The sequence below is a fragment of the Staurois parvus genome, unplaced genomic scaffold, assembly GCF_062004578.1.
Source record: "Staurois parvus isolate SC_StPar_1 unplaced genomic scaffold, SC_StPar_1.0 ptg001199l, whole genome shotgun sequence".
NCBI classification, from domain to species: Eukaryota; Metazoa; Chordata; class Amphibia; order Anura; family Ranidae; genus Staurois; species Staurois parvus.
Window position 1 is genome coordinate 43,943 of NW_028318995.1, and position 144,179 is coordinate 188,121.

The 144,179-nt window shown below is 41.9% G+C and overlaps 1 protein-coding gene and 1 long non-coding RNA gene across 3 annotated transcripts; one reads left to right on the forward strand and one right to left on the reverse strand.

The window, feature by feature from the left end:
* Positions 1-6,438: 6,438 nt before the first annotated feature.
* LGI2 (leucine rich repeat LGI family member 2) lies at positions 6,439-83,257 on the reverse strand. 2 transcript variants are annotated; one of them, XM_089660028.1, is made up of 8 exons: positions 82,945-83,257; positions 67,956-68,027; positions 50,995-51,066; positions 31,609-31,680; positions 31,450-31,521; positions 15,213-15,382; positions 14,509-14,673; positions 6,439-12,634 (listed from the first exon to the last, which is right to left on the reverse strand). In XM_089660028.1, the coding sequence occupies exons 1-8, from the start codon at positions 83,124-83,126 to the stop codon at positions 11,817-11,819; spliced, it is 1,623 nt and encodes a 540-aa protein (XP_089516154.1). In that variant the 5' UTR covers positions 83,127-83,257; the 3' UTR covers positions 6,439-11,816. The 2 variants fall into 2 exon arrangements, with proteins under 2 accessions (XP_089516154.1, XP_089516156.1); XM_089660030.1 differs by lacking the exon at positions 50,995-51,066 and having other exon boundaries at positions 82,945-83,256.
* Positions 80,060-86,968, forward strand: LOC149438283 (uncharacterized). Its single transcript, XR_016307933.1, has 2 exons — positions 80,060-80,234; positions 86,719-86,968. It is a non-coding gene; the product is annotated as an uncharacterized LOC149438283 (long non-coding RNA).
* Positions 86,969-144,179: the final 57,211 nt, after the last annotated feature.

Genomic DNA, 144,179 nt, shown 5'->3' on the forward strand with positions numbered 1-144,179 from the left:
TCTCAGCATATGAACCTAATGGTTCATTTTCCTGCTTCTTCTACTTACATTCCAGCCCTGTTATACAGGAACTGCAATGAGTCAAATTTAGGTACTTGCACTGCTTGCATTTAAAAGATACTCTTCATGATGCACCAAAGAATACAGATCTTTTGTGTATTTTTTATATCTGCCTAGAGTTCATCTTTAAAAAAAATGCTTTTTCCTGCGTTTTGCAAAAGGTGGTTTTTAAGAACACTGCCATCTACTGGCAGACAGGGCATGCTGGGATGTGTGGTTCCATAACAGATGGCAGACCGGAGATCGCCAAATGTTCATCTATGTATGCACAAGATTTATAGCTGTTTTTCCTTTACCTGTGAACACAAACAGTGTATGTAGAGTAGATGTGACTGCATATTCAGTTATATATGATGCAAACTGTATGCGCTGCAAGCAGTGAGTGTGTTTGCTTCCATCCGTCCGCAGCTCACATCCAGTTTTAGAGTATGAAATGAGCCAGTAAATGCACCATAGCTAATGTGCATTTAATGTTGATTGGACATCATTAATGTCTTTCTCTAACTCAAAGCCAGCCTACAGTATGGATTTTGTGATTGCTGCTTCTTGACTGTGCAGAGCCAAAACCTAGAAGGGAATAAATATATCTGACATTTTTTAATGAATTGCATTTGAAGGTGAAGTGTACCTGTGTTGTGTTTGTTGGTAGTACTGTAAAGGCTCTTTTAGACTTGCAGTTGGAGAGGGCAGTAAAACTATGCAGGCTTTTTTTTTTTATCGGCCCCCTTAAGCTGCAAAGGCAGTGGGCAGGGATGTTCAAATGCTGTGGCGCAATGCTTTGCTTAGCGGCCATGGCAAAACATATCCCCCCCGTCATGTTTGATGTTCAAGCGTTTGGGGTCACTCAACAGCCACCAAGTAACTACATACTTTTGTGGAAAAGTTGTGTGACATTTATGGAGTTAAAACAAGCCTCTGAAGAGCGATCTGTCCACAGATCACTTTTTAGAGGTGTGGCATTCTTGCCACATGTCTAAACGTAGCCTCCCAGTCACAGTTGTTTGTTGTGAGTTCCTCGAATGCAGTACTCACCTCATTGACCAGGCCTTGCCAGTCACTCTCTGTGCGGTCATTATTCATAATTGGCCGTTTTCTTGCAAGATTCTGCATTGCACTGTGGCCAATATATAACAATCCAGTCATCCATATGTTGCTGCTTCATGAGCCGGATCACCATTGCCTGCGCTGTTTATTCTACGTCAGCTTTACAGAACCCTGCAAGGGAGGGGTGTGACAAACCTGTTATACTAGCTGTTACTTATCACTCTGTGTCCAATATATAGGCACGCTTCGTCCGCAGCCAGTCTATCACCTGGAAGAGAAGTTCTCTCTCTTTTTTTTTTTATAAATTTTACCTTTGTGTTGGGATTATAGGTTTGCAAGGCCTTTGCTCTTATTTTGTAAGAGGCATTTATCTTCTACTTTGTATGATATACTGTAAATATATATAGATATTATTATTATTATACAGGATTTATATAGCGCCAACAGTTTGCTCAGCGCTTTACAATATAAAGGGAGACAATACAGCAACAATACAGTTCAATACAAGAAGGTTAGGAGGGCTATTCTCCTTGGAGCTTATAATCTAAGAGGAAGGGACTCGCTGATCGCCGCCATTATTAATATAAAAAAATAAAAATCCAGTATCTATACCGCAATTTGTAGACGCTATAACTTTCAGGTAAACCAATTAATTTACACATATTGGGATTTTTTTTAGCAAAGACATGTTGCAGAATACATTTTGGCCGAAATTTATTACGTGATTCACGCTCCCATGGTTTTCACGCCCCTCCCAGATAGCTTCAGATTGCCCATCAGTACACCAGTAATCACATTTAACCCCTTGATTGCCAGGAACACGCTCATACACAATAAACCTTCATTGCTAATATAATGTCTGAACAGATCAATATATTTGATCTGATCAGCACTATACCTGTGTTCACATTAGTATAGCGTCCCTAAGAACGCAGCGTTAGTGGGATCTGCCCCAGCACCTGCCAGCACCTGCGTTTAGCCCCTATGTTTACCCCCCGTCCCTTCTCCCCCAGCAAGTGCAGTGCCAGTAGGTCACTGTCACTTGATACATTGCACACAAAACCACAGTGTTTGCACAATCAGCCCCCGTACTTCCCCCATCCACTGCCCAACCCGGAATTAAGGTGGAAACAGCAAATTTAACTACTCCCCTTGATATTTTGTTGTTGTTTTTCACATAATATCTGTATGCATTGATTATGGATCAAGGCAATTTATATGCACAACAATCTATCGCTGCCAACCCATATTCAAACCATGCCAGACCACTCGCATGGAAACCCATTACGGTTTCCAAATTTACATTTTTTTTGGACCTAACCCTCAACATGGGCATTACTAAAAAAAATGAATTGTGGTTTTATTGGTCCACAGACCCGATTCATCATATGCCCCTGTTCTCTGTTGCCATGGCCAGGCATAGATATGAGAGTATAATGTGTTTTATGCATTTCAACAACATAACTTTCTTCGTGGAAGGGCGCCAACTGAGTGACCAGTATGTCACGGGACTCAATGTGATGCAGGAGTCCCCTCCTTTTTCTTCCTCCTTCCAATAATCTACCACCACAATCCAACTCACGCCCCTTCACCATCCTCTCCTTCTGCCATCAATTAACCACCCCTTTATTACCCTACAGACTAGTCCGAAGGGACCATCCCAAGTCATGATGCCTGCTGTGTTTATATTGCTATGCACTCTGGCGTCCTCGAGATGACCCTGAATTTGACACACATTTCTGACAGAGATTTCTTCTCTTTTTTTCATTCAGCCCATAGGCTGTATATAAAAAAAAAAGAACATTGCATACTGTATATACCCAACAAGGACCAGCGACGTACTGGTACATCACTGGATTTGAATGGTTATACCAGGATGATGCCTACAGCTGCAGGAATCTTCCTGGTATCGTTTTTTTCAGCCGGCGATCGGCTTTCATGTAAAAGCAATCCTAGTGGCTAATTAGCTGCAGGATTGCTTTTACAAGCAACAGGATATGGTGCCCCCCCCTCCTCCCCTACTGCCTTCCACAGCCTTCTCGGGCAGTCCCATGCCATCGTGGGAACCTGAGAATGCAGCTGGTGTTTCTCCCAGCTGACCATAGAGCTGATTGGAGGCCAGAATGGTGCCAATCATCTCTATAGCCTAAAAAATTGGAAGCTACAAGCATTTCATCACTTTAGTTTCGTAGGATATAAACAGCACCATTTGTAAATTGGGAAAGCACCTGATCACACCGATCTTGGTGAGATTAGATAATGTAAGGGCAGAGGAGATATCTAGAGTCTGATAGACCCCAGATTTCTCAAAAAAGAATATATGACAATGCCCATTCCCCAATCCCCATATTTGCATTCCCTGTGATAGCATTAAAAGTGATTAAGAAAAAAAACATGAAAGGGACAGTGTAAAAATAATTTTAAAAAATCCAAATGACCTGAAAATAAAAAATCGCCCTCACCCCCCCCCCCCCGCGTGCATGCGCACCTGAAAGGATTAAATGGAATATAACTGAATTCATTTTGTATACACGAATACAAGATGCTAGTTTAACATACATATATATGAACTTTGTACACACTAACAAAACTGTCTATGCCAGCTTCATGTAGAAATGAGTGTTTTTGCAAACTTTACAAAAAAGCAGATAAGCTTTACTCTCATTTCTGAAATGTTGTAACCACAGCTTGGGCGCTGGGTCAGATTATAGCCATGGTCTGGGCGTTGGGTCAGATTATAGCCATGGTCTGGGCGTTGGGTCAGATTATAGCCATGGTCTGGGCGTTGGGTCAGATTATAGCCATGGTCTGGGCGTTGGGTCAGATTATAGCCATGGTCTGGGCGTTGGGTCAGATTATAGCCATGGTCTGGGCGTTGGGTCAGATTATAGCCATGGTCTGGGCGTTGGGTCAGATTATAGCCATGGTCTGGGCGTTGGGTCAGATTATAGCTATGGTCTGAGGGTGTGTTTGCCCAAAGACTACAGTATAAAAACCCTGATGTTATGCCAATAAAACTGAAGTGTTTGCAATTGCAACTGAGGTGACTTGAGTGCATTCACTTTCTGAGATCTCATAGCTGTGTCCAGGTGTGACCATTGGTATCATGAGGGGGCCCCCAAGGAACAGGAAAAGACCACCTACCTACCTTCAGCCCCTGCATGCATGAGCGTTGACCCTGTGCCGGTATGTAAATAGCGGTTGCACCATGCATGTGAGGTATCACCGTGAATTTTGAATTTTTTATTTTGAATAGCATAATGAACATTTTCCTTCTGCTGCTGCTGAATGCCATTGGGAGGAAGAGGAGGAGAAGCTGGCTTTCAGCACCTGCAGGAGGAAAATAGAGATGATTAGTTCCTGTATATGCTGCCTCCTGCAACATGGGGCGTGGTCACCATTGCCACCCCTGATGCTAAACCCATGATTGGGGGGGAGGGTTAAAACATGTTTTAACTATGGGGTTTTACCCCCCCCCAAACTGCAAATGTAAATGAGCTCTTACTGTCCTGAGCCCCCTATAAGGCTGCTTTAACACAGTGCACCTAAGGCTTTCCTGCAGGTTAGCTACGCTTTGCCAGGAACTTCTATTATATCTTGCGAGTGTGGTGCACTTTCAGAAAGCACACCAAAACGTCTGCATTCAGGATATCATAGAAGTCTATAGCTCAGTGCAACTAACCCACGGGAAAGCCACATGTGCACTTTGTTGCACCCATGGTTCAGTATGAATGCAGCCTAATAGTTGTTAACCCTTTTATAGGCGCTAACAGGCCCATTGCAAAAGTGCAGTGTATGTGTTGCTTAGCAACTTGAGCTCCAGAAGGTTTTACCCCCTTCATAATCAGAGCATTTTTTGTTATTCAGCACTGCGCTACTTTAACTGGCAAATGCACGGTCATGCAACACTGTATGCAAATGAAATTTTTAGCAGTTGAAAAAAGACTGAAAATTTGGGGGAAAAGAACATATTTTTTACCTTCTGGTAAAACATATTCAATAAAAAATTAAAAAAGTCTAATTTCTTCATAAATTTAGGCCAAAATGTATTCTGCTACATGCCTTTGGTAAAAACAAAATCCCAATAAGTGTATGTTACTTGGTTTGTGTAAAAGTTGTAGCGTCTACAAACAATGGTGTATATATACTGGAATTTACGCATCTATGCCGCTATACTTGTAAAGTGGGTGATTAGCGTCTTATAGTTGGACTGTGATAGTGTGGCAGGACATCTGGCACTAGCTGACGTTGGCTGGGAGGTACACTAACTGACTGACATGAATAGTGACACTAATACAGTGACCATTGCTAATACAGTATGCTGTCACTGTACTAAATTACACTGGTTGGGAAGGGGTCTAGGGGCAATCAAAGGGTTAACTGTGTGCCTAACAATGAGTAATGTGTGTTATATGTATGGCTTTTACTGTATGGCTGTTTATTCTTCCTGCTTTGCAGGGAGAATAAACAGCCAGACCCTGTTCACAGAACCCTGCATGTGATTGGACACACACAGCTGACTTCTGCTAAAATCAATGGCTGAAATCATCTGTTGTACTTGTGCTGTCATAGCTCGGGTTGGCGGAAATGGGGGCGTCTGCTGGTATAGGCACATCGCTCAGCCTCGAGCTGACACCCACTCACAGCAAGTGGTTAATACACTGACCTCCTTTTCCTCTTCCAGCTTCTGCTGACATTGCTCTCCAAGCTGCTAGAAAGGTTCCAGACGAAGTGCCTTTGGTATCACTCTTCCTGTGATGGGAGCTGGTGCTACAGAGGAAGCATCGGTTTATGCGGATCCTGCTCTCTCCATGGCCTCCTGCTTCCTTCACTGCCAGCGCTGGCTTGATGCACTCTGATGCTCTGGGATAGCAGGTCATCATGCTCAGATCGCAATCAATGCGTTGCCAACCGGACGTACGGAAGCATCCCTGGTTTGAGGTTGGGGGTCACAAATTGAGCACCCCTGTCCTAAGGCCTGCAAACATAATTGGTAAGAATTTGTTCACATGGGTGCAGGGGCGGACTGACAACTCATGGGGCCCCCGGGCAATAGGGCATCATGGGGCCCCTGTGTCCTTGCCCAAACTCAAAAAAGCCTATGAAAAAGGTACCAGGGTCATCTCATGGGGCCCCTTACTGACCCCGGGCCCTCGGACAGTGCCCGAGTTTCCAAATGGTCAGTCCGCCCCTGCATGGGTGGGAAGGGGGAGTAAAGGCAGGTGGTTGAGTCAACTTATAGTACTGGGGAAAAGACATATACAAAGCAAGGAATGTAAATCCCTCATCATCACCACTCTTTTATTATTAACCCACAAAAAACAAGACAAATCATTAATGAACTGTAATTATTTTATTTGTATCAGTGCATAGATTCCTAACAGCATACCACTAAAAACATATTAATGTACCAAAAAGATAAATATATATACAATCGTAAAATGTTTCTATTAGGTCAAATAATCTGTATTAAACTGTTGTTTTATATAAACTACATTTACATTAGTGCATTTTATAAATTGTAGCAAATCTCCTTTAAAGTGTAAATCTCAGTTGTTGACCTAGAGATGCTGTTTTCTGCATAGTATATTCAGATTAAGGTTAGAATAAACACACAGTATACTCACTGCCCTATACACGTTTCATTACCTACTGGTTTGTAATAAAGAAGCTGCATAAACATTTCTAAGAATTAGTGTATTAAATACAGATTTAAAAAAAATACCATTCTGTTATTTTTTAAAGTCTTTTTGACCATTTGAAATATTCCCTTCTTATCCGTAGTGGAAACAATGACCTATTTGTTGTGGGCTCAAATTTTATCTAAGTGACCTTGGTTCTAAATGAAAAAAAAACAGATATTTAACCTCCACAATGCCATTTCATGTTCCTGGTAGAAGATTTGAACATAAACATTATTATGATGTTGCAGGTAACTCATTCACACTGGAATAGAGGGCCATATACTGTGGCCATGCATGTAAATGCTTTGATGTGCAATCGGTAGCGTATGGCTGCAGCCTGTCATTGATCTGTACAGGTGGCCAAAGGTGCGCAAACATCTGGGACTCCTAGACACAGAAATTGTAGTGTTTCCAGCAGTTTTAACTAAGGCCCTTTTCACACTGCTCTGGTGCGGTTTCCTCTGTTTCCCCATTTCAGCGCAGGTGCAGCACGGTGTGCCCGTGCTTTCCTATAGATTTTTATTAGATCTCGCATTTTCTGAAAGCAAGAATGTGTCAATTTTCTCTGAGCAATAAAGAGGAACCTCACCCCCCCCCCCCCCTTATTATTTTTTTCCCTGCTTAGCTGATGCTGGGTTCCTCACAGTTCAGATACTCACCCATCCAGTGGATCCAAGCTGGCCCCACTGAGATCATCTTCTCTGCAGCAGGCACTCAGGTCTTGCGCTGCCATGTTCCCTAGGGACATCATCATGAGTCATCATGAGTCTGCCGGCTCTTCCTGGGCGCTAGACCCACAACCCCCTTTTTAATGAACAGAATGACTGCAGTGCTTCCAGTGTATCCTGGTATATGCACGTCACATATCCCAAGAGGTACTGGGAGCACTGACTTCATTTGCCCAGACAAGGAGGAAGGATGGGGAGTGGGCTGAAACCTCTTTTGTTAAAAAAATAAGTAAGTAGACAAAAAATATAGAGATTGATATTTGTGTACCAAAAAGGGTGTGAGAACCTCATATTAAAGGTGAAAATCCAAATTAAGTAAAGTTAGACATAAGTAAAACACAACAGCTCCTTGGCGTCTGCCACTACAGTGAAATGCAAACCAATTGAAGGTTCAAGTCACTTCCTACTGACTCATCCTGTCAGGAAAGTCGTGCTCAAGCCCAGGCTCAAAGGAATGCCCATACTCAAAGGAATACCCATACTCAAAGGAATGTCCATGCTTAAAAGGAATGCGCATGCGCACAAAACAGTCCATAGAACTGTACACAGCATTGGGACCCTGCACACATCTGTGTGCACGTGAGCATTAGTATTGTGCACATGCTCATATGCGTGAGCATGCTTGTTTAATAGACTTTGGCACCTATTGGCCTATTTAAGGCCTTACAGGTCTCAGGTTCATTTTTGAGTGGTTGTCAGCTCCTTCTTTCTGTGACATGATCTTGTGCTCGTCCTGACCCAGCTTGTTCATCCTGTTTGTTCCTGAACCTCTGTTGCTGACTCTGGCTTGTGACCCAACCTTGCTTCCTGCCTGTTCAGGTACATCTTCTGCTCGCTTGATACTGACCCTGACCTGGCCCTGACTCTGCTCCTGGTTCCTGACTTTGCACTCCTGCTGCCCAGTTGTTGCTGAACTCTGCCCATCTGACTATGCATCCAAGATCCAGTATCTTTCTACTGCTAGTTAGCCAGCTCCAGCTCTGCATCTGCTTCCAAGATATCCCAAACAGGGTCTCCTGCAGCCAGCCATGCCACTCTGTGCCCTGTTATACCATGTCATCATCCGCAGGGAAAACCGGACACCTAATAAACACCAGGGTAAGGATGAGATCTCTTGGACTTCAGACTATTGTTGAGGAGGTGAGCATTTGCAGACTTTAGTTTTTCTTTAGCTATTTCCGTGAATGCTAGAAGAGCCATCTGAGGCAACGGCATAACACGTGTATCTGTATTGTATTTTACAGGGGAAAGCTGTATCTATGTTGTATGCAGTTTTACCTTGGTTGTCCACAATGTCAGTGATGTATCAATCACAAGTCACCAAAACTTGGTGAATGATCTGTCCAGCATATTGGTATGGTGAAGTATATTGTTATGGTGAAGTATAGGTAAAAATAGCTTGAAGTAAAGGTGCACACCAGTGTGTGTTAGGGATCGTGCACATTGGGTGTAAAAAACACTACTTTTACAGGTTTTTTTTAGCTTCTTAATGCACCCCATTGTGTGGCTGTACACAAATAGGTGTTTAGTGCTTGAACATTCTTTCATTCCAATGGCCATAATAAATTAATATTCTGGCCAATAAAACGAATGAATACCAAAATGCTTGACCTGCCTAAATGCGTTTCCAAAATGCAGTTTTAGGCATGTTTTTTAAGTTGCTTCTCTTCTGCCAGGAGAAAGGGAGTTCACTGGAGATGGGTAAATGCCTTGTGTGCATGAAGCCCAAGTATGTTAGAATTTTTTTATCTGATGCCAGCATAATGGATACAACTAGAGGGTGGCAAGCTGCATACCTCCCACTTTTAGGCTTTTTTCACTTTAATTCGTTTTTTATTGAAACGTTTTAAAAAACATTAAGATAGTTACAGAGAATTTTAAAATTGTACATTTGGTAAGTGATTGTCAAATCTGTAACATATGCTTGTGTACAGTATTAACAGACTAAAGAATTTGTGAACCCAGGATGTAATAAGCAGATATATAGGTGAAGCATGGCCTGTCTTAAAAACTCTGTAAAACAAAAGGGGAAAAGAAGAAATAAAGCACGAAAGAGTAAGGAGAAATAACTAAATTGGAGCACAGAGGAGGGAAAGTATGTAGGAATTGGGGGACACCAGGACGTTTAGTGAGAACAGGAGGATTTAGATGAGGAAGCACAAACCATGGGTCTCTAGGGAAAGGGCAACTAAATAAAGTATGTAGGCATTTGAACACTTTGGTCAAGAATCTACTTTACATCTTCTGCATTCCAGCCTTGTATTAATAAGCGAGGTATGGAGGTGTGCTAATCTGGATGGAACCATGTACCACTAGATGAAAACCTTAAGTGCCAATTTGGCAGAAACTATGTTTATATAGCATGAGGATATTGTGGACCAGATTTTTTGCCAGTCCCCATTGGTTTTGGTGCACTGAAGGTGGCTTCACACAGCCTCACTTATCTTTAAGAGCACGTTCGAAGTACAATTACCAACTTCATCTCGGTTGATTTGCCCCTTCCACTCTTGTTGCTCACATGTGGTCACTGGACCATATTTGAGGAGCAGGAAACAGAAGAGCCAAGCACTACCCTCCTAGCTGAAGCTGGTACTTGCATATCAGTGCAAGTTGAATTGTAGTCTGGATACTGCAGTAGATTGTAAATCTCACCCTTTAATAAGCAACAATTTTGATTTCCCTATTTTCCTTTTGCAAGATTCTACACTTGTACGTCTTTTTGTTACTTTTTTCAGGGGTGGGTCATGTTAAGAAATGAATATTTTCTAAAATAGTCAGTGTACCTGTAGACGATACCAGATTTACATTTAAGTATAGCAGGAAATGTACAGGCTATTTTAACTTGTAATATTACAATTGAGTAATAATTTCTTTCTGTAGTTTCCAAATATCATTGTAGTTCAAATTTAGAAAACATACCATACAAAAAATACAACCATAAAAATATTCTTACAAGAAAAAAAGGTTATAAGTAATAGAGTATACATTCCATTACACTTCTACTATACAGCTAAAGGGTCAGACCAACCAAATCTGTTATTTTAGTCTTTTGAAGATACTGTGCTTTTAAATGGCATAACAGTTTCTTAAATATCTTGGGGACCCTGATGGTTAGATCTCTGTAGATCCCTGCAGTTGAGTTCCCAGATTCCATATCTGCTTTTGCATTCCCCCTCTCTCTGCATGTTTATTTTATATTATTTACTGTAAAATGCAACAGGACAAGGGGAGTGCCACACTTGTAACATATGGAGTTACGGTTCATAGTGGGTTGTAATTGTTCCAGAAAGTGCCAAAGGGAGAACTCAACGCTGGAGTCCCAAAGAAATATAGGAATCCACTAGACATCTGTGTCCATAATAGACAAACTGTAAATTAAATACCATTTTGGTTGGGCTGATCTTGTAAGCAAAGTTTGGCTCTCAGGTTTTTCTTGCTATGAAAATGCCTATGTACGGGGGGAAAAAACTTCAAATTAACCCATTTTATGTCTAATGTATAGATAATTGCCCCTTTATGCTCCCTATCAATAAGTGACTGACAACAATCAGGCATAATGGACAAGTCATACAATGTCAGTATGTACCAGTGTACAGTATGTGGTCTTTGCATGATCAATGCTTCTACTACCACCAAAATTATAGGAATATTTGGCCAAGGCACCAAATGGTTGTATCTTTCCAATTTGGCCATAAGCAGATATGAAAAAATTTGACAATCCTGCAAACTGCGGGATCAATTTACTAAAACTGGAGAGTGCAAAATTTGGTGCAGCTGTTCATGGAAGCCAATCAAATTTTAAAAATCCCAGCTTGTTCAATTAGGCTTCGACAATAAAACCTGGAAGCTGATTGGTTTATATGCAGGGTTGCACCAGATTTTGCACTCTCCAGTTTTAGTAAATCAAACCCTGTACATCAGCAGGTATGGGCAACTTAAAAGCAGCTAAAGGTTTCAGCTAATTTGCATCTTGGCATGCACTGCAAGTCCCAAATTTGAGCTTGCAAACTTTCTTTAATAACATAGCTTGAGAGTTACTGACTACTAAAGGCTCTTCTATAGCAAGTAAGCAAATATATATATATATAATACAGAAATAGCTTATCCTGACATCTCAAAAATTATATTTGCCTATATTTGTTAGACTGGTTCCCAAGCAGTTGTTCAGTATTGGTTACAAAATGATTGAAAACTATTAAAAATTATAAATGAACAGTGTCATGCCAATAACCAAAGTATGCTCTCAAAAATGCAGATTAGGTTATGTACACATATGTAACTCTGTATGTTGATCAACATTTTACAAACTCAGGTCAACAATGACATGTTCAAAAATCTGAGTGTTCCCTTTAAAGCTAGAAGCAAAGACAAAATCCCGTCGATCAGTTGATACTGCTGTGAAAGAACGAGGTGCTTGGATATAGATCTCTTTGAACTTCTCAAAAGTCTTCTTCTCAGGATCCCACTGGTAAATCTGTGAAAAAGTATAATCACTGCCCAATGCTAAATAATGCCTATCTTTAAAGTTAAAGGGTTGTAATGCCATTGCTCCACGGGATGGTAGAGCCTGAATCTCCAAAAATTGCTTTCCATTCCATTTCATGATTTTGGAGTCCCCAATAAATCTGGTCAATGCAATATAAAGTTCATCTTTCATCTTGAAGCTCTTAACTGCTAGAACATCTTCCATGTTTGGAATGTCACTATGAGGGGTGAATTTCTTTGTACTTTTGTTCCATTGCAAAATAAGAGGTATTTGAGAACGACTGGATAACACAAGATGAGGCTTATCATCAATTTCAACTAATTCTGCATCTGTGTCTCGAAACCATTCATGGAGAGACTGATAGGAATAAAACCCTTTCCCATTCCACTTATACACTGTAGTCAGACCAGCCTTTGAGCTGTCAGCAATAACAAAAAATGTTTCACCTTCAATTTGAAAAAGTTCAATATCATTGGGTTTGGAAATACGGGAGACTTCAATGTCTTGAAACTTGGTGAACTTGGCCCAGCTTTCATCATACTTGTATATGTGAGAGCCACCAAACAGCTGAGCTACCACCATGAACACCTGGTCGTCAATAAGTATGGCTTTGCATCCAACAATGGACTGGCCTGTCAAAAGGAAATATATGGTTAATTTTCTAAAACTGCTTAGCTTGTAAGTTGGCTTTCAATCACCAAGGCTTCTTTTAGACCAAGACAATTAAAAATGAATAAATAATGCAAAAGTTAAAAAGCAGAAGTCACCTTCTGTGAAAGGTACATGTCAGAATAAATACTAATAAAAATAGTTTCACAAAAATATATATTTTTTATTTTTACTGATTACAAAGCCCCCAACTACATGTTGGTTTAGATGTGCTGTTATGTTATTGGTATACGGTCAAAAAACAGCCTTATCTAATGATTGACTTCTGTTGAACAGGAACACACACAAACGGATTGGAATTTGGTAGGTCCCTGCTGAAGCGGCTGAAATTAGATCCATCTATGGGCAGGTTTAGAGGTACATTTTGTTTTACAGGCTGCACTGCTGTGCTTTTTTTTGGATGGCTAATTTTCTAGCTCCAAATTACCTTTAAAATTAAACACCAGCTAAAAGACAACACAAAGAAAAGAAGACACCCCAGGGTATTTAGCAAGGTGTATATTGTACAACAGACACAAATGCCAGGATGGGAAACTTGGCAAAATGATGTTAATTTGATGTCCTTTTATACAGTATGTCTACTTGATGTATGTTCCTTTTTGATGAGATTCCCCACCACATATTGTCCCGGAGGTGAACATATAAATGAGTGGAAACCTCCCCATTGGAACCACAGATGGCAATAAAAACAGTTATTTACTGTACAATCCTACAATCTACATAAAACAACAAAAAAAATTATTGGCTGGAGTTAGGCTTTAAATTAAAATAAACTATATGAGACATCGGGCTTCTTGGTAAACTTCTATGCAGTGGAAATGTGATCCGCTGTTTCATTTTTTACTTCATTACTTCACTTTTTTATTAAATTTTTTTTTAATTTCATGTATTCCATTTATATCCACATTTTCTGTTTGAATTTTTATTTGAATGATATGAAATTATTAAATCTACAGGCAACTTAATGTGTTACTAAACCCACAACAGTAAAATCAGTCTGTATATGCAGTAAAGCATGCTTGTAATACTCTGTGGAACCTAAGGGATTAACCCTCTGCATTATGTAAAAACACTGTTTCATCCTCACTTCTCTGATCCTCCCCTTCTTCCAGTGCCCTCCTCTTATCTCCTGATAAGACATATCGTGTGGAGTCATTCTGCACATGCTCAGTTTGGTGTGTATTGCTAGAGAGATTTTCTTTCTTCTTGGGAGAGTGTATGTGATCAGCACAGGGCCAATCAGCACTGTCCAGACAGAGGTCAGGGGTCATGCATCCTCCTAGAGCAAAAGGAAAACTCCTCCTACAAGCTTTAACCAATGCTCAGCTGGACACTGATAGAAGTCACAAGACTGCTCTAATGTTCTGTGTACTGTGGGAGACCAGATATAGTGAATGCAGGGTCCTGGGTTTGGTAACACGTTAAGCTTGTCAAGTTATAGTGAATACATAATTGCTTCTAACAATAATCATAGTCCTACTGAAATTACTCAAGTTGTCCCCAAAGAGCTTTAAGCTGCTGATCACTATAAAGTATAGTAAGCTTCAAAACTAATATGGTTTTGGTTTGGAGCTGGTGGTTCAATCTGCAGCAGTAGTGCTCCTTGTCTTCGTTTACTGGGCAGGCAATTATTATTTTGCAGGTCAAAAACATTGGCATGCTAATTTCTCTATGAGGGCAATAATTGCCAATACAGAGTGTGGATCTTAGAGTGTCACTGTGCTTTATTCAGCCCACAGGTGCTTTAAACCATCATCCTCTATCTAAATCTAAAATGCCAGTTGAGGGTTGACTTAGCCTTTAGCCAGACATTGAAAGAATCAATTTATTACAGTACCTGTTATATTATCGTAGCTTCTAAAGTTCATTTCAATGTGGTCCCACTCAAGAATCATGCAGTTCTCCATGCTTGGTTGTGCTATTGCCACAAATACATCATTCTTGTACTGAAATGTGTCCACTGACACAGACTGATAGGTCAATATCTGATGGACAACAAAATCTGCAAATAGAGTGAAAACTGTTGGATTAGCTATGTACAAATTAAATGGATTCTGTAAAGTGTATGCAGTTGTGGGGATGGTTGTGATATGGCCCTGAAGACTTGCATGGGTCATGGTTGGTATTCGTAAGGCCCATTGAATGCGGCATTCGTACAGCCCTGAGCATTCGCATGTCATTGTTCAGGTGAGCAGAAAAAGCAAGGGCTCAACTGACTAGATTTACTTCCACCTGGTTGCACATGTGAATAAGTATTTTGAAAGAAACTACTTCCCATAAAGCTTTTGGCTATTAGCAGAAAATGTACGTATATCTCAAACAGCAACATACCTGGTATAAACACTGCAGTAATGTTCAGTAATGTTCCCTAACGCAACCAGTGCTTGAAGTGAAATGTCTTCTACTGCCAAAACATTTTTTGCTTGGTTGTCCCTTTTAAAATGCCACATTGAGATTTAAAATAAAAAACATAAAAAAATGGGTTGTGGTGGTACAGATGACCAGTTCTGCAAACCTCTACAGCTTCCATCTCACACTTACCCGTAGTTATGCATTCTGAATCGAAACTGGTCACATCATTCAGCTTCTTTCCTTGGTATTCAGGAGGACCAACACAAACCACATCAGACACGGTGGAGTTCGTCATCTTCAGCCAAGAAAACAGCCATTTGGCTTTGCAGTCACACTCAAACATATTGCCTCGTAAATCCCTACAACAAAAAGATAAATGAAAAAGACAAGTAACAGCTAATTACCCCAAAGAGATATCTTAGAGTATGGCAACAAACTAAATTAAAGTTAAACTACATTTTTTTTTCTCCCTGGGAGACCAGTAATGAAATCTCTATTCTTGTTTTCCAGGTCTGCACACCCTTTGTGGCTTTTAAGGGTGTATTCACACTGCCTTCAGTTAGATGCAAGAACCCCAGTAGGGAGTCCCCGCGATTAGCTGCAGGAGGCAGCCCCACTGAAAGCAATGGGAGCTTGCTGGCTTCTGAAACTAATTGCACCCACCCATGCAAGTGATCAACCCTAGACAAAGGCAGTCCCTTTCCTGTTGGTGTAGACTTTGTTGTGGGAGTTAAGGATGTGAATCATTTGCCCCTTTGCCCATGCTTGATGGTAACCTGCAATGCACAGCTGGGCTTGTATTCTGGATCCAGAGCAAAGTAGGTTTTCAAACCATACACCAATAAGCTCTTCCCACTGTTAAAACAATATGACCACACCCAACATTTGGTGCAGTACTCCTTGCATGCATCTATTATCCCTACCCCCTGCTCCACCCATATCCCACCCCAATAAAAGTGGATGTGATCAGTAGAGTTTTCCCAGATATTACTTTGAAAATCTGATCACCAAAGTCTATGTGTACGTCAGCTAGGAGTTGGTCTTAATAACCACCAGTTTGCAGTCACAACCACTGAGACAGATTCCTAAAGGATACGTTCAACCTTACAGAAAAAATAATAAATGCACATATTTTTGCAGAAAAAAAATGTGCATTTATTGTTTTTTCCTGCAGGAGCCTGGAAGGCTTTGTACTCCTTTCAAGTCCTCCCTAACCCTCCCTCTCTATCCTTCTCTTCTTTCGAGACTCACTGCATCCGGCTGTTTTCTCCCATTTCTCTGAGTATTGCAGTGATCTATCGGCCTCCTGGACCCGTGTCCCGCTTTCTTGATGATTTCTCCGCCTGGCTACCCTACTTTCTCTCCTCTGAACTACCCGCTATCATTCTCAGAGATTTTAACAACCCTATTAATGTCAACAACCCGGCTACATCCCAACTCTTCAACACAACCTCATCTTTTGCATTAGCACAGTGTATACAGTCCTCCACTCACTCTGATGGGAATACATTAGACCTTGTTTTCTCCTTTCTTTGCACTCCCTACAATCTCACAAACACCCCCTTTCCTCTCAGGCCCCAACCATTACAACCTCGGCAGACTGACCACACCAGAAATCTTAAACGACATAGTCGTGCGCTGGAGCGATTGTGGTGTAAAACCAAATCCCAGCAAGCATTCACCCGATATAAATCTGCTTTCTTAACATACAATCCCTCCCTTCATGCTGCCAAACAAGCCTACTTTCTCACTAATATTAATACCTTCTCATCCAGTCCTCATCGTCTCTTCTCTACTTTTAACTCTCTACTTTCTCCACCTCCACCCAGTACCTCACTCACTGCTCACGAGATTGCAAATCATTTCAAAAACAAGATTGACGCAATTCATAGGGGCATTGCCACTGCACAGACATCCATCCCACTTAGCAAACCTTATACTAAACCTCCCCCAACACTTTCCTCTTTTGACCTCGCTACTACCAAAGAGGTCACTAAGGTTTTCTCAGAAGCCCATCTCACTACCTGCCCCCTGGATCCTGTCCCCTCAACTACTACAGTCACCCTCTTCTTCCATCCTATGCTCCCTCACTCACATCTTCAATCTTTCCCTCTCTACTGGTGCCTTCCCCTCCCCTCTAAAGCATGTGCACATCACTCCCATACTTTAAAAGCCCTCCCTGGACCCCACCAACCTGAACAACTTAAGACCCATCTCCCTGCTGCCATTTACCTCTAAACTCCTAGAACGCTTAGTCTACAATCGCCTGAGCTCCCACCTCACCGACAACAACCTTCTTGACCCTTTACAGTCTGGCTTTCGCTCTCTACACTCCACTGAAACTGCCCTACTAAAACTCACTAATGATCTACTAACTGCTAAAACCAATGGCCACTACTCCGTACTCTTACTACTTGACCTCTCTGCGGCTTTTGATATGGTTGACCATCCCCTCCTCCTCAAAAAACTCCACTCTCTTGGCCTCAGAGACTCTGCTCTCTCCTGGTTCTCCTCCTACATATCGCAGCGCTCCTTCAGCGTTACCTATAATGCTGCCTCCTCCTCGTCACTCCCTCTTTCAGTAGGGGTGCCACAAGGATCTGTCCTTGGACCCCTTCTCTTCTCCATCTACACCTCCTCCCTTGGTCACTTGATAAACTCCCACGGCTTTAAGTACCATCTCTATGCTGATGACACACAAATCTATCTTTCTACCCCTCACCTCACCCCTTCAGTCTCCACTCGCATAACCTACTAAGTGACATATTGGCATGGATGTCACTCCACTTCCTCAAACTCAATCTTTCCAAAACTGAGCTCTTAGTATTCCCTCCAGCCCTTGTCCCCTCCCCTGACTTCTCCATCAAGATCAATAACACAATCATCAGTCCCTCCCCTCATGCCAGGGTACTAGGTGTAATCCTAGACTCCCATCTGTCCTTTCAGCCCCAAATCCAATCACTGTCCAAATCGTGTAGACTTCACCTCCGCAACATCTCCAAGATACGCCCTTTCCTAACCTCGGAAACCACTAAGCAACTTATTCACTCCCTTGTTATATCTTGCCTTGACTATTTTAACTCCCTCCTCATTGGCCTACCTAATCGCAGGCTATCCCCTCTTCAGTCTATCATGAATGCTGCTGCCAGACTTATCCACCTTACTAACCGTTCTGTATCTGCCACCCCTCTCTGCCAATCCCTCCACTGGCTTCCCGTTGCCCAACGGATAAAATTCAAAACATTAACAATAACGTATAAAGCCATTTATTACTCTGCCCCAAATTACATCACCGACCTTGTCTCCAAATATCACTGTCATGGAAATTTTGTATTGTTGGTCGAACTTTAAATGTGTCATATGAGTGTTATTCATATGTCTCTCGTGTGGCTTAATTAAAGCTCTGAAGGCTGCAATTGGGCCATGCGCATGTACAATGTATGTATTACAGTACTCAGCTCGGTAATGGATGAGATGGCGGATCTGCGCTTATAGACCGGCGTGTATACCACCACGGCATTCGATGCGAATGCCGCTGGCAGTAGACCGCGGGCCTGTATCCACATATCATCAGCATAGTACCACATGGGCTTCATAACGCAAGGCGCCAAGCGGTGTGAACTCCACATGTAGGCTTATGCATATCTTACAACCCATTACAGACCTGAACTGTATCTTGGATGGATGTGTTTTAATAAAGATCGTATCGGGCCCATCCAGGTACAGACTGGTGTTTAGCTTAGGGAATGCTTGTACAAAGAATTTACATACCAATAGGAGCTAGTAGGACAGGAAATATGCCCTCCACAGAGGGCTCATGGGGGGAAGGGGAGGAAGTCTGCTGACCTCAGAAGGCTCATGGGGGAGGACCAGTGATAGATAATAGGAAAGGCCATGCTCCAATCGGAATGTATGTCCTGTGTATAGGCACTCCCCATTGCATTGTTCGGTGGGAGGGGATTGACTTTATTCATGTGGGGGGCGCGTGTGTTTGTAATAAAACCGGGGGCTGAGTCTGAAACCAGCCCTTATGTGAATTCCAAGAGCAGCCTGAAAGTGTCGTGTGATCATTTCCAGGTATAGGGAGCTCCACCCCCCACATTTCAACAGAAGCTAACTCATTTGGATGGGCAGGAATCGTGTAGTTTAGCTGCAGTCGTGGTAAGCGAGATTCGCACAGCTTTATGGGGGATTTCTGCACATCCAACTGCGAGTACTCACGGTAAGGAGAAATTCGTTAAAGCACTGAGCAAGCTGTTGGCGCTATATAAATCCTGCATAATAATAATAATACTTGCTATGAGTAGATCACGGGTGCAATGTGGGCTCCCACAGACATGTCATCTAGCTTTCAGACCACACCTCTGTACAGGCTTTCTGTTTGAAAGCCTGAGGACAAGTCAGTGGATTACGGAGTTGCTCATTAGCACCCCCGCAGCCTAGTCCAGATGGTACTTGTAGTTTATTCATTCATGGGAATATGAATGAATGAATGATATGGCTGTGAGGGGGAGAAGAACCTCCACCCGCTATCATAGGGAGGGGTGTTTCGGGGGGAGAGGGGGCAGGAGCTGGAACATGTTACGTGTTAGACCCTAAATACAAGTGTAACATGTTCCATGGGTGAACTTGGCCTTTAAAGTGGTGGAAATAAGAACTACCTAAATCTGGCGCACATGTTGGATCTTCCAACAAAACTGTCACAAGGCTTTTCTGATTAGAAGCAGGCTATTTTAAAGGGGCTATACCACCAGAAAAGTGTTGTAACTACTATACTGAATTCCTTTGAGAAGCAGGAAATGTTTGTTTGTAATAAACTCATACATCTGATTTTTTACATTTATTTGAAGCTACTGTACTGCATCATGTGACCTAATTAAACCACCAAGCTACATTTTAATTTGTTTCTGCACATTTTCTTTTACTGCCTGATCTCTATATGGAGTACTTTTTAGGCAAGCCTAGAGTTTAGCTTTAATGAGGAATAAAGGATTTTCAGCAATGTTTGTACTTCATCACACCTGTTTATTTGGGCTCATGATTTCACCGCAGAGTATATCTCATTTAAAACTGAACCTACAGATATCATAGAATTGATGATGTATAGCACAATGGGACCTATTCAATGTCAAAACATGAGAGGAGAAAGATAAACTGACAGCGCACTGACTTTCCTTTCGTCTGAATGGAATTTGAAGCTAAATAGCACATTTGATGACAGAAGACTGTCTGTTCCTTTATAGATGCTAACTCACTTTATTCATAGGTGGAGAAAATGCAGAAATAATGTACAGAAGACATATGCTGCAGGATCAACCCACACACAAAGGATTTTATTTCTGTTTCTAATTCGTCGTGGTCAGATGAAGGAGGTGTATTGTAAAAAATATTACATTCTAATAACTGTATGTGATTTATATGACTTTATTCAGCATAGGAATCTCCTTTTTAAATTTACATTCTTTTTATATTATTGTCCACATTCATAAGCAGATAAGGGTGTCCAGCAATGACAATGACCGGGGCTGGAACACTCTATAAGGAGCTGTTCACACCAGCGTGCTGCATTAGCTCGTGCACGGTAATGCGTGTTATGCAATACGATAATGTGTTTTGCATTAAGGCAGAACAAAAATATGATAGATATGTATCTGTTTTTGATGTTTATGCATAATTTATTAAGTATTTTATTATTATCATTAGGTATTTTAATAAATAGTGCTGATAGAAGTCCATCCATTAAAGACTGTAACAATGTTTTGGAATATACAGTTGTGACCAAAATTATTCAACCCCCACTGAAATTGAGTGTTTTGGCCAGTTTGACATTGCTTTTGATCATTCAGTCATCTTGCTTACATTTACATTAAAGAGGCACTTGTAGGTCAGACAAATATAACATAACAGTTATAATGAAATAACCACAAATGTCTTTTCTGTGCTCACAGCATTATCAGTTTTATTCAACCCCCAAGTGACATTCAATCTTAGTACTTAGTACAGCATCCTTTTACAGTTATAACAGCTTTTAAACGTGAAGCATAGCTTGACACAAGTGTCTTGCAGCGATCTACGGGTATCTTCGCCCATTCTTCATGGGCAAAGGCCTCCAGTTCAGTCACATTCTTAGGCTTGCGCACTGCAACTGCTTTCTTTAAGTCCCACCAGAGGTTCTCAATCGGATTTAAGTCTGGTGACTGCGATGGCCACTCCAAAATGTTCCAGCCTTTCCTCTGCAACCATGCTCTAGTGGACTTGGAGGTATGCTTGGGATCATTGTCCTGTTGAAAGGTCCAACGTATCCCAAGCCTCAGGTGTGTGACGGACTGCATCACGTTTCCATCCAATATCTCCTGGTACTGAAGAGAATTCATGGTACCTTGCACACGCTGAAGCTTCCCTGTACCTGCAGAAGCAAAACAGCCCCAAAGCATGATTGACCCTCCACCATGCTTCACAGTAGGCAAGGTGTTCTTTTCATCATAGGCCTTGTTCTTCCTCCTCCAAACATAGCGTTGATCCATGGGCCCAAACAGTTCTAATTTTGTTTCATCAGTCCACAGAACACTATCCCACAACTTTTGTGGTTTGTCCACATGGCTTTTGGCATACTGCAGTCGACTCTTCTTATTCTTTGGAGACAGCAAGGGGGTACGCCTGGGAGTTCTGGCACGGAGGCCTTCATTACGCAGTGTGCGTCTTATTGTCTGGGCTGAAACTTCTGTACCCACATCTGACAAATCTTTTCTCAGTTCCTCAGCAGTCACACGGGGACTTCTCTCCACTCTACGCTTCAGGTAGCGCACAGCAGTCGAAGTCAGCATCTTCTTTCTGCCACGACCAGGTAGCGTTTCAACAGTGCCCTTTGCCTTGAATTTGCGAATGATGCTTCCTAAGGTGTCTCTTGGTATGTTTAACATCTTTGCAATCTTCTTATAGCCATTGCCCTTCCTGTGAAGAGAAATCACCTCTTCTCTTGTCTTCCTGGACCATTCTCTTGCCTTCACCATGTTTGTAACCACACCAGTAAATGTCTAGAAGGAGCTGAGTATCACAGTCATTTTAAAGCTGCCTAATTGGTGCTTATTATGCTTGATTGCTGCTCGGTGACATCCACAGGTGTTTTCAATACCTGATGGAAAGCACCTGTATGAACCTCTGTTCTTCAGAGTGGTAGTCTTTAAGGGGTTGAATAATTGTGGCAATGAAGAAACCACATAAGAACCATTTACTACTGTATTACATAAACAATTGATGTCATTTTAGTTGCATTTGGGTAGTTACAACGTCCTTGTAGGATTTGATTCTGAATACAATTCCAAATGTACACTATAGTCCCTAAACCCCTTTACAGCATTGGGGGTTGAATAATTTTGGTCACAACTGTAGAATAATTAGTCTATGTATATAATAGGAATCTTATTGATTTTTAACACCCTCTCTGTCAGGAAAGGCTTGCCCATAGTGTAGGTGAAGGTTTGCGGTGCATAAGTATGAGCATACGCAGAACAGTAACAGGCCAGATAGATGTGCGTGGACTTGGGCATATGCGTGCGAAGGTGCGCACTTGCGCATTCAGGCGTGCGCCTGTCACTAATGTTGGTGCTACAAGGGCTAGTTAAACAGTCTGCAGTTTTGTCTCATTGCGGTTTGGTCTACAGCTTCTGAGTGCGTTCCTGATTCTTGTGCCTGACCTCTGATACTGATCCGGCTTGTTCTTGATCTTTGCTTGTCTGCTATCTGCCCTGACCCCGGCTTGCCTTAGATTACTCTTCTGCCTCCTGTTCCTGTCTTATTGAACCTCCGCTGCTGACCTGGCTTGTGACCCGACTACTCTGCCATTTACCGTCTATGCTTGATCTGCCCGACTGTTACCGACCCAACTCCTCTGACCCTGCATCTTGCATCCTGCTCACTTCAGCTCATCAGCCCTGCAAATCCGCATCCGGATCCTGCTTCCTGGTGCAATTTTACAACCTGCTGACAGCTGAGATCCATGCCAGGTTATTTGCCATCAGCCTGTCCTGCTGCTTCAACTGCCTGCTGACTGCCGCTGACACACAGACTACTGGACTGATAACAGGCACTCATACCTTGCCGTGCTCAAGCAGTTGCTGTCCCACTACCAGTAGCCCTCAAGCTGGAGCTGTACGGGAGACCTGCCTCTTCACGCCAGGCTCACTATCCAGGTACGTGATACTTTCACTATTCATTCTCATCAACAAAAATTGTTGATGTTTACTGTATGATTTTATATTTTAAGGAATGTTATATTGCAGAAACAGAGGAACATATACAATATGTACAGTACATTCTGAGATATGTGGTATAACAATGATCATTGATTTTTTATTACTTCTTTTTATTAAGTGTTTTGGATGTGTGGTTTCCTAAAAGATTTTCCAAATACATATACATGATTAAATATTTTTATATGAGCTTTTTGATTATTTACATGGAGATTTATGGATTTGTATTATTTCATGTTATACTGTATATACAGTCATATTTATTTATAGGTGTAAAACATGTGAATAAAACTATTTGGACTCTGATTTTGGTCTGAGGCTCCTTCTGTTGGTTTAAGCAGTCATTTGAATGGGCTTTCTAAAGCACCAAAGTGCACCATAAAAGATTTCATGCAGCATTTAAAAGCACTGCAATTCAAGTGCGTTGAAAAGGTGGTATTCCACACAAGTGAGTTGAGTTGGGGTACCATTCAAAATGAATGGCACTTCTTCACTCCAATGCCATACCAATGTATTACCGTAACACAATAGCGTAAACAGATCTTAACAAGGTTTGAAGTGGTTAAGCAGTTGCAGCAATAGTTTTTGTTTGTTTCATTCTTTTTTAGGGCCTATTCACATTTTTGCATTGTGTTGTGATGTAATAATGAATGTGCTTTAAGGTATTTGTTTTGCGTGTTCATGTGCTTTGCGTTAAAATAGCTGTCATTACTAATATCCATGTGCAGCATCTCCTGCTCTTCACTAAATGGCTCCAAACGCTCTATAAGTGTCCCATGGCCTCAGTCAAGAAGGGCGGAGGTTTATCAGTTCCGGTCCAACCTCACAGGGGTACCCTCCAGGGTAGCCCTCTATCTCTAGCCCTTTTTGCCATTGTAATAGAACCGGTAGCAGAGGCACTCCGCATTTCCTCAGAGATTGAGCGCTTTGTGTTTGCTGGCTGGAGGAGAGGATTGCCCTTTGTGTGGATGACCTCTTACTATTCCCAAATGTTGCTGGGCCCTCCCTCCAGGGTGCATTACAATGTTTGAACGCCTACTCCATGGTCATGGGACTCAGAATCAACTTGCCTAAGTCCTTATTATTTCCTATAGACTCCGAGGCCTGTAGTTCGGTCCCACCTGATCTACCACTCCAGTGGGTGGACGAGTTCAAATACCTGGGGGTACAGGTTTCCTGGAAGGCCTCAGTATTAAGGGAAAGCAAACAGAGATTAAAGGCATGGGAGTTGTTGCCGTTCAAACAAATGTTATCAAAATGAAGAACCTTTCCAAGTTCACATATCTATTTCGCCATTGCCCCTCCTGGATTTCTAAATCTTTTTTTGATCAACTATATAAGATTTTTTCTTCCTTTTATGGGGTCCTTGATCCCCAAGATATAAGCTATCCACCCTAATGCACCCTGCTATCCAGGGGGGGTCTGGCATTTCCCAACTGCCACAAATGTTTTTTGGCCACCCAGCTAGTCACTGTGACCTGGTGTTTTAACCCCAATCACACCAACACCTCCACCATGTTGGAAGCGGCAGTAGTCTATTCCCTTGAGGCTCTACTGATTTTTTTATGTTGAGGCCCAAAGGCCACATACCTGCTCACCACCTCCATGCTTACTATCATTACAGCCTGGAGAGTTGTCCTTGGGTGTAAAAACTTTCTGAAACAAGCAGTCTCACCCAATGCTCCACTCTGGATGAACCCTTCCCTACCCCATCTTTATATCCTACCCGGACTAGGAGCATTAAACAAATATAATATCATTTTTTTAAGTGGTAGCAGGTGATTTATTGAGACCACTAACCCACCTATCTTCTGATTTTAACCCCTTGGTGCCGTGCTCTCAGCACAGAAACTGGAGGTCACCTGATCATTGTGATAGCCTCCGATTGGCTAGCACAGTGATCAGTCACTGTGAAGCTCCCCTGTTTCTCTCTTTGTGAATGGAGAGAAGAGATACATTGCATCTCTCTCTGCTTACAGAGAGAAAAAAATAAACAACTGTGTGTAAAAATAATAATAATAATAAAATTAAAAATAAAGAATACCTAAATCAAGGTTTGATCTAGGCCAGTGCCAGGATTAGTGTAAGGGTCACGGGCCTTTGATAATAAAAAAAAAAAATCAGGAGATATCCGTTACCATTTACCACCAAATGAAAGCCCAATTTTTCCTGAGAAAACAATGTATAATCCACCTGGATACACAAAGTAGTTGTGATGTTGTGTACGGTTTTACTAACATGAGTCAAACTTGCAAAATTGTGCTTAGGCTTTAACATTTGTTAATGTCAATGTTCCCACTTCATACTTTTTTCAATATTTGCAACTCCCTCATGCTTTTTTCAGCAGGCCTCCCTCATAGCAACACAATCGGCCCTTCAATGGGTGCTCAGGACAGAATATATGGAAAAGCCTACCTCCCACCTGTATGCCCATCTACTCTCAATATCCCTACCTACCCTAGACACCCTTAGGGCCAAGTGGCAGTGTGACATTCAACACCTAGATGGTCATGACTGGGATGACGTTTGGGACTTCCCCTTCTGCACATTAGTCTCCTTGCTAGACAGACTCATATAATTTAAGATACATACAGTAGGTACATAGGGCCTACTGTACTCCCTCCTGACTACATAAAATGAACCAATGGGTTCTAAACTAATGTACTATCCGTAATCAATACTGTGTCACTAACCCCTGTACCTATTGCTATGGAAATGTGCCTACTGGGTTTGGTGGAGAACCTGATTCCTACAGTAGCGAGGAGGACATTGGTCAGTCTTCTCTTCTATGCCAGAAAGGCTATTGCATTGCACTGGAAAAAACAACGATTCCCATCCATTCCATTATACAAAGACACCTAAGCTAATCGGGGCTGTCCTGCTAAATACACTATATTGCCAAAAGTATTGGGACTCCTGCCATTACAAGCGCATGATCTTTAATGGCATCCCAATCTTAGTCCGTAGGGTTCAATATTGAATTGGCCCACCATTTGCAGCTAAAACAGCTTCAACTATTCTGGGAAGGTTGTCCACAAGGTTTATGAGTGTGTCTATGGGAATGTTTGACCATTGTGACCATTGTGAGGTCAGTCACTGATGTCGGACAAAAAAGCCTGGCTCGCAGTCTCAACTCCAATTTAACCCAAAGGTGTTCTTTTGGGTTGAGGTCAAGACTCTGTACAGGCCAGTCAAGTTCCTCCACCCCAAACTCGCTCATCCATGTCTTTATGGAGCTTGCTTTGTGCACTGGTGCGCAGTCATGTTGGAACAGGAAGGGGCCATCCCCAAACTGTTCCCACAAAGTTGAGAGCATGAAATTGTCCAAAATGTCTTGGTATGGTAATACCTTAAGAGTTCCCTTCACTGGAACTAAGGGGCCAAGCTCAATGCCTGAACAACCCCACACCATAATCGTGGCTGCGTTGCTGTTGTTCCCAGTAGCTTCCACTTTGTTATAATACAACTAACAGTTGACCGTGGAATATTTAGTAGCAAGGAAATTTCCCAGATGAACTTATTGCACAGGTGGTAATCTATCATGGTATCACGCTTGAATTCACTGAGCTCCTGAGAGCGACCCATTCTTTCACAAATGTTTGTAGAAGCAGTCTGCATGCCCAGGTGTTTGATTTCATACACCTGTGGCCATGGAGGTGATTGGAACACCTGAATCCAATGATTTGGAGGGGCGTCCCAATACTTTTGGCAATATAGTGTATGAGAGAGTGTGGTCTAAATGGCTAGTTGACCTTACCACGGCATCATTGTGATTGCTTGATATATTGCTACAATAGAGTTTTTCCATGGGTTTTCCTGGGCTTTAGCTTTGGCGAGGCCACCTATGGAATATCCTTAAATATTATGTCTTTGTGTTATAGCAAACCTTCCATAGCTGCTTGAAATACCTAATATGTTAAACCACACCCTAATGATCCAAGTGTTAACTGTGCATCTAACATGCATCTATGAAGCATTACCTGCATGGGTGACTCTTTAATGCCATATTTTGTTTTGTTGTTTTATACTTTTTTCAGGTTGTATTGTACGTGAGAAAAAACTTAGTAAACAAATTTTAAAAAAATTGCTGCCACTATACCACAATGCAAGCAAAAATGGGTAGTCACCATTTTTCAAACATAGCCATGCATTGTAGTTCACTGCAGTGGAGATGCTTTGGGGTAGCACTGCAAAGTATCATGGTACGGGGGTAAAATTAATGTTTTGACATTTATTACCACAATGCATACGTGTGAATGGGCCCTAAAAGTGACACTAAATTCTATTAAAAAAATCTATTCAAATATGTATTAACTCAAAAAAGTGCCTTCTGTTGCTCTCAGGCTCCTCCTCCAGCTTGTTTTTGCTGCCTTGGTCTGACTTCCTGTTAGATGGCTACATTTGTTCTTTATGGTCCCACTGTAAATAGGAACGAAGCCACTCTCTCTTGCTCACTTGGCTAGCCCAAGCTGGGGAAGGGGTTAACTGTCTGAGCTTCACTCCCGGTATTTTTTTTTACCCCAGGCTACCCGCCCTGTGATGAATATACATATAGGGGGGAAGGTTGGGTACAGGAGCCCCCACTTGATCAGGATGTTGTGATACTGTGATGCTACAAAGGGGTACTGCTGTGGACTGAAGTCATCCTAAACATCCTTGACAGTATTACAGTTCTATGCTTAGCCCTTCTATGTTAAAAAAAAGAAAAGATAACTGTACTCTCCACATGGCAACCATAGGGATAAATAGTAATTGGAGCAAGTTTTGTAACTAACCCATAAATATGACATTGTCGCCGTATATGCCCCCACACCATCAGGTAACTGACATCTAAAATCTATGGATACCTAGAGTCAATCAGGCCTAAATAACAAAAGACAATCATATGAGTTAAAATAACCAATGGCAATGATATTCACACTTTTATAAACTTAAAGACGTCAGAACATAACAGAGAAGGTGGCTTATTGCTTCCAATGGATGACCACAGTTTCCACACTGGCTTGATATATAAACCAGATCTTGCATTGTAAATTAGCCCTTACACTCATTTAATTAGGCCATCCCCTTACACAGTATACTAAATGGGGAGACCTGAATTTAAGTTGCATTATTTATGCTGTGGGAGAAAGAGCATTAAAAGTACATTAGCAGGTCCTGTGCAATACACTTCTAAAATACATTAAGAGTTCAATTACAGTCAAAGTTTATAGATATGGGTTGAACAGTGTGGAAATAAATTAGAGATAGGCCAATGATCACTCATGAGGTCTAGAGAATGGTAGCCACATGGACTTATGGGAAGCTAAGTTCAAGGTTCACCAGTAATGAAATGGCAACTGTACAAAACTCCCAAACAGTAAGAACATTCCAGGGACCATAGAGATGTGTGCCTCTCAGCAGATGTACAGTACATGGGATCTAATTTTAAAAAATATGCTGTGTCACAAGTATCTGCACAGCCATCATGAATATTCCCTGTAATTTGTCTAATGTGTTTATTTCCAATGCTCATCAGCTCTATCTAGTGGCCATACTGAAGTAATTTTCTGATTGGGGCATTTCAGGAAAATACAGGACAGATTATTCGTGATGTCTGGGTAAGTGCTTGAGACATTCTTACAGCTATTTTTTTTTGGTTATTACACAAAGCATTTCTAAAGCCATTTTTTGGATAAAGCAGGGAATAGATAAAACCCTGTTACATTTTTTGTCATCCCATGAGGAGTCCCCTTGGGGAGATTTACCTTAATTTCCTGTCCTGTAGATACAATAGGGAGAATATCTCCTTCCTGGACAGTTGTCACTAGCACAAATGCCTCTTTTGGAAGACTTCCCCTCCATTTCTGTTTTACTGACAATTTACAATTTTGTATATTCCCACAATTCCATCCTAAGTGACAATGGTCACCAGAACAAGCAGAAAGGATGAATCTCTCCAGTGGGGATAGACACAGCGCTAAAAATTGACAGGTGTTTTAAACCTACACCACTCTATCCAAAATTACAAAATTAACAAATTAAAAAAAAGAAATGCTTAATTGATAATTGAAAAAATATACATTTTATATATATTTTTTATTACATTTTATAAAACAAACATAGTTTTAAACAGATGTGATTATAAAACACATAATACAAAGTAATATGCATACTTGATTTTCTCTTATGTGTACCCCGATTACTTTTATAGTGCTGTAACTAGAGATGGCCATAGATGGATTGAAATTTTGCTGGTTCAGCAGTGAATGGTCAAATTGCGATCCTTGGTCAGCCACTGCAGTTGACCAAAAGTTGATTGTTTGTTACAAGCAGTGCACATTAGGTGCTGACAGAGGGGGAGTCTCCCCGCTGTCAAAATAGCACAGTGGGGAGGATTCCCCTATGCACCTCAAATGTGTGGATGGGGGAATCGGTTCAGTTTTTTCATTGAGCCCACTGGCTAAATGATAAAAACTGAACCATGTATGGCCAGCTTAAAATGACAGTGTTTATAAATGTACACTGCTCAAAAAAATTAAAGGAACACTTTTTAATCAGAGTATAGCATCAAGACAAGTTGTTCTAAAAAGAACTACTATTTATTTATTTTTTATTTTGCTATTTTAAAGAGAACCCCCATTTATTTTAGATTTAAAAATGTACAATTTTTTTAATCAATTAAATCAAATCTTTATTTAAGAAACAAATATTTATTCAGGGTCCATACTAACAAGCAAAGCATATTAGGCTTTCTAATACCAAAGTCTAGCATTGTTTTTGTACTTTGTGGCAGACTAATTTAAATGCTGCCATTAGTTCTAGAGAGGAGGTTGCGGGTTGATTTACTAACAAAAATGAGCAGTTAACCCATGCAGTGCGGGCACAGCCCCACTGCATGGGAAAATAAACATTTTGCCCGGAGTTCTTGTTTAATCAAACAGCCTGAAGTTAGAAGCTTATTGGCTACCATGCATAGCTGCACCAGAGGAATTCCAGCTATGAATGCAATGTAAAGTGTTCTCAGATTGGATAATGTGAAGAGCGTGACATCAGTGTCTTGCCTCTCCAGCTCATCCAATCACATATAAGATACTGGTGGATGTATTCTCATATATGTCACATCCCTAAGATATAACCAAAAAAGTGTTTTAACCCCAATTTGGGACTTTAAAGGCACTTTACTTAAAACATTTAGTAAAAAAGATAATATATTTTATTGCAAAGAAAATACATAAAATATAAAATGGCTTTCACCACAGGTGATAACACATGAGTACAATACAAAAAGCTCCCAATGGTTGATACAGGCTTGTGATGTGTCTCCATTCAACTGACACATTTCAGAGATAAAATACTCTTTCCTCAGGGGTTTGAGGGATATCACATCTATCTCAAAGAGCAGTTAACACAAGGATAAAGCCATATGTATTGAAAACAAGTGAAAACAAGTAAGCATTGCCATGTTGCCACAGAAACCTCGATGGACATGGATCCACCCCAAATACTGATGGAAAATGTGTATGGAGTGTGCAGGTAACCACTGAGACCCCCAAATGCCCTTTCAAGCTCGGAAAATGTTGACAATGCATCCTGTCAGGATAGCAGAAACTGGCAAATCTCTCAGTGCTGAGAGGCCAACCCTCTGTGTTTAAAATGTAGCAGGGCAACCACTTGGATCCAGAAGCAAGTGGAGATCTCTGGAGTAACGATGTCTACTTCAATGATTTCCAGCTTCCAGGGACATTGGCCAGGTATGGTGTATAAATAGCTACATTGATCCAAGCTGGACTAATGTAACTATTGTGGGGAAGAAAAAATCCGGTTCAGCACCCACACTACCAAGGTGACCCGGAAAACCTGGTACGGATTACACCTTAGTTTCCCATATAAGAAAGCATACAAGATGATACATACAGTCCTTCAACCACCTCACCTTTCATTATGTCATACTATGTATAAAATATCCATAACTAGAATTCATCTTTAAGAGGAACTTTCTCAGCATTCAGGAATACAGACAGCAATGGAAACCCACGAGAGGTTATAATCCATCCCATCCTTTGGCTGCTGCTGGGCTGTATATTGATGGTTGTCCCACTGGGGTTTTTGAGTAATAAAATGTGGAATACAGAGCCAAGCTGAATGCATCAATTACAAAAAAGACTCTCCCACTCACTGTAAACATTCATACTTACAGCTCGATGAGGGAATCTAAATCACTGAAGATGTCTCTTGGCAGATTCTTAATGTGGTTATTGGCCAGAGAACTGCAAGAAAAAGGTGAGGATAAGCTGCTGCTATTGAAGTCCATGAAACCAAATGAATAGTGAGGAAATCCATGTGGATAGACTTACAGGTGAGTGAGATCTCGAAGGCCACGGAAAGCATGTCTGGAAATGGTCTCTATTTTGTTTCCTTCAATAAACCTAGAAAGAAATATATGTTTAACCCACGGGGATGTATTTAATCTACTCCAATATACATCACAGCATGGTTATACATGATTGATAATGGAAAACAAAACCTTGAATGCATACATGAAACACATTCTACTAACACTGCAAGGCCAGCCTACCAGCTCAGCAAGTCATCTGGATCAGAGGGTATTTGACAGGTGGGGAGGATGCATTACATAACCTCACCACAAACTGTTTGAGGCCTCTTTCACATGGGCATTCAGTCTAGATCCGTTAGTCAGTTTTTTTTGATGGATTCAGACCGAACCTCAATATATATTTATGGGTAGGCAGATGTAAACAGGTGATCATCCGTTTACATCCGTTTATATCCACCTACATCCATGTCAGTTCAGGTCTGTTTTTTTTTGTTTAACGGAACAGCCAAAGTCCAGATCCATTGAAACAGAACAGAATGGAGGTAGATTTATGTAAACTGAAGTGAACGAATGTAAACCGATGTCAATTTAACTGAATTATGCCCCTTTCACATGGATGTTCTGATCGGGTGCACCTGCCTGTGTTTCAGGCAAAACCGAACGGAACCTCTATTCTCCTCTAAGAAGCGGCAGGTGTAAAAGGACATGTGTCCGTTTACACCCGCTGACATCCAATCTGATCTGATCCACCAAAGCGTCCTTTCACACGGTGCAGACCTGTTTAGTGGATCCTCTTGCTCATCGGGGGATCTGTCCGCTGATCCCCACTGAGAAAGCAGATGATATAATGTGTCTGCTCCTCCAGAGCAGACACAGAGCATCCCGCTCTCCTCAACCGGCAGTCAGATGAAAATGGACTGCCTGTCCGTTTTCATCCAACCCGATCCGACAGATGGAAGGGGAATTGAATCCCCATCCATCCCTTTTTGGCGGATCGGATCAGATGTCAGCGAGTGTAAACGGACACATGTCCATTTACATCCGCCGCTCCATAGAGAATGGAGGTTCCAATCGGGTCTGCCTGAAAAACGGACAGGCGAACCTGATCGGAACGTTCGTGTGAAAGAGCCCAAAAAGAGACAGATGGGGATCCATTCCCCTTCCGTCTGCTGGATCGGATGGGATGACAGTCAGATGGAAACAGACAGGCTCCATAGAGGAAAGCAGACTGTTTCTGTGTCCACTCTGACAAAGACCTGTCATCTGCTTGCTCAGCGGAGAGATCCCCCGCTGAGCAAGCGGATCCGCTGACTGGTCCGTCCCATGTGAAGGGGCCTAAAACTAATATAAACTGAATTCAACTGAAGTGTAAACTGATGTAAACTGAACTGAACTAAAGACGGATGTGCAAACTGATGTAAACTGATGCAAACTGAATCTGTTTTTCTTTGAAAAAACGTGACTAAAAGGATGAAGTCTGAGTGATAGAGGTGTAATAAGAAGTTTTTATATGAAGCCATCAGTCAGATGCAAACCATCCTTGAACCTTTGAATGAGGTTGGTAATAATAAAAAGAGACATTTGCACAGTCAGTGGCTCCAACTGAAGTTTGAGAGAAATTAGGAGGATTTCATAAATGTAGCACAATTTCTGCATTTACTATTTCACTAGTTCACTGGTTTCTGTTGGTATTCAGATTTGCTCTTTAAAGAAGACCTCTAGGGGAAAAAAAATATTTATTTTTAATTTTTAGCAGCACGTAATACAATAACTACAAATGCTCACATGAGACTCTGCTATGAAGAAGCCTACTGGTCTAATGTTCTAACAAGGGTCATAAGAGCAAGCATAATGAAAACAGAGAGCTTCTCTAAGCAAGCAACAAGACGTATTCAGTGCATTGCTACTCTATTCTTAATACAGGGCAACTCGACTAGGGATAAAATGTTCACTCAGTGTATCCTCATGTGATGTTCTTACTATTTTCCCATGTCTACTGTAGATGGAGCAGGGTTTTCAGGAGGCTGTACTGTAGACTTTTGCCTACCATTCTGTTCAGTCGTCTTGCACGCTATGTCACCGCGAGGTGTATCAGGATTTTTCCAAACAGTGGTGTAATAATAGCCATAGCAAAATGTGGTTGATGGGGTGGAGGAGGAGCAGGCACATCTCTCCTGACTACTCCAAGTTGTAAGCCCATGGGGTTCTTGGGCTACGTCAGGCAGCGGGCAGAGTCACTCGCCTTGCACATGGGGTACTTTTCCATGTGTGTACACACTCACCAATGCCCGGGACTTGGAGGAGGCCATGTTCAGGTGAAATCCACCTAAAGGGGCCCCCAACTTAGAGATGAGCCATGCACTGCAAGTTGTAATTAAATGTAGAGTTCCTCTGTGAAGCTCTGCGCCCCATGTCACTACACACCATACTGTAATTGCTGCATTTAGGAGGGACACCACTGAGCCTGTGTCCTCTCCACCTGTCCAGTGTATGTCTGCCACCTCGCTCCCAGTGATAGAATGGGTCCCACGAGCATCTGTACAGACCTCATGTGTGCTCTTCATTAAAGTGTTACTAAACCCAGGACCCTGCATTCACTATATCTAGTCTCCCACAGTACACAGAACATGGAAATGCAATTATTTTAATAAATATAAACTGCTAAATACCTTTTCTCATCAGCAGTTAGAGCAATCTTGTGACTTCTATCAGTGTGCAGCAGAGCATCGGTTAAAGTTTGTAGGAGGAGTTTTCTCTAGGAGGATGCAGAACCACTGACCTCTGTCTGGGCAGTGCTGATTGGCCCTGTGCTGATCACATGCACTCTCCCAAGAAAAAAAAACTTCTCTAGCAATACACACCAAATTGAGCATGTGCATTGTTTCCACACAATATGTCTCATCGGGAGATAAGAGAGAGACACTGGAAGAAGGGGAGGATCAGAGAAGTCAGGATCAAACAGCATTTTTACATAATGCAGATGATTAACCCATTAGGTTCCACAGTGAGTATAGCAAGCATGCTTTACTGCATATACAGACTGATTTTACTGTAGTGGGTTTAGTAACACTTTAACTCCTTACTTTCTCTCCCATACCATGTGGCTAGGTTGCAGGTCTCCATAACACAGGTTTTGTCCCAGAACACTAACCCCCTTAGTACCGGAGGACACCTCACCCAGGTACCACGCTTTTCAACAGGCTGCTGAAACCAGTCCTTGGTTACATGTGGAAACTACTGCCGAGTTAACCCCTTGTAACATACTTGCTTCATACCCAGTGTGTGCTAAAACTGACTAAAGTTCTTCTTTGTGCCATTAACCTTCACCCATAACTTTGGATCAGGCTTAGTCAATGAACTTTACTGAAATTATTCTCAATGTACAAACACAGTTCAGTACATACGAGTCCCTCACTATTAAGCTTTGCGACTACCCAGGCATAATTTGTACAGGTGAGGGTCCATACACTGGTGGAAGTCCATAATGTGGCAAGCATCCGATAAGCAGGTGCTTTCAGGTGTACTGCAGGTCCCAGCATTCCCCCTCCATGGAATGGTGACAACATCTTGGCGAGTGGGTCCAGGAATCAGCCCCAGGGAGGTTGCTGGATGTAAAGGGTTACATCTTCCTCTGTAAGCCTCTTGCTTCTATTCCCATGTAGCCAGAGCATTCAGAGTAGAGCCCCCCCAGCTAGCATTAACCCTTCTCTAACCTGGGCAAACTAGCTAGCTCAGTTAACACAGAACCTACACCTGTAGGCAACCTGCCTACAAGACCACTTGGTTGTTATGGGACCTGGGGGTCTCCATTAGGGGTTGTTAAAGTGACATTAAACTCTTGTTTAAAACAAAAAACTAAAATCAAACATAATTTCTTCAAAAAAGTACCTTCTAAGGCTGTGCAAATTCCTTTTTTCCTTTCCTTCCCTATGGTCCCGTTGTACGTATGTAAGAATATAGCCACCTTCACTTGCTCCCTCCTGAAATAGACTATGGGATTTCTAGTGTGCATAGAGCAGCGCACAGGACCACTACAAATGTGCTCTGCTCATTTCAATAAAACAAAATTGAGGTTGAAAAAGGAGAGGTTTAAGAGCATACAGTGGATGTCACAAGGAGGCAAAAAACACAGTAAGAAACAATTTTATGAAAAATAGATTACAGAGCCATTAAATTGTGGATGTCTATGGATTTTTTGGGGAGAATAATGATATTGTTTAGTGTCACTTTAAGTCAGGGGTGTCTGTAAGTGGGGTGCAGCGTGGTGAAACCGCAATAATTCACACAGTCATGTGCAATATAAAACTTGTTTTGAAACAAGACAGCAACAGTTCAGGATAGACCCGGCAGGACCCAGGGCACACTCACAGTCTCCATTAGGGTGAAGAAGCAAGTCCCACTCAAACCAACAGCGTCTGTTACGAGGGGACAGAATGTGGCCTGGCCGTCTCGTGCCCAATCAGGAAGGTATCCAGAGACGTGCAACCCTATGCTTTCCCTCCCTATCAGGATCCTTTCCCTATCGCTAGTATTGTCCCTCACAGGTGGGGTACCTTTCCCTACTTTAGCCACTCTCAAATAGGCGCACTAAACCCAGGGGCCATGGTCTTAAATAGACTCTGCCACATTTAAGATAGCCGCCAGAGTCACACAGGTGGCTAGCGTCCAATTGGATCATTTCCCCAGTGACTCAGAAAACCATAGAAGAATCCTGTTCCCTAGGACTTCCTCTCCCTCTGCATTGCCACTGTGGTTGAGCGCCACCTGCAATGAGACAACAGATTGCACCTACCTACATGTCCAACCTGCAGCCCAAGACAGCTATGAATGCAGCCCAACACAACATTGTAAACTTACTTAAAAATTTTAATTTTGGGGGAATTTTTTGAAAAAAAGGAATTAAACACGCGGCCAAAGAAAATGTTGACAGTGTCTCTTTACTGGACTTTTTTAAAGATTTAGCTTCCCAAAGAATAATATCTCACTGTTCAAAATTATGCCTTATTCATGTCATGCGTTTTCAGCAGCATTTATTTTTGTGCGCAGCTATTATCAAGGATGGAGCACATGAAAGGCAAAATTAGAACCAAAATATCTGATGAGCACCTTGAAAATTCATTGAGAATTGCTACTACATCCATCAAACCAGATATTGATGTGTTAGTTTATGAAGCACAGTGCCAAATATCCAACTAGTTTTATGTTGCCCTCTTTTAAATAAAAATATTACAAAAAAATGAAGTTTTATTACATTATCGTTAGTACATTAGTACATTATCTATATCAGTGATTGTTTACTTTTGATCTGCCCAACTTTTTCTGCTCATCAGCTATCCTTATTGTTAGTGTATTCTATGTGTGGCCCAAGACAATTCCTCTTCTTCCAATGTGGCAAAGAAAAGTCAAAAGGTTGGACAACCCTATTGTATCCTGTACCCTGTTGCCTCATATCTGTTCCCCATGTTCTTGATCCCAGTCCTGGTTTCCCCTTCCTAACTGTTACTTGCATCTCCAATGTTTGTTTGTATATATGGTATTATAGTTAGTTTGTTAGTTACGTTTTTTGTCACTTAATTTACTAGTCAGGTATTTTGTCACTTGGTTACGGTTTATTTATAGCTTCACGTTTGCTATGTATTCTGTTTGTTGGTGTTTGAATGGATTTTGTTACACTATTAATTAATCTTATAAATAAATATTTATAAAACTTATTTGAAGCGGAGCTCCACCCAAAAGTGGCTTGTGTGTGTGTGTGGGGGGGGGGGGCTCTGGTGGCAGAGATGCCTTTACATCAGAGTTCCCCTTTACACCAGAGTCCTCAGCATCCCTACCTACATCAGAGTCCTCAGAGTTCTCCTTTTCATCAGAGTCCACAGTGTTCCCTTTTACATCAGGGTCCACAGAGTTCCTTCTTGCACTGTAAAGGGAAACCCTGCAGACTCTGATGTAAGGGGAAACTCTGTGATGGGTTATATTAACCTGACCTTCATGTAAAAGGAGAATAATGTTTTTTTTGCCTTTTGCTATACCTTAAGCACATAGCTAATCACACTAGTTACATGTTCGCAGCTTAAATATTGATATTTTCACTGAAAACTGTCATTTTGGATAACTTTTTGAACTATCATCCAAACATTGTCTCTGTTAGTAAATATTTTGTATTGTGTCAATAAATTTCACTTCAGGAGGTTGGCAACCCTGGCACTAAGGTCTAAAGGTGAAGGAAATGGGGCTGAGCTATGGTCTGTCTAATTCTTGTAAAAATGGCACTTGATATGGTTGCTGACCCTTGCTCTATACTGTTTCTTCCTTGCTTCTTCTCCACGTGCTTCTTTGCATGCACCTACGCTAGTTCTTGTTAATATTCAAAAGTGGTGTAACATAGTTTGGAGGGACACCTTAACCAAATCAAGAGGAATATTGTAGCGTGGCCAGCACACCACCCGCCAACAGTATGTGGGATTATCCAATGTTGCCCCCCTTTCTTTGCAATGTTTTAGAAAAAATGGGCTTGAAGAGAAAGTAGGAATAAAGAAAGTCCCACTATTGCCAAAGGATGAAGTAATGACCACCCATAATTGGTGTTAGGGGCTGCTATAATAAACCCATAATAGCAAAGTGTATTACTGCTCTGCAGTGCCATTAAATTTAAATGCCATCCCAAAGCACTAATGTGACTTACTTGTGTCGTTGTATGCCACAACATCTTAGTGCATTGTGTAAGAGACAATCACATGTGATATTTAGTATATTAGGGTGCATTGGCAGCCCATTCATTTCAAAGGACTGCCTTAAAGGATAAGTTCACCTTTGGGAACATGTTACATGTTCCACCCGTTCTTAGGGTGGAACATGTAACATGTTCCCAATGCTGCAGCTGCTGCCCACTGCCACCCTTGTCACAGAAGTACGGGGAGAAGTTCCCTGTACATGCTGTCACTTTTTAAAAACAGTACAGGCGTGCAGGGCTCCACCCACACAGCCATGTCAATCAATCACAGTATATATACACACAGTGCAGCGCTTGCTAAATGATAATATACTCAAGATAATGTGATAAATACTACTCAAAATCAAACAGTGAAATATATTGATAATAGTAAAAAATATATATAAATATCATTAAGTGCACATACACTCAATCCCCCCTTAATCCACACTTGAGGGATCCAATATGCCTATATACATTAGTGTAAAATGTGAATCCCCTCTAAGGGGAGATAAAAAACAAACAGTGCTAAGTGTCACACACCACACTTAACAAAATTCCAATATATACATATGCTAATAAACCCCCCAAAAAGAATAATGATAAAGTCCAAAATAATAAACACGTGCTCCAACTGCAATTACATGCAAGTGATGATGTGTAGGTGGCCTTCAGTGGCCAAAATGCCCCCTCACCTCCTTGCATTGACCACAAAGGGCCAGCTCACTTTTGGGATCACACCGATCCTTATAGGTATTGATTCCTCACAGGATCCCCCTCAATGGTGGTATATGTTCCTCTTTCAAAGCCTCCTCCACACAGGTACCAGTAAGCCCTCTCTCTCATACAGGATCATAATGAGACAAAAAGATCCTTCATAGTGCAATTATGTTTAATTAAAGTATAAAATTTACATAAACAAATGCCCACTCACATTTCTTCCATCAAATGACAGCTTTCTACCTCATGCTATGGGTGTACTGCATGGGTATAGAAAAAGATGTACCAATATGGCGCCAACGCCGGAAATGTCGTCACCGCGTACCAGAAGTTCTTCCCCACGTACCGACGCGTTACGGCACGCTAATCACATGACTTCATCAAGTGTGGATTAAGGGGGGATTGAGTGTATGTGCACTTAATAATATTTATATATATTTTTTACTATTATCAATATATTTCACTGTTTGTTTTTGATTAGTATTTATCACATCATTTAGCAAGCGCTGCACTGTGTGTATATATTTTGTTATTTGCACTTATTAGGTTTAAGTTCTAGTGTTAGCAGCTTAGGGTTAAGGTTCCATTTAAGTGCAGGAGGATCCACCTATTATTTAATCAATCACAGTGTTCTATAAATGAATGAACTACAAGTTCCAACAGCCTTAGTGGCTGTCGGCTTGTAGTTCCTAATGAACTACCACTATGCTGTGTAGCACTATGGTAGTTCATTGAATTGTCCTGTCAGTATATCTGCTTGCCCGTATACCTCGTATGGGCAAGCAGATATACTGACAGGTCTGCAGGAGACCTGCATAGCACCAGAAATCTGCTGATCACTGGTGCAATGCTTTACAGGCTCCTGCAACCAAAAATAATAAAATCACTTTTGTTTTTTTACCTGCAAAAAAATGAAGATGAACTTATCCTTAACCAACACATATTAAATCGTACTATACAATCACTTTATAGTTTCCCTCACTTTCATTCTCTTGGACAATGGTCACCAGTACAGAGGGGTGAATCTCCCCAATGGTGGCACAGGGAGCTATAAAATTTTGACAGAAGGTCCAACCCTTCCTCACTCTGCCAACTCTATTAAAAGCTGAAAAAAAAGGTTTTGCTTACATATACACTTTAAATATAAAACATTGAAAGCATGTTTCTGTATCTGATTTATAAGTGCAAAAATGTACTTGTTGATTCTGTCAGAAATTCACAGCTGTTCTCAATTCTTTGCTCTGTCTTTTATCTCAGTATTAAACCCAAAAGCAAACATTTATTATATTGCAGCTTACCAATTCTTAGATGTAGTGGCTAAATTAGTTTTCTTTTTAGACTTTCTTTCTTCCATTTTCATCTGGTGATCTGGCCAGTGAGTCTATTGTTTTTCAAATGAACAATCTCTCTTTCAGTTACAGGGTTGAGACAAACCATTTAACACTGGCAGAGGTGCTTACAATGATCAACTTTTATTCATTTATGGAAAACCCTTAGGGCAAATGCACACTGCTTGTGAGTTAAGTCGCAGAGAACGGGATAGAAATTGAGCACCACACCGCCCTTTTTTTGTTTTGCACCAGCTTTATTTGAGGTGTACAAAACGTATACTTCATTCACTGCAATGTCGGGTGGCGTGATGTACTGCGCTGTCTGACATTGTAGTGCAATTCGGGCCAGAGCGCTATGATAAAATGCAGCATGTCTGCATTTTATCACAGTACACTGCAGTGCTAGGCTGCATTGCAGTGTATATGGGAAACAATTGCTTCCTGTGTGTCCCTACAGTGACAGGCATTTTACCATGCACTAAAACATCTGTCAATGCATACAGTGTGAATTGGTCCTTATCCTAAAAGGAAAAAACTGCTATAACTGCTTATAAAGCATTAGCTGGAGTTTGGCTTAAATTTGTTAGATGGATTAGAATATTTAAATATACTAACACTCCCCTCCCCCTAGACAGACAATGCTGCTGTCCAAAGGTGCCCCTGTGCTGCTTCATCCAGAGTGGGTGTGTTACTGACCAGATCACCAAGTGAAAATGGAGAGGGAAAAGTCTAAAAAAAAAAAACGTATGCAGCCACCACATGAACTGATTGGGAAGCTGAAATATATTATATTTTTGCTTTTGCGCTTAATAAAGCTTTAAGTCCTCCCTCTTCCTATTTTGGTCTACAATTCTGTAGGGATCTGTTGCCCTCTACAAGCTGCTAATATCACAGTGTCAAGAATAATTATGTATTAGCACTTCCTGTCTTTGGGAAGATGGTTTTGAAAAAAACCCAGAAAGAGGATGTGGAGAGAGGGAGAAGGTCTGACAACACGTGTCCACATACAGGAGCTGCATTACTACAATGCTGTATGTTATCCAGACCATAAACTGAGACTATTAGGTAATTTTTCCTCTGTTCTGGCTGTTTAACTGTAGCTGCCTATAACTTCTTGATCTGAATCCTTGTGACAGAGTATCACTGTCCTATTGTTACATTGCCACATGCACAGTACTGGATAGCTAGGTCTGTGCTACTGTATGTATGTATTGGTCACATTCCAGTATATTAGTAGGAGAACCTGTAATAGAGATTATATGCACCTCCTGTTATTTTAATTACATGCAGCTCCTGTTATTTTAGTTAACCCTGTCCCCTCAGGTCTGGGATTATATAGCTAGTTTTAATTTAGGGCTAAATAACCTGTTGGCTACTTCTGGTAGTTAGTGGTCTGGTTGCCAGATGTCAGGTTAGAAACTACTAGGGAGGAACTAAAGCGCAGAGTAGACAGGCAGACTCTGAGTTCTAGTGCCAAACCACAGTTTTTGTGTGTAAGAAGCTGTGTAGCACTCTCCTATATGGGTGCTAGGATTAGTTAGATTTAGTACTGGCTCACGGTTAGGTAAATTTAGCTTGCCTCACTGTATCCAGCACAGCTCATTAATTAAGTCAGTTCAGTGTTCTCAGCTGCTGCTAGTCTAATATCTCTCTCTGCTTTCCAGACAGTTGTAGAATTCTGTGGAACGTAGGTGTGGAGATATGCAGATGGCAGTATGACTATTTGTGCAGCCCTGGCCAATACCAGAGAGCACGGCCCTTAAGAATTTTGAGTAACTGAATAAATACTCTGAGAGACTGGGCTCTGGGTCTTTTCTTGCAGAGGATCAGTCCAACCTGGAGGGCTGCTGCCCTCCAGGGCAACACTACAATGTGCTTGCTGTTTGTGAGGCCTCAGGTGGACGACCTGAGGGGCTGGATGCTGAAGCTACAGATAACTATCTGAGGGGCCATCTGCAGAGGATCTAGTCTGGTACCACTGGAGAAAGATGTGCTTGGAAGTTGGAAGGAGGCAACCAACTGTTCCTGTGAGTACAGACTGCTGTAAGAGATCTTAGACACTTTTGGGCTGCTGCCACCCCTTTTGTGTTAGAGAGTCAGCAGTGTGTTTGTGTAACGGGGCTGGTGTCCTGAAGAGCTCAGTCTATCTAGTTTTTGTAAAGGGACTCTGCTCTTAGTGCTCTAAAAACATGATCCTGCATTTAACTGCTTCTACTACAAGCCAAGTCCACACAGTTTGCTATATGCAAGGACTTCTGCTTCAGCTGTATAGAAAGGTGATCACTGTCCTCAACTTGCACATAGTTTCTTTTTGGAGTATCCCACTCAATTCCCTCATCTCTATCCCAGTTACTCCAAAAATAAAAGAACACACCTAAACTGGTTTTTGAAGAAAAGTGTGACTGTGTTTGGGTGCCTGGCGGTGGGGCAATCCGCTGGGGAAGAAGCTGGGCAAATTTCCAGTGGCTCTTGTGGGAGTTAGCGCTACAGCTGTGTTCCAGGATGGTTGGACAACATTTGGAGGATTGCCCCATGACCGCTGATCTTGTCTTCAGGTCTCCAACACAAAGACAGACGTTGCATTGTGATCATCATCAGGGTCACCTGTAACTGGACTTTACTGAAACATTCATCTGAAGGTACCTCTAATAATCACTATATATACCCTGGTATATGTGTACAATTCCACCAAGACCTCTATTGGGCCCCTTGAATATAATATCTGTTTGTACACTGGATGTATGTACTATTATTAATCTTTTCTTATATAAAGCTTCTATTATTTCCATGCTGGTGTGTATCTATATTCCTATGGGTTACCGTTTGTATATGCAGGTTGCAGTAGTTGATTTAGTCCCAATTACTTTGATTAGATTACTGAATAATTTTCCAGGAAGGGAATCCCTTCTGTTCACAGAAGTCCTGTCCTGTGTGGAGGCCTTGCCAACTGTATTATCAAACCCACTCTTCCTTGTTCTGGCCCAGAAGGCATGCAGCCTTGATAAATTATAAATGTGTAAGTTAAATTCTTGCATAGTTTTTGTTATGAATGGACCAGAGCCATTTATTGACCAGGTGTCATTCATGCCCTTTGTTTAAAGTGATTGTAAATTTATTTTTTTTAACAAACAGGTTCATACTTACCTACTCTGTGCAATTCCATTACACAGAGTGGCCCCGAACTTTCTCCTCTCGGGTTCCCCGACTGGCTGCATTCATTGACACAGGCAGCATGACTCAGTCCCGCCCCCCTGCTCCCTCATCACTGGCTTTGTTAGAAAGCAGCAGGAGCCAATGGCTCCCAGGGCCCCAGCAAAGCCTGTGAGGCCTGGTACTAAAGGGAGAGAGGAACTGCAAACGTGCACAGCACTGGATCAAATGAGTGTTAAGGTGACTAAAAGGGGGGTGAGGGGGGTACTGATGCCTAAAGATTTTTACCTGAATGCAAGGAATGCATTAAGGTAAAAAATGGTTAGTCTTTATAACCGTTTTAATCATTCTGGGAAGGAAACAGATTTCTTTGTTTTCTCTTCAGATTGGAAGGAAGAAATGCAAGTCTCTACCTCTCCACCTTGTGAAAGCATCACAGTTTTGCATTGCCCCTTGCAGGTTTAATAAATCTTCAGATTTCACCTCAGCCTCAGTTATTGATCATAGGAGAGGAGTTTACACTGACTGTGAGGCTGCTAGATCTAGGATTCAGGAGTCAATAGTTGAACATTTCTACTTAGTGAAGGTTCTGGTCAGGCCCTGACTGGCCATAAGGCACACCATTTGATTGGTGGGCCGGGGCCACCATGGTGGTGGGGGCAGCATATAAAGGAATTGATACATCCATTTCCCTCCTTTCACCGGTGAATGCCTGCTTCACCTCCTCTCCCTCATGCAGACATTGAGCCGCTACAGGAGACAAATTAACGGATCGGTTCCTCTCTTTGCCGCTCCACCTCCCCTCCTATCCATCTTCTTTCTGCTTCCCCTGGGCCCCTGTTCTCTTTTGTGGTCCTTCTGTGCTCTCCCCCCCAGGCCCCTGTGCTCTTTCCCTGGCCCCCCCTCCTCCCCTGCAGAGCTGAAAAATGGAGAGCATTTAAAGGGGCCAGCATATATGTCATTTACCGGCCCCTTCTTTGTCTAAATAAACAGGCAGTGATCAGTACTGATCACTGACTTGCTCCATTCATAACTGAGGCATAGTAAACTGTTTATTATACTTCAGTTTATGAATGACCGGGAAGCTCTGTACAGGGCTATTCCTGTCCATTCATTCTGTGCTGCTGAGGCTGCAGAGATGAAGATTGAGGGTTGTATCACCTTTCTGTCTTAAAGGTGAGATGGGAATTTGTTTGGACCCTTGATATCTCATGAAAGCCTCTCAATGGGGTTCCTAAAAAATAATAAAAAATAAAATTGTAAAATAAATAAATTAAAATGGTAATAATAAAAAAAATAGAAAAATAAAAAAACTACTAATACTAGTGGTGGAACTACTAGGGTCGCAAAGGTCACACTTGCAATCGGGCCCTGGCGTTCCACCACCGGGCTCCAAGGGAAGGGTTCCTGGGTTCAGGGCTTCTCAGTCCAAAATGCCCGGGTCTATTTTTTGTTCCAGTCCAGGCCTGATTTTGGTTCTTTTATTTACCCACAGGCTTGGCACACTAAGACAATTGGAAGGGCTGACACCATTCAGGAAACCAAAATACTGTGTGTTGTTGGCACATAATAAGAAATGAAGAGCTGGATACACTTCCATATAGTACATTTTGTGCAAAGTTGTATACTTTTAGGTCATTACAACTGACAAGGGGGCACTCTTTGCATCTGAAAGTAAAAAGGTTTAACTTCCACCTACAGAAGAGCTTCCTAAAAATAAGAACTGCGAAAATGTGAAACTGACTTTATCAGGAATGAAGTAGAATTCTGGGATTGATTTAACTAATCTTAAAAACTGCTCCTATACCCTTCTAACACCTATACTACCTACCATGTGGAAGAAAGATGCACATACTTACCTATTTTAGCTCTGTTCCAGTCCAGTCTTTGCATATCCCCTGTATCAGCCAGCGCAGGCTACAGGGAAGAGGAGAGAGAGCTCCATCAATAGCTGAAATGTCTGAGTGGTGATGTCACCCATAGACATACTATTGGCCATCCGTTGTCGGTGGTCCCTCCTCTCCTCTGAAGCTGCTTCTAGCTGACAGAGGGGAGCCAACCACGTGACTGGACTGGAACAGTTCGAAAATAGGTAAGTACTTACATCTTTCTACTACAGGGTAGTTAGTCAGGGCATTAGAAGGTGGTGAGAGCAGTTTTAGGATTAGTTAGATCAATGGAATTCCACTTATAAAGAGAAGTGTGGAATGGGAAAAAAAAACGTACAAACTCAACAAGGTGGGTACAGCATCGCTCCTCTGCTGCATCTCTCCAATGCTGCCTCTAAGACTGAGAACTGAGAGATCAAATACCACTGATCGCTCACTTCCCAGTCTGCAGAGAGCCAGTGACTGTTAGTCACCGGCTCTTTGCTCTGCCCCTCACGTGCTCACAATATGGTCGGGATCCTTGCAGAGCCTGGACCAGCTCTATGACATCAGTTGAACAAAGTGTACTCTTGTGATCTATAGGAAAAGTAGGGCTAAAAGAGCTTTAGCTCTACTTCTCCTTTATGTTCTAGCAACCTCAGTGGGTTTTTTTGTAAGCTGGATGTGTTTCTAAATGCACAGGATATACCTGGATAGTAATATTTTTTAGAAAATACCATGTAGATTGTTGACCCAGGATGTATACGATTACCCCAAGGGATCAGAAAGATTTTTTTTCCCTGTTGGAGTAAATTTTTACTATGCAAAACTGTGTTTTTGCCTTCTTCTGGATCAATTGTGGGTTTAGAGACATATAGATGTAGGTCTTATTTATTTGACTTTTTTATTTAACCTGACTGTGTAACTATGTAGACAGATGGAGCTTGTCAATTGTGCTCTGCTTGCATCTATGATCAGTTTGCACTGAGTTCTATTGCCTGAACAGTTCAAAGATCTCCAGCAAAATCATACATATTTTTCATAACTGAATTCTGGTTAGCTGTGGCAACAAAGTCTCCAAGCATTCATAGTACATGAAATAGGAACAAATGTAATTGTTCACTGCAAGCATACCAAAGGCAGGCAAGTGTCTGTGGGTAAACCCCCACATTACATTGTGATATTTGTGGTGGGACATGGTTAGCAGAAGGACATAGTATGTGTTATTTTAAGAAACTAATGTATAATAACCCACAGGAACCAATCAGAAATAAACAATCAGTAAATTCAAATGGGCAAATTAATGAATTCTGATCACTGAGGGTTATTGCACATTGCTGCCTAATGCATTATGTTAATACATAACCCTAAATATCTCCCAGTTTACACATCTTGATTAGGACATGGTGCAGTGCTGATGATGGGGTGTAATGGGAGGAATAATTAATGCCAGATTAGGATGTCAATGAGTGAAATTTTAAGAAGCAAAGCTGTGCAGATTTTTAGATTTAGCATGACTATCATACAATTTTCAACGAATGGGTCACAACAAAACCTGATGGTCATCATTCCCTGTGAGCTGTGCAATGTAAAAAATACATTTTCTGAACACATTAACTTTTTATTTTATTTATGGGTGGATGCACTTTCTGTACCTCACCCACAGACCAGATTTAAAGCAGAGCAGATATCACTGAGGTCTACACTGAAGACTGACAGCTCTACAGACAAATTAGGGTGTAATAGAAAAATGTGCCCCTGACAATACATGGCCTGTAAAAAATGTATGTAGCTGTCCCATGGGAAAACATTTCTCAGCTGTTTCTGCCCTGTGCTTTACAATGTACAGGAGCCCCTTTCCTGTACATGTTACCTATAGCCTCTCCTCCAGGTGATATATGGTGGCTGCATTTATGATTTGGCTTTGACTTCACTTGACTTCACAAGCTGCATGCTTGTTCCAGCTCAGTGGTTCAAAAAGGTGCTAAAGACAGCCAGGCACGTAACATTTTAGCTGCATGTTAGCAATTGCAATTTACATATTCAGTGGAGGGTCAACATTTTTTTTAGCAAGTTCTCCTGCCCACCTGACCACTTCAAATCCTCCCGTCCACCCCACCCACCCCGTTTACAAAGTCATTTGTAAACAGATTTTCTGGGATAAAACACTTAGGGTTTTCAAAAGGAGCGGGTGATGCCACTGTCCCTTCCTGCAGACCTAACAGCTCAAAATCTAGTGAGAATGCACAGCAGCCCTTTGCAAGAGTGCGAATTTGCTGGATATCAAGTGCTCAGCCAAATGCAGTCAGGTACCAAATTACAGGCACTGTTTAGATCTCTGCACTGTGGAGCAAAGCATCACCAAAAACACAGCCTTCAAGACTATTTGTGTTGCTGTACACTTTGAAAGCTGATCAAAATAAATGGTGATACCAATAATGTGCATTTAATGCATTTTCCTGTGTTTCAATGGAGGATACCATATGAACAGCTAAGAGAAATACAGATTAATTTGATTTTTTTCAGACCATAACATACAATACACATTGGAGAAAAACACAGCAAAATGCATATAAACATGTGTAAACACATAAAAAAATAAAAAAAAAATAACTGCATGCATTATCGCATGCTAAACACAGAGCCTTAGATATGCAGTACTGTTTAACTGTAGGAACAGATACACCTGTCAAACAAGACCTGAAAAAAATGTAAGGTTTCCACAGTTCACTACACTGTGATGGGTTAGAAGCTAGTGTTTTTTGTTTTTTTTTCTTGAAAACAATTTTAAAGTGAATCTGTTTCCAGGCTATAGACATGCAAATATTTTAATATTCTAAATTACTAGTAAAATGGTTTAAAATAAGCCCTCCACTACCTCTGTGGCTGCAGGCACAGTGGAGCAATTTATCCTAATATTCAGAATCACTGAAGTGGTTCTCTCAGTAGCTCAGCTCACCCTATTTTCCACTCCCAGCAGTAACTCAGCAGCCATTAAGCTGGAGCTTAGGGAGGAAGGTGCAGGGTGAGCAGAACTGCTGAAAGAACAACTTGAAGGACCTCGGCACACTGACTTACTGTAGAAAGGGCTTTCTTTAAAGGAGAAGTAGGGTCAAAGCTCTTTTGGTCTTACTTCTTCTATGGATCATAGAAGTGTACTTCGTTCTGCACTCCTATAACCTGTTTTCAGCTGACAGTGGGCTAAAGCCTGCTGTCGGTTGACATCAATCAGCCGGTACAGACTCTGGAAAGGTCCTGACTTTAATGTCGGGGTCCACCCAGATCCCTGACCGGCACCTGGCTCAGCCTCTCAGCATGCCACTAAGAGTCCAAGTCAGCCACTCCTCCCTTTCTACAACTCAGTGCTCAGTGAGAGCTGTAGTGGCAGAGCAGAGAACCGGTGACTAACAGTCACTGGCTATCTGCTCACTGAAGACCAAGAACTGAGAGATCAGCGGTCTTTGATCACTCAGTTTTCAGTCTTATGCAGGCCATACATGGGTCGAATTCCAAATGAATTTTCTTTAGAAAATCAGAAATTTTGTGCTTTTTGTAATGCGATGGTGCCACTATTGATTTCGAAATTCAACCAACCAAGCCTACAAGTTCTCCTCATGTTGCTTCAGAAGAGAATTTTCATAGCCAATAATTTTCTTTTCTTTCCAGGTCACAGCTTTATACTTCTTGCATGATTCTCCCATCATTTATTCGAAATTTGTTTGTTTTTCAAAAAATTTCGAACATGCCCAATTACTCAAATTTGATGGTCACACAAAAATCGTCCATTTCTGTGACCCACTAATGGTGCGAAATTTTAATGAAAATTCTTCAAAAAGATTTTCAAAAGAAAATTCTTTCCAAATTCAACCCATGTATGGCCAACTTTAGAGGTGATGGGGGATAGATGCAGCATCGTAGTGATGCTGCACCCACCCAGGGGAGTCTGTCTGTCTGCTTTTTTTCCCCAAACTTCTCTTTAAAGCTAATTTACTGCTTGCTAAGAATACGTAAATACTTTAATGTCCATATCCTGACCACAAGTTCTCTTTAAGGCTATCAGGTGTGACATTTGGAATGCTTTATTGCCTTGTGTTAATTTACTTTTTTGGATTTAAGAGAATACTGCTTTCTTGATACAAATAGAATTTGTTGAGGGAAAAAAAGAGCTACATTGTAAAGGTATTAAAACCTGCAGAACATTATGTACAAATCAGTTACTTTATCTGATGGTGCAGAACCTTTTTAAAGTTTGTCTATAATGGCTAGTTTTGGATAGAATGGTGAAAAGCTTGCATCTTTGTCAGGTTTTATTGCTGTGTCCCCATTGAGTAGATTCTTTACCTAAACTGACTCTCCAAAAAGAGCTATCACTGGACTATGAGGTGTATTTATAAAACAATAAATAAATGCAAAGCTATTCATCCTGTGAAACTGCATGTATGTTTGTTCTGTGGGAATCGTTCTCAGGCTATTTTCTATGCAGTTTGAATGATATTAATTTTTTTTTAAAAATAGAGAGTGGTTTAAGAAAATACCTCATTATGGCCACTACATAAAATTAATGATCATAGTAAATAAGTATTTATTTCCTATCTAGTTGACTTTCTTCTGTATTTTCCTGGTTCACTCTATTCTGCATGAATGTATGTTTGACAAGGAAAGAAAATAGCCTAATAACATTCGCTTTTGCCCGTTTCACAGGATGATTAGCTATATTATATTAATACATTTGTCTTAGGAAGAATTAGGGAGAATTTGACATTAAACTTATATATTTCCCCTTCACTTAGGACAGAATGTAAAACCAGGCAGCAATAAAAACTCTCAACAGGTTCTAACCACTCCCCTCTCTACCCAAAACTGAAGAGTATCTTTAGCTGGAATTCTTCTTTGATTGTAGAGTTTAAGGTTAGGTTCACACTCATGTGGTACGGTACATTGCATGTGATTCGCATTCCTGTGCAAATTACATGCAAATTGTCTGCAGTGCGATTTGAGCTATACATTATGTATGGCTCAAATCGCACGACATCCGCACCAAAAAGGTGCAGGACCCTTTTTTGGGTCCGCACTAGAATCGGATCGCATGGGTATTCACACCTATGCGATTTGATTCTGCACATCGCACTGTGTTTTGCGGATCGATTTCGGGGTGTTGTTAACTTAACATACACACCCGCAGCGCTGAATGGGGTGCGATTCTGATGCTGCGCAGAATTCACACAGAAAACGTTGCAAATTCCGGACTGCATCAGTGTGAACCCAGGCTAACTGTAACAACAATCTTTGTTCAACATAGCATTCTTTAGTACAATAACTAATAGCTACTAATCAAAATCTGTCTTTTGCTGGTCTGACCTCAGCAGGCAGGGTGAATTCTGGTTGATTTACAAATTTAGAAATAAGTACTCTTTACTAAAAAAAAACAAATGTTGGCAACTGTAATATTCTTCATTATATCTCAATTTCAAGACAGAATTTATAAGCCTTTTCTTGGATACATTAATAATCATGGAGCATGAGGTTATCTGTAGAAACTGTTTATAACATTGCACAGACCAGAGAATGAAGACCAAGGCAGGATTAAAAAATCAAATGCAGCATACGACATTTAGTGGAGCACTTACAGGTATTCGAGGTGAAAGAGACCAGCAAAGGCATCGTCTCGTATGACAGTAAATGAGTTAGAATTCAGCAAGCTGAAAATGAAGACAGCAGGTTAGAAGTGAACCAGACTTTGCGATGCTCAGAATTAGTCAAGCTGAATCTATTGACCGCTGTAGCAATGCAGTGAGTGCAATATTTTACCTTTTGCTGCTGAGTCAACTTGCAGCGGCTTCAAGCTGACACAGACCATTAATGCTTTTAGAAAGCTATTTAGCAGGAAATAGGGCAGCCTTGCTTTCTTGATGTACGAGGGCACGCTACATTTTAAATGTCATTGAAGAGAATGCAAATAGAGTTTTGTTTATTAAGCTTTTTTTCTAATAAGGTAACACAGGAAATGTACAGCTCAATACTTTCATAAATGATGACCCAACAATATTATAGCAATTATATGTATGTAATTGTAAACCAGGCAAAAGAGGTGGTGAAAATCTAAGGTCCCCAACCACAAGCACCTGCTTCCCTTGATGTGGCTCATGGTGGACTTTTAACAATTGAGTGTCTGTCTTTCAATGGTACACACAATCACAAATTAAGCTTAATGAGGGTTGCTTCAAGTGATATTAAATCCTCAGTTTTTTAAAGCAGACCTTCACCCCTTTCCTTGAGGTCTTCTCCCCCTCCCCCCCATTCCCATCCCTACATAATTGTAGATTTGTGTTTCTAGTAAATCCTTCTTTACTTTCTGTATGTAGGATGGCACAATCATATCCCTTGCATGGCAGTAATATGGTGGAGCCCCCATGGCATGTGTACACATGCACAACATCTCACAAACTGTTCAAATAATATATAAAGCATCTGCATTGAAAGGAGATACTTCCCCATTCAGAAGTCTATGAGAGTGGAACCTGCAGCTAGTGGGCTGAATGTAGAAATTCAGCAGATTCCTTTATCCACGCTATACAGCATGGAAGGACAAATATTATGCTGTGCCTATTATAGTTTTCTGTTTGATTTTGCAATTAAAGGATGTTGGGTAGGAGGGTGGCTACAGGGTTACCCATGGAGTGAATTTTAGCTGCTTCATTAGGAATTGGAAAAATGTGCATAATGTGGGACCAAGCTTAAAGTGTCACTAAACCCACATAATAAAAAACTAACAATGAATGCTGTGTTACATTCTGTTCATACTCACTCAGTCACCATGAAATTTGTTTTCTGTATTCTGCAAATAAACCTGTTTGATTCTGCCCCCCATTTGATTCTCTATCCCCCCATTCTGTCCAAGTCCCCAATGCAGCTAGAGATTTGCAGAGCAGTGTTGCCAGCTTTGCACATGCTCAGTTTTCAGTGAGTTTCTATGCTGAACATTTCCTATCACATCTGAGCAGTTCATGTTACTATAGAGCAGTGTTTCTCAACTCCAGTCCTCATGGACCCCCAACAGGTCATGTTTTCAGGATTTCCCTCAGATGAAACAGCTGTGGTAATTACTAAGGCAGTGAAACTGATCAAATCACCTGTGCAAAATAATGGAAATCCTGAAAACATGACCTGTTGGGGGTCCATGAGGACTGGAGTTGAGAAACACTGCTATAGAGTCACACATGTGGGCGTATACACAGTGGCAAATGACATTCCACTCCCTCCTTCATGCCCACTAACCAGCTAAACACAATGGGGGTGTGATATTACATGTAGATTGATGGAGGCTTCACCTCTTATTCTAAGACACAGGCTGGAGGGGCCTGACACAGCCTGTGACTGGCAGAAATCAGCCCACACCATGTTATTGCCAAAAATATTACAGCTTTTATTTCAAATATATATTTGTATGACAATTTAAAACAGTTTATTGATATTAATTATTTCTTTTTACTCTGTATTCCAAAGACTGTTGTTTTTATTATGAACATGTGACCAGTAGCAAAGGACTAGAAGCTCCACCTGCCTATGTTTCCCTACAGACATCCTGGGGAAGAGCTGGGTCATGTGACAGCTGTATATCGATTAGGAAAAAGGTACTTAGATTTTTTTTTTTTAAAGTAAAATAATTACAATACTAACGTCCATATACAGAAATAGATGGGATAATGTAAACTAAACAGTGTGTGTTTAGTATCACTTTAACTCTAATTCCTCAGATCAGATACCAGCCGCCGCAGTTCTGCTATGTCCTGGAATCTGAGGCCCCCTGGAATCTCAGGTCTGTATCTGATAGCTCTTAGTGAGGACCACACTGCTAACTGCTTATGTATAGAAGTATACAGCTCCAAAGTGGATGCAAAAGACACCCAAACATGTTTGCATGCTGTTCAACCTTTGGTGATGGGCAGAAAGTTTCTTAGAAGCTTTCTACTACTATAGGCCAAACCACAGACTGATGAAATGATGCTCTAAATGTTGTTTGTATCTCCTTCTTGCCCCTGAATTCTCAAAAGCAACAACAGAAAATATGACCATGTCCATTAATGTGCAACACATGCACAAACATGTACATGCCTACCACATAAAATATGGTCACAACTGGACCACAGACATAACATTTTCTACTATTCTCCTTTAAGTTTATGTAGCACAATGCTATGGGGGATTACTAACCAAAACACAGTGTGGACCCATAGAACATAGCCCCCAACTGTCCGTTCATTTGGAGGTACTGTCCCTCTTTTGAGACCATATCCCTTGGTCCCTCATACAGCCTCAGTTTTGGTTTGTGTAGATCTCTATACAAATGGACTATTTTATTACCAAAAGTGTTTTTCTGGACTAATCTTTTTTATCCAACCTCTATATTACTGCATTTGTTATATGGAAAAGCCAATATAAAGGAAAAATAGAGGTCAAAAAGAACTAGTGTCATTTGGCCAATCATTCTCTTCATATTAGTGGTCCGTAAACAGATGTCATGGCAAGGATGTTTCCATTGCCTACATACTGTGTTAGAAAAAGTGTTCCTTTTTTCATTTCAAAACGTTGGGAGGTATGATAGTATACAATACTGCCACATTCAGATCTGCATAAAACTGTACAGTACACAGTACCTAAAGGTGTCTGTACCTGTCTGCAGAAGCCTCCCAAACGGCGGCATCCTCCAACATATCACCCCCTATGCATATGCTTTTGGACCTCACTGGCTGAAACAAATGTGCAGAAGGCAGGTTAAGGGTGGGTAAACTTTGGCAATATCAAATGACTACATTTTTCCTGTTGGATTTGGCCAGGATTCTGTCATAAAAGGAGAGTTTGTGAGGCTTCTGTTTAATTTTGTTAAGGTAGGTTGTCATTTTTAATTAATTGATTATTACAAACCTTCATTAAAAGTATGTTTTTACTGTTTGCATAGAGTCTTAAGCTGGTCACACATAGGCTGAAATTTGGTCAGTTCAGCAGAAACCAGCTGAATTTCAATCCATTGGGTAGGATGTTTGTAAAGAAGTCGATCTACCAATTGACTTCTGTACACCTCCCTTATCTAATTTTTGCGCTGGATCAGTGTATCCTGATGACAGTGAAGTCTCCCTGCTGTCAGGGAGTGCAGAGGATGAAAAAAACAAAACTGACTAATCTATGGGCTGCTTTACTTTACGGTAATTACCATTCCTCTTTGTATTTAGTGTAAAGGTTTTGGGCTGGAACTGAGCCTAGTAATAATATACAGTACATATACTGTAGCTTCATATTGTAAGTGGTTTGCCATATATGCATTATTACTGATGATGCCAAAAATAAATACATATTTTCCATATACACTTTACAAATCACAAGCTACACCCATCCTTAAAACTGTGTAATCAGCTGCTTCCTTTCGTGTTCCATGGTATACGCTCAGAACACACTCATATATTTTTCTAACATGGAATGGTTTTGCTGTGATTAATGAGATCCAGTCTGCGTATGATACATTAGTTCTCTTTTTTTACTGTAATGAGCTATATTAAATGTTAACAGCAAGTTTCTGAAAATGCCATGCCTGGAAAACATTCCATTGTATATATTGTATATGTCAGAAATACCATCAGGAATGTGGTGATTTAGCATTATAAAGGTTGGTAAGGCAAATAATACTCACAGTAATGTGCAGAGGATTTATATTTACTATGTATAATTAATAATGAATGAGGTTATTAGGAGTTATCCTGCACTAGTTGGACAGACCGTCATAAATGTCATGTGGCATTTAAAGCATGTTCAGGTATATAACATATCCGGCGTGCATTGTCCATTTGCTCATTCACTGTATGTGTATCTGTTGTCCCCTTTTCACGATTTTTCCTTTGCTTTGTCTTTCTGACCTCATACACATTTTACAATGTAATTAGTTGCTGTGGGAGATCTGTCCTAATTGCAGGACAAATAGGTGTAGGTACTCATCACCATCCTGCACAAGTCCAAGACCAGAATAGTACAGTCAGTCCCTGGGTTACTAACAAGATAGGTTCTGTAGGTTTGTTCTTAAATTGAATTTGTGTGTAAGTCGGAACAGATATTTTTTTAGTGTAACTCCAGCCAAAATATTGCTTTTAAGTTTTGGATAGCATAGGGAAGGGTTAACTGGACTCTGAACTATCCTTTCAGGCCCACATCCAATCCCTGTCCAAATCATGCCACTTCAACTTCCGCAACATCTCCAGAATACGCTCCTTTTTAACTAATGATACCACAAAGCTCCTAACTCACTCCCTGGTTATCTCTTGCCACGACTACTGCAACTCCCTCCTCATTGGCTTACCTTTACATAGGCTATCCCCCCTCCAGTCCATCATGAATGCTGCTGCCAGGCTCATCCACCTTACCAACCGTTCAGTGTCTGCTACCCCTCTCTGCCAATCCCTCCACTGGCTTCCACTCGCCCAACAAATAAAATTCAAAATACTAACAACAACTTATCCACCTTTAGACAATACCTGAAAACCTTTCTCTTTAAAGAAACCTATCCTGCTTCTAACTAGTAATCTGCCTTTTATTTCCTCCATCAGCTCATCCCCCACAGCCAGGGGCGGACTGACCATTTGAGCACTCGGGCACTGCCCGAGGGCCCGGGGTTAGTAGGGGACCCCATGAGATGCCCCTGGTACCTTTTTATAGGCTTTTTTGGGTGTGGGCGAGGACACGGGGGCCCCATGATCCCCTAGTGCCCGGGGGCCCCATGAGTTGTCAGTCCGCCCATGCCCACAGCTATTACCTTTTGTATCACTCAATTCTTCCTCTTAGATTGTAAGCTCCAAGGAGCAGGGCCTTCTGTTTCCTCTTGTGCCAATTGTATTGTAACTGTAACCTTCATTTTGTAAAGCATGTGCAAACTGTTGTTTCTATATAAATCCTTTATATTAATAATACCTAGCCTTGCAGTGATGAGGGATTGCTGACAGGTCCATCGGACAGTAGGTGGCAGCATGCGGGGAGCAGCAAGATGACCCCCCAGTGATTTCTGGGACCACGCTGCCTCCGTTCCTAAATATGAGTATGACTTCACGCTGCCTCCGTTCCTAAATATGAGTCGTGTGTAAGTCGGATGTTTGAAACTCGGGGACTGCCTGTAAAGTGTGGGTGTGTAAACAATAACTTATTCTCTGCACTTAGCAAAAAAACATTACATCCCCAGCTACTGGTGAAAAATAACACCCCTTAGTGCTTAAGACCATCAGACATTCTATGTAAACCAGTGTATCTGAGCATTTGAGGAGTGGTGGAGAATATTTCAACCTTTTTGTGTTTGAATTTAATGAAGAAGGGAATCACTTGGACATCTGGCTTAAAGTTGGATGAAAGTGCAGTATTGACTTGCTCATGATCTTCTGGTACTTGGCAGTGATCTTTTAATATCACTGCCATACTGATGAGAAGTGGAGGAGAGGAGTTGGAGGACGCACCATTGATAAGGAGGAACATTTAACACACAGGCCAGTGTACAACCAAAATGTACCCCACACACCGCTAAATCCCCTAGAGCAGAGGTCTCTCTCTCCCCATATCCCCCCAAGTACAGAGCTCTCTCCTCCCACCACCATATCTCCCCAAGTGCAGAACTCTCACTCAACCTCACCCAGTACAGAGCTCTCTCCCTTCACCCCCAAATTCTCCCAATTGCAGATTTCTCCCCCCTTCCCTGAAGCTCTTCCCAAAACACTCCTAGTACAGAGCCCACTCTCCTCCCCCCCCCCCTCAGTACTGAGTAGTCTTTCCCAACCCCCATATTCCTCCTGGTTCAGAGCTCTCTCCCCCCACCTCTAAATTCCCCCAAGCACAGAGCTCTCTCCTGTCATCTGCCAGCTTATCTCCCCAAGTGCATTGCTCTCCCCCAACCCCCCCCCCAGTACAAAACTGTCTCTCCCCACGTCAAAATCTCTCCCAATGCAGAACTCTTCACCCAAATCCCCCACTACAGAGCTCTTTTTTCCCTACCCCCAAATCCCCCCTCCCCCCCCCAGTACAGAGCTCTCTCTCCCCTACCCCCAAATCGCCCTCACTCCCAAATTGCCCTCCCCCAGTAAAGAGCTCTCTTCTGCCACCGGCCCCTGGTGGTGGCTTATAAATACCAGGGGATGCCTGCATGAGTAGAATGGTTCATCTATGGGAAGTACGGAGTATATGTACTTCAACACCCCTTAGCGCGAACCCAACTGGGGTTCAAGGATTTGGACTCATGTTGACTAATTGGACTTAATTTAACTAATTATATATAGGCTGAATACCGGGGCAGGGTGCCAGAGGCACCAAGGGCAGCACCAGTTTGTGTTCCAGTAAGAATGTATTCCACTGGATTGTAAGGAAAAGTTTGTCAGTAAAAGCATTCAGTTGATGAAAAATATTTGGCTGGTCCCAAGTTATTTAAGGTCTTCTAGTGGTGTATGCATTGTGTATTAAGAAGCATCTGGGGAAAGAGATCGCACAATCTATTGGGGTTCAGGAAGCAGAGTTCTACATGAGACTGCAATTCTGGGTTAAAGAGTTACAAAGCCCACAACAGTAAAATCAGTCTATATATGCAGTAAAGCATGCTTGATATACTCACTGTGAAACTTAAGGAGTTAAAACTCTGCATCATGTAAAAATGCTGTTTGATCCTGACTTCTCTGATCCCTCCCTTCTTCCAGTGCCCCCCTCTTATCTCCTGATAAGATCTATCGTTTGGAGACATTCTGCACATGCTCAGTTTGGTCTGTATTGCTAGAGAGGTTTTTTTTTGTCTTGGGAAAACTCCTCCTACAAGCTTTAACCAGTGCTCAGCTGGACACTGATAGAAGTCATAAGACTGCTATATACTGCTGATGAGAAAAGGTATTTAGCAGTTTATATTTACTAAAATAATTGCATTTCCATGTTGTGTGTATTGTGGGAGACCAGATAGCGTCAATGTAGGGTCCTGGGTTTAGTAACACTTTAACCCTTGCAGAGGTGGCAGTTAGAGGACTTAGATTTAATGACGAGGGTGACTTAGCTCCCCTTTAGTGAAGGGAACAGTGATCTTTCTAGGGACCTGGACTGGGAGTCACTTAATGCAAGACTTTGAGGGGATGAAGTGCAGTGTTAACAAAGGTGGGAACTAAAATGTGTATACAGGGTCACTAAGGGGAGTGATGAATTGCATGCTAGAGGAGCCCTGCATATTTTTTGCAACTCCAGCTCAGAAATTCTACTGGTGTTTATGCCAGGCAAAGAAGAGGTTGCTCACCCACAGTGTCAACAGGAGAGAACCATGTGAAGATGTCAAGTAGAGTGCTGCCTTAACACCACCTCAAGCATTTACATGTAGCCACTCTGTCGGCCTCTAGTAGCTCAAAGATACATCTGTACTCCTCCCTTTAACCCTGCTAACACATTTCTCTGTGCTGAAATGCTTGCCAGACCAGTGCCCATTGTGCCCAGTATTTTTAATCTCTAGCACATCTTCATAGCCCTGCAGGTACTCATGCACACTACTACTGTACGCACACATCAGGCCCTGGCAACAGTCTGGAGACAGCAGTGAGACCCCTGCCAGGACGCAACCAGTACAGAATATCGGCATGTTCCGGCAGAAAGAAAGGCCTGTAAGTTTGCTTATATCAGTCTAGCAGAGTGTTGCTTAAAGAAATAAGGTCTCCACCTGTAGGGTTCTGAACTGAATAGTCGAGTTTTATAAACCACTTTTGTTCATTCCCCCATTTTTTTAAAAGGGGACAGGTCGGGCCACATTTGACAGTTTATGAAGCCATTTAGTTGCCTTGTGCCTGCAGCTTGCACCCTGCAGTTCTAGCTCATTCAGTGGTGAGTCTGTGGGGTTGATTTACTAAAACCAGAAACGTGCAAAATCTGGTGCAGCTCAATATAATAACCAATCAGCTTCCATTTATTTTTTTGTCAAAGCGTAATTGAAGAAGCTAAAGTTAGAAGCTGATTAGCTGCCATGTACAGCTCTACCAGATTGTACACTCCTGAGTTTTAATAAATTAACTCCAGGCATGCTATTGTGTTGCACATATATACACATATCCTCTGCCCTTCTTCACAGTCAAAGACATGAGCAACAGCAGTAAAGCATGTCCCCCAAGGGACAACTACTAAAAGTAAAAGCAGTGCTATCTAGACAGCAAATGGCAATTGTAGGCTCCATGGCCTAGCCCAGACAGCATCAAACCCATAACCAATGAACATACAGAGCACAGCTAGGAGTAAGAACTGGAGTAAGAACTGTGACCTAATGCAGCCATGACAATGAGCAGATCAGCAGTCATTGAGCAGTATGACACAGTGGAGCAGTAACAGCCAGCTTAGTAACCCAGGCCACAGCAAATGGCCCAACAGAATTGAGTAAAAATATTAGTTGGCCTTTTCAATATTCTTAATGTGTAAAAAGCCTGGGACTATATCACCTAACACTACTGTGGAAGTCAAGTGCTTCACAACCTGTGCATCTTACCCAGGGGCGGACTGACAACTCATGGGGCCCCCGGGCAATAGGGGATCATGGGGTCCTTGTGTCCTTGCCGAAACTCACAAAAGTCTATGAAAAAGGTACCAGGGGGATCTCATGGGGTCCCCTACTGACCCCAGGCCCTCGGGCAGTGCCCAAGTTTCCAAATGGTCAGTCCGCCCCTGATCTTACCAAAAGGACAATAAAACATAACTTTCATTTTATGTAGTTACATTTATTTTCTCTAATTTTTCTAATTTTTACGCACGCCATTGTGCTACTTTCTAAAAGTGAGATTTCCAAAGATCTATTTTGTTTTCTTCTTCTATGATTCTCACTCTTTCCACCCTCAATTTATCATTCACATATCTCCTTTCTCTCAAAATACATTTCTCTTTCTATGCTTCTCCAAAACTGTCTTTCTCATTTCCTCCTCTTTTAAGTGTATTCCATAACTAATCTATCTCAACTAGTCTAGACTCCTGGCTTTATTTTATATTTTCATATTTTATCTTAGTGTTTCCTTCTCTGACAATGTTATTTCGAATTGAGAGGCAGTAGTTAACTATTGTCAGTCTGCAGCAAAGCGTTGTTACTGGAAGGATCAATGTACAAGGAACTTTGCAACCAATTCACAAAAAAAGGATTTACTTTAGACAATTGGCTACAGTGAGGCCAAACATAATGAAAAATAGATTTGGGGTCCATATAGACTGTACCCCCACCGCTCCCCACAGTCACAATTCTGCTGTGATGAACCTACATTTTAAAAATTATTGGTAAAATCTGAAAGTGCAGTAATTGTGGAATATTGGACATATGGCACTCCATAGTGATGTTACAGTACTATAAAAAAAGATATGTAACAAAATAAATACCTAGATTTTTGAGAAACTGTTTTGATTTAAACCAAAGTTGTAATGTGTACACTCATATTAAATTCTGTGAAATGTAAAAAAAATGATTTTATATTAAAAGCTAAAATGCAGATTGTACGCAAAATAGGTGACTTAAGACAATAAAGGGCAACAGTACACTAAACTGTTTTTAAATGAATGATATGATTTTAATGAATAAGCAGTTATGCATGTTTGTAATCCAAAGGTGATCAGATACATATTTCCCGATTGAAATGTGCATTTATCCTTTTAAGACAAAAAAGGATAAAAGACCAATGCCAATTAAAAGCAGACTGTGTTGACTGTGATATGTCACCTGAGTTCCTGTAATTGTAACCACTATTAGTGCCCGCATCTAATGAATGTAGATGTCAGTGTCTTAACATGTGAGATTTGCTGCAGCCCAATTTCTAAAGAAGTTCTTGCATTACTTTTTGTGCAGTTTTGTTGCGATTTCACATACATAGAATATAATGGAAATCACACTGCCAATGACAAGACATTGTTGAAAATCTTCACAAGTAGCAATGTCTTCAGAAATCGCACCTGAAATTGCACACAAATCGCACAATTTTAAATCGCAGCGGTGTGACCAGTGACTTAAGAGCTGTTTAACACTGTCTCTCTTTTTGTACTGGTTTCCCATAGACTTCTATTAGATTGCGCATTTTTGATCCATTTTCTGAAACCGCACCAAAAGTCCTGCATACTGCATGATTAGTGAGCTTTCAGAAAACCATGTGTTAAACCGCCCTATAATTTTGTAATTTTGAAAACTCTCTCAATAATGGCATGTGTCCTGGGTTTGCCATAATAAAGACAGCGCTTGTTCCCATCTCAGAGCTGCAGAGCATTTTGACAATGCGTAATAGTGCATTGTAAGGTCCATAAAAGTCAATGAAACATACAGTATAATGTGTTTTAATGTGTTGGCAACAGATATTAACAAGTCTTAGTCAATAGCTGTTAATCCTCACCAGAAAAACTTTTTGGCAACTGGTTGGCACTTTAAGGGCACACAACAAAAAAGTTTAAAATATATCAAGTTTATTGCACATACATTAAAACCCACACCCACAGGTATAGCAACATTAAAAATATATAATCATAATGATATTGGATCATGATATATCATCACAACAGATGGCCAAAAAGAAATGCGTTTCATATCATCCAGAATCTTCATCAGGAGACATACTGTTTTACTTAATATAAAAAAAATGTAGAGATAGCCCATCACAGCACGGAATCCCCAATCTTGGGGCTTCCATGGTGGGATGGGCTCTTTTAACATTTTTATATATTGAGTATTATGTACCACAGGCGTAAATAAATATTCATTTTCACTTGTGTGTAACTAATAGAATGACCTCCATGTCTTTATGGTACACTTATGACTATTGCAAATTATATTTAGACTTGGACAGTATATCTCCTGATGAAGATTCTGCATGAATTGAAAATGCGTTGTGGTTCAGACATCTGTCCTTTTGGCCATCTGTTGTGACGATATTGCATGATCAATGTGATTATATTCTGTATTTTAATGTTGCTACACCTGTGGGTTTGGTTTTTAATATATGTACAATAAACTTGTTATATTTTAAACTTTTTTATTGTGTTCCATCAAAGTCCCAACCATTTGGCAAAATGTATTTCTGATATACCTTAGGGATGGGGGAACTTTGCAATCGCATCAGACCCATTTGATTTTGTTAACCCTCACAACTTTTAAATTTAAAAACACATTGATAACACGTGTCAACATTTATCAAAATGCATGTCAGTGCACAACAGAAATGCACATTGACACATGACATTGACAATGCACTTACCTATTTTTACAAAAAACATACCTCTATATACATGCATAGATCTAAATGCGCCCTTTAAATTATTGAAACAAAAAGTGTATTGCACATTTGCTGTACACATATTGAATATTCACTACTCATTTACTGTACATAGACTCAAATATGCTGTTTCTATACATTAAAGCTGAACACCAGGCAAGTGGTAAACCCATTCTTTGAAAGTTAGAGCAGAAGAACATTACTGTGATTCTTTGAACTCCAATGCTAAGCATGTCTCCAATGTGACACCTTAAAGAAAAGCACTCTGGAGATATGGGTGGCATTGAATTTTCTGGGATAGAGAGGATTCCTAAAGCTGTGGGAGGAGTAGGGTTGCCACCTCATCCCTTTAAAACCAAACACATATTAATTACACAGGTTCTGAGGCTAATTTAAGGCAAATAAGGCAATATGTGAGTTTAATTACCATCTTAATCAGCCACAGAACATGTGTAATTAAGTGTGGTTGTAAAGGGATGAGGTGACAACCCTAGGGAGGAGGCGATCACCATTGCAGGTTGCTTGCCAAAAAGACTAAGGTCCCCTAAGGTCTTAACCTTTCTCCTGGACTGTCTGCCTGGCGATCTCCTCTTTTTTTTTCATTCATTAATTTTTCTTTAGTGAGTGAAAGACTTGCATTATATTTATATTTTTTTATTCAATTAACCTCCTGTATAGATTGTGTCATTTTATTTTTTTATTTGTTTCTTATTGGTTTTGATTTAGTTATTTTTGTTTCATTTTTCATTTTTGAGTGATGAGGAGTTGTTTCTCATTGATATACATCAGGTGTATTTGATTTCCCTGTTAACTACCCATGTCACAGCTTTGTAATCCTATATTATTAGTTGATTTGTTTTTGTTAGTATTCACACCTATGCTTTTTTGGTGCGTTTTGCAGAAATGCACCACAGTCCATTTAACATGGTTTCCTATGGGACACGTTCTATTCTTTTTTCAGCCGCTGCGTTTTTGGAAAGGTTCGGGGACTTTTTTAAATCCAAAACATTGCATTTTTGGTTCGATACATTTCAATGGAGATGTTGCAAAAAAGCATGTATTTTTATTTTTTATTACAGGTACTTATATAGCGCTTTCAATTTACGCAGCGCTTTACATATATAGTGCACATTCACATCAGTCCCTAACCCTCAAGGGGTGTACAATCTAAAGCCCGTAACTTACATTAATACATACTATGGCAAATTTAGACAGGATCCAATTAACCTACCAGCATGTCTATGGACTGTGGGTGGAAACTGGAGTACCCGGAGGAAACTCACGCAGGCACAGGGAGAACATGCAAACTCAAGGCAGGTGGAGCCGTGGTTGGGTTTCGAACCAATGACCCTAGTACTGCCAGACAGAAGTGCTAACCATTAACCAACAAATGCTGTCCATAGTGTTTTTGATGCGTTTTGCATTTTTTAATCTGCCCAATAACAAATTGTCACAAAAAAGCATTAAAAAAAGTGTGAAAAAGTGTCAAAAAAGCATGTGTAAAAACACATAACTCACAGCAAAAAGCACAGCAGAAACAGACCAAAAGCAAACTGCATAGGTGTAAACTGAGCCTAAGCCCTGGTTCACATATGTGCGGGTGGTGCCGCTGTGGATCCGCACGAAAATTCGTGCAGCCGCACCACCCAAACAGAGAGATGTGGACCTAGGGGTGAGTGCCATTAATTCTAATGGCACGCCGCCCGCACTGGAAAACGCAACCATACTGGAAACCGAGGTTCCCATGCGGGCTGCATTTTCAGAAGTGCAGGGACTTCTTCCCTGCGTGTCACAGGGCACGGGAGTCCATTCAAATGAATGGGCTCTTGTGCCCGCGCAAAACATGGCCCGCACGGCCGCCTTTATGTGAACCAGGGGTAAGGCCTATATGGCTGAAACACATCTATATTCACTGTAGGAACTGATTTTTTAAATGTCTTGATGGATCTTCAATAAAGTTCAAGATTTTATCTTAATATGCTTTGGTGCCAGACTTTCACTTTCTACAGATGATAAGCCATTTATTTTGTGTTGTGATTTCGTTAAAAATAATTACATCTAATTTTACAAGCAACTAACATTAGCAGGAGAGAGAAGGGCAAAACTAAGACCAAATGGGGTTCTGCTGCATGAACATGTGCTGGCATACTTACAGGAGCAGAGAGCAAAGTGAGCAGAGTATTTCTGATTTTTCATTATCCAAAGCGCAGGCTGAGAGTGCAGAGCTGACACCACTGTATTTTTTAAAGTGGTCCTAGCATCAGATTTTTTTTTTCATGTTAAGCCCATGTAAAACAGGTATTTATTATTTCAGAGATCACAGAATTCTCCTTGATGATAATTGCATCTGCTTTTATCTCCAGAAGGAAAACACCATCTTTTTTTACAGTCATTATCCAGGGTCTCCATCTGCTTCCTGGACTGATAGGTCCACATTCTAAAAGAAAAAGTGGTGTCTCCCTACTGGCTTTGCTGCCTGGCAGAAGGGCATTAACCCCCTGTTTGCTGGCACCTCCTGGCCCTTTAAGGGGTTTGTGACGCCAGGAGGCGGGGCGGGATTTAGGGTTATGTAACTGCTGTGATTGGCTGTCACGTGCTCAGAAAGCTCCCAACCGCAAGTACAGATCGGGACCTTTCTGTGACGTGCATTTGCCGGGAGCGCTCTCGGCACATCCTTTGATTACTTTATATACGCAAATATGCAGCCTCTTGATGTCAAGGCCCACCTGCCGAGAGGCTACATATTTGCGTTAAGGAGTTAATCACAAAAATGGCTGGACAGAATGACAAATTGTTTGTCAAACAGCTCTGAATATGTGTATTTTGACTGTGCATTTAGCTATTTTCCTGGAGTTTAGGCTTTATTATTCACTGAAATTTCACTAGTTTGAATGTTCACAAGAATTACATTCACCGGGGTATACACATTCTGAATTTCAAAGAATCCAACATAGCTCTGTGTCTCTGAAGCCGTGGTCTCCAAACTGTGGCCCAGGAGCTGGATGCTGCCCTTTACTTGCCTTTATCTGGTCCTTGGGGTGCTCCTACTGACACTAATGATGGGGCATCATTCCTCCCATTGACATCAATGATGAGGTACTATTCCTCCTATTGACACCAATGATGGGGCACTATTCCTCCCATTGGCACCAATGATAGGGCACTATTCCTCCCATTGACGCCAATAATGGGGCATTATTCCTCCCATTGACACCAATGATGGGTCACTATACCTCCCATTGACACCAATGATGGGGCACTATTTTTCCCATTGACACTAATGATAGGGCACTATTCCTCCCATTGACACCAATAATGGGGCACTATTTCTCCTACTGACAACAATGATGGGGCAGTATTCCTCCCACTGTGACCAAAGATGGGGTACTATTCCCCCCAATGACATCAATGTTGGGGTATTACTTTCTTCCATTGACAGCATGGCTACTCTCACCAGCTATAGTCCAACTCCCCAAAATGCTGAAGGACAGTAAACTGGCCCTTTGTTTAGAACGTTTGGAGACCCCTGCTCTGGAGTGCAATGAGCAAAAGTCAGATCACCAGCCTGGCTATGCTGTCTGCTTGAATGCCTTGATCACAAGACAGGGTGAACAAAGTTACAATATTTTTTGAGCCAGTTTAAGGCACTTCACAGATTTTTGTTTCAATTGTGTAGCAGACAGGAAGTGAGGCAAGCTCTGAAACAGCAAGACAGACAGAAATAATAAAGAAATAAAAGAATAGGGAAAGCTAGAACCCCATTTAGATTTTTATTTTGGTCTGTGTCACTCTAGCAGATTTCCCTCACTTCCTGTCTGGTAAAACCATTGTCAGTGGGACAGAAATTGAGAGGGACAGGGGTTCTAATCATTCCCTGCTCTATCCAAAACCAAAAAAGAGGTTTTGGCTTGACATGCACTGGGCTGAACCGTGTAAATGGCATCTGAAGTTGTCACCGCTTCATTGATTCTTGAATACAGTTGTAGACCTCCACAGTGCAGACCATGAAAGAATAGCTCCATTATAGCTTTGTATATACACTGATTAACTATATTTTTATGACCCCCCCTAATATTGAGTAGGTCCCCTTTTGCCACCAAAACAGCCCTGACCCATTGAGGCATGGAGGCCACTACACCTCTGAAAGTATGCTGTGGTATCTTGCACAAAGCCATCGGTAACAAATCCTGGAGGGGGTCTCCATATATTGGACCTTTTTCTTTAGCACATCCCACAGATGCCTGATAGATTGAGATCTGGAGAGCTTGGAGACCAAGTCAACACCTCAAACTTGTTACTGTGTTCCTCAAACCATTCTTGAATCATTTTTGCAGTGTGGCATGGTCCATTATCCTGCTGAAAAATGCCACTGCCATCAGGGAATACCATTTCTATGAAGGGGTGTACTTGGTCAGCAACAATGCCTAGGTAGGTGGTACATATCATGTAACATTCACATGAATGGAAGAACCCAAGGTTTCCCAGCAGAGCATTGCCCAAAGTATCAAATTGCCTCTGATGGCTTGTCTTCTTCCCATAGTGCAGTGTTTCTCAACTCCAGTCCTCATGGACCCCCAACAGGTCATGTTTTCAGGATTTCCCTCGGATGAAACAGCTGTGGTAATTACTAAGGCAGTGAAACTGATCAAATCACCTGTGCAAAATAATGGAAATCCTGAAAACATGACCTGTTGGGGGTCCATGAGGACTGGAGTTGAGAAACACTGCCATAGTGCATCTTGGTGCCATCCCTTCCCCAGGTAAGCCATGCACATGCAACCAGCTATCCACATGATGTAAAAGAAAATGTGATTAATCAGACCAGACCACCTTCTTCCATTGCTCTGTGGCCCAGCTCTGATGCTCATTGTATGCACATTTTGGCTGTGGACACATGTCAGCATGGGCACCCTGACCGGTCTTCAGCTACACAGCCCCATACACATCAAACTGTGATGCCCATTTTTTCTGATTTCAACACCATAACTTCAGGGACAACATGTTTACTTGCTGCCTAATATTTCTCACTAACTTTCAGATGCCATTGTAGCAAGATTTTCAATATTATTCACTTAACCTGTCAGTGGTCATAAAGTTATTACTGATCGGTGTATGTAATCCAGCCCATATTATATCTTAGTAAATATATAGCACAGCAGAAGTGGTTACTGGTGACAGTTTCTTATGGAAAAAGCCCAATGTCGAAGAGCAGCTAACATACTTTCCCAAACACTATTTGCAGTGATGTGTTTGGAATGACAATGATGCCCTGTGCCAGCTACAATGAAAGGAGCTTCAGTAAGTGTATTGTTATGGAGTGCGGTACTCACAGCAGCTGCAGGGAAGGCAGATGAGAAAACATTCGGTCCTTGATCTCAGAAAATGTCCCATTCACCAGACTCCTACAAAAGTAGATACAAACAAAAGTCACATACTGGGGTGCATTTCAGAGGGGAAAATACAGTCTGAATTGTTTTTCATGCCAAAAGTCTAACTAGAACTTTTCTAGCCTGCTGTTCATAAGGAGGAACTATAGTCTTTTAAAAGTTTTTTTATACAGACACGCGAAAGAGAGAAGTTTGTTCTAAAATGTTTGAAAGTTAAAAAACTTGTTTTTGTGTATATATGTTTATAATTTTATCTATCTAGAAACATAGGCTGAAAAAGGACCAAGTGGTCCATCAAGTCTGTCATAGTATAGAAAAATGTTTGTCCCAAGCATGTTTGAATCCACTAACTTTTGACTGACTCACTACCTCTGCTGGAAGTCTACTTCATGCATCAACCACCCTTTCAGTAAAATAATTATTTCTAAGGTTAGTTTTGAACTTTCGATCATGTTCCTGTGTTTTTGATCTTGGTGTCATATTGAAAATACCACACTCCTGGACCTTATTCACCCCTTTGATGCATTTAAAGGAGAAGTATAGCCAATGCTATTTTGGCTATACTTCTCCTGTAAGTCATAGGAGTGCAGTTCATTCTGCACTACTGTGACCCGTTTTCAGCCAACAGGGGACTAAAGACCACTGTCAGCTGACATCATTCAGCCAGTCCAGGCTCTGAAAAGATCCTGACCATATAGATCTACCCAGAAACCCAGACCAGCACCTGGCTCAGCCGCTCAGTGCACCTCCGAGAGCCTGAGCCAGCCCCTCCTGCCCCATCCACATCCCAGAGCACAAGTGAGTGCTAGAGGAGCAGAATAGAGAGCTGGAGATTGACAATCACGGCTCCCTGCTCAGAGCTGAGGGAAGGACTGAGCGATCAGCGTTTTTTGATTGCTCAATTCTCACTGCAGAGCCGGCGAGGGACAGATGCTGCATGGCACCGTGCTGCTTCCACCTAGATGGGTTTTTTAAGTCTCTTTTAAAGGTTTTAATCATGTCTCCCCTTTCCCTTCTTTCCTCCACTGTACATACTGTATCAGGTTTCTGAAGTCTCTCCTGATATGTTTTATCCTTCAGAACTTTCACCATTTTTGTTGCCTGTTTCTGGACTCATTCTATCTTATCAATATGTTTTTATAAGTGAGGTCTCCAGAACTGGACAGAGCATTCCAAATTGGATTTAACTAAAGACCTATATTGGGGAATCAGGACCTCCCTTGTCCTGCTAACAAACCCTTTAGTGATGCATCCTAGAATTCGATTCACTTTGCCACTGCCTGGCCACACTGTTTGCTCACTTTGCAATCATCTGAAATAAGTACTCCCAAATCTTTTTTCCTTTGTAGTGCTGGCCTACAATGTACCCCCAATATTTGAATCTTTCAATGGATTGTTTTACCCTATGAGTGTTATTTTACATTTAGAAACATTGAACTGCAGTTTCCACTGTTTTGACCAATCTTCCAGTAATGTCAAATCAGGTTCCATGAGACAGGTACCTCCAGGGATATCAACCCTATTACACAATTTTTTGCCATCAACAAAAAGACATAGTGCACCTTACCCACCAACCTTTTAGTCACATCATTTACATATAGATTAAGAACAGGACCTAGTACAGAGCCCTGAGGTACACCACTAGTGACTGATCTCTGTTTCGAATGAAGCCCATTTACAACCACAATGGTATCTATCCTTTAGCCAACTGTATATGTAGTCAACCACCCAAAGATTAGGTACTAGCTTGTACAACTGTTGTATTAGATCATTATGTGGGACTGTATCAAATGCTTTGCCCACAGCACCACCCTGGTCCAAAACATTAGTGATATAGTAAAAAAATTAAATCAGATTAGTCTGACATGAGCTGGCCTCGGTAAAGCCATGCTGCTTTGGATTCTGCAAGTTGTGTATTTTTAAGTGATCAATGATCCTTCTTTTAAGGAGTGATTCCATTAACTTGACTACAACAGATGTTAAACTCACTTGCCAGCTACTACCTTGCTGCCCTTCTTGTGGATAGGTACAATGTTAGCTGTTGACCATTCATGGGAAACTGCTCCTGTTAGAAGAGATTGATTACCCACTTCTCGACTGCGCTTTAGCTGAAAGACGGCTACAGTGTGGTTCTCCAGTTCTGGGAGGGAATCCATAGACTTCCTCACAGAACACGCCTCCCCCCTGGGGCACCCATCAGGCACGCTCTTTGATCTCTTTGTCTGATCACACATCACAGTAAAAGGCCAATCACAGTGGCCCTCTACCATGTGATCATCTGTGTCCAATCACAGTTGGTTACATGTAAACAGACTTGACGGTTATCGGCAGTCCTTTCCTCACTCGCTGGCTCTGTGTGAGGAAAGGATAAACAGCAAGGCTGACAGTACATTGTTTACACTGATAATCAGGGCACTGATCACCAAGGTAGAAACTACTTGGTTGCTATGGGTAATGGCACAGTTTTGAACTTTTCAGAGGTTCAGATGCATCCCAATTTCTGAATGGATAGATACAAATGGCAACAAATCTGAAAAAACTTACAACAAAAAATTAACAAATGCATTTGTTTATTACTTTCATTCGGATTCCTTAACAACCATGACTCTGCTGTCAATGGGATTCCCCGCTGTCAGCAGAATGTAAGCAAAACAAATGCCGGTTACATCCCTCCCCACCCTTCCAGGTTCCTATATTGTTTTATCAAAAAGTAAAGTTTGACATGAGGCTTTCATTTTCTTGTATGCCAAGATTTCAATGAAGTTGCTGAAGAAGGAACCTGTATTTATGCATTAGGGATTATCCTCCTGGTTATGCAGTGTGGCAGGGGTTGTTAGCAACAATTTACTGGCTGAACACAAAAACTAATCACATGCTGTGGCCATACATGAAACCCTGTGGCTGGGTGTAGAGAGGCTGAGGGAGACAGCTTGACCACTCTGTATCAGTTTATCTGGCGCCCAAAAAAAAAAAAACTGTTCAGGGTCAGTAACAAACAGTGACTCAGGCAAATTGGCTGACAGGACAGATATCTGGAATCTTTGTACATGCAAATGTTTTATTGAGTGTCATCAACATGATGTGTGGTTGTCTGTATGCTGCCCCTGTGACAATAATTAGGTCTTAAGAATACCAAATTGAGTGGGGAGAAAGGGGAAGTTGTGCTGCGCACAATGCCCTTTCTCCAAAATTTACAAGTCAGTAACTAAAACAGTCATGTTTAAATCTCATGTCAGTGGTATACATTCATGGGATTTAATACATTTAGCAAAAGAAAGCATTCCAATTTACAACACATGGAACAGAAAACAGCCCCTCAGAGTTATATCCATAACATGTAGTCACACAAATGTATAGGAAAATAACAACCAGATAGACACCAAACGCACTTATTGTACAAGGACCAGAAGCCAAATAAAATACGTTAGACATACCCAGCAAAAAATGCATAAAAGGGGATTTATCAAAATAGGAGCAGTCAGAATCTGGAGCGGTTGTGCATGGCAAACAGCTTCTTTCTTTCATTTTCAAAGCTAAACTCAGCAAGCTGAAGACAGAAGCTGATTGGCTGTCATGCACAGCTGCTCCAGATTCTGGATGCTCCAGTATTTAAAACATCCCCCATAGAATTTATATCATATTTCTTCTCTATCAGATTTTAATTTCATTCTGTGCAATATATTGGTTGTCAGATTGCAAAACCGATGTGTGGAAATACAGATGCACTTAGAACAACTGGCATTAGGGTGTGTCTGCTGAGCATCATAAAACACTTAAATACCCCTTCAGTACACTCCTCAGACCCGTTGATTGGGGTTACTTCTATATGTTAGTTCTATAAACATCCTGTTCCGGGACCGGAAAAATGGCTGCTTTTGAAGTTAGGCAGCTCTCGATACCATTGAAAGAATGAAGGGTCATTCATGAGACCTGATGACTTTAATACACCAGATTGGATTTACTCTGCAGCAGGCTGAACTCTACATGAAACTAAAGACCAGGTGAACTTTAAGGTTCTTTTTTCACTTTTAATCCTATTTATTTTACAGTTACTAATTGTCTGTTTAGTATTTATCTGTAAATATTTTCTTGCACCGTTCATCTTTTCTTTTTATTAAAATAACATTTTAAAATCATTACGCTGAATCTCTAAATGCTCTAACCCAAACTTATGTCCTAGTTGAAGAAAGCTACCATATTTTAAACTCTATAAAGAAGGGTGCAGCGCTAATAAAATCAGTAAATAAAATCGCATATATATAAAAATCACATGTATATAAACTCACATATATATAAATGAATAAAGTGACACTGTGCAATAATATATATATGCCACTAAATCTGTGGCTAATATCGTGAGAGAAAAGCACTATGTCAAACGGAGATAAGTCCAAGGTGAAAGTGTGAATGAGATCTCAGATGATCTTCTGACATCCAATGACACAATTTGTGGATTAGGTGAGAGAATTTAGGATATAGATTGCGCACTCACCAGATACGCAACCTTTATGCGCATTTGTGTAATATAGCAGGGACATCAAAGTTGCCGCCGGGACCCCTCGAGGTGCCGGCGGTATAGGCGTCACACAGCTGTAGCTCGACCCTGACGCGTTTCGAGCGAACGCTCGTAGACACCTACGTAGATAGCTAGACACCCTATGACTATGAGCGTTCGCTCGAAACGCGTCAGAGTCGAGCTACAGCTGTGTGACGCCTATACCGCCGGCACCTCAAGGGGTCCCGGAGGCAACTTTGAATCTGGTCAGTAATTTATTTTATATTATGTTCACTTGCCTATTTTGAATAAACATTCATGACATATTGCACTACTGGCCTCCTCTGTTTTGTTGAGCTCCTGAGGGAGTTGACTACATCCACAGAGTGGTCATCTTTAAATGGGAACGCTGAGTGCAAATCGTGAGGCAGTGAGGGATGCGTGACCAGATCTGACCAGACTTGTGTGAAGATTTCTGATGTCCCTGCTATATTACACAAATGCGCATAAAGGTTGCGTATCTGGTGAGTGCGCAATCTATATCCTAAATTCTCTCACCTTATCCACAAATTGTGTCATTGGACGTCAGAAGATCATCTGAGATCTCATTCACACTTTCACCTTGGACTTATCTCCGTTTGACATAGTGCTTTTCTCTCACGATATTAGCCACAGATTTAGTGGCATATATATATTATTGCACAGTGTCACTTTATTCATTTATATATATGTGAGTTTATATACATGTGATTTTTATATATATGCGATTTTATTTACTGATTTTATTAGCACTGCACCCTTCTTTATATTGTTCATTTGGAGGTTTTATATGGTGCCTTTGGTGTACAGCTGCTGTCATTTTAACAATACATTATTATTGTAAGCACTCACTTATTTATACATTTTAGCATATTTTAAACTCTGTTACAGCTTTGTTTGGGTGTGACAGTGAGTGTCACAAACATTTCTTAACATATTACACAAGCTGTATGCATATATGTGTTGGCACGGCGGTGGGCTTGAGCTGTCACCTACGCATACAGATGGGGTCCTTTGTTGGTGCTGGGAGCAGACTTGCTCTGTGCACCCAGCATAGTGCCTGCACTGTCACTGACACCTGTTTACAATCAGGAGTCAGTGGGGTGGGCTCTCAATCTTGTGATTACTGTAGAATATTAAAACAGTAATCACATAGCTGGGAAGCTCATGTACTGCCTCTAAGGTTACAAACTTCCACCATTTGTAAAGAATTAAGGTCAGAAATGCTACTGCAAATGCTGTAAAGGGTACTATTTCCATTAAAACGGTGACAACTATCAATTGTGCGTATAAGGGGTTAACTGCAGAGTTAACCATCCCAGTGATGACCACTCTCAGTCTGCTGGTAGTTAGATTGCTATCCCGTGGGAGTCATATGTTGTCACAGACCCTAGCAGCCTTAGGCCACAGGCTATGTTGGATAGGCAAAAATACACTACTGTTTGTATATAGGTGGAGTAATGCCAATTTTGAAGATTAATGCTATATTGTAATACAAGATTCACATCAGGCACACCACTTTGAATACTTATCTGCATTTTCCTGAAACACTGTCAAGAACTCTGACTCTTTGTAACTTCTGTTCTACTTCTTATAAAAATGTTTGAGATTTAAAAAATGCTGAATTTCAGCTGCTAATTTCTTAGCAATGCTTGCATTGATTTATGAAAAAAATGAAAGCTGATTTCTGCAGTGCTTCAGTCTGGTCTACAGCACTGATTCTGCATGGCATATAACAGAATCATTGTTAAAGAGAATTGCAATAAAGGGATCCATGTCTATGCATTTGGGGAAAGCTGAGAGTACTGTAATGATTCACCTTCATCCCCTGGGTCCTACCAGTTAGAAATATAAACATCCAGCGTCAATTTTCCATCAGGTTTTTGACAGGTTCCTTCTAAGTACATCCTAGGGACAGCAGAAAAATGTCCCTCCAATAATTTGTCAACATTATGGGAAAAACCACAGGTTTAACATTCACAGCTGTGTACCGAAACCTAGACATAATTTAAGGGATTTGACATTTATGTAATGTTGCTTGGAAGCTACATTTTTTTCAAAGTAGGCAACAGAATGGCAGTTGTTGTTCCCCTCTGTCAGATTCCTGCACAGAAAGTTGGCTGTATACTGGAAAATATGTAATTTAGGTTTAGAGATGAAGAAAACCCCTGGAGCTGATCTTTAAATGTAAGTTAAAGTGTTTTTGTATCTACCAGTCAAACCTCAACTGTCATCTACCTAAACATTGAAAAACAAAATGTATTAATACTTTAGCTAAAATCTCTTAATTCTCTCTAGACCCAGCTCATCAATGGAATACTTGCTAAATTGATACCACCGCTAGAAACCTTAAAGGAAGTGTATATAGCCAGGAATGTGTTTGCTGCGGGGCTGGTGGGCTAGAGGATAATGGTCAAGTCCTCCATGTTTTCCAGTTGACTCATTAGGCACCAAGTCTGGAAAAATGAGAGGCCTACCCCCAGGGTGGGTTTTTCTGTGTCACACTAGGCAGATTGTACAGGGTCACTCTATCTCACATACATAGGGTACCTTTACTCTGTGCCATTTTCACCAACGCCCTGGGACAAGGCTTAGGTTGCCCTCAGTCAATACTCAACCATAAGGCGTTCCTCCACTCTTATAGATGAACGTACATCATTACACTTGCACAACAACTATCCTCCAGTTAACTCTCAGGTCCCCGTGTAAATGTACATCTTTTCACTGTAGCTTGCATTTAGACGTGCCATGCCAAACACTGATCACAGCCACCTGTCCAGCACTTCCAATACCTGTCCCAATAACAGCATAGAACCCCCACCATTCGCATAGCCCGGGTTCCAACCATGCACTTGACTTTACTCTTGTACTTCCATACCTTTATATAGGATGGGAACCTCTGCAGTCCCATTTCGGTTGCTAATGGAGGCAGAATGCCGCATAGGGAGTGCCAACAACATCTCCCTCCCGGCTAGAGGCAACTCCACCTATGACAGGTGCATGTTTATGACAGACTGCTTGGTGACTGTATCTTCCATTAAGCATTACAACCACATGTATGACTGGTATTAAAGTGACTTTTAATATAGTGACTCTTCATACCCCATGTGCAAGCGTCCCAAGTTGTAGACTAATTGTGTGCTAATGCCAGTTACTTACAATGCACCCCTTTCAAGGACTTCAGACCAGGCAGAGAGCAAAGTTTAATTCTTTACTTGTAGTAATACACAGCATCACAAAACAGTCCAAAAGCAGACAAAAACAGCCCAACACAACTTCAATAAAAATGGTCAACATCCTAAGTTCCTAATCCCTTCTCCTAACCAGGCTATGTGCTGCACCAGCATACCTGCAGAGGAAGAGTCCATGTAATTACAGAGTCCATTGGAGGCATTCTCCAGTAGCTGGTGTATTCAGAAACAAACCCCAAGTTCTGACGACTTCACATACAAGTTAGAAGTAATATTCTGTGCTCATGGCTCTTACTCGGGGAACCGAAAAAAAAGACCAGAAATTTCAACCTGCTTATATGTCCTTAATACTTAAGCTGGCCATAGATGGATTGAAGTTCAAATGGTTCAGCAAAGACTGGCCAAATTTCTGTTAGTGTGTGGCTGAGCCTGCTGGAATATGCTGGAAAACGGTTGTCGATCAGCAGCTGCAGTCAATCAACTGCAGATGCTGATCAATGTATTCTGACAGCAGTGGGTCCCACTGTCAGAATACAATGTCCCACGGGGGGGGGGGATTCCTCCACCAACCACTGGCTGAAGCAAAAAACTACCCCTCTATGACCAGCTTTAGAATAGCATAAGTGAGGATTCTCTCAAGCCCATCTTGTTCCTGGACCAACACAGCTTCCAAGTTTGGCAAACTGCCATATGTAAAAACTCAGAAGGATTTTTGGTAATCAGGATATGCCAAGATAGAAGCAATAGTCAGTTTTTCTTTCAGAGCCTCAAAGGCTTCAATGTAAGTTGCCTGCCTCTTTGCCTCAACTGAAAGTGAGTTTTCACATATTAAATGAGTGGGGTGTCCACATAGGCTGCTTAAGTGGTACGCCAATCCAAGCAAAGTTCAGGGGAAATGCTGATAATAATGGACCAGACCCATGAAGGAACATAGTTCATCACATTTTTAGGGGTCTGCCGGTTTTGTACAGCCTGTGTCCAGGGACGGACTGACCATTTGGAAACTTGGGCACTGCCCGATGGCCCAGGGTCAGTAGGGGGCCCCATGAGATGCCCCTGGTAACTTTTTCATAGGCTTTTTTTGAGTTTGGCCAAGGACACAGGGGCCCCATGACCCCTATTGCCCGGGGGCCCCATGAGTTGTCAGTTCGCCCCTGTCTGTGTCATATCTGAGGATATCCTTTCAGCTTCAATTACAACATACATGCCCCAAGTACTATATTGAGATCCACATCAGGTGATATTTATTAGACTTGAATTTTTGTCCATACTGGATTAGCAAAGTAAGAACCTGATGTGATTGTCAAGAATATCAGATAATATTACAATGTCATCTAGGTAAATCAAAACGGAGTCAAAGTTCAAATCTCCGCTCTGTCAGCTTTTGGAAAGTACTTAGGTGCATTGGTTAGCCCAGAGGGAATCCAAGTAAATGTGTACAACACCAGAGGCATTAAACCAGTCTTTTTAATGTCCCATTCCTTGACAGTGACTTACCAGTATTTTTAGAATACGATGTTCATGTATTTTGTACAACTACACCTTAGTATTCAGTGGAGATACATTCTTCAGTAGATGGCAGTGTTTCTAAGTTTGTAGCTGCATCTATGGTACTGTATGCTCTATTGTCTTTTCTCTGTAATAAAGTTCCTGTTTCCTGTTTGCAGAGAAGCAGCACATAAACACATTTGGACTGTGCACTGTCTGTCCTGTATCGCTATATACAGAATCTCTAACAAGTATCCACTGGCCAGATCTACTGCGGAAAAGTAGGTTAGGGGGTTGTTTAGGTGAGGTAAAGAACCACAAAAAACTCTGCTAGCACCCCCTAGAGCACCCCGAAAAAACCTGCAGTGGTGGACTTGGGCATTTTACAGGGAGGAATACTGCCACCAGGGGTAGACTGACAACACATAGGGCCCCCCGCAATAGGGGATCATGGGGCCCATGTGTCCTTGCCCACACTCAAATCACACCCAAAAAAAGCCTATAAAAGGTACCAGGGGCATTTCATGGGGCCTCCTACTGTCCCCAGGCCCTCAGGCAGTGCTGGAATGGTCAGTCCACCCCTGACTGACACCCAAGATAATTATTTATCTGCAGTGTATTGTGTAAACAGACCTCCTGCCATCACCTATAAACAAAGAGCTGGCAGTGGAAGTTTTACACTAGTCACTTGCTTTGTGGCTTTGACAGATCACATGAGAGCTGCAAAGGGAGTCATGGGTATAAATTTCCTCTGCTGGCTCTGAATATACAGGTGATAGTGGGAAGCTGCTGAGACACGTTCAGCTCCCACACTGTCTGAGGTCTTTTACATTGCCTGGTATTGGATTTATAGGCACATCCACACTCACACACTTGCCACTAATAGTAACAATAACACTGGAGCAATTTCTAACTCTGCTATTGATGCTAAGGCAATTTTCCTTCCCATGACTGAAGCTATGGCATTATTTCCAACCACTGATTGGTACATTTTTTTTTAATTGTTTATTTAAGATTTTCGACAGGATAGGTACATAACAAAAAAGGCAGACATAAAATATTCCGCCAATAGAAAGAACATTTATTAGGAATAAGTAAACACAACAGAATTGCCCACTCAGAATTGGACTGCAGAGACTGTCCGCATAAAGGTGAAATACACTGAATGGGCTCATGTTCTTTTAACCATTCCTCTTTAGGTCATGCCAAATCTTCAGCTCAATGTGGCCATGTACTGTATACTGTTTGCTGCTGATACTAGTGTCAAGGGAGAACTTTGCTGGTAATACCAATGTAAGGGGGGCAACACACTGACCATCAGTATAAAAAAACTTCTCTGCTGACTACCAAGGAAAAGGGCACTATACTGACCATTCTGCCCCGTGCACACCCTAACCACACCCTAGGCATGTACTCTATGTGCTATGTTTTATGTTACATACTCCAGGCACTGCATTATTATTATTATTATTATGATCTACTGTACATTACATCCTCCTAACCACAATGTTCACTGTCTCGACAGCTGCTGGCTGCTAATCACTCCCCAACTACTAATGGGATATCCTCCTGACATGCATTGGAACTAAAGAAGTAGCTTGGTAAGCTATGAAACATCTTCAAATTTAATTGAACAAGTTCAGTTCAATGTGACTAACTACTATGAGCTACTTTAAAGAAGTTCTTCTTTAAGGTAAGCTCAGACAATGCGCTTGGTCCATGTCTTTTCTATTATGTATCATGTCTATTCTGTATGCTAAAAAATATATATATTGAAAGTTTCATTTTCAACAATGATCCATGACTGTGCTGAGGTTTATGTGTGTTTTTGAGATGCTTTCTAGTATTTAAGGCTGAATTCCATGGAAAATTGAAAGCTACCCTTGCAGTGGGACTGCCCTCACAATGCAAAGGTTAAAAGCTCATTTTTGCCCAGGGTACTAATGAAAAAATGTTTAACTTACCTTGCTGTTTGCCCTTATTACAGGCTCTCGCCTCTCCATGTGACTGGTCCCCCAAAGCTCTTTCTTTTCACAACTCTGTCCAGCCGCACTCTGATGTAGCCACATACATTGCATTACCTCCAGACTGTTGGAGGGAACAGTTGAGCCACAATTGCTGGAGGAGCCAGAGCTAAGGTACATGATTTTTAATGGTACCCTAAATAAATGAGCATTAAACCCTTGCAGAATTTAACTGTAAGTCAGAAGACTGTGGCTTTGTATACAACAAATTGGCTTATGTTACATTTAACCATGCCATTTTAGGACTCCACTTTTCAGTGTGATGTAGCTACACACACCATTCACCACTCTCTGGTGCATCCAAGGGTGCTACAGCCGGTTTTATTATTACGCTGTAATTGCTTACTATATATGGTAATATTACAATGATTCCATTTCTCAGTATGGGATGCCTGATTTATTGTTTTAGAATTGGGGACCTACTGTACCTCTCCCACTTACACCCCCAACACTAGCACAGAACCAGTAAATTGCCACTACAACCTACAAACGTTTTATAGTATAGATGAGACACACGTCTTAATTGTCACTGTGTAGTCAGAGTGGCTGTAAATGTTTGTTAGGTAAAAGCATGGATAGCTCTCTATACTTGGTGAACAGCGATCATTTAGTTAGGTCTACTCCATGTACTCAGCTGCTGTCAGTCTGCCTAGCTTCCTCTTGAGAAGTTTCTGGATAATAGGTGGGGAGTATGCAGCATGAATACTGATACAGCCTCAGCCTATCCCAGGGAGACTAGCTCTGATGGCATGCAGGGTAACTGTATATATTCAGTGAGCACACTGAGTTCTGGGTCTTTTCCTGTCCAGGATTGGTGCAACCTGGGAGAGGGCACATTGCCCTCCCAGGCAACTACTGCTGTGCGGCCACAGGTGGGCAACCTGAGGGTCTGAATGCTGAGATCCTGCTATGCTAACTGAGGGGCTGACTACTGAAGATCTGCTCTGGTATCAGAGAGGAAGGCATCCAGCTGCTCTTGGGCCTTGTGAGTACAGACATCCCTAAAGGATTTTAGAGACTGAGTGCGGTTTAATCCCCTCTGGTGCTAGGAAGTCAGCTGAGGGTTTAGCAAAGGGAATACTGGCTGGTGTTCCAAAGAGCTTTGTCCATATGACCTACTCCTTAAAGGGACACTGCTCTGGGGCTCTAAAGAAGTTGCTAATATTACTACTACCACTGTTACTTCTACTACTACTTTTTTTTACTACTGCCTTAAAGCTGACATCCACTGTTTGATTCAAGCACTGGCTCTAACATAGCCTGCCCTGAAGATTAGATAAAGTCCTCAAGTGTACATAGTTCCTATTTTTGGAGTATCCCACTCATCTCTCTCATCTCTATCCAAGTTCTTCAAAAATAAAAACAACAAAAACAACACCCCTAGACTGTTCATTGAAGAAATGTAGGGATGAGCCTACGTGCCTGGCTGCAGAGCAAAGCTTTTTGGGGAAAACCTGGACAGTATTCCTGCGGCTCCTATGAGAGTAGCGCTACATTGGTTTGCCTAACCTTGAAATACAGCCTTTGTGAAACCACCTTTACCATCCTGGATACCTGTTGGTCTCAAGCGTCAGCACACCATTCATTGTCTGTTTACTAGTAGAACTCGGTCCATAACTAAAAAACCTCCCCTACAACTAAAATGTACAGTATACGGGCACCTTAAAGTTAAAATAAATCAACAAAATAAAATACTGTAATCCGAATAGCAGGCAAAAGTACTAACATTTATACAAAATTTTAGGAAGTTGTTCAAGGCAGTTGCCCAATTTCCTTGGGGATTGCGCAACACTCTTTGCCTTCCTATGGATCAGTTGTGGGTTTATGATTCTTAGAATACCTATTTTTTTAGGAATGTGTAATTCTAAGGGGTGCATCATGGAGGCATCCCTTTTGCCACTACCTGGATTTCTGGTACAGCAGGGTGCTGCTATATCTATCCATCAGAGTCCATTGGTAGATCTAAGCAGACAATTTATCTGTCACACTTCTGTTTAAATAAAAAGCATTTTTAATAATAAAGAGGACTTTTTTTTAATAAAGAGGAAAGCACTATGCTATAGGACTGAATCATAATCTACATGAAACAGTCAGTTGAGTCACAATAATTCAATTTCATTGATGTTGGCAAGATGAATTGCCCTTCATCTCGTTCCATTTTTCAGGGCTTTGAGATTTCCTGAAATTGACTTCTCAGGTCTACCTACCTGCCAGTGCTGCTATAAAGAGTATCGCTCTCCAGTTTTAGTTTATACTATGGACAATGCTACAGAAATAGCGACTCTCCCACTGCTTCCAGCATGAAAGAAGAAACTCCAAGGCTTTGGAACAGAACCAGGAAATATAATGGATAGATCATAATGCTGAACTGTTCTGATAGACACAAGAATCCAGTGGGTGATTCAGCGCTCTAGAAGAGGAAATATAATAAAGATGGACCGGTTCCTAAAGGGCCAGTCCACCCCAAACTGTTATTTGAAGGCTAAAACTATCTTATCCTAAAACTGCTCCCCCTCCAACACCTATACTAACTACCCTATAGAAGATGCTTATACTTACCTATTCAGAGGGTGCTCCGGTCCAGTCATGTGATTGTTTCTTCTCTCTCAGCTAGCAGTGGCTTCAGGGGAGAGGAGGAAGCATCATCAATGGATGGCCAATGGCAGACATCACAGCTCAGGCATTCCAGCCATTTTCATAGTGCTCCCTCGTTTTTTTTTTCTCTGTAGCTGGCGCAGGCTGACACAGGGGAGATCATGTGACTAGACTGGAGCAACCTGAGAACAGGTAAGTATACTTATATTTCTTGTGCAGGATAGTTAGTATAGGTGTTAGGCAGGGGGATGGAGCACTTTTAAGGTTAGATAGTTTTAACCCCGGAGTTCTACTTTAACTTTTTAGTAGCGACTGGAAAAAAAAAGTATATCTTTAGAATTCCATAAATGTGATCGCCTGGTTTTGCACAGAGGGGCAGTTATGAGAGGTGGTTCCTCCAGCCTCTGCCTATAACTAAAATTTTACTGTTGGGTGGACAGGCCCTTTAAATTTGAAACACAAGGCCAACTGTGTCACTGCCATATTGTGTGATGTCACAGCAGGTGGGTTACTAGAGTTACGAGTCCAGTAAGTTGGCATGCCCCCCTCCTCCATCCACACTGCATCCTTGGCCAGCACACAGAATTATTTCAGGCCACGGCCAGGGGAAATAACCAGTCTCTGGAGCACAATTATTTTCTATTTAATTGCACACTACATAAGCAAGTTCTGGTAAAGGAATGGCAGAACTACATTAAGAAACAACTGCAACAGAGTTTACAGCACGAGTGGTCCACACAAGCCACACCTATATGGAAGCTACACTTTTCCGTGTCCCCCCTTTCGGTCTAGTGCATCAGCACCCACATGCACATCAACTGTCAGTCATCCTACTGAAAAAGTATTATTGCAGTGCTCTAGAAATATATGCAGCTCCACAATAAAAACTTAGCAGACTTGCAGACTAGTCTTGATTTTTAAATTGAGCTAAACATCTCTCTGCATGCATGCTGGTTACCTATTAGCCATTAAACTGTATCGCACCCTTAATATTTCCCCTGTCCAGCTGGGAACTGAACACTTCGAAAGAGATCTCCTGCAGCTGGACAGGACACCGCATCCCTCATTCATGCACCTTGTGCAACCGGCGTTCCACTTACAAGGAGCTGATGTCGCTGGGAATGGTCCTGGGGATCCAGGAAGAGCCGACACATATGACTGATTCCTTGGTGCAGCTGCATGTGGAAGGACATCTGGTAGATTTCTTGAGTTGAGCAGCGTGGTGCATACAGCCCAGCAACATAAAGAATAGCAGGGGTTCCTTCATGAGTGCCATTCTCATCCTGACCCCCCTGTCTCAGAGAATGTGTATGCACTGTGTAATAGTGAGTGCTGGGAGGACAGAGACTCGGGAAGGAGCTGGCTGGCAGGCATTCCTTATCCTGACTGCACCATACTACACTGCACTTGTCTCCTGACATCAGCATTTCAGCCGCAGCCTCTTTTTTTTTTTTCCTTCTTCCCTCCAATGAATAATTTATTAAACTCTCCATTCGGGTGAGTTTAAAAATAATCCCCAAGTAGCAAAGGTTCCTACTGTGTTTCAGCATGCTCCATCCTCCTTGAACATGAGGAAGGCAGATCAGAGGATGACCTTGCAAGGGCTGGAAAAAGATGTGTGTTTGGAGCTAGTGCAGGGTTGCCCGGTGTGACATGTTACATGTGGTGACCCCGGGGCAGCCTGGGGACTCCTGGAAGGAAATCTTACCGTTACAAATAGATTGTGTCATGTTAGTATGAAGAGACAAGCAGAATAAATCATAAACCCTGGAAAAAGTATATGTAAACCCTCACCCCGTAAAACAGCTCATTCAGTTTAAAATAGAAATGCTAGGCAAAACACACACACACTCATATATATATATATAATTTTTTTTTTTTAAAACACCTTTTTTCCCTTTGTTATAGGTGATCACATACCCTCTGTTCTCAGCTGAATAAGCAGCTCAGGGAAGAGAAACAGCAGCACACTGAATGGCTGTGCAGTATGGGGATGTCAGCACAAGTCTAATCATTGGATTATCTTCAGGCACAGAAAACTGACCACACTGTGTTCTCATGTCTAGTGTGGTCGGTTTTTATTAGGAGAGCAGAAGGACTGGTAGGAATACCAGGGATTTCACACAAAGGAAGCAGTAAAATGATAAAAGGATACTTTTTCATACAAGTACATGGTACAGTAGGCACATATCAGGAATATTAAATGTTGAGTTTACATATTCTTTAACTGCTTCCCACCGGGCCTATTGTCAAATGACGGTCAAGCAGGAGATCTCTCATTCTGGGTGGATGTTATATGACATCCTCCCAGTCATGTGCCTTGTGCATGCCCTAGGTGCCATTGTGCGATCTATCACCCACAGTGTCCACTGGACACATTACTGTTCCAGGCCAGTTCAGGTAACATGTGACCATGTGACCAATAACAGCAATCACATGAAAGTTGTACACATTGAATGGCTTTCATTCATAGCCATTCAATTTCAGTCATAGCTCATTACTGTGTAATGTTTTGTCGATCTCTGTGACTGGTCACAGTGATCACATGGTACAGTCAGCGCCACAGTGTATCTGTACCATGTGATTCTCAGTAGTACACAATGAATGAATGGATGCTATTCATAAAAATGACTGCTTATAACCGTGATCAGCAAAAAAAAATCCTGATCACCTCCCCAGAGTAGTACAGTGTCACTATGGTAACACTGCACTGCTCTGGTCACAGTATGTAAAAAAAAAAAAAATCGTAAAAAAAGAAAAATAAATTGTAAGAAACATTTTTTTTTTCCTACATAATGTCACCAGTTAGTGTCCCTGGTCACTGCCACGCCAGTCATATGGTGATGCTCTGGTGACAGTATGTAGAAGAAAAAAAGTGAGAAAAAAACAAGTTTCATTTAATTTCTTCAGTTTGCTAACTTTTTGTGACAAAAAAATACAACTTCAAAAAACTCACTATGCCTCTCACTAAATACTTTGGACTGTCTAATTTCCAAAAAGGGGTAATTTGAGGGGTATTTGTACTGTCCTGGCGTTCTAGGGCTTCAAGAAGGAGACAGGCCATCAGTACATCAGGACTGATCAATTTTCAGATATATATACCATAGTTTGTAGACTTTATAACTTTCACACAGACTAAATAATAGACACCGATTTGGGTTATCTTTTACCAAAGAAATGTAGCAGAATACATTTTGGCCTAAATTTAAGAAGAAAGATTTTTATTTGCAAAATTTTATACCAGAAACTAAAGAAAAACATGTTTTTTATCTACATTTTCTGTAATTTTCTATTTATGTAGCAAAAAATAAAAAAACCTAGTGGTGATTAAATACCACTAAAAGAAAGCTCTATTTGTGTGAAAAAAATTATAAAAATGTGATATGGGTACAGTGTTGCAGGACCGCAAAATTCAAAGTGTGCCCTCTGTGCCTCCTGGGATATGTACATCACACATCCTAGGAGGCCTTTAGAGTTTCATTGACAGAGGAGGAAGGGGTGGCCCTAGCGGCGTGCCATTGGGAGGCCTGCTGGCTAAACCCACAAGAGCTCGCGGGATTCCCAGTGCCATCATATAAATACATCGCAGTGCAGGAACCCAAACAACAACTGCTGAGAAGAGCCGTGATTAGCCAAACTGTGGAGAAACCAGCAAAAGGTAAGCAGAGATTAAAAAAAAGGAGTGGGGGAGCTGAAGATCTGCTTTAAAGTGGTTCTAAAGGCTTAAGGTTTTTACCTCAGTGTATTCTCTGCTTTAAGATGCAGCACTCTCCTAGTCAGTGCAAAAGTCAAAGGGTCAAATTCCGGTTAGAGCTGAGAGGCTTTGCAGGTAAGTTCTCTGAGACTTCCCCTTGCACTAGGACTTTGGAGAAAGTTCTAAAGGCCGTGGGCGGATGTTAGGAGTGGCTGATCTGCACCTTTGAGGGACCCTGGCCAATCCCCAACAAAAGGCTTGGCCAGGACAACCCTTAAAAAGTGACTGCGCCTACTGAGCAGCAGGAGAGCAGGAGGAGAGTTCAGGTGGAAGAGGATGTGAAGGCTTGAGAGCAGGAGTCTGGGAGGGGGCCTAGATGGGAAGGGGCTCACCTCCAGGCAGGGAACTTGGAAGGAGGAAAACTTGGACCTTCACCAGCCCCCTGAGAGAGGACCACCTGTGTACCAGGGAAGGAGCGTCCCAGCTAGAAGGCCTAGTAGCAGCCACTTACCCACCCGCAGCATAGGAGGAGGAACAAGTGAGTAACCCTGCCCCCCCTGGCCCAGACAGGGGAAGAAACACTCTGGTGGAAAAACAGTTTAGCAACTCCCCAGACTGTCTTCTTTTAAAGCAGCAGGCACTGGATCCCCTGCTCATGGATTCCTAAAGGCAGCCAGATATAGGAGCATCTGAGGTCGGGGGTGGTACTACAGGAGACACTGGCTTGCTCTCTGAAAGAGACTGTTTGCTGTAACCAGTTATATAGTTCATAGTGCATAGTTCAGGAAGTTGCCTATTCTAAGGTACCACTAACTTATTTTTTTACACTTTGGTCTTTTATAGGCCTATGTTGTCCTCCATTACTAATCCTTGTTAGCTGGATAACTATGATGATGATGCCAATTGTCACTCTGTACATCTGATTTTTTATTTTTCTGCTGAATGCCCGTGATTCCTGTGGGGTGTCTTTGTCTGCTCATTGCCTAATTGATACACCCGTCGGTGGGGTTCCTGCTTTGGCCGGCTGGGGGGACCTGGTTTGCTGCATTGAGGGGTTCTCTATCATACAATACACACTGTTTTCTTCTCATGTAAGTGCCTGACAGGCAGTACCCATGATGTATTTGCACTCACTGTTTAATTTTACAGTGATTACTGTTTAAGTTTGTTCATTTTCTAGATGCGTTGCTAGCTCCTGAAGAAGCGACTCCAGTCGCAAAACATGTTCGGCGTTTTCTACACAGCTTGGAAATTCCCCTCTTTTTGAAGGAAGTAAATTGTGTCTACCATCTCTATCAAACTTCCATTGGAGCAGCCTATAAATGGGGTTGATGGGGGAAACATGCTGTGATTCAATGTGCAATGCAATTTTAAATACACAGAAGATATGTTTTAGATGTGATATGTTAATAAAGTAACAATTGCTTTTATGCTTTGTGTACTGAGTTTATGTGCCTAAAAAGTCCATTAGCTATTTTTTGACATATTTATCCTTCAATTGGGACGTGGCACTATGACATTTTCCTGGGTGTGACCTCTAACCACCTGATGGTCACCCAACTTCCTCCATTTAACTACATTTCAGGAAGTTGTCCCTGGTTTCTCAGTTCCATATGACATTCCTTACACCCCTTACCCTGTCCAAATTGAAATCCCCTAATAAAACTTCAAAACGAGCTCAAGGACTGGTTACTGACTCCTAAATGCAAGTTTGTGTGGGGATATGTGTTTTCTAGCTGTGCAGGGCTATAGGGGGACCCAAATAATATGCAACTCCTAAGGGGGTAGTGCTACAAAGGTAAAAACTTTCTGTGCCACAGGATCCCCCCAGCTTGCCCTTATACATTTGTGAACCCTCTCTTTATCCAGTGCTGTGCCTGACAACAGTGGCTCTCTCTACTCTCTCCCTCCTCACAGGGCAGATTGGTAGCAGTGGGAGAATTTGGCTCCTGCTCATCACATCCTGTGATGAAGCAGCTGGGGGCGGTTCTGAGCAATGTTGTCTGTATCTATAGATGAAGGCAGTGCAGCTTAGGATCAAGCCCACATGAGTGCCCCCATAGGAAACAGCACTAACCAAACAGGAGGAGCAAGGAACGCCAGCGTAGGACCCCAGAAGAGGAGAATCGGGGCTGCTCTGTACAACATAAATAAAATATTTACTATAAAAAAAAATAAGGTTTACAATCACTTTAAGCAATCCTTTTAATTACTTTCAATCAGGTATCACCTTTTGCTCCTGCTGAAACACTAGGAGACAGTATATTCAGATTGTAACATATGTGGATAATTTTACAACCCATCAGAGATTTGCAATCCACCAGTTTACTACACACACAGCTTTTAGTTGATGAACTGAAAGAATGCTATGCCAAAATACTTGCTGAGCAGAGCAACAACTCATTAGACCAATGTTACATTTGGGATCCTGTCACCAACAACTAGATCATTAAAATATTCATGTAGCATATTCACGTACTTGTATGCGTTGCTTTCTCAGCAGCTGGATCAGCAAGGCAGGGGACTTTATCATCTCCCTGCTGTGTCTTCCCAACGCATTCCTACCGTGTAACGAGCCATCACTGGTGGCAGAATAGCAGATGTGACTGTTGGCCTTAGAATATTTTGTTCATTTTCAAACCTTGACTGTAAAATGACAGTTGAAAACTTACAGTCCCATTGCGGTATGACTTAGTATCCTGATACCAATCCATATTCCAGTAAACAATGGGCTGACCTGTTAGGAGGAGAAGTGCTAAAAACTGTGTACTGTCATCTTCTTGCATGTCTCTGCCAAATGGAAGTGTAGGTTCTCATGGAGGTTTAAATTAAGCCTACTTACAAACCCATGCTGAATGAAACAATCAACATGCTAATTCACATAGCACTTAATTTTGCACCATGTAGTGCAATCTCCATAAGAATACATGCAAAACATTACAACTTTAGCCGAGTAAACAGCACAAGATCTATGGAGGTAGCAGAGGTTGTGCTTGTAACAAGCCCCTGCTCCTGAGGGATGAAGGGCTGTAGAGCATTTCTTGCCATATCCTATCATCATAAAATTCTCCTGGAGGTGCAGGCAGTGGTGTATTTAGGTTTTGTGCTGCCCTAGGCAATACAAAAATTGGCTCCCCCTCCCCCCACTTAGAGACCCTGACACAGACCAACACCCCTCTCCCCCACGAAGAGAGCCTGACATTGACCAACAACACTCTAGCCCCCCCTCTACCCGCACCCGAGAGAGCATCCCACTACCACCGCCCCCCCCATACACTGACAACCCCCCCACCCCACCCCTGCGAGAGAAACGACACTCACCTTCATAGTTCCGGACATCCCCGAGAACAAGAGTCGGGCTCTGCATACAACATCAAGCAGCCCGCAGCCTCCCTCAGATCCCACCTGTCACCATGCTGCATATCCCTTTTTCCATCCCTTCTTTCAGGGGGGCAGTGCTGCCCCCCTGAAAAATGCCGCCCTAGGCAAATGCCTTGTGGTAAATACACCCCTGGGTGCAGGACACTATGCAAGCTGGAGGAGAACAAAAAATTAGTAGGGAGAGAATTAGCGGCAGAGGAGGGGTTCTGAAGGTTACAGGATTTAGTTACAGGAGGGAATTGGGTAAGCATGTTAGCTGATGGGGAAGGTAACTGAAAATGTTAAAGTCTGAAGTCTCAAACTTCTGTATGTTTTTATAGTCCTGTAACCCCATATATTATAATTTTTTTTTGTAATTCCTTTTTTTAACAAGACTTTGCATTACACAATCATATGCAGGAGTATATGTTATGATATTGCTTGTTTTTTTTTGTCTTGGAAATGCTTTAAAGGATCACTATAGTAAAATGATGTCCTCTGGAATCTGTTTTTGGTGAACCACTGTAAAAATAGTATGCATAAACTGCTTTTTTAATTTCCAAATGCCTTTTGATATTTTTCTTCAACTTTACATGCAGACCAAGGTGGCCAACTCATACACTCTCACGGCTTCAACTATCACCTCTATGCCGACAACACACAAATCTATCTCTCAAACCCTCGCCTCACCCCCTCAGTCTCCGCCCAAATCACAAACCTACTGAACGACATATCAGACTGGATGTCGCTCCACTTCCTTAAACTGAACCTCTCCAAAACCGAGCTCCTAGTCTTCCCCCCAGCCCGCACACCACCCCCCATTGACTTCTCCATCACGTCCAACAATGCCACTATCAGGCCCGCCCCGCAGGCCAGAGTACTTGGTGTCATTCTGGACTCCAACCTATCCTTCCAGCCCCAAGTCCAATCATTAACAAACTCATGCAGACTCCACCTCCACAATATCGCCAAAATCCGCACGTTCCTAACCCCAGAAACCACTAAACAGCTCATCCACTCCCTCATCATATCACGACTCGATTACTGCAACTCCCTCCTCACTGGCCTGCCTCACCACAGGCTATCCCCACTTCAGTCGATCCTGAATACGGCAGCCAGACTCATTCACCTTACCAACTGCTCCGTTTCCGCTACCCCCCTCTGCCAATCCCACCACTGGCTTCCGATTGCCCAACGGATCAAATTCAGAATGCTAACACTGACGTACAAAGCTGTCCATCATACTGCCCCAAATTACATCACCGACCTAATATCCAAGTACCACCCAGCACGCACTCTCCGCTCCTCACAAGACCTCCTTCTCTCTAGTTCCCTCGTCTCCTCCTCCCATGCCTGCCTCCAGGATTTCTCCAGGGTGTCACCCATCCTCTGGAACTCCCTGCCCCAACCCATCAGACTATCACCTACTCTCCTCTCCTTTAGGCGTACTCTGAAAACCCATCTCTTCAGGGAAGCCTACCCCACCCCCTGCTAATTTGCTGACCTCCTCCACTCTTCCTACCACTCCATCCCCCACAGCCATCTCCTCCTGTACCACTATACCCTCCCTCCTAGATTGTAAGCTCGAAAGAGCAGGGCCCGCAAACCCCTCGTGTATTGCATTGTATTGTTACTGTACGGTCGCATGTTCTGTCCCCCTTTGTAATGTACAGCACTGAGTGAACTGTTGGCGCTTTATAAATACTGTATAATAATAATAATAATAATAATGAAACTACAAAAGTGGCAGTTATAAGAGCTGGTGCCAGACCATATTATGCTAGGGCTTTTTATAACTAACATTATTCAGATGGTTTAAATGATAGCTCAATGGTGACAAACAGACTGTATCGTGACAGTAAGTAAACAACTCAGTACATATAACGAACGACAGCAAACAATACAATGATACAGTGTTCTAAATAAAATATCCAAAAAAAGATCATCGTGAAGTCAAGTGATGCGTGAATCCATGATAAATCATTCTTTATAATGCACTCACCAGAAGCGCATAATAAATGCGCATTGAAATCAAAGGTCACTAGCTCCTCCACAGGTCAGCCTCATCCACCTTCATACACAAAATAAGGGAAAACACAGCTGGCATATACCAGGATTAGGAGATACTTCCAGCAAAACATTCCACCATCAGCAAACAAAAAGGCTCCACCTTGAAGGGAATAGCTCACAAAACGAGCCCAGAAAGAAAAGCACTAATGGTACAGTATTTTATTGAAGTAATCAGAAGCATCCACGTGGAGCAATAAAACAACATGTGTATTCCACTTACAAAGATGGCAGCTGGACCTTCGTAAGGACACAGCGGCGTGACGTCAGTACGTAGGCTCCTCTCTGACGTGTTTCGTGCGCATGCACATTATGAAAGGGTTGCGCCTCATCCACATTGGATAAGGTGCAGTCAAAAAGCTCCAGGAGAGAGCACAACTTGGGTGTTGGTGGAGGAACACTGTTATACGTCAGCGCTGAGCGAACTGTTGGCGCTTTTTAAATACTGTATAATAATAATAATAATAATATATGTCGCATGAAGATACAATACTGAAAGGTTATATTACATCAAGTTATATGGGACTTCATATATTCACTATTATGCACTAGTTTTGTTATGTGTATATATTTATGATTACATTTATTGGTAATTGGAAGGCGCTACACTGATTTGTTTGTTTACTCCTAGACACATTGATAAGTATGTGCAGGATGTAAGCGACTTTATTTGGAGGGTTTATTTGTTTTATATAATTTTTTGGAGTGTTTTGGTTGTTAGCAAGACTTTTTATTTAATTTTAGCTTCCTGAAAACATTGCAGCAGCTTGCCTGAATATTCCTCACAGAAGCCTTCAGTCCTAATGCAAGCAGTGGTCTGGCTCTTGAAAGGAATTGTGAAAATTTAAAAATGCCTTAATGGAGGCATGACAGTTTGGAGCAGGATACTGCATTCCTGTGAAGACTGCCCTAGGTAATACTTAGCCTCGATTATTAAAATAACTGAATTAAAATGAATAAAAACCATGAGCCAGGGAGAATAAGGTTGGGGAACAGGGCTAGGTGTTGCTGGACACAAGCCAGAAAATGTGTGTGGGCTCTGTCTGACCTATTGCAGCTTCTAATGCACAACATGAGGAGCTCACAGTTTTCAGTGAAATCAGAATATTTTCAGCAATTTCAGAAGATAAGCTTGTACAACTTTGAAAGACTGAAGGTTATTCTTGGTTATGCTAACATGAAGTTTTAATTAATTGGCTGTCTCCTTCAGTGATCACCCATCAAAGTACCACTGCATAAAACTGCTTTCTTCTAAAATCTCTTTTAGTGCCAAGGAGAAAATAGACATAGTCCTCCACTGTGCCGGAGAACTGACTAAGGGGAGAAAATTACTAAATAAAGAAAACGGTAACACAAAAGTGGCTTAGGTTGCCTTGTAAAATAACCTGGATTTTGCTGCAATATTCAGCTTCGATCCAGGAATTTCCCATGCAGTACTTTTTTCTGCCACTAGATGACCTCAGTCTGATGGCCAGTGTGGTGGAGCCTGTGACTGGACAGTAAAGAGAGAAGCAGCACAGTGATAAACTCATCTCTCTCTGCTTTCTCCTTCTATCAACATGCTTCTTGTCAGCACCTGAACTAATTGGCTCCTTGTGCTGCTTCTTCCTCTTACAATTCAGCTCTGCTGTTCAAGCACTGCAAGAGGCTGATACTAGTTTGAACTCAGATATTTAAACTGCTTGCATTTAGAAAAAAATAATGATATTTAAATGAATATAGAGCTGCATTTACTTGCGTCTTTTATACTTGCCCAGGGTTCAGCTTAAACTCGCAACACAGGTTTATGCACATTCAGAAGCTTAGCAGTGCAGCGTTAAGGGTTGTCTGACAATGCAAGGGTGAGATTTATCTGCAGGTAGTAAATAGTAAAGTGGAGAAAAATGAGGACTATTTTTCAGCAGGATTGTAGTGAAAGACATCCCTCATAAAAACAGATCTGTAACACAGAAAACCTTGTTTGCTACAAGACTGTTTAAAACAACTAGTTTTTGATGAATGCCTTACAAACAATAATTTACCAACTTTCTGTACAGGAAGCCATGGGTCTGACTCCACTGATTGCTTTTTTATTACAGAGTAAATAACATTCTTGGCTACATCAATTTTCTTATTTTGCTTTGTGAAATACTTGCAAACCGAGAAAAATCGTCTAAGCGCCCTGACTAAACAGAAAGAAGTTAATTTAATATGCTGGAATAAGAGCTGCAGTGTGCATAAAAATAACGAGAGGGGCATTTCATATAGCAGTGGCTGTATGGTGCCATAAATAATATAGCCGAGGAAACAGGCAGCATAAAGGAGGGACAATGATTCTGACTGAATTCTACACACCAAGCTAACTTTGTAGGACCTAGCACGTGGCGTTGGCCTTGAATTTTGGAAATAATTTTGGCTAAATATGAGTTCCTTATCAATCTCTTACTGCTTGCGCTTTTAATATTACTTTACCATCAATTCACCTAAATGTAGCACACAGACCCTAGACAGGTCTCGAGTTCTATTCCCTAGTAAGTGCAATCAGCCAGGCATATGGTAGCTTGCCAGTCTCTCTTCACAAGAACCAGGCAGAAAGTGTGCTTAGTAAACTTAGGTAGGGTGAAGGGTGAGTCTTGGAATAATCCAGAACCAGACAAGGAAGGTAATGGAAGACACTTTCCAATTGCACTGTCTCTTCAAGTGCAAGCAGCCAGGCACATGGTAGCTTGCCAGTCTCTCTTCACAAGAACCAAGCAGAAAGTGTGCTTACTAAACTTGGGTAGGGTGAAAGGTGAACCTTGGAATATTTCAGAACTAGTACAGGAAAGGTAATGGCTACTAGTGAAACACAGCTCAGGGGACTCCATTGCTAAAGTAAGGCATCAGCTTGCAACTTGAATTCGCTTTCCCAAAGGTTGGCAAGGACAGTCTCTAGGACCTTTTCAGGCTTGTACTTACTGTTACTTGGTTACTTGAATGCTTTCCTGCAGTACCAGCCAGTTTATTTACTGTGTGCCTCCAGGTCAGATCCCCTGTGGACTTTGTTCAACTTCATTCAGGAGCTCTGGATGTTGGTCTCCTAGCTCTCCTAACTTCTAACCTTCAGCTAGGTGCCCAGAGTGCACAGCCCTCAGGCTGGGTCTCTTCCTACAGAACAAAGACCCTGCTGCTCCAGGCCCCAGCCTTTTTGTACACACCTTAGCCACTTTTGGCCATTCTTCCTGCCAGGAATTTGCTGAGGTTGTATGAATATGCAAGTGAGGGTCTGCCTCCTCCACCCACTAAATTTTGGAACCTACCAGAATTCAGGGGAAAGCGACAGAGCCTGCAATCCGCAGAACCAAGAACAGCTAAAAGCAAATAAACTTTGCTACCCTGGCTACAGGGGAGCCAAAAACTAAATTTACTTCAAAATGTCAGCACCTAGCTAGAAGGGTGCTTCTATGATGTTGCATTTTATCACAGGTTACATGACAGATTTATTTTGACATTTCCCCCCACCCCCCACACACACCACATCAAGTATTACTGGTGCCCAGTTTCCATACGAGACTAACCAAGGCAAGGAAGTTCAATTGTTGGTGCGGGAACCTGCTTTTGACTCCTTTAACAAATCTACAGTATTATCCAGATAGAAAGGCGTGCTTTAAATATATTTTAAATACAAACTAGCATATTATAATGAAACAGGATTAGGTGCAGACTAGCTAGAATGGCTAAATATGCTTAGAGCCACCAACAGGAAGGTCATGTGCTTTGACCAAAGTTTAGCCCTTGAGAATAGCTGGTGGTCAACAGACCCCTTTGAAATTCAGCTGGTATTGGTGGAACAAAACTCTCTGGGATGTCCTTATTGGAGGCAAGCAGAAGCTAGGCAGGATATGGTGAAGCACCAAAAGCTAAAAACTTCATGGCCAGGGTCAAGCCAAACACCATACTCAACCAGACATAGATGGTTTCTTCCTGAAACATATTCAGAAAGAGTAGCATAGCTCCCAACTGTCCCTGATTTCAAGGGACTGTCCCTAATTTGGAACAAAGCCCCATGTCTCTCATTCTTCCTCATTTGTCCCTCATTTGGTCTGATCCTTATAGTTGTATATAAAATTCACTTTTTGACTTTCAAAAAGCATTTTCCAGTGCTAAACCTTTCACCCAATTTCTAAACTGCTGCATTCATAAATTTCAAAAGCAAGTATAAAGTTATAGTAGTGGTAAAAAAAAACACTTGTGGATTTAACTAACCATTTTTTCTTGTATAAAACTCCTTTAAGGGGGTGTGTCCTAAGCTTACATACTTTTGCTAAAAGTTGTCCCTTATTCCCATCTCAGAAAGAGAAGGCAATACTGTATTTGAGATGGATAAGGATGCGCAAAGTCATAAACAAGGTATGGTGCTTTGCATTGTAAAACACAAGGCTCTGTTTACCTTTTTCTTGAAAAGTCACAAAGTAATATACAGGGACATCAGAAGAGCTACTGCGTGATGTGGAAAATTACAGAAAAACTGTATTTTGAACAGAGCACATAGAGAACAATTGTTTTTTGTGTGCCTTTGTGAAGACCTACACAGAAAATGCAGATCTCCTCAGAAATGTGAACGAGCCCTCAAAATATTTTCTGCTATAAACTTTAAAAATGAATAACTCCACAGTGCCTGCAGTTGCAGAGGTCAGTGGTGACTTGTTTTAAAGTGAAAGTGATTTGAATAGAATACGAAGGGGTTAAAACCCCTATCAGATTTTTTTTTGTCTTTGTTCACTGGACAAATTTCTCATCATTTCCTGCCCAAGGGAGTCAACAGAAATTAAGAGCAAATCTCCCCAAAGTGAGGGAAATTCACATAGTAAACTGTTGTGATCAGAACATTTTTCTTCATTAGATGATTTACCCTCACTTCTTGGCAAGATTTTTCTTTTACAAAGAGCTTTGTTGAATATTAAGCAAAGATAAACAAACATTCGGAGCATAGATTCAATGACCAACAATTATAAATTGTATTAAGTGAAGGGAAGCTAGTTCAAGGCATGCATCGATAAAGGCTTAAGCTGAAAAGTTTATACATAGGTGCCCTGTAGGAAAGGATGGGGGAAGGGGTTGAAAGGGAACGATTAACAAACCTTTGTGGGTCAATGATAATGTAAACTCTAAAGGGAAGTTTTGCTACATCAACATTATACAAAACGGGAGAGGCACGAGAAGAGGCCTCTCCAAAAAATGGTACATGTTCATAACCTAGAGTTTATAAAGAAATCTAGATTGTATAGATAGTATTGCGAATGTAGCGCATAAAACAGCAAGCACAATCCGTAAAATAAGTTTAAGGACAGATTGAACAGGAGGTTAGGAAAAGACAAACAGTAGAGAGACAAGGACAACACTAACAACAACAGAAGAAGAGAAAAAAAAAAAAGGGGGGGGGGCTCCGAGGGGATCACAGCAAAATCCATCCTCATATCGACAGAAGGGACTGGTCGAATCTCAAGGGTTGAGCTATATCCAGCCAGGGACGCCATATCTGCAGAAATTTTGTATGGGTATCCAACAATATGGCCGTCAGTTTTTCATTAACCATTATGAAGTTCATCCGGTTTTTGACAGCCTCAAAACTAAGGATAGGAGTCTTCCAAGCCCTCGCCTTGCCAGGATTTTTCATTACTTTCTGTCTTGGTCACAACACTTTCCAATTTTTCAAAAACTAAAAAAGTATGTAACTTTTACCTGTTAAAGAAAGGTGTGTAAATGTGTATAAAGTTTGCCTTTACATACACTTTAAAGCTTATTTACAGCCATGTGACGCCTTACCCCCTTACAGATCTACCAAGTATTGAATCCTTTTCACCTTTCAAGTATTCACTCTTCCAGGTGAATACTTGCTTTAGCATATTGTGACAGTGTGAGGCCCTACCACTGTGAAAATGGTTGTTGAAAGGACTCAGGGTTTGCAGATAGGCAGAGTGTCGGACTCCAGAGTATTGATTATGAGTGGAGAAAACTGTTTTAACAGCTTCCTCCGGATTTTGGTATTCCTAGCTTAAGTTCCATAGTTTGGAGACTTTGAAGTGCTTTGGAAGGGAATACATTTCCAACTCAGTGTCCAGGTCTTTCAGGAGACCGTCAGGATGCAGGTGCAGGTGTGCACACTCGTTATAAGCAAGGACCTGACCATAGTGCAGGGCTCCAGTTTGAAGACAGGGGTGTATTTCTGTTAAGAGATGGAGGTGCTCTGCTTAAGAGAAAACACTCTATGATAGATGAGATATTCCTTACACAGAGTACTAAAATAGTTGGGACAACTGGCTGAGACTGAGAAAGAGTCTGGGAGACTTGGAGAGCTGAGGTGGCAAGGCGAGTCCAGGGGAATCTAAAAGTTTCGGAGGAGTGAGAGAGCCCGAGGTGCCAAGAGATCCCCTATTAAGAGATCAGGAATGGGCCCGTACAGCAGGCAGATTTATCTATAGGCTGAGTGAGCCAGGAAAGCCCAGAAAACAGGAGAGCTGTGTGAGATGGTCTGAGGGACCAGTGAGTATCGACGCTCCTGAAGAGAAAGCCAGGTGGTTCAGTATTTTTCTTCTACTTCTACTTTCTTCTTTTTTTAAATGAAAATCCCCTGTGTGGGCAACCATTTTGTGGACTTTACTTTCAGTTTGTTTAATAAAAGTGGTCTGGCAAGGCCTAAAACAAAGTTCAGACTGGCATGGACTCACTTATAAAGTTACTATCACTGAGCTAAACAACTCCAATCACACAATATGTAAAGTGAAACTTCAACCAAAAACATTTTCTTTGCCTTTGATAGGTTGGAGAAGCTTTTAGTAGAGACTGTGTTACTATTGCAGGGAAGCCAGCCACTATCTTTGAATAGCTCCGATCAGGGGTGGACTGACCATTTGGAAACTCGGGCACTGCCCGAGGGCCCGGGGTCAGTAGGGGGCCCCATGAGATGCCCCTGGTACTTTTTTCATAGGCTTTTTTGAGTTTGGGCAAGGACACAGGGGCCCCTTGATCTCCTATTGCCCAGGGGCCCCATGAGTTGTCAGTCCACTCCTGGCTCAGATACATGCACACAACCCTCAGATAGACTGGGGAACACTATCTCTAGAAAACGTTCATTGATTTTGCAGCTCTTCTTGGCTTACATCCCAAATCAGCATCACAATGTTTCTTCAGTAAACTGTGATTCCCAGGTTGTCTTTGACAAGAACAAAATCAGGCATTCACCTTACTGACCTTATGGCTGCCAGAATGAACTATATCTTTTATATTCTCTGATCAAGAATTTGAACACTTATTTCCATATATAAATATGAATCTAGAGAAAGGTTGTTAATTGACTGTCTACATCCCTTTCCAGAGCAGGTATATCCTTGTGGAGAAGAAAAATCACTCTCTTTGTCCCTGTTTTGAATACAGTGATTTGCATACAATTACTATTAAAAATAGGCATCTTTTGCCTCTCTTTCAACAAATCAAGACAGCTAAACTCTATACAAAACTTGATTTATTAGGGGCATACAACTTGGTGAGGATTCAAGAGTGCGACAAGTAGATGACAGCTTTCTACAATTATATTTACTCACTCTAACTATTTAATGATGCCTTTCAGGCTATGCAATGCAAGCTTCTGAACCAAAATGCATGATTCCAGTGCACACCCACAGCACAAACTGGATTTGACAAATTAATATCTCTCTTTATCTCAGCTCCAAACCTTCAACCTCTTGATCCTGCATTTCCCTGTGTTCTTGAAAAGGATTTTTCAGAAAATGCAGTGGGCAGGGTGCTAAGTCACTCTTGATTCCCATAGCTTTTTTTTCCCCAGAAAATTCAGTCCTGCAGAAAAGAATTATGATTTGGGAGACTGTGAACTGTTAGTGCAAAACAAAACGGTTCTGGAACAAAAGAACAAAAAAGTTCTGGAAGACTGATATTGCTCATCCCATTGTGATCTTCACAGATCACATCTGAATGTCGAAACGTCTGAAACCTTGCCAGGCCAGGTGGGAACTCTTTTTCTCTCAATTTACTTTCCATAAAACCTGCAGACCAAATTCCAAAAATTCCAAGCCTTGCACACTTTCTTGGTTGTTTCAAATTAGGTGTTTTATCAGCCGGATATAATTCTGCCAGCCCAAAGCTTTCTCATACTTCAGACTGATCTGATAGCACAGCTTGTAAGCATGTGCTTACTGAGGTATTATTGTGTTGGCTGTGCTCAGTATTTTCTGAGTTCAATGTATTTTTTATCTTGTGAGCCGAACCATTTAGTTAATGTTGCCCAACAGAAAGGGTGCTGTGTGGTGGGTAAGAGTTAACTCTGCTAGCAAGGTTTTCCCGGGCTATTCTGAAGAGTGACACCCTCCTGCTGGACAGAGCATTTAAAAGGTTAACTCTACCTAGGCCAGGAGCCTGGAGTTGCTCTCACGTGGGAAGAGAAGGAGAATGCAGCTAAGGATGCAGTCTCCACTTTGCTACCTTTTACCACCCTTGTGGGAGGCCAGTCAGGGTTCCAAAGCATATGGCCTTTGCTGCTAAAAAGACTAATGCACTTTCCCACCTGTTAGGGTATGACCACCTCATGGGGCACAAGGGAGCATCAAGCAGGGCTGCTGTTAGAAACCACAGGGCCTCATACAGCAAACCTGATAGAAACCCCCAAATAAAACACAATTTACTATGCTTCAGTTATGAATGAACACAGTGAGTAATCGGCATCGATCACTCATGCTCATTCAGGAGATGAAGGGGCTGGTAAATGTAACATATTTACTGGACACTTCCCCCACTCTCCATCTTGAAGGATCCTATTGTGTGCTTGAAGCTGCCAGTGTGAAGGAGAGGAGGGAAGACGACAGCATTTTGGGGGTGGGGGCACACAAGGGGGCCTGGGCAGCAAGGGGAAACACATGGTGCACAGGTACGGTTGTGGGTGCTGCGGGGAGTCAGTTACTGGAACCAATCCCCTGTATGGCTTTCTTTGCAACAGCTGAAAGTCAGTGGGAGGGAGAGGAGAAGAAGCCAGCTTTCAGCTACTGCACAGAAAGCCATAAGGGGATCAGTTCCAGTAATCGCCCCCCACACCGTGCCGAACACCCTACCTGCCCACCTGATTCATGCACCTGCCTGGGCCCCGTACAGGAGGACTGGTGGTACCTCTATATCCACGGCCCTGGCACCAAGGACACACGCAAAGGGCGCTTAGAGGACTTTGTACAGAAATGTGTATGAAATATGTTGCTGAGAACCATTTATCTGTTAAATAAACTACTTAAGTAATTGTTAAGTTAATCTGTCTGGTCTGATGTCACTAAAGGAGCACATGCATACAGGGACAGACCTCGCGGCACGGGGTATCCCATGTACCTAGCTGGAAGTATCATGGAAGATGAGAAGTGAGTGAGAAACCTTGGGAATGAAGAAGCTCAGGAACATGTGAAGATATGATCTCTAGGTATCTGGGATCTGTTAAAGAAATGGTAAGACTTCATGGGGTGCTTAGCACCATCACTTCTGATCTGGAAGTACAGTTCACATCCGAGTTCTGGAAAGTACTCTGCAAAGCACTGAAGATTGAAACTTGTTTTCTTCAGCTTACCACCCGCAGATGAACAGTCAACCTGATCATACAAATCAGAAAACTGATTTTTTTCTGTGCAAGAAGTTTTGCACAACAATTATATACACTGTATTTTGATTCCTGACTCTTAGGTCCCTGTAGCGTTGTTTAACTTTTTCCAGTCCAGCACCCTTTAAAACTATGGACAGTCTTGAGGCACCCTCTTCTAAAATGTAAATAACTAAACAGTTTTATTGCAACACACTGACACACGTAAGACACTCAACATTAGATGGTATTTATTATTTCAAAGCAAATTCACTTTGTGGGAGGTCAGAGGTCAAACAAGATTGCTGTGCAGGTGCCCTATTAACCAACGACACCAGCGGTTGTTAGGACACTGGTGGCTGGCCTGCACAGTGCCCAAAGTTGAAATGTTGTACGATAAAAATCTGTGACTTTTTTTTAACAAAAAGGCAGGATTGATCCACCCACTGGGTTGTACATAATTTTTGGGAAATTTGAAGCAATTTTTAGAAATTTTACCAAGGCACTCTTGAAGAACCCAAAAAGTCACTTCTTTTTGAGCAGAACAGGAGAGGTGGGCTGAATCTCAAGCAAAAAGACAGGGTGTGGCTAACAAATGCCCACCCAAAGTTTGTGTGCCTATCCAAGAAATTAGGCCTTAATATATTGTCCAGAGGCTTATGAACTAATACTGCTAAAAATGTACTGACTTTATCCAGTCTTTCATGTAAAGCCTGCTGTTTCATATCCATTTTCAGAACTTCCTGCACTTATGATGAACCATGGCATTGAGAAATATAAAATTGAAACTGTTCTAGACTGTAGAAAGGAAAGAGGACACATTTAGTATCTAAATAGAAACCAGGGGCGGACTGACCATTTGGAAACTCAGGCGCTGCCTGAGGGCCCGGTGTCAGGAATGGACTGGCCAGCAATGGTGGGACTCACCTGCCTTTTGATCTGCAGTACCAGGGCTGGCCAGCGGGTGCTCCCAGCAATCAGAGACTCAACCTTTCAGCCAGCTAACACCTGGAACTGATGATACTGGTGTATTTAAGGGATGGCCAGACTTGCAGACTCTGCCTTGGTGTTGTGTTTGTCCTGGGCCCTGTATCTGTCCTGCATCCTGTTTCTGTTCCTTTGCTACCTGTTCTGATCCCTGGCTTGTGACCCTGACCATCCGTCTGCCTGACCCTCTGTACTACGCTGCTTGCTACCTGCTGAACCTGGCCTGTGACCCCGACCATTCTCCGCTTGCTCCCCCTGTACCTACCTGCCCAATTGATATTGACTCGGCCTGCCTGACGACGCTTGCTTGTATGTACTGTTATCTGTGGGTGGTTGGTTGGGTTTGTTTGCACTGTATTATGTTTAGTATTGCACTGCGTTTATGTTTGTATTGTTAGTGTTAATAAATTACATTGTTAATCACATATCTGAAGTCTGCGTTTCCCTGCTTCAGTCACACACCTCTGGTCATACCTGGGAGCCCTGACATTACACCAAGGCCAATCCTGACCAGAAGTGGCTGCACAGGGAAGCCATCTTGGCTTGTTGCTGGGAAGGATGGATCTGGATGAGGTTGTGTATTTATATCTGCTAGTGTTTGATGACAGGGAGTATGCTTATCAAACTCTGAAGGAGTATCCCCGGGATGAACTGCTAGAATGTATACGGCTCGCTCATGTTCTAGTAGATCAGGGCACAGAGTTCTCTGAGGTGCAGCCTTTGATTGAGGTTTGTGCAGAGTTGGTTTCATCTGGTTCCCCCGAATGCAGGGATGAATTTTTGCCACCATTTAGTGCAGACCAGGTAGAGTCCCTGGTGTGGTTATTAGAGGATGATGTGGGTTACTTTCTAGAGCGTTATTCCACATGTTCACCACAGGTATTAAGGGATTGTATAAACGCAGTGCAGTCATTGACCAGACAGGCTTTGTGTAAGCTCAGCTTTGTTCAACCCATACTGCAGACATGGACAGACTTGTTGCACCCAGCCTCAGTCAGCTTACAAAAACCCAGTCCTGCTTCTAACTCTACTCCTGTATTCCCAACAGCTCCTCCAGTTACAGCCCAGTATACTTGGCTATCTACCGCATGTCAGTACCCTGTTCCCACTCGCTGCACCTATCCTGCCTTTAACCCTGTAAAAAAGCCCTCTGTAGCAACTGCTCCCTCTCCTGTTCCATCCTCCAGTTCTTCTCTGTCTCCAGCTGCTCCATTTGTTTGCAGACCTGCGTTTACTTGCAGTGCTCCAGTAGTTAAAACCAGAAAAAAGCGAAAATTCTTTCCAACCAATACCATCCTGCCAGTATCCAAACCGGTGAGCCTGCCTTCCGTGGTTCAGCCTGAAGCCTCTACTCGGCCTGAAGCCTCTACTCGGCCTGATGCCTCTACTCGGCCTGATGCCTCTACTCGGCCTGATGCCTCTACTCGGCCTGATGCCTGTACTCGGCCTGATGCCTGTACTCGGCCTGATGCCTGTACGCAGCCTGATGCCTCTCTTCAGCCTGATGCCGGTACGCAGCCTGATGCCTCTCTTCAGCCTGATGCCTGTATGCATATATACTATAGGTAGTTATTAAGAGGTTGTTAATTAAGTTATCGTGTCACCCAATGTTTGGTTTCCATTCAGTAGCCAAAAAAGGCATTCAAAAAAGGGGGGTTTGTGAAAAGAGATTCACAGAAAAGCGGCTACATTATGAACAGACCGTGACACTCAGAAAATTTTCCAAAAATTATGCTTTATTACACAGATATAAATATGACATATGGGCATTCGCCCTGGTTTACCATCACCTCAGTATGAGACAATAACACACAGACCTAAAACCATATAAAATGACATCAAGACCGGTCTAAATGTATGTGCAACAGAAAAAGTGACTGCAAGAGTCTAATATCTCTGTAGTACAAACACATAGGTAAACACTTCCCTGAAGAGGTGTATCCAAAAATTATACCATAGGTATACCATAATACAGAATAATGAATTTACACCAATATCATAATGGTGAATCCCGAACAGGGAATCCAAAAATTATACTATGGATATACGTATATCACATGTATGAAATGCAGTAAGCACAATAAGCGTGAAGAGGGGAACAGTAAGCCTCAGGCCTGTTTGGAAAAAGACATAAATGTCAAATATATGATGCAATACATTCCTGTGCCGGCACACGTGGTTGGGGCCCGTTCATCTGTAATGTGAACAGCTATGTCATAAAGCTCTTGAATGGAAATAAGCCCCATTTATTCCCAGGATGGGAGAAAAGGTGCAGATTGCAGCACTCTGCTTGAAATGGTGTCTTCACCACTGTATGTGGACTACACACCACCCTTTGTAGGAAAAGCAAGACATATCCCAAGGAATCTTCTGCCTGTTGAACTATATGCGGTATGTCCTGTATCCTACACAAAGCACCATAATGTCCCCATCCTGTAGTGAAACAAATAATGTGGGAAGTCACTGACAGAGCTTGCACTCAATAAGATATGTAGGTCATATTGATCACAGAGGACCGTATATCTAATGTCCTGTAACAATCCACTCACCACCTGTGCCGTGGATAAAGGGAATGAAAGAGATGTCCTTCATGGATATTGCCAAACACGGCCACAGAGGCCCAGGAACCACCGCTGACATCCGCCGATATACCGCGGGTTCCAGCCCCCTCTCAGCGCCTGTGCTGCTCACGCTTGCCTCATGGCATGTGAAGATGGCTTCCTCCTTATGGGTCAGCGTGCGTTCCACCTAGTGCGCATGACCGGAAGTGACGTATCTGACGTATGACGTCAACGCGTTTCGCCGATGGGCGTATCTCACTCAGCTTCGTCAGGACCAATGGGACAACTGCATTTCAATATCCTATTTATAGTGGGTAAAGACCCACCCATTTATGCAAAAGAGGTGACCTGCAGTTGTTCCTAATGGAAGAAAACAAGTGGGGGGCTAAATACTTAGCACAGCTACTGGTCTTAATTAAAATTAAAAAGGCAGGCGGCTGGAGTCCACAGAGAGGGGAGAGGCTTAATATTTTTACCAAAACATATATTAATCAAAGGTCATAAATTACATATACCAGTCTGTTGGGGCTTTTGTCACACTTTAACCAGGAGATGGCGATATAAATCAGAGAATCATCAATTCCATCCACTGAATCGGATGGAATCTCCCCTCTTATGTGAGGGACACTAAGGATGTGTTGGCTAAGATTGGAAATATGACCATTAAGGATAACTCCATTCTAGTGGGAATAGATGTGGAATCACTTTACACCTCTATCCCACATGAATGTGGCGTGAGATCAGTTTCCTATTTTCTTGAAAAAACATATCCTACTTTGGGAGGACAGAATGAATTCATTAGTGAGTTATTGGAGTTTGCTTTAAAACATAACTTTTTTCAATTTAATAATACCTTCTATCAACAAACTAGAGGTACTAGTATGGGAGCACCGTGGGCTCCGGCCTACGCATGTCTCCATTTGGGGTTTTGGGAGGAACAGGTTGTCTTTAAATCATCAAGATTTCTTGCTAATGTCCAGATCTGGTTAAGATATATAGATGATGTGTTCCTTGTGTGGCAAGGAACATCTGAGGAATTAAAATCATTTTTGGGAGAGTTAAATCAGAACTCCTTCAATATTGGACTTACATATATATGTGACGAAAGATGTATTTCTTTTCTGGATCTGGAGATTAGACTTGAAAATGGAAAACTCCTCACTAAGACATATAGGAAACCTACTGCTGCCAATACCCTATTAGAGGCAAGAAGCTACCATCCACGTTCACTGATCTCAGGGATTCCAGTGGGACAGTTTTTGAGATGTCGGAGAAACTGCTCAAACATCAATGACTTTAAAATGGAAGCTCAGGATCTCTATAGAAGATTTAGAGAAAGGGGATATTCCCACTCCCAAATTAGAAATGCTCGGAGACGGGCATATCAAACTGATCGTGAGGATTTATTATCTACCAAAAAGGAAGTGAAGGCTAGATTGAGTGATCAGCCTGTGAGAATGATTACCCAATTTGGAGCTCAATGGCAAGAGGTTAAATTAATATTGGAAAAACACTGGAAGATTCTTACTCAATGCCCCAGGTTGAGTAAGATTGTAGGTGAACGTCCCCAGATGGTAGCAAGAAGAGCACCAAATCTTGGTGACCTCCTTATTCATTCAACCATTAAAACAAACAACATGGTTAAAATCACGTACCAAGGGGATGTTTAAATGTGGAAAATGTCAAATCTGCAAATATGTGGATCGCACGGATTCCTTTTATGATTCAGGAAATAACACTCACTATAAGATTCAGAGTCTTATAAACTGTTCCACAGTAAGGGTATTATATATCTTAACCTGTCCCTGTAAAAAGATGTATGTAGGTAAGACTAAAAGACAACTTAAAGTAAGAATTGGTGAACACTTTAGAGACATTAGATCAAATGATCCTGATAGTAACCTTGCCCAACATTACGCTAAATATCATGGAGGTAAACTGGACGGCACTAAAGTAAAAGGTTTCTATGCACTGCACTTCCCACAGAGGAGAGGTGATTTCGATAGAGAACTGCTTAAAAAGGAGAAACATTGGATATATAAACTTGATACACTGTACCCTAAGGGGTTAAATGTGGAATGTGATCTCCAAGTGTTTTTGGAAAAATAGGTTTATGGGACTATGTACCGGTGTTGGGAATATTAATGAAAATATGGATGATCTTACGATATGAGTTTTTTTTTATATAGCTCTAAACAATGCAAAAGGACTTACTATCTGGTTAAATGTCCCTTAATACCTTCTGTCTCTGAACAATGACCATACCATAGGATGGATGTTAAAAAACTGGGGTATTTCTGTTATTATGACCCTCATGTGAATTTTCAGATTATATTGCCATCTTGTGGTATTTGTTGGTATTTTCTGATAATTGATATTGTCTCCCCCAAAAAACCCGATTCAGTAGATGGAACTGTTGATTCTCTGATTTACTGCCATGTGGCGGTTAGTTGATGGCATTTCTCAGTTTCTCTTAATGGCTGGAATTGCGATAAACCTGTGTATATTGGGAATATTAACGTAAATATGGATAACATTACGATATGAGTTTTTTATATAGCTCTAAATAATGCAAAAGGACTCACTGTCTGGTTATATGTCCCTTAATACCTTTCGTCTCTGAACAATAACCATACCATAGGATGGGTGTAAAAAACTGGGGTATTTTTGTTATAATGACCCTCATGTGAATTTTCAGATTATATTGCCATCTTGTGGTATTTGTTGGTATCTTTTGATAATTGATATTGTCTCCCCAAAAACCCGATTCAGTGGATGGAATTGATGATTCTCTGATTTATATCGCCATCTCCTGGTTAAAGTGTGACAAAAGCCCCAACAGACTGGTATATGTAATTTATGACCTTTGATTAATATATGTTTTGGTAAAAATATTAAGCCTCTCCCCTCTCTGTGGACTCCAGCCGCCTGCCTTTTTAATTTTAATTAAGACCAGTAGCTGTGCTAAGTATTTAGCCCCCCCCTTGTTTTCTTCCATTAGGAACAACTGCAGGTCACCTCTTTTGCATAAATGGGTGGGTCTTTACCCACTATAAATAGGATATTGAAATGCAGTTGTCCCATTGGTCCTGACGAAGCTGAGTGAGATACGCCCATCGGCGAAACGCGTTGACGTCATACGTCAGATACGTCACTTCCGGTCATGCGCACTAGGTGGAACGCACGCTGACCCATAAGGAGGAAGCCATCTTCACATGCCATGAGGCAAGCGTGAGCAGCACAGGCGCTGAGAGGGGGCTGGAACCCGCGGTATATCGGCGGATGTCAGCGGTGGTTCCTGGGCCTCTGTGGCCGTGTTTGGCAATATCCATGAAGGACATCTCTTTCATTCCCTTTATCCACGGCACAGGTGGTGAGTGGATTGTTACAGGACATTAGATATACGGTCCTCTGTGATCAATATGACCTACATATCTTATTGAGTGCAAGCTCTGTCAGTGACTTCCCACATTATTTGTTTCACTACAGGATGGGGACATTATGGTGCTTTGTGTAGGATACAGGACATACCGCATATAGTTCAACAGGCAGAAGATTCCTTGGGATATGTCTTGCTTTTCCTACAAAGGGTGGTGTGTAGTCCACATACAGTGGTGAAGACACCATTTCAAGCAGAGTGCTGCAATCTGCACCTTTTCTCCCATCCTGGGAATAAATGGGGCTTATTTCCATTCAAGAGCTTTATGACATAGCTGTTCACATTACAGATGAACGGGCCCCAACCACGTGTGCCGGCACAGGAATGTATTGCATCATATATTTGACATTTATGTCTTTTTCCAAACAGGCCTGAGGCTTACTGTTCCCCTCTTCACGCTTATTGTGCTTACTGCATTTCATACATGTGATATACGTATATCCATAGTATAATTTTTGGATTCCCTGTTCGGGATTCACCATTATGATATTGGTGTAAATTCATTATTCTGTATTATGGTATACCTATGGTATAATTTTTGGATACACCTCTTCAGGGAAGTGTTTACCTATGTGTTTGTACTACAGAGATATTAGACTCTTGCAGTCACTTTTTCTGTTGCACATACATTTAGACCGGTCTTGATGTCATTTTATATGGTTTTAGGTCTGTGTGTTATTGTCTCATACTGAGGTGATGGTAAACCAGGGCGAATGCCCATATGTCATATTTATATCTGTGTAATAAAGCATAATTTTTGGAAAATTTTCTGAGTGTCACGGTCTGTTCATAATGTAGCCGCTTTTCTGTGAATCTCTTTTCACAAACCCCCCTTTTTTGATGCCTGTATGCAGCCTGATGCCTCTCTTCAGCCTGATGCCTCTCTTCGGCCTGATGCCTCTACTCGGCCTGATGCCTCTACTCGGCCTGATGCCTCTACTCGGCCTGATGCCTCTACTCGGCCTGAAGCCTCTACTCGGCCTGAAGCCTCTACTCGGCCTGAAGCCTCTACTCGGCCTGAAGCCTGTACGCAGCCTGATGCCTCTCTTCAGCCTGATGCCGGTACGCAGCCTGATGCCTCTCTTCAGCCTGATGCCTGTATGCATATATACTATAGGTAGTTATTAAGAGGTTGTTAATTAAGTTATCGTGTCACCCAATGTTTGGTTTCCATTCAGTAGCCAAAAAAGGCCCGCTGTTGATCCAGATGATCCGGTACTTGATCCGGTGCCCGCTGTCGTGCCAATTGACTCAGAGCCCGCTGTCGTACCTGGTGTCTCGGTGCCCACTGCCTTGCCAGATGACGCGGTGCCCGCTGGCGAGCCAAATGACCTGATGCCTGGTGACCCAGTGCCCGCTGTCATACCTGGTGACCCGATGCCCGCTGTCGAGCCAGACGATCCAATGCCTGGTGACCCGGTGCCCACTGCCTTGCCAGATGACGCGGTGCCCGCTGGCAAGCCGAATGACCTGATGCCTGGTGACCCAGTGCCCGCTGTCATACCTGGTGACCCGATGCCTGCTGTCGAGCCAGACAATCCGGTACCTGATGACCCGGTGCCCACTGTCGTGCCTGTTGACTCGGAGCCCACTGCCTTGCCAGATGACGCGGTGCTCGCTGTCAAGCCAAATGACTTGATGCCTGGTGACCCGATGCCCGCTGTCCAGTCAGACGATCCAATGTCTGACCCAGTGCCCGCGGTCATACCAGTTGACTCGGAGCCCACTGCCTTGCCAGATGACGCGGTGCCCGCGGTCGAGCCAAATGACCTGATGCCTGGTGACCCGATGCCCGCTGTCCGGTCAGACGATCCAATGTCTGACCCAGTGCCCGCGGTCATACCAGTTGACTCAGAGCCCACTGCCTTGCCAGATGACACGGTGCCCGCTGTCGAGCCAAATGACCTGATGCCTGGTGACCCGATGCCCGCTGTCCAGCCAGACGATCCAATGTCTGACCTAGTGCCAGCGGTCATGCCAGTTGACTCGGAGCCCACTGTCGTGCCTGGTGACTCGGTGCCCGCTGCTCCGCCTGGGGGCCCGAGACCTGTCGCTCCGCCTGGGGGTCCAGCGCCCGCCGCTCCACCTTGGGGTCCGGCGCCCGCCGCCCCGCCTGGGGGCCCGAGACCTGTCGCTCCGCCTGAGGGCCCGAGACCTGTCGCACCGCCTGGGGGTCCGGCGCCCGCCGCTCCGCCTGAGGGCCCGAGACCTATCGCTCCACCTGGGGGTCCGGCGCCCGCCGCTCCGCCTGAGGGCCCGAGACCTGTCGCTCCACCTGGGGGTCCGGCGCCCGCCGCTCCGCCTGAGGGCCCGAGACCTGTCACTCCACCTGGGGGTCCGGCGCCCGCCGCTCCGCCTGAGGGCCCGAGACCTGTCGCTCCGCCTGGGGGCCCGAGACCTGTCGCTCCACCTGGGGGTCCGGCGCCCGCCGCTCCGCCCGGGGGCCCGATGCCTGTCGCCCCGCCCGGGGGCCCGATGCCTGTCGCCCCGCCCGGGGGCCCGAGGCCTGTCGCCCCGCCCGGGGGCCCGAGGCCTGTCGCCCCGCCCGGGGGCCCGAGGCCTGTCGCCCCGCCCGGGGGCCCGAGGCCTGTCGCCCCGCCCGGGTGCTCGGTGCCTGCCGCTCCGCCCGGTGGCCCGCTGCCTGCCGCTTCGCCTGGTAGCCCGATGTGCCTCTGCCCGGGGTCCTGCCCGATGTGCCTCTGCCCGGGGTCCTGCCCGATGTGCCTCTGCCCGGGGTCCTGCCCGATGTGCCTCTGCCCGGAGTCCAGCCCGATGTGCCTCTGCCCGATGTGCCTCTGCCCGGAGTCCAGCCCGATGTGCCTCTGCCCGGAGTCCAGCCCGATGTGCCTCTGCCCGGAATCCAGCCCGATGTGCCTCTGCCCGGAGTCCAGCCCGATGTGCCTCTGCCCGGAGTCCAGCCCGATGTGCCTCTGCCCGGAGTCCAGCCCGATGTGCCTCTGCCCGGAGTCCAGCCCGATGTGCCTCTGCCCGGAGTCCAGCCCGATGTGCCTCTGCCCGGTGTGCCTCTGCCCGGAGTCCAGCCCGATGTGCCTCTGCCCGGTGTACCGCTGCCCGGAGTCCTGCCGGTGTGCCAGTCTTTGATATCCCGCCAGTTACCAGACCCGGGCGGTGGAACATTTTTCCCAGCTAGGACTGTTTGGAGCGTCCTGAGGCCGCTCCTTGAGGGGGGGGTACTGTCAGGAATGGACTGGCCAGCAATGGTGGGACTCACCTGCCTTTTGATCTGCAGTACCAGGGCTGGCCAGCGGGTGCTCCCAGCAATCAGAGACTCAACCTTTCAGCCAGCTAACACCTGGAACTGATGATACTGGTGTATTTAAGGGATGGCCAGACTTGCAGACTCTGCCTTGGTGTTGTGTTTGTCCTGGGCCCTGTATCTGTCCTGCATCCTGTTTCTGTTCCTTTGCTACCTGTTCTGATCCCTGGCTTGTGACCCTGACCATCCGTCTGCCTGACCCTCTGTACTACGCTGCTTGCTACCTGCTGAACCTGGCCTGTGACCCCGACCATTCTCCGCTTGCTCCCCCTGTACCTACCTGCCCAATTGATATTGACTCGGCCTGCCTGACGACGCTTGCTTGTATGTACTGTTATCTGTGGGTGGTTGGTTGGGTTTGTTTGCACTGTATTATGTTTAGTATTGCACTGCGTTTATGTTTGTATTGTTAGTGTTAATAAATTACATTGTTAATCACATATCTGAAGTCTGCGTTTCCCTGCTTCAGTCACACACCTCTGGTCATACCTGGGAGCCCTGACACCCGGGGTCAGTAGGGGGCCCCATGAGATGCCCCTAGTACCTTTTTCATATGCTTTTTTGAGTTTGGGCAAGGACACAGGGGCCCCATGATCCCCTATTGCCCGGGGGCCCCATGAGTTGTCAGTCCGCCATTGATAGAAAGGCTTTGGTCTGGAAAAACAATCTTGGGAACCATAAACTGTTGTACACATCCCTAAATTTACAAAATGTTTTTCCAGGCTCATCCTGCAAAAATGTCCCAGATGTGCATCTGGAGGCTGCCCATTGGGGGGAGGGTCAATGTAAGGGAGGTTAGCTGTAGTACAAGAAGACCAGTGCAAACATATGTGCGTCTGCTTTTTACAGTGTGTGGCCCTCTTCTTAGGGTAACTGCTAGATGTGTGTATACACTCAGCACTGGTGTTGGCATCAAACGGCCTATATAAACTGTATCGTTACATGGAGAGATTGCTGAGTGGTCTTCAGTTAGTTCCTATTAATCTGTGACCTGACCTTCTGTTGTCTTACATTGTAGGACCTGGCTTACCTCGAGCCTTCGTTTATCTCTTGTGACCCGCTTCGTTTATCTCTTGTGACTTTGTGCCTCCACTGTACAACTGGTACCAACCTTGGCTTGATCCCTCAATTCTGATCCTGTCTCCTAAATTGTATTTCTGCTGCTCAGCTTTTACCAGCCTCAGCTTGTATCCTGTCAGCATTCTTGTTGCCTGCACTGGTACCCTTGTGTTCCTTTGGTTCCTGTCCAGTGCTCTAAAGTCACCTGATCCACAAACTGGCTTGCTTTTATAGAATTGGTAGGGAAGTTCAATAGAGGTTCCTCATCAACTACACCAAGTATGTGATAGAGCTATATCCACTACTATTTTTAATATCTGCCTGGAATTCAGTTGTGAACAGATTTTTTTACAAGTATTAGCATTTACTTTGGAATGACTCTTAGGAATATATTCTTATATTTTCTGTTTTTCAGGGGATTGCAAGATTTGGCATCCTGAAGAAAGTAATGATGCAGTGCACCGAGCATGCCGCAAAAATGTTTGGGTGTGGTCCAGTGCTAATAATGGGAGGTTTGGTTAAATAGAACCTAAGCCTACTTGATTATATGCCACAGTCCTTGTACACAACATATAGAACATATAATATATACTATAGCATATAGAGTACAGGGGCCGGGAGCATTTACTGTACAGCCCACTATACAGAAGGCAGGGGTCAGGAGTACATAATGCACAATCCAAGAGTCCAAGAGTCAGAGGTATGTAATCTACAGCATTGCAGCGTTCAGGATTATGTAATGTAATGCGGGAAGGGGGTCAGGAGAATATATCATACAAATTACAAGGACTGGTAGAATGTAACACACAGAATACAGGGTTTATGGGTATGTAACACAGTGCAGGAGTCAGAAATACATATTGCAGAGAGAACAGGGTAGGTAGTACGTAACTCACAGAGTGCAGGGATCAGTAGTATGTAAAACAAAAAGTGTATGGGTTGTTAGTAGGTACTGCAGAACTGAAGGGTTCAGCAGTATGTAAAGTATAGAATTTAGGGGTTGGTAGTATGTAATGCGCAATGTGCAGGGGTTAGTAGTGTATAATATACAGAGTGCCAGGGTCAGGAGTATGTAACGGACAGAGTGCAGGGGTCAAGTGTATGTAAAGCACAGAGAACAGAAGCATGAAATGTAGAGTATGTAAAAAATATGTATTCTTCCCTCCAAGCACAAATCCCCAACCCCCTAACAGAACCACTCCCACACCTCTTCAAACAAAAATCCTAGCATCAGCATAAATCTTCCCATTCCTAGGCAAACCCACTCCTTTACAAGCAAACCACTTCTCACCCACCCTCTTCAGCGAGATTCCCTCCCCAAATTAACCCTTCCTCACCCTGCCTATTTCTGCAAAAATCCCCCACCCAAGAAAACTTTCCTACACCCGTCTGCAAAACTTACCCACCTCCCAAGCAAAAATCTCCCCTTGCACTACAAAGATTGCCCCAGCACACACATCTCTGCCCAGCAACAATTGCCCTTATCTGAAACAAAAATGCCCTCTCCTTGGCACTGAAATCCCCACTCCCAGCACCAAACTCCTCAATCCCCAACAAAGAAGTCACCTACTACCACAAAGATCGCTATCTCTGCAGCTCTCCATACCAAATACTGACCAGATCTCTTGAGAGTGACATCCACGCAGAGAAAGGGAAATTTCTCCTCGTCCTTATGGCTCTTGGAGCTTTCTGTACAGGAAGAAATTGCGGGGCATTGCTGACCAAGGGCACTGAAGAGGAAACTAGGGTACAAGCTCCCAGTGCTAGCAACACTTCTGCAGTTTTAAATTATAATTATGATTTTAATAATAATATGTTAGTTTTTCACTTTTCTGCTTTACAAATGAGAAAATATTGAGAACTATACCTAAACGGAAATAAATACACTTAGCCTGCATTCACACCTGAGGAGAGAGTAAGCAGAGCTTATTTCTGGTGATTTTTAAGCATTTTATTCCAGCGTTTTTGCATGTGTCTCAAGCTTCAGGAGTTTGTTTTCTGGTCTGGGCAAAGGGATGACAGCAGTTCTTTAGAAGGAGAGGGACTCTTCTGCTTTTTTTGAGCATAGAGTATTGAGCAAAGGGTGACTTATTGCTTCAGTGTGAACAGGGACAGTTGGAAGGTTCTGTGTAGTCAGGTGTAGTGAAACATAGAAAAAGCTCAAGTGTGAATGAGGGTTTACTGTTTGTGTATTTGTTTTTTATATTATATTGCCATTATTTTTTGTTTTTGCATGGCTTTGATGCCATTTTGGTAATATTTTAATTGTTGGGTCCCAGCACAGTAATAATTTTCTTCTCCCCCAACTGCACTTAAGCACTAATGCATGCCTGACCTATTTAGGTGTTAATGATCATGTGAATACGGCCTAAAGTTTTTGGGGTTTTTGTCTTGTTACAGTGCTACTAATACAAATTTTACTTACAGCACCACCTTCTGGTAAAATCTGATATTGTAGCAAATCCATAAACTATATCATGAACTATATTTTATTGGTCAGCCAAGTAATGTAAGCTATACAGTTCCTTGAAATAGTATCCATACCCCTTGAGATTTTCCACATTTTGTCATGTTATAGCCAAAAACGTAAATGTATTTTATTGGGATTTTATATGATAGACCAACACACAGTGGCACATAGTTTTGAAATGTAAGGAAAATGATAAATGGTTTTCAAATGATTTTTCAAATAAATAGCTGAAAAATGTGGCATGCATTTTTAAAGCCCTCTTTACTCCAATACTCCTAACTAAAATCTAGCGGAACCAATTGCCTTCAGAAGTCAACTAATTAGTAAATAGAGTCCACCTGTGTGTATTTTCAGTATAAATACAGCTGTTCTCTGAAGCCTTCAGAGGTTTGTTAGAGAACATTAGTGAACAAACAGCATCATGACAGCCAAGGGACACACCAGACAGGTCAGGAATAAAGTTGTGGAGAAGTTTAAAACAGGGTTAGGTTATAAAAAAAATATCCCAAGCTTTGAACATCTCATGGAGCACTGCTCAATCCATCATCTGAAAATGGAAAGAGTATGACACAACTGCAAACCTACCAAGACATGGCCATCCACCTAAATTGACAAGCCGGGCAAGGAGAGCATTAATCAAAGAAGCAGCCAAGAGACCCATGGTAACTCTGGAGGAGCTGCAGAAATCCACAGCTCAGATGGGAGAATCTGTCCACAGGACCACTATTAGTCGTGCACTTCACAAATCTGGCCTTTATGGAAGAGTGGCAAGAAGAAAGCCATGGTTGAAAGAAAGCATAAGAAGTCCTGTTTGCAATTTGCAAGAAGCTATGTAGGGGACACAGCAAACATGTGGAAGAAGGTGCTCTGGTCAGATGAAACCAAAATTGAACTTTTCAGCCTAAAAGCAAAATGCTATGTGTGGAGGAAAACTAACACTGCACATCACCCTGAACACACCATCCCCACCGTGAAACGTGGTGGTGGCAGCATCATGTTGTAGGGATGATTTTCTTCAGCAGGGACAGGGAAGCTGGTCAGAGTTCATGGGAAAATAGATGGTGCTAAATACAGGGCAATCTTAGAAGAAAACCTGTAAGATTCTGTATAAGACTTGCGACTGGGGCAGAGGTTTACCTTCCAGCAGGACAACGACCCTAAACAAGCAGCCAGAGCTAAAATGGAATGGTTTAGATCAAAGCATATTCATGTGTCAGAATGGCCCAGCCAAAGTCCACACCTAAATCCAATTGAGAATCTGTGGGAAGACTAGAAAATTGTGGTTCACAGACGCTCTCCATTCAACCCGACAGAGCTTGAGCTATTTTGCAAAGAATGGGCAAAATGTCACTCTCTAGATGTACAAAGCTGGTAGAGACATCCCCAAAAAGACTTGCAGCTGTAATTGCAGTGAAAGGTGGTTCTACAAAGTATTGACTCAGGGGGGCTGATATACAGTATACCTGATTCTGATCACTGTATTGGTGTCACTGGGGATATCAGTGACACCAAGTCAGTTCCCCCTAGTGTCAGAATGCCCACCACAGTTCTGCTATAAGTTGCTGATCGCCGCCATTACTAGTAAAAATAAAAAAAATCCCAGTATCTATACCGCCATTTGTAAACCTATAACTTTCACGTAAACCAATTAATTTACACATATTGGGATTATTTTTAGCAAAGAAATGTAGCAGAATACATTTTGGCCTAAATTTATGACAAAATTTGATTTTTTTAAATGCTTTTACTGGACATGTTTAATAGAAAAAAAGTTTTTCTCAAAATTGCCAGTCTTTTTTCTTATAGCGCAAAAAAATAAAAACCGCACAGGCGATCAAATACCACCAAAATCAAGCTCTATTCGTAGGAAAAAAGGATATAAATTTCATTTGTTTGCAGCATTGCATGACTGCGCAATTGTCACTTAAAGTAAGCAGCACCATAAAGTAAAAAATGGCCTGTTCAGAAAGGGGGGTAAATCCTCTGGAGGGCAAGTGGTTAAGCTTTGTAAACAGAGGCTGTTGTTTTGTTTTTCCCCTTTTATTAATAAAGCAGGCAAAGCTATTCTGGAAAACTTGTGGAAAAGATGAAACCTGAAGCTCCATTTGATGGCGAGTACAAAAGCATAAACGGTTCTATTCAATATTTCATACTTACCTGACTAGAAAAGAAATACTTTTTATTGACCCAGGAGTGTCATGACTCATCACATTCCAAATCCTTCTGTTGTATTTTTATTAATAAAATAAATTCAAAATCCAACAGTGAGAGTTAAAAAGCCTCACAATGGGCACAACAGTCTGCTGACCTGGGAACTGAAGAACAGAGATATCTCCTATAAAATCCCAAAGAGAAATACTGTACAGCAATGTGTAATACTTAGTGTAAACCAATAAAAATAATAATAATAATAATGTTAATAAAAGTGTTGAGAGATGAAAAGTAACCCAATTTACAACACAGCTTGTTAATTAAAAAAGTATAATTAAAAACCATGTTTGTCTTTCTGTATATTAATCTCCCATAGTTCCCAGCACAGCAGGATTCGGCTTTCAAGAATGTTTTTTCTCCCTATACAAGTCAATGAAAATGCCAAAGAAATATCTTAAAGTGATACTAAAGCAACAGCAGTAAAATCAGTCTGTGTATGCAGTAAAGCATGTTTGTTATACTCACTGTGGAACCTAAGGGTCTAATCATGTGCATAGTGTAAAAAGGCTGTTTGATCCTGTCTTCTCTGATCATCCCCTTCTACTGTCCATCTTCTGATAACACAGAGTCCTAGGAGTCATTCTGCACATGCTCAGTTTAGTGTGTATTGCTAGAGAGTTTTTTTGTTCTATGGAATGGTGTATGTGATCAGCACTGGGCCAATCAGCACTGTCCAGACAGAGGGTCAGGGGTTATGCAGCTTCATAGGACAATCAGAGGAGAATGAAAACTCCTTCTGCAAGCTTTAACCAGTGCTCTGCTAGACATTGATAGAAGTCACAAGACTGCTCTAACTGCTGATGAGAAAAGGTATTTAGCAGTTTATATTTACTAAAAAAATTACGTTTCCATGTTGTGTGTATTGCGGGAGATCAGATATAGTGAATGCAGGGTCCTGGGTTTTGTAACACTTTAAATATATGTTCAATCTGAAAGCATTATGTAGTTGCCAATCTACATAAGTGCTAAGCCATTCAGGCTTTACCACATTCCACAATGCACAGGTAGCTGAGGTTGCTGCTCCCTTACTATCAAATTACAGGCTGGGGCAGTTTTTGGCCAGGGGTGATGCTTTAACTGCAGTAGAGTAAAATAAGGTCAAGACTTGCTTGTGCTTCTGATAATGATGTCTGTGTTAGAAAAATTGCTGAAAGAGTCATGCTGGCCATACACATTAAGATTTCAACCATTCAGCCCGCTCCATCCAGCATCATTCAATTTCTGTAGCGCCGGCTGTTGAAATCTGGCAGTTGGCATCCATGGCTGACAGAATAACTCAGTGACTGCATCTGATTGGATGTTCAGCCGAGAATTTTTTTCCTTGAAAATGTGACTTTTTTCGAGCCAAGTAGAGCTGACGGACCATCCTAGACCAAATTCTGATGACTGAATTGGCCAAAATTGGATCTGTGTATGGCCAGCTTTATTAACCATGTGGCAGGTAGGACAGATGACATTTGTGTATTTAAACCGTGAATTTAGTTGTTTGTCTACGCCTTTGCTTTAAAAGAAAAAAGATGCCTTGAATCTGAACTAGCTGTATTAAACATGTTGCCATAGTCCATTAGCAATTTTCAAAAGCTTGTAAAAATGAATAATTGACTTCCATTTTTTTTTTAATGTGTGGTAATGGCTTAATATACCTGCCAGTCATTTCTGACTGGTGCTGAAAGGCAATGATTTATGGCAGGGCAGAAATTAGTAGAATATACTGCCCCTTGTGCCGAGCTCTTTGAACTTGTAAAGTTGGGTCTCCAGAACCTAAAATAGCCTCCTGCTGACTTGGTAGATCTTTTGGGGGTTTGTTCAAATTAGACGACTTCTGCGCTATTGTCTCATAACTTAGGCAGTCGAATGAAAGGGGCCTTAACACGGAATACAGCAAGTGTTGACTGTGCTCCTTTGAAGCCTCAAATCAGGTAGCGTGCAGAAGTTGCTGTTAAATGTTTAATACACCTTCGCTAATTATACTTTGTGCGCTATTGTGTAAGTTTGATTGCACATTGGTCCCAGTAATCACTCATGCTCAGGAGAATGGAAACCAGGCAGTGGTGCTCCAGTCGCAGAATGTTGGGTGCGCTGCAGAACAGCCTCATTTGTATTCGTCTCTCTGAAAAACAGCGATAAGGAGCCAAAAAACTCCCAGGAAACGGCACCAATGAAACCTGACACTCCAAAGGCGAGCTATTTATAGAAACAAAATATCAGCATTTTCCACATTTACACACAGCAATTTTGCTCCTTTGTAAATGGTGAAAAGAGCAGTTGTGGCATTCATTCATTTGCATGAAGCCTCATATTCCGTTCCGGAACAAACTGTCTGTGGGAAGCTGAGAGTCTAGTCACAATGACAGATTAACTAGACCTACACCAGAATCCATACTGAATGTGGCGGAGAAAGACAATCAGCGGGGACAGAGAGGTTAATGAAGCGAGAGATTCTGGCCCCTTCTACAGGACCGGATCCAATGTGGGAACGCTATATACACTGCAGCTCCAGAAATATAGGCTTATGATTTCTTTTTTCTCCTGCTGTGATAAATCACATTCTTCAGAAGACCATAGTACTGTATTAATAAAGAGCAGCCATAAAAGACATTTAAAGGGGACTTTCGGCTTGTAGAACATTATTTTAAAGTAATAGAATTGTAACTAAATGAAGCTAGAATGAGATTGAAAGCATAGTGGTGGTCACCATCTTAAAGGGGTTGTAGAATATGTTTGTAATGTACAGCGCTGAGCGAACTGTTGGCGCTTTATAAATAATGTATAATAATAATAATGTTCGATGTTTTGTTAGTCATAAATTTAGAAGACATCAGCTTTATGTTAATTTATTTAATTTATTACAGGTACCGTATTTTCCGGCGTATAAGGCGACTGGGTGTATAAGACGACCCCCTAATTTTCCAGTTAAAACATAGGTTTTGGGCTATACTCGCCGTATAAGACTACCCCCCTTCCGAGGCAACACCATTTAAAAACATCAGATTTTTTAATTGAAATGGTTATGACTTACCGATACTTAAAGTCCTTCAAAATCCTCATGTTCATCCTCTGACATCATAAGTTCATGAATGACATCTTGTGATACATTTGTAAGACAGTCATCATATGGATCAAATTCCAAATCAGATGGTTACCGCTGGATGTGCGGTAATACGGTAGCTTCGGCTACATACAGTATACAGTATATATACAGCCCGCTGGATGTGCAGTAATACGGTAGCTTCGTCTACATACAGCCGCTGGATGTGCAGTAATGTATTTACAGTATACCGCGCTGAGCCAAGCTGGCTCAAAACAAATGGCCCTATGACAGAGACAGATTAATCTGTCAGCCCGCTGGATGTGCGGTATATACAGTATACTGCGCTGAGCCAAGCGGTTTCAAAACGTACCGGTACGTCCCTACTGTAATCAGCCCGCTGGATGTGTGTATGTACGGTAGCTGCGGCTACATACAGTATACATTGGGCCAATCACGGCGAGCGATGTATTCTACTAATGAATACAAAGTCTGCTCGGATTGGCTGAGGTTGTGACATCATCAGCCCACCTCTCTGACTCAGCCAATCTGAGCAGGCTTTGTATTCATTAGTAGATTACAGTAGGGACGTACCGGTACGTTTTGAAACAGCTTGGCGCAGTATACTGTATATACCGCACATCCAGCGGGCTGACAGATTAATCTATCATAGGAACATTTGTTTTGAGCCAGCTTGGCTCAGCACAGCATATTATATGTATAGTATTACCACACATCCAGCCAGCTTGACCCAAACAAACTCAAGGTTCACATTTTATACCCCGCGTATAAGACGACCCCCAATTTTTGGGGTATATTTTTAAGTATAAAAAGTAGTCTTATACGCCAGAAAATACTGTACTTACTATATAAGTAGTAAGTGCCTTCAATTTACACAGCGCTTTACATACTGTATGTTGTACGATCACATCAGTCCCTGCCTTCAAGAAGAGTACAATCTAAGATCCCTAACTCACATTCATACATACACATACTAGGGACAATTTAGACAAGATCCAATTAACCTACCAGCATGTCTTTGGAGGGTGGAGGGAAACCAGAGGAAAACCAACACAGGCACAGGGAGAACATGCTCTGTGCAAGTAGTGTTGTGGTTGGGATTCAAACCCATGATGCCAGGGGGAAGTGCTAACCACTTAGCTACTGTGCTACTCCCAAAAATATATACACGATTGATTATAAAGTCAGTATTTATTACCATATATATCGCTTTCAAATTTTAAAATGAGGCGATTGAAGCCGTATTAGTGCATTTGAGACAGAAACAATTGAGTACTGTCCGTGATACTTTTTTTATTTGCACTAACATTGAGGACAAGCTCAAAATATGTAAATGTGCTTTTTTATACTTAACCCCTGTTTTTAAACTGATGACCATTCTGGTCCAAGGATTGCAGATAACGTGAAGCAATAGAATCACAACATTGAAAATCATTTTGTTTACCATTTGGGTGCATTCTTTTTCAATGACTGCTCTTAATTCGTCAACAGCTGCTGATTTTGTAGCATAAACTTTATCTTTTAGAAATCTCTATAAGAAAAAGTCCAGTGGCGTGTGGTCTAATAAACGTGGAGGGTATTTTACCTCTTCGCCCAATCCAGATTCTCATCAAGATAGGCCCTTACATCACGATGGTATTGTTGGGGCACGCTATCTTGTTGGTAATAAAAGTCCTCATCCAAAATCTTTTTGAACACATAGCATGACAGAGTCCAGTAGTTCAAGTAAATGGCACCAGTTACAGTACTATAAAAAAAATGGTCCAATGAAATCATGCGTTGCCAAGCCATACCACACAGTCACTCCTGGTAAATTAATATGATGTTCCTCCATAAGGCAGATTCTGAGGCACCCAGTAAGTGCAGGTGTGTTCATTTTTGTTTCTATGTACAATAAATAATTATATAAGTACACGAGAGGAGCCATTTTTGCTCATTACATAGTCAACCTCTGCTTCCTGCTTTTTGGTTCTGTACAACAATTGTCTTCAGCACGTCTATGGGGTCTAGTCATACAGGAAACATGAGAAGTTGACTATAGCTACCAATTAGAGTCTTTGTTTCACTTTCTATGTAATAAAAGATACAAATTTTAAAATAAATTGGTCACCATGGGAACACATCATTATGGGTTATATTATTAGTTATCAAGTACTTGAGATAGTATAAAATAAAACCACTGATACACAGGTTGTGGTGCAGGAGGGGACAATTTTGTTTGTCATTCTAATATATAATCTGGGAAAATCTGGCAACATCAGCTACACACCCAAATTTCTTAAAGTACTAATATATCCAAAACTTTTTTTTTTTTCAGTAGAAAAGGGTTTTAATTGCTGCTTGTATCCTGCTGAGGAAAATTTTCAAGATTTATCAAACAGGAAGTTTATTTTTTTAAAATGTATTTTAGAAATCAGAATCACTAACCACTCAGTTTACAGTAGTTTGGTGCTTTTACCAAATTAAGGGACTTGCACATTTAAGGTATATACAGAAAACCTTCAGTTAAGCAACTTTTGGCATACCCCATATCAACAAATCCCAGGCGCCAGGTCACCGTGGTGACTAGAAATTGCATCCTGGCACTTGAGTTCACACATTGCCTCCCATAGACATGAATGGGAAATTGCACCCCATAGACTTGATTGGGAAATCACGCCCAATAGACTTGAATGGGAAATCGCACCTGATAGACTTGAATGGGAAATCGTGCCCCATAGACTTGAATGGGAAATCGCGCCTCATACATTTGAATGGGAAATCACGCACCATAGACTTGAATGCGAAATCGCGCCCCACAGATTTGAATGGGAAATCGCGCCCCATAGACTTGAATGGAAAATCACGCCCCATAGACTTCAATGGAAAAACGCCTCCCATAGACTTCAGTGCACAAACGCCAGATCACCATGGTGACTAGAAATTGCATCCTGGCGCTTGGGTTCATACATTGCCTCCCATTGACTTGAATGGAAAACTGCACCCCGTAGACTTGAATGGGAAATTGCACCTCATAGACTTGAATGGGAAATCTCGCCCCATAGACTAGAATCGGAAATTGAGCCCCATAGACTTCAATAGGAAAATCACACCCCATAGACTTCAATAGGAAAACACGCCCCATAGACTTCAATGGGAAAACGCCTCCCATAGACTTAAGTGCACAAACGCCTCCCATAGATTTCAGTGCACAAACACCTCCCAATAGACTTCAATGTGAAAACACCTGTCAAAAGCAAAACACTTATCTCCGCATGCCACTCTACTCTATCACTTCCAAGTCTGGAATGCACTGCTACAAACTTGCACAGGACTCTTTTCATAATGGCACTCAAAACACAATGCATGTGGATCGCATCTGTGTGAACCACTTCAATAGGAACACACAATATCTAGCCTGTCATACAAATCTATGTGTTTCAAAATGAATCCAGAGTCGCATGTTTGTGAACCAGAGCAGCTCCATTCACACCTGGGCACTTTGGGTTCACAGCAGATGGCAAAATGCAGATTCAGGTTGCATTATTTTCAATGGTGCCTAAAACTGACAATGTTACGCTGCAAGAAAACTGGCTCCTAACTTTTTTAGCTGACTCCTAGATTTAAAGCAAATTTGTCAAGCCCCATATGCCCCCGACTTCTTCTCCCTCTTACCTACGGAGCTACACTTGGAGAAATTTGGAAGCCAGATTATGAAGGCTTCATTAAGATACTGTAACAGTGTATACATACTCCTCACTTAATGACCGAGTTCCGGTCCAACGACTAGGTTGTTAAGTGAGGAACTGTATACAGTATTTACATTACAAAATTCTGAATAATAGAAAAAGGTCAAAAAGAAACTCCAACTTTATGACTTTATTTTTATTTGTGTAAAACTCTTACATAGATTACTGTAAAGTATTACTGAACATCAAACTACAGTAATGTACAGCACAATTGTTCTGTATGAGAGAACCGTTCATAAGTCCGAACAGCCATTAAACAGGTAGGTCTTTAGGTGATTAGAGTCTGTATATAGATTTATTCTTTCATCTTTACACATCAATTCAAATAATCTCACAAATGAAAAAAGTCTTTATATTTTAATAAAAAACAAGAAAATTGCAAATTTGCAAAAACACCATCATCCCACAAATAACTCACTTTGTAAAAATACAATTTTAATATCATGGAAAACATAACACATCACAGAATAAAATGTGCCCTTTTTATCTACAGTAAAACTAGTTTATATAACTTAACTATATAACTGTTGACCCAGAAATAAACTTTTTTTTTGTTACACATTTTGCTCTATAGATTGTATAGAAGATATAGTGAATTTTCTATTGCATTTTTTAAATGAATTTATTATATACATATATATTGATGAATAGCATTTATAGAATTATATAGAAAATTATAGAATTATAGAAAACCCTAAGTTCTGCTCAGATAGTTGCAGTGCTAGAATACAGGGCCTTCCCCCTCACAGTACCTATCCATTTTATATCACTGGTCAGTAAGAGTCAGTATATATATATATATATATATATATATATATATATATATATCACCCTCCTTGTGGTCATTACTGAGAGGCTCTTTAAGCCAGCCCCTCTGGAATTTCCCCCTGCTCTAAAGGCTTTTGAAGGAAGGCCTTGGAGACAGTGGGTAGATCTGAGGAGTGGCTGGCTGCACTCTTGAGGGAGCTCAGCCAATCCCAGAACAGAAGGCTTTGCAAGAGACTGGGATTCCCTTAAAAGTGTTGGAGCCTGCTCAGTATGGAGAGTTGGAGGGTGGAGTGTGGAGAGGAAGATGTGAGGCTGAGGAAGAAGGCTGCCAGGAGACCAAGTGGGATGGGGCCTGCCTGTGAGCTTGGATCTGGAAAGGAGGAAAAATTGGACCCCCTGAGTGAGGACCACCTGTATGGCAGGGATGGAGCGGCCCAGCTGATAGGCCTGGTAGCAGCAGGCAGCCCACAAGAGGTACAGGAGAGCATCTGAGTGAGTACACCTGCACCCTCTGGGTGGATAGAGAAAGGAGCACTCTGGTGGGAAACCAGATTAGCCCCCTACTAGTGACTGTTCATCCATTTAAAGGGACAGGGACCAGATCCCCTGCTCAGGAAAATCTCCAGATTGCTGGATGAAGAGGAGAATTTCATCTAGGGTCTGGGGTGGTACATCAAAGAGATGCTGGCTAGCTCTCCAACAGAGATTGTGTTGCAGAAGAGAAGCTTGTGAATAGTTACAGGAAGTTTGTCCTCAGATATTGGTTCCCTTGGGCATCCTATACCCCCATTTGCCCTATCCCAGTTCTCAATCTTCTCAATAAACAACAAAACAAAAGTTCAAGGACTGATTTCTGACTTCGAATGCAAGCTTGTTTGGAGAATGTAGATTGCTGTGCAGGACTATAGGGGGACCCAAATTACTTATACATATCGTATGCTACATACAGTACAAATAATATAAATGAAGAATGTATGCAACTTTGGCACCACTGTTAATATTATAATCTCATGTGGCCTTTTCATGGGGCTCAGCTTTTAGAACAAGTTACTCATTCTAGGCCACTAGCCCTGAGAGTATTCCCCCAGAAGGTGCCACATGTATATTCTTCTAAAATGTATAAGTGTGAAGCTGCCAGTGCAATAAATGTAGTTTGTGCACGTTGTAATATGCCATGGCCAGAGGCAGCCAGTGGGCTTAGTCTTAGTTTCCAATCAGACTCATGGTGATGCAAGGCCAACTATCATGCCACTAATCCTGCCACATAGACACAAATCACTTATGTGAGGGACATAGACAGCAGTAAAAACCTGACAAGGTTCTAAACATTGCTACTTGCATTGTCTGTGAAAAGTGATTTGCGGTGGAGAGAGACAAGGAGGCAGACCACAGGCATTCAGGAGGTGATAGTGCTGCCTTCAAAATGCCTGTTTTTTTTTTTTTACAACCAAATGGGCTTTTTTCATAGGATTACAATGCCACAACTAAAAGCTTAGCTTTGGCTCACAGTGGTGGTGCTGCTGCCTAAGCAGGATTGGGGGCCTTAGTGTCTTCAATTTTAAAAAATGCCCTTCACTTCATGTTCTTTGTCACAGGACCCAGAAAAAAAAATTAAATCTCTCCAAAGGAAAGCAGTAAACATATGCCTAGAGTTGGGTTTCTAAAAGTCATCCCCATGTTTTACTGGAAAACTTCCCTTTGGCCTGTTGTGGTCTTATTTTTGACTGTTGATGTATACCATACAAATCATGTTTATAAATATTATTTGCACTATTATAACGTTATGAACAGAAAAATGTTCAATGTTAGATATTTCAAAATGTAATTGTCCTTATTAATAACACATTCACTTAAATATTTAAAATGTTCCTAAAACTTATGCCCATGCAGACCACTTTTGAAATGATTCATTGGCTATAATTATCATCTGCTGTATAATAAAGTATGTAAAGCCAGCCCAGAGTCCTCCTAAACACCAACTGTGGACTGGCTTTTAATTACACTGATACAATTATAAATTTAATGATGCACAAAACATAGCACAAATAAAAGTACTAGCAGGATAGGGGATAGTTTTTTGGCAGAAAAAATGACCAGAAGCAAAGGAAATTACTTGATAAACACGTGTTACAAGTGGGGAATTTCACTAAAATTAATAAATAAAACATTTTTTTAGCCACCTGACCTCCAGAAGGTTTTACCCCTTCATGACCAGGGCATTTTTTCTATTCTGCAGTGTGCTACTGTAACTGACAATTGCTCAGTCATGCAAGACTGCACCCAAATGAAATTTATATCATCTTCTCACACAAATAGAGCTTTCTTTTGGTGGTATTTGATCACCACTGGCTTTTTAAATGAAAAAAAAGACTGACAATTTTGAAAAAAAAAAAACACATTTTTGTTAGTTCCTGTTTTTTTGCAAATAAATAACCACACCAGTGTATATTTTTTTAGTCTGTGTGACAGTATGTAAAAAAAAAAAAGTATTCCATTTTTTAACTTTTTTTTAATTTTCCTAACATTTTTTTTAACTATTTTTTTTACTTTCATCATTAGATCATTACTAGTGGTGCACCAAAATTAAAATTCTGGTGCCAAAACTGAAATTTCAGGATGCACTTGGCTGAAAACCGAAACTGAAACTGAAATGGACAGTTTTTAAAAATGAATATATATTTTTTGGAAACAAATACACTTTAATGATTAAAAAAAAACAACACAATATATACCCGAAATGTTTTTGTAAAATATGAAAGATGATGTTATGTCGAGCAAATAGATACCCAACATGTCATGCTTTAAAATTGTGCACGTTCATGGAATGTCGTCAAACTATGGTACTTAAAAATCTCCATGGGTGACGCTTTAAAATTTTCTTCAGGTTACCAGTGTAAAGTTACAGAGGAGGTCTAGTACTATAATTATTGCTCTGACGTTTGTGGTGATACTTCACATGTGTGGTTTGAACACCGTTTACATATGTGAGCGTGGCCTAAATATGCTTTCACCATTATGTGCGAGCACAGGGGGCGGGGTCACTTTGAACTTTAATTTCTTAACTTATTAAATCTCTTTTTTTACACTGTCCCTTTAAAAAAAATTGTAATCACTGTTATTCCTATCACAAGAAATGCATGCATCCCTTGTGATAGAAATAAGTAGTGACAGGTCCTCTTTATGGAGAGATATGGGGTCAATAAGACCCCATCGGATATCGGCTCCCCTGATGACACCTGAAGGGCACTAAGAGAAACATAGGTTCCCTCTATCTGCCACTCTCCCTATGTGGCGGCCACCTTTGCAGAGAGGCCAAACTACCCCTGCCTACAATCTGATTGGTTCCTTATACTGCTTTTTCCTGTCCTACTCCAGCCAGGGGCAGACTGACAACTCATGGGGCCCCCAGGCAATAGGGGATCATGGGGCCCCTGTGTCCTTGCCCAAACTCAGAAAAGCCTATGAAAAAGGTACCAGGAGCATCTCATGGGGCCCCCTACTGACCCCGGGCCCTTGGGCAGTGCCAGAGTTTCCAAATGATCAGTCCGCCCCTGACTCCAGCCCTGCTGTACAGAGACTGGGGGACAATGATACCTGGTCATTTTTAGGTACTTATACTACTTGCACAAGAACTGGATCAATATGTGTCTTTTATATGTGCCTAGAGATCAGACTTACAGAAATACTGTCACCAAATTTACAAATTTCAGTTAAAAAAAAAAAAAATATTGAATTTGCTTACTTGCAGTGCTTTTCCTCTCCATAAAGTTTTTGTGTTACCCTGCAATGAGCCTTTGAACTTGAAGCTAGAAATTTTGACTAATCCAAAAGAGTCAGGTTTCCAGCACAGGCCTCTCCCTCCTTATACGTCATAGCCTACTTCTCTTCTGGAAGTGTCTAATTACTGTCTGTGCTGGTCCAGCTCTTCCATCCCCTCTCACACCTCTGTGTATAACTTTTTAGATAGTTGTTGAAACAAAGGATCATAGATCATTTACAGCTCTAATCCTACTGGGGCTGCTGACATCTTGTCTAGGTTGGAGGCACCTGGCGGCGTTGTCAGAGCTTTTGAATGTCTACAACCCAGACAGGTTTTACAGATAAATAACATACATACAATATATTGCACATATAATCCAACTGGAAAATTTTTCATGAAATAAATAATGTTGGGACAGAAAAGGAGGTGAAGGGAAATCCTGCAATGGAGTCACCTCTCGTGTTGACAGCTGTCCAACAGTGGAATTCATCCCACAATGAAGAGATTTCTTCACTTCCTTTTGTGTCCCAAGATCATTTATTTCATGGAAAATTTTCCAGTTGGATTATATGTGCAATATATTGTATGCATGTTATTTATCAGGAAGTAAAAAAAAACTCCTATACGGAACTTAAAAAAAATTGAATAGGGGTTTTATTACTTCCCTATGCTATCAAAAACTAAAAGTTGTGACTTTAGCTATGCTATAAGAAAAATGTACCACAGTGGTGGGCATCATAAGTACTAGTATGTGCCAAGAACTATATCAGGGCTATAACCAGCTCAATCCCAATGTAACATCCCAGGATAAAGGTTGAATGAGAGTCAGGCTATTTAGGCATACCGGAGCAGTACATTTATTGATTGGAGGTATGTAAATATATTGATTGATTGGGACTGTGTGTAGATTAATTGTTTAAGCAATGTCTCAATTAAATGAATGAGGTAGTATATGTTCTAACCGATTGGGTTAAAGTATGTATCCACTGATTGATTGGAGTGACGTAGATAGTAATTAATTGGTGGATCCAGGTATTTATCATTTAACTAAAGTAATTACTTGGAGTAGGGTAAAATGTAATCAAATAGATAAGTACATGTTTTAATTAATTGGGCAGCACATGTACTAACTAGTAGGCTTAATTAGATAGGGTATTTGTCTGCTTACACCAGCTTCCCAATAACAAATACATGCTGTTTGCACTGGCTGCAAACACTAAGGGGTTTATTTACTAAAGCTGGAGAGTGCAAAATCAGGCTCACTTCTGCATATAAACCAATCAGCTTCTAACCTCAGATTGTTGAAGTAAGCTTTGGCAATAAAACCTGGACCTGATTGGTTTATATGCAGAAGTGAGCCTGATTTTGCACTCTCCAGCTTTAATAAATAAGCCCCTAAGGGTCCATGCACGCTGGCTTAAAAAAAAAACACCAGTGCTCTTGGCAGAAATAAATGCTAGTTTTGAGCGTTTTTTTGTACTAGTGTTTAGGAGCGTTTAATAGTGTTTAGGAGAGTTTAGCAGAAAACCGCTCTCGAAAATGCAAAACAGAGGGTTTTTTCCTGCCTGTAAATGCTGAGCTTAAAATATGCCTCTAAACATGCTAAGGTGTATGGACACATAAGATAACATTATCTGCTTCTACAGACAAAACGCTAAACTCCTCTTGGAGCAATGTTCTTTTAAGCCAGTGTGTATGACCCATAAGCCGATCATAGATTAAGCAATTTTTTTCCTGCAACCACGAGTTACAGGAGGAAAAACGCTCAATTCCCCCATCAACACAGTCAGTGTTGATGGGGGAAACCTGCCCGCAGAACCCTTGGGTTCTTCCAACCGACGGGGCATCCCCGCCTAGAGAACACAATGATTACTGCTAGTGGCTATATTAGCCTCTAGCAATAATGGCATGTAAAACCCAACAAGCTGGTTGTACCGAAGCTGATCGATTGATCAACTTGACTACATTCAGCCTGCCCATACATGGTTCAAAACTCGGCTGGTCCATGGTGAACCAGCCAAGATTTGAACCGTCTATGGCTGGCTTTAGGCTAATATCACCAAAGCACAACCCTGCCTAATAGATGCCACTCCCTTGCTCGCTGCAACACTCATTCACCAGCAAGGGTACAGTGGCTTCCCATTCTTATTTTACATAGTGGAGAATGTAATGGAAGGAGCTATCTATAATACATAAATTGTTTGTGTGGACAGGACCAGAGCCAGAATTAATGGCAGGTATATATTGCTGTTGAAGTATCCACGTCCTACAGTATATAAATCAGGAGCTGACTCCAACAGGCTCTATCTATAAATAAAAAATATCACTTGGTTGTATTGGCCTGTAAGCATTTCTCTGGTTCCAAGCCCCTCGGATATTATAGTACAATCAGCTAAATAAAATTGTCGTAAAATATCTCATAGCATAAACCATTTTGCAGCTTAAACAGTATAATTAATGTATAATTATTTATAAAATTGCACATTGAATTTGAGCAAAGGAGAAATTTTTAATTGGAAATTACATTTGAAATCCTTTCCATAATTCCATTACTATATCAAAGCAATTTTATCTTCTTTATAGAAATTATTAGCACATGCTTATCATCACTCATACAGAAATACTACAAGCTCCATTGTTTGTATTGACGTAGGAGACTGCGGAATGTTTAACATCAACAGCGCCAAGCTTGTCTGAATGAGCTTTGTGAAATAAATCACTATTCCTAATGACGTTGGTTGAGGAACCTCCAGGTGCCAGAAACCTAGGTTATTTTTACTTGTAGTGTAACCTAAAACTCGACAGTGTCTTTCTTTTTCCAGCAGTCTTAGGTCAGCACATGTCCAGGTGGCTGCAATCTATAAGAGGGGGGAGAGTTACCAGTGCCAGCTGTTCAGGGACCTTCTCAATTTTTATTCTTGTTGAAAACTGTTATATCTTTAGAAAAGCTACGGTAGCAGGTGTCTGGCTGGCTGATGGGGAGAGATCGTCTGTGTTGTGATCAATGCTGACCCAAGCTGGCACCTAGAAGACAATTCACACACAAAAAAAAATCCTGAAAATTAATCCAGACAAATCCTTCAATAAACAATGACTAAACTTTACAATTATCGCAATGTATTATTATTGTATGAAAGTATTTAATTAAAATCTTAGTAAATCCAGGAACTGTAAACTTGTTATTATACTGATGTAGTATTGCTATTGTAAATGTTAGAGAGCATGCAGGGTCTTTGGGTCCACCTTGACAAGTTCATACTCACTTGCCTAGACTCCATCGCTAATCCTTCTTATGTTACATCCAGAGAAAAATTGTCTGAAAGGAAGCATACAGTCAAGAAAGCTTGTGTCAGCGGTATATGGCCTACAGGATTTGTGTTATCTGAACCGATCACAAACCCTTTAATGGTGAGAAGCCAAAATCCAAGAGACCCCAATAAAGGGTACTGAATAGAGATCATCTATATAGTCATACAAACTTGTACAAATGCCCAAATTATAAAACATACAAAGACTGAGAGTGTACGAGCACCCTAGTATAATGCCGTTTTATTGTAATAAGGATTAAAAACCTTTTGGATTGCACTCACATTTTCATATAGGTATCAAGCAGGTCCATATGTAAAGTGATCCACAGCATGGTCCCTGGAAGATCTGAAGCCTCTGTGTGATCCACTGCTGACCACAACAGGCGAGGGCTACGCTGGAGGCACAGTTGGCATCCCTTCCCAACGCGCATGCGGCCTGTCCAGCCAAAGCCACGCTCCGTAGGCAGCTGGTAGCTCCGAGGAAGGGCAGACTGCAATGAACACGTCACGACCACGTTACGGTTGCTATAATGATGCATTTTGGAGGCGTGGCCTCCTTTGTCAAGTCACATCCACTCCCTCTTGTCAAAGGTTTTATAGAGAACCATGGCTCCTCCTGGCATTAGGATCTTAAGGGAACACGCCACCTATACAAAGCCTGTAAATAAAAACCAGCAGCCTTCCATCACCATTTGCCCTATTTTAGACAAAAGAACATATATACATCTCACTGCTTTTTATATAGACATGATAAGATAAACATTAATCTTATCATAAACATTAATATTACACAACTAGAATATAAAATTTATAAAATATAAAGTATAGTGTATAAAAGTAACTGTTGCTAGGAAGCCATGACGCTCATATATTATATGATATAATGAAAGGGGGGGCATAATTGTTATTTTTTTATATATGTTTATAAATTTATAATAAGGTCTTAATCTCCAGTTCCTCATTCAGTCCTTCTGGGGACATGTCATTGAGAGTAAAAATCCAGAATCTTTCCCGTAAACAGAATTTGGAAAACCTCTCCCCCTCTGGGACCGCCATGGAAATTTCTTCAATGCCAAAAAGTTCTAACCTATCTGTATTGCTTCCTGGACCTGTGAAAAATGTCAGGGAACACTATGTTTGTCCTTCATCTGTTCTATGAAGCACCTATGTTCTCCAAACCTCGTGCGCATACTGTGCACGGTAGGGCCCACATAATACAGCCCACAAGGACACCTCAGTCCATAAACAGCAAACTGGACAAACAAATGAACTGCCTTATGTGGAATGTATGCCCATCATTTCTAGTGAAAGTGGACTTACCATGGGACATGAACTTACAATCTTTGCATTTTTGGGATTTGTACCTATATGACCCTATTATATTGAATAATGTAGGGATATCCTTTGCTCTACCAAATTATAAACAAATGATATAAAAAGTTTAACTTTACAATATAGTCTCTTAATCTCCTGCACACCAGAAATCAAGCTGAGAGTTGGAAATGCCTTCACGATGGGCCAGTCCAGTTGTACTGCATTGTACAGTGCTGGAGGGGAGTATTCAAATTGGCTTTTCAGATGGGAAGATTTAAACCAATGTCTACATGCTTATGTAGGGCAGGGGTAGCAGGCCTCTCAACATCATTGGATGCCAGAATGTGGGACAACACCAAGAGATCTACCCTGGAGGTGGGTTCTTGTGGTCTACGCTTGTCACCTTAGGCAGGGTCACTCACCCTGCTCATGGGGTATCTTAACTGTGTCATGCTTATCAATGCCCTGGGACTGGGTACACTGAGTAAATGAACTAGACTCCAGTTAACGCTCTGGTCCCATGCCAAAGCACATCTTGATTGTAACTTCGGCATTTAGTAGGGACATGCTGAGCCTATGCCCACTCCACCAGTCCAGTGTATCTGTCACCTCATTTCCACTGAAAGAATAGGGTCCTACAATGCACCTAGCAGAGACCTCATGAATGCACTTAGTTAACTCTTCCTCTTCCATACCTAGTGGCCAGACCCAGGGCATCTGCTGTGCTAATCTGCTCCTTTGGTTTTTTTGGGAGATGGACCACTCTGGGGGGGAGCCCCAGAATCAACCCCTCTCTGCTAGAGGACACCCCACCTATCGCCAAGACCACATTTCTCAACAGGCTTCTTGTACTGATTGCTACACTTCCGTTACCCTTGGCAACTATTTGCTGTGCTATCTTCATACCCCAATGTGCTTTAACTGACCCAAGCTGTAGAACACTGTGTGTAGAGTGTCAGTAACTTTCATACACACCTTTAAATAACTTCAGACCATGCATTTAGAACGTTTCAATACTTTACTAATGCAATCTTCAGCATAACAGTTCAAAAGTGCAGACAATTCATTTTTTTAACTGAACCTATAGCTTCAGCTGCCCGCGCATACTTGCACAGATAAGAGTCTATCCTTAGCACAGTCCTTAAAGGCAGGATCCAGACGCTGGAGTCTTCAGTGGCCGACTTTTAGTATATTGCACAGGATCAGTGGGTAAGACCCAAAAAGCCCATTAAAAAGCTCTGAGAGCAGCGGCAAACAAGACTTAACCCCTTCTCTCCCGCTGGGGCAGTCATATTAACTGAATACCGTAGGCAACCTGCCTACAAGTAAGAAGGCAATGCGTGTAAAGGAAATAGTGGTGACAAAGAATGGGCAGACTTTGGATAAAGGCACCACTCTCCTGTTTATACAGTGTAGCAGAATGTACTTCAATTGTGTATGTAGTTGTTTGGCTGGAATTCTGCTTTAACACGTAACCACTATACACTAGACTAAACACTACATATTTCATGAGACATCGAATACATGACAGCTGAATAAATGTATGTTAACAATAGGTGTGCAATACATATTTAATGAGCTAAATGGCCATTACGTTAACAAACTGCTGAGATAAGAAACATCTCTTTTCCCTCATATCACTGTGATTGTAAAGGTACAGTTGCATATACAAGGCTGGGGTTCATAAGAAATCACATTGAAGTAAGTTCAAACCTTCACAGTCGTGAAAATTAAATCTTCACACTTCGGACTGGATTTATCCTTTTGCTGTGCAGTTGGTGCAGAAGGGGTTACCATCACTTAAAATAGCAATTGGAGCTGAGAGCCGCAATAGCATGGACTAATGATATGTGTACAGACACCTGCTGCCTATAGAATCAGTTCATTTCATGCCCAGAAAGCTCAGAAACTGCAGGAATGAAAACATAAGCATTTCTGCCCAATTGAGCTGGCGAAGAAACACATTCAGGTAGCAAAAAGACAAGCAATACGAAAACAATGTGCAAAACACTTGGACGCTACTTTAAAATAGATCTAGAAAAAGTAACGAAAAAGTTGCCGTAAGCGGTACGCTCGGAAAATAAGTTGGGCTGGGAGGCAGAAAAGTTTTCTTGGCAAAGTTCAGTTTAAGTTTGAATTGTTTTTGATGCTGTTGTCTTCCAAGTTTTACAGGGAATGGAAGTGGCAGAGTCTTTGTTACTTCAGATTACACTCGGAAAACTTGGCAGGACTGGCATGAACGCCTCGAGCCTTCGCTAACACAAGCACTCCATATAATTTCTGGAACTACTGAACCATCCAGTCTAGACTCCTTGTTCCAAGGAATTCACCCACCGAGCTATTGCGTTTCAAGAGGATTTCATGCTCAACTGTAAAAGAAAGTTTGTACAAAAATAAATATGGAGAATGACATTGCTAACCTCCTTCTGGAAATTCCAATTGCTTGGCTTTTTTTTGCCTTTGGTACTAAGTCGGGAACCTTGAACAAGCAGGAAGGACAGAGTGAAGTCAGAACTCCTGAGCTACATAGTTATTCCAGGTCAGTGATTTAGAATGTACTCCAGGCATTAGTACATTGTCAGAAGGAGAGGTCATTAAAGAATATGTAAACCCAACATTTCATATTCCTTATATGTGCCTGCTGTACAATGTACTTGTATGAAAAAGTATTCTGTTCTCTTTGTATTGCTTCCTTTGTGTGAAATTCCTGGTGTTCCTTACAGCCTCTCTGTTCACTATTAAAAACTGACCACATAGGCATGATAACACAGCATGGCTGTGCTGGAAGTCAGCCTGCTCTCCCCCAGTGATCAGACTTCTGCTCCCCCCCCCCCCCCCCACACACAGCCATCCACTGGGAAGTTCAGTGTACTGCTGCTTTGTGCTAAGCTCCTTATGCAGCTGAGAACAGAGGTTATGTAATCACTTACAAAAAGGGGAAAATGTGTTTATATTATTTTTCATATGTATAAATAAATATTGTGCCTTTCATTTCTATTGTTGTACTCTCTATTGTGCTACTAGTGTAGTGTAGTGTAGGTAAATGTATTGTGTATGACTCATGGTAACTGTGTGAGTCTGTGATTAATGTTGGGTACCGCAGGTCAAGCTGGATGCCTTAACAGGTTGGGACTGTATCGCCTTCACCTGGCTCTGGAGGACCATAGAACCTTCCAGAAGCCAGTGGGTGGAAGAGGTGGAGACCTAATCTGCATGTTTCTGGGAGTCTGATCAATCCCAGGTTCAGAGGCCCTGGTAGAGTGCTAATACCAACCCATAAATATGGGATAGTCGAGCCAGCAAGGGGAGTCGGGTGGAAGGAAGATGGAGTGCTGAAGAGACTGTTGGGGGCCTGGGAGAGGTCCCCTAGGTCAGGAAGGGGGGGGGGGCTGATCTCCAGGCTGGGCTCAGGCTGGCTCAGGAGGGTCCATTCAGTAGTACGGCATGAACAGGATCAAGGCCTGGGAGCAGTGGGAGCAAGGAGGACACAGTGAGCACACCCAGGGATTCACAAGGGGAGAGACTACCACATGTAGCAAGCTTTTAAAGGACAGCGCTGTGCTTAAACCTTTATCCTTTTCCTGGGAGATTTTCAGAGCAGCAAGGAGGGCTTGTAGTGTCTGCAGGCCATGAAGCTTGGAGCAGTTCTACATGGGAGAGGAGACATCTCTGTATGTAGTTTAGAAATTGAGCTGATTTTCAGAGGGGCTGCGAGCCCATAAGGAGCAGTTGCTACTGATCCGCAAACACTGAAGACATTCAAGGAAAAGAACAGTCCAGGATCTGTTTCTGTAAATAGGAAGGAAATTGTTCTTGTGCATTAATTCAGTCAAGTGGGGCATCCCATAATCCCTATTACCCTATCCAAGTTATTTCCCCTAATAAAATAACAAAAACCAAGCACATGGACTGTTCACTGACTGTGGATGCAAGTGTGGAAAATGCATGTTGCTTGACTGTGCTGAGCTTAGGGGGACCTAGAAAAACAAGGGTATTGCTACACTATTTTAAACTTAATGGGTTGTTTTACAAGGTGAGGGTTTACATATACTTTTACAGCAACCTACTTATGCCTCTTTGTAGGTCTCCTTCAAGTTAATACATTTTTCACTTTCTGTTAGGGTGACTTACACTTATGCATGCTCGTATTCATGCACTGTATCTGCATTTTGGGGAAAACCATTCCTTTCTAATGAACCTCAATGCATGCCAATGTAATAAATCAGTGATCTCAAAACTGCAACACACACAGGCTGGATTTGACCCTTTCCTTCCCATTATTTGGCACTAATCCTGTTACTGACACCAACAATGAGACACCATTCCCTCCACTGACACCAACGATCAAGAACTATTCCTTCTAATGACATCAATGATAAGGCACTATTCCTTGCACAGACACCAATGATGGGGCACTATTCCTTCCATTGACACCAAAGATGGGGCACTGTTCTTTCCACTGACACCAACAATGGGGCACTGTTCTTTCCACTGACACCAGTGATGGGGCACTATTCCTTCCACTGACATCAACAATGGGGCACTATTCCTTCCACAGACACCAATGATGGGGCACTATTCCTTCTACTGACATCAATGATAGGGCACTATTCCTTCCACAAACACCAATGATGGGGCACTATTCCTTCTACTGACATCAATGATGGGGCACTATTCCTTCTACTGACATCAATGATAGGGCACTATTCCTTCCACAAACACCAATGATGGGGCTCTATTCCTTCCACAGACACCAATGATGGGGCACTATTCCTTCTATAGACACCAAGGATTGGGCACTACTCCTTCCACAGACACTAATGATGGGACATGATTCCTCTCACTGAGAGCATTATTCCTCCTCCTAATAACCATAGGCACTATATAACGTTTTTTTACTTAAAATGACTCCATATCACTGTTTACTCTCTCTGGTGCCCCCCCCCCCCCCCAAGGGCTGAAAAACATTAAACTGGCCCTTTGTTTAGAAAGTATGGAGGCCCCTGCAATAAACAATGTGCCTGACAACAAACCACACTATATAGGTGGGAATATGTATGTGCTGCAGTGACATGCACTGAAAAAAATATGCATGCCAAACTAAAGAAATTGGTTATGGATTCAACCAGGACTCATGGGCTTTTTTGTACATGTATAAATACTTGTTCATAGTATACATAGTATACACAGGATGATGGTAAAAAGATTATTCAATGAACTACTTCTTTAATGAAAAAACATCTTTAAAAACACAACAAAACAATAAAGCACCACACTCCACAGATCCCATACTAAACCCCTGAGTTTGAGGAACACAGTAGACCAAACATTGAAATAGGTATCATTCCATAGTAACTATATCAGCTCCATATTGCGGGGTAGAACCAATGGAGCCCCCATTATAAGAGACAATCCATGAATAGTAGTAACACGCCTTTCAAAAGGAACATGTGTGGCAAATGTGAGATATACAGTTGTGTTCAAAATAATAGCAGTCAGACATCTCTAACCTGATCAATCACTGTTTTTGGTAGAATTGATATTTCTACATGGCAAATAATTTACAGGTTAAACTTGGGTATAATATGGTATAGGTTGCTGCACATCTTCACCCTCTCACAGCAACCAAAGGGGATAAGGGTGCCGTCCCAGAGAGGATTAGAATGGATAGGACTTCCCTCATACATGAACAGAGGTAGTCTTCCAATTGCAATGATGTAGACAAATAAAGGAGCTTGGATATGTATGGTAATATCTTCACCCCCCTCTCGCGCCCAAAGGGAAAAGAGTGTCATCCCAGGAAGGGTTTGAGTGAACAAGGTCTCCCTCATACATAGACCAAATGAATATTCCAATAGTAACTGTATGAATATATGAAAGGAGCAGTCCCCAGGGACATACTAAAGCATGGGTCCCTTTAAGTAAATACAGTTCATAATGCAGGAGCTGAATCCAGTGCAGATTGATACTTATCAGACTGAGGCATGAGTCATCATTAGTTGATCTGGGGGTGTGGAGGCGCCCTTCCTGACCGGTTTCGCCAGTGTAAACCAGCTACTTCAGAGGTAGGCTTCAAAATTGTTTGGTTTGCTAGGAAAAAAATCAGTTCCCTTAAAATGGCTGCCATGTACCTTCTACATATGCACAGAGCGTGATGACGTCATACAAAAGCGTGCGTACTGACGTCACACGCATGCGCAGTAAGAAAATGAAGCCAGATCAGGGGCGGACTGACAACTCATGGGGCCCCTGGGCAATAGGGGATCATGGGGCCCCTGTGTCCTTGCCCAAACTCAAAAAAGCCTATGAAAAAGGTACAAGGGGCATCTCATGGGGCCCCCTACTGACCCCGAGCCCTCGGGCAGTGCTTGAGTTTCCAAATGGTCAGTCCGCCCCTGAGCCAGATATATAAATAGGCCATTCCAATACTGAAAATGCCATCTGGTGGACAAACAACCACATTGCATGTTGACATAGATAAATACACATGGACTCTTCAACTATTCAAAGTGCCATCTAGTGGACAAAAACCATATCACACTTTACATATATATGTACAATGTCAACAGCAATACACCCATCTTCTGGCATCTTAATAAGGGTTCATTACTAGCAAACCAAATGAAGGTTAAAATATAACACAAACTAAAAAAGTTGCTCAAATGGATACAAAAGAATCATCAGTCATTTTCAACAATACATTTCTAAAATTCTAAAATGTCACTGTGTATACAGAATGAAACCACAGGAAAAACCCGTGGAAAAACCCAATTGTGAATAAAAAAAAAAGAAAATGAAATAGAGTTGGAGGAGGAGATCACATCAACAAAAATGGAACAAAGCTTAGACATTCATTAAGACCCGGGGGTTTTGTGGCCTCAAGCTCCCATATCCATCTTGCTTCACGTTGAAGCACCAATTTATCAAAGTCCCCCCCCCCCCTTGTGTCATGAGGGACGACCTCCAGAACCCAGCATCGAAGAGATCTAGGATCACTATTGTGTTTCAAACAGACATGTCTTGCCAGTGGAAACTTGAGATGATATGTAGAAATCTCATAAATATGGTCCTGGAATCGTTTGCAGATTGTAAGTATGGTCTTGTCCACATAAAAGGACCCACAGGTGAAAAGGATGACATACACTACTCCAAGTGTGCCACAATGGGCTCTCTGTCGCCACCTCAGGGTCCTTCCTGTTGGCAAAACCAAACTGTTTCCCTCAATTACAAATAGACAGATATCACAACCTCCACATTTATGCATACCTGATGTATAGCGTAGTCTTGGTGTAGACCAGTTAATATCTCTATGGACAAGTAAATCTGCCAGGGATTGAGTCTTCCTATAGATCAAATTGGGACGATCATTATTATTATTATACAGGATTTATATAGCGCCAACAGTTTGCTCAGCGCTTTACAATATAACGGGAGACAATACAGCAACAATACAGTTCAATACAAGAGGGATAGGAGGGCCCTGCTCCTTGGAGCTTACAATTTAGGATTAACAAATTTATTAACCGAGGAATCCTCCTTAAGTATGTGCCAATGCTTGGCACAAATACTTTTGATACTTTCTTTTAGGTCTGTATACTGTATGTTTAATCTAGTAGTTTCCTGATGATATAGAGGTTTATTTTGTTCTTCCTTGACTAAATAGTTTTTCACGGTCTGAATCTCTCGCTCTTTGATATGCTTTGGTCAACCATTTTTTCTTATATCCAAGCTTAATGAACCTCTCATGTAAATCTGGATTTCTCAAAATCCAGGGAATCAGAACAACTTCTACGCCGCTTAGATATTGACCAACCGGGATGCCCTGTATCAGAGGATGAGGATGAAAACTCCTTGCATCCAATAAATTGTCTGTGGCAGTGGGTTTCCTAAACAACTTTGTTTTTACTCCACCATTCCCATCTAATTCCACTTTCAGATCCAAAAAAGTCACCCTCTGGGTGCTAAACTCACTGGAAAACTTCAAATTATAAGGATTCAGAAATAGTCCTTTTACAAAGTCCTAGGCTTGTTCTATGGTTCCAGTCCAAAGGATGACAAGATAGGATCCTGGACAAATACATCGAAGAGGTTCCCCCACCCCCAAAGAGCCAAGATTCCCAGTCCCCTAAGTAGATATTCACATATGCTGGGGCACATTTAGTCCCCATTGCTGTACCTTGAGCTTGGCAGAATGTTTTATTGCCAAATTGAAATTTGTTGTGGGTTAAAATGAATTCCAAAAGGTCAACAACAAACTGACTATGTTTATATTTGTCTATTGATCTACTGCTTAATATTTTTTTAATGACCTCAAGGCCCTTAGAATGTGGAATGGAAGAGTAAAGAGACTCAATGTCAAGAGTAAGAAGAATTGTACCCAAACGGATGTTAGATCATGCAAAAGTTTCAAAAGATGCAATGTATCCTTAACATAGGAAAACTGATTAATGACAAATGGATGAAGAGTTTTGTCTATGTATTCACTACATTTTTCCATAAAAGAACCCATCCCAGAAATTATAGGGCGACCCGGGGGATAGTCAGCAGATTTGTGAATTTTAGGGAGAGTATAAAATACTGGGATTCGAGGATGTGGAACTGTTAGGAATTCTACTGTTTCTTTATCAATGATCTGTTCATTATAGATATATTGTAGATGGAAAAGAGACGTATTTTCTCTTTCCATATTTATGCTGGGTATGGGGGTATACCAATTTTTGATATTTAAAATACACTTGCACATATTGATGTATTTTGATTTATACATAAATACAATGTTCCCCTCCTTGTCCGCTGTTTTGATCACCAACTCTGGATTTAAGCATAATTCCTGTAGAGCGTCACGTTCAATAGGGGTCCAATAGTCATTAGAAGCACCCCTCCGTCTGAGACTCCTTAATTCCCTGGTAACTGCCTTTACAAAGCAAGAAACTCCAGAGACAGTGGACAAAGGGGGAAAACTCGCTGATCCTTTAAAAAGGTTAGTATCTTTTAAAGTTACAGTACTTATCTGTTGTCCCTGGATTTCCAGAACTTCTCCACTCACCTCCAAAGCTAAATCCAACATCATTTTAGAGAATTCCTCATTAGTCGAATCTTCCTGATTACCAGTATTTCCCTCCTCCCACATCCCATAATGCTCTGTATTCACGCCGGCTTAAATGTGTCCAGTCACCTAGAGGACCAAACGGTGAAGCGTGAGATTAACCTTCATGTAATGCACGTAGAACTAGTCTCCGCGCAAACAAATAGATGTCCTTAACTACCTCAAAGATGTTACCCCTCAAGGTAGGACAAAAAGTTAAACCTCTAAGGAGAAGGGAGATCTGAGCATCAGAAAGTTTGATTTTGAAAGATTCAGAACCCTCAGGTTCTCTTGTTCTCTGGTTGTTTCATGTATTGGTCTATTCCATATCTCTTGGGGAGAGGTGTAAACATGGTTTGAGTATTCTCCCCTGAGGCGATAGTTGCCCCACCATTCCCAGTGTGTTCACTACTGGTTGACTTATAACTGGAGTCTGATCTAGGGCCCTTAAAAGTACCACTTCTGAGTTGCCTCCTCCTTCCCCTTTTGGACCTCCCTTGTTTTTTGAAGATGACAATGTGGCACTTGTCCCTTCCCCCAGCTGGCCTCCATATTGAGACCGCTAGTTCCATCATTCACTAGTGCTATGTTTTTTCTTTTTATGGAATCTCCTTGACCCCATCCCCTACTGCCTCTGAAGCCTCTCCCGTCCCTAGGGAAGGGAGGCCTACTCTCCAAATGTACCACTTCTGATTCAAAAAGGCTACTTTCATCCTGTGTAGTATAGTCTCGTACCTGGGCATGGGGTCTACAGTGATGTTGTATTTTATTCCATCTATAGGCATCACCAGTGGCATATGCCTGTCTATCTCTATCCAATTTGTCATTCTTAGATTTCCCAATTTATTTATTCAGTTTTCCCACTGACATACCGATGTCTTTCTCTTTCTGAATAACTGCTGGATTCTGTTTAAAGGGACTTAATGAGTCCGAGATTCCCTTAAGGTCTTTATCAATATCTATCATTTGTTGGTCATAAAAATCTTGTAATAGATGTACCATATTCTGGGAGCACTGTTGCAAATTCTCCTCCCACCTTTTTTGAAATCTGCAGTAATATCCCTAATTTTAGGGAATATGTGTACTTTAAGGTCCCTTGGGAAAATATGGATTCAACCAGGACTCATGGTTTTTGTTTGTACATATGTAAATACTTGTTCATAGTATATTGGCATAGATACACAGGCTGATGGTAAAAAGGTTATTCAAGCACCATGCTCCACAGATCCCTTACTAAACCCCTGAAGTCGGGAAACATAGTAGACCAAACACTGAAATATATATCATTCCCTAGTGACTATTATAGGCTTCATATTGCAGGGTAGAACCAATGGAGCCCCATTATAAGAGACAATATATGAATTGTAGTAACATGGCTTTCAAAAGGGACATGCGTGGCAAATGAGATAGATATAAAATGTAAACATGCAGTCCAGAACAGGAACGTGATGCTATATCAAAAGCCCCTAAAGCCCAACTCCAGCAAATGCTTTTTATTTTAGATAGACTGGGGATGGGCTATAAACTCTGTAAGGTTTTTACTGCCTTTTGTGACCCTATTAAGAAAGTTTCTTACAGGGCTGAAGGTGATAGGGAATCTCCCCAAAGTGAAGAAAAAATTGTAAAAATATACTACCGGGATGAAGCATTTTGTATAATTTTTTTTAATAATTACGTTTTCTGTTTAGATTACTTTTTGAATACATATTGTGATGGCTCCTGAGGAAGTGGATCAAGTCCATGAAATGAGTCAAGCCTAAAGAGATGGATCATCTGTGATGCAATATGTTATTCTATAATGCTGTGATTTTTTTTTACTTTTGTACAATATAGTGTTTTGGGAACTACTATGAGTAATATATGTTATGATTACACCATTTAACACAATGTTTGTCACACACCTGCTCTGACCTGTTCCATATGTAATTTTTCCTCTTGTTTACAAATATGGTATCAGAATTTTTCTATCACCCATACTTCCGGAGTTATGCTCTAGTAAAGTTTGTACATTACTGTAAATTAGCCATTACAGTTTTGTTTGGGTAGAACAGAGGTTTAATACGAAAAATTCCAAATCAAATAAAAAGATCAAATATGGAGAACACAAGTGGAATATTTGTGGGGATCAAAAAGTAATTGCATTCTTGCTTGGACAACTGCTTAGTTACACAAAGTATGGCTGCTTTCTCTGTGAGTGGGACAGTAGGGACAGGAGAAATCATTACATCCGGAAACAGCGGCCAAAGAGAACATCACTAGTCCCAGGACAGAAAAATGTTGCACATGACCCACTTGTGGAGCCTCCACTCCATATAAAGTTGGGTCTTATGAAGAACTTTGTAAAAGCGATGAATAGAAGTGGACTTGGATTTGCATATCTAAGAAAGACATTTCCAAGGATCAGTGAAGCGAAGATCAAAGAAGGGATCTTTGTAGGACCTGACATTAGGAAACTAATGAAAGATGAAAACGTTGACGGTCAGTTGAATGAAACTGAAAGAGCAGCATGGGAGTCCTTTAATACTGTTTGCCGTGACTTAAATAACAAGGCAGACAAATACGCAGATACTCTTCTGAAATCTTACCAGAAACTGGGATGTAACATGTCTTTGAAA

Coding starts and splice junctions, on each gene's coding strand:
- LGI2 (XM_089660028.1), bottom strand. CDS start 83,126: ATGAGAATGGCACTCATGAAGGAACCCCTGCTATTCTTTATGTTGCTG. Junction 68,028..82,944: donor CCCAGCGACATCAGCTCCTT/GTAAGTGGAACG, acceptor CTACTTTTGTAG/GAGTCTGGTGAATGGGACAT. Junction 31,522..31,608: donor CTTCGAGATCTCACTCACCT/GTAAGTCTATCC, acceptor TTTTTCTTGCAG/TTCTCTGGCCAATAACCACA.